The sequence below is a fragment of the Atractosteus spatula genome, chromosome 8 (genome assembly GCF_055471065.1).
Source record: "Atractosteus spatula isolate fAtrSpa1 chromosome 8, fAtrSpa1.hap1, whole genome shotgun sequence".
In the NCBI taxonomy this organism is placed as follows: Eukaryota; Metazoa; Chordata; class Actinopteri; order Semionotiformes; family Lepisosteidae; genus Atractosteus; species Atractosteus spatula.
This window is the reverse complement of record NC_142713.1, coordinates 33,970,890-34,115,068: the sequence shown is the minus strand read 5'-3', so window position 1 is coordinate 34,115,068 and position 144,179 is coordinate 33,970,890. Positions and strand designations below refer to the sequence as shown.

The window sequence follows — 144,179 nt, the reverse complement described above, 5'->3', positions numbered from 1 at the left end:
TGCTCATAAAAAAAAACTTAAGCTCTTCTTTGAGCTCCTGCCTAAACATCTTGCAAATCCCTACTACACTGGCCAGGCAGCTACAGGCATTAAAGCCATCCAAAATAAAAACAAAGAATTTTCCAAAAACAGTCTCCCTACTTTTAACTCCAAGACTCTTCACACAACTCTTAACACTCACTAGTTCCTTGGTCAGTCCTTTTCCTCTGATGAGTAGTGGGCACGCACACACACGCACACGCACACGCACGCACGCACGCACGCACGCACACGCACACGCGCACGCGCACACGCACACGCACACACACACACACACACACACACACTTTGCCTTCAATCCCCTCCAGCAGCAAACATTCATTCTCCTACCCCCAAACTGACTCCAGAAGCTTCTACTTCCTGTTTTTTTAAAGAGTCAGTTGACCAATTGGCTTCCTGCAACTGGTCAGGTGACTGAGCAGTGGCTCATTCTCCAGAGGAATCTGTGTAATGTGATCCCTGGGGCTGTGCAATTCACAATATGTTGATTGAACCAGATTTCATAAGTTTACAAAAGACTTGCTTGTTTGGATTTTGTACTTCAGGGCGAGGGTGTAGTTTGTAAAAACATAATAATAATCATCATCATTTCACATTGCGCCTTCGTGGTACATTATGTGTGATGGAGGTGGGTGTGCTATTATAGTTAGAAATACCATTAATTATTAAGTTATTAAAGTGGATACTAAACTACCATGTAATGTAATTGAAGTATGGCTCTGTAATGGCTATGCTTTGATAAATGTGTATAATCTTTGGAAGGATCTTATTTTAGAAACACTGAACATTCTAATGACAAGAGATACAATGTTACTGTATTTATGTGGTATAATGACTTCAATGCACCCAATCCATTGTAGGAATAACTCATAATTTATACTTGAATAGGAGAGGGTTAGAACTGGTGATTTACAGGAGATGAAAACATGGGGAGAATCCAAGAATTGTCTGAGAAGCAAATTATTAGAAATTTGAAATAACAGCATGTCATGTATTGATTTCATACAGTGTCCAACAAACTAGAAGATGTAATAGAACATCCATCCAACTATTTTCTAATCCCAGTTTAGCCATTACAGGGTAGCTGGCAAGGCTAACCAAGCAAGCAAAAAGCACAAGATAGGACACAGCCTGGACGGGATGCCAGTCCATTGCATGAGTTTGTACGTTCTCCCCATGTTAGTGCAATCTTCCTCTTGCAGTCCATGCTAGTAAATTGGCTTCTGGAAAAATTTGCCCTGCTGTGAATATATGCATGTTTGTTTCTGTTTGTGCCCTGTGATGGACTGCCATCTCATCCAGGATGTATCCTGCCTTTCGTTAATTGTTTGCTGCGATAGGTTCAGGCTCCCCCACAACCGTGCATTTGGATAAAGTGGTTAGAAAATGGATGGGTGAACCTACAGGCAATCCATAACACTAAAAGTGAAGCCCCTAGCAAGGATCAAGTTTGCTGTGAAATGTTTTTTAATGTTTTTCTTAAGTTAGCATAGGATGTGCTTCCAAAAAATTGTAATTGTAATTTTAATTGTGCCAACTGGAAAGTCAGGAAAAGATTTATGACTCCTGGCTTATATTAGCCTGTTGCATTGACATTGAATATATGCAAGTTAGTGGAATGAATAGTGACTAGGAGATTTTCTTTTTTCTGGAAAGAAAATACTTCTTGTCACATTATCAAAATGGATTATTAATACAAATAGAACAACATTAACGGTGTTGGTAAGTGTGTGCATGTCTGTGTGTCTTCCCAGTGATTAACTGGCACCCCACCAGGGGTGTTCCCTACCTTGTACCCACTGCTTGCCAAGATAGGCTCCAGCTCCCCCATGATCCTGAATCAGAAGGAGCAGTAAAAAATAGATGGATCGAGAACAACATTGGATGAGATAAAAAGAATATATTGTGATATTAACAAAAAACTTTACTTAACAAGGAATGTTTGGTGTCAGTTTTTATTAAGGTAGAAAAAGCATAAAATATGTTATGGAAGGAAGGGTTTCTATTGAAGATGAAATTATTAAGATAAAAAGTCCCTACATGTTCAGCTGGATTAAAGGTTTTCTAATTGAATGTACTGTTCAAGTGAGTTTAGGCATGGCGTAGTCAGAGCAGATTACAGTGGAAAGAAGAATTCCTCAGTTCTCTGTCTTCAGTTCTATACAATATGAATGTAAATTATACATTAATATTTGCAAGAGTATCAAAGAATATAGTATTATTTTTGTGTGGTGATGATGACCTAATTTGGTGAAGATAAAGATAAATGTTTAATTTATATTTGATATAGTTCAAGTGACATTTAGAGAAATTGAACAATTTTCTGAAGAGTGTTTTGAGGAAACTCAGACACACACCTACAGTACCCTCCTGTACCATAAATGAATAACCCTAATCTAAAACCTAAACCGGGTCAGTTTTTGGTATTTAAAGTGGGGAAATGCTGTCTGTTTTTGATCTCAATAGAAATTATGACAATTGCTTTGTAATAAATAATGGGGCTAAAACCTTAAAGAGTAGTTATTTGCTCAGATTATTCTACCATTCAATCCTGAAATTCTTTTTTGAAGCAGAATCTTGTTTTTGGAATTGTAAACTTACCCAATTTTCAGAATATGGATATTTTGTTTGTTCTTTTGACACACGAGGGAAAACAGAAATATCATAGTTACAATCAGACTTCACATTTGGCATTGTGGACCAAACCAATAGTTGAAATTAATTGGAAAATGTAGGATTGCAACAGGAATGTGAACAGTACAATCTGTGGAGCATTTGTTTTAAACACTGAAATAAAAGTGTCACAGAAAAAAAAGGTTATTCAAGCTAATTTTTTTCTTGCTAGTATTACAATACCAACATTATTTTTTTCTGCTACTCCATTGTCTACAAAATTTATTTCAAATGTTTCTTTGTATGCCTCCATTTGGTCCATTGTTCCTGCTGTTTTTTTGTGATTTTGTTTACCTCCATTATAGTCCTCATCACACATTCACTCTGTCCTGCTAGCAGAAGTGTTTGCATGCCAACTACTTAGATATGTTTCCACAAATGTATGATCTGCTGTGAAACAATCTGTTATGTCTGTCTGTCGTCTATTTGGAAACAACGAACAGGAGAAAATATTTTTTTAAATCTTACATTTACCCATGATTCTGAAGCCATATACAGTATATTACCATGAGAAGCATTCTTTTGTCAAAATAATTTGTTATGCCAACACAATAGACAGTGAAGTTTAAGTCACCATATTTTGTAAGGAATAGCCTGGCATATTAAACTTTAAAACTGTAGTGAGAATAAAACAGTGTGCGTGGAATTTTCAGTTAATAAGTGAAATGAAGAAGTACTTTCTTGGCCCTTCACCCTTAACTTGTAAAACATGTCAACTTACAATTAATTAGGGTTCATTTTGACATTCTTTTCAGTAGGAATATTTTTAGAAAAGAGCTGATTTGGTTGGACCACTAAGAGAATACAGAATTTTGTCCATCTGTTTAACACAGAGCCATTCTGAATATAGAAAACGTCTTTATTGTTTTGTTCTTGTTTTCAGGAACAGAAAAGATACAGACTACAATATTAAAATAAAAATAATACATAGTACCTTTATTTATCCACATTCCATATTATTCACATGACAATATTATTGATAAGTCTAAACTGTTACTGTACCATATAACAAAAGCAAAAATATATTTCCTTAGTCAAGCATTGAATCGCATTCTGTGTATGAGAGTGTGTGTGACAGTCAATACATTATTAATACTGCACTTAATCTGGATTGGGACTTAGAAAATGTCATTATATTTTATTGTATACACATTATTTCTTAAAGTGCCATAAGGAAAATAAAATAACTTAAACACATATCAGGCAACACATGTAATGTGATTCTGAAGGAAATTTAAAGAAAATTACTCCTTCACAATGCCAACAGCGTGTCTGTGTTACTGAGTCAGGCAGATGGAAGAATATAAACTGGTGCACCTGGGAATAAATGTGCAATTTACTACAATGCCTTTCCATAATTTGATAGTGAAATTAAAGCTCCACAATGCTCAAGGTCAGAATGCAAACCACCTATGGATATCTGCATTAAATTTAAACTGCTTTTGAGATAAATGGTTCCAACTCCCTAAGACTGAAGTCTTAATACTAGCAAAGCTCTATAAATTCACTGGAGGTACTGCATCATCCTGTTGTTATTATTATACCAACATATTAAATGTTATAAAAAATACAAGACTGCTTTTACAAAGGTGTATTCCCCTGTAAGCAGCTCAGAGTAGTACTTACAGTAGGTCTTCACTCCATGCTGGTGGTTTGTACAGTACTTTCAAAATCCCACCTAGGAGGCTGCTGTTGAGTTACTTGACCCAGGTTGCTCCTATTAGTGTCATTTATTGTAAATGAGAATTTGTTCTTACCTGCCTAAACAATCATGTACAGTGGGGCTACTATATTTTGATATTTCATTGGCAATCATTATCTATGATCATTATTCCATCCATTTTCTAACTGCTTAATCCAATACAGGGTCACAGTGGAGCAACAGCCTAACCTGGCAGAAAGTGGGTGCAAGGCAGGATACAACCCGGATGGAACACCTGTCCATTGCAGGTTACCACAGACACGCACACACTCGCACCAGGGCCAATTTCCACAGAAACCCATTAATCTACCATATATCTATGGACTGTGGAAGGAAACTGGAGTACCTGGAGAAAACCACACATTCACATGAGGAGAACATACAAATTCAACTAAGATAGTAACCCAAGTCTGAAATTGTACCCAGGGACCAAACACTGAGAGTCAGCAATGCCTCTCAGCAACGCCCCCAATATGCCACCATACCACCCAATTCTTAAATCTCTGCAAACATCATAAGCTTTTTTCCAACAGAAGTCACATCTGTGCATTGTCTTAAAAAATCACTCACAGTCTTTAATGTATGAAAATATTTTTCTGGGCGCATCTATTTAGTTTAAGTTGGGGTTTAATTCAACCCTATTAGTTATTAACATTTCCTAAAGAATCTGTCTCTGCTACAAATTATTGATTTTCTCCTAATACATTACATATCACTCATGTGTTTCATTCAAATTGCAGCAAGTTCTTAATAAAAACAGATATAACGTACATATTGTATTGCCCTATCACTTTAAAATTAAGTAAATAAGTGTGAAAAAAAAGCAATTTAAATTAGTAAGAAGATGAAAGTGTCCAAAACTGATGATGGATCTGGGGAACTTGTTTGCTGTAGATGCATAGAAGAATTAATTATACTCATTTTTTCACAATATATGCAGGTTAACAAAAGTGTGTGCAAAAACAATTACAGTAGCACCATGATAGTATATAATTGCTTCATAGCAGAAATATTGATTTGTTTACCTGAAAAAAAATATTTTTTTTTTCTGAACAATGAATCTAAATGTCCACATAAAAAATCTGATTTATTACAGATACGTAATAAGCCTGGTACAATTAATAGATAAAGAACTTAAGAAAGGGTACAAATGAGAGGAGACTATTCATCCCATATAGCTCTTTTGGTTGTTGGTAGTGAATTGATCCAGGGATCTCATCAGGAAATGTCTTTAGAAAACTGAACCCAAGGCATCAACTTCAACTGTATCACTAGATAGCTTATTCCCAGGTACCCATGATGAGTGCCAGGTGCTATTTAGGGTCCTGGTGATTTAGCTCTGTAATTGGATGGACAGGGAGTCACAGACGCAGAGCAATGGTGTGGATTAGATTAAGTTATTTAAATCATGGACCGGGCAGAACAGGTGTGAGAACAACTATAGATCTATCACAGCTTGTTCTGGTCAAAACAATGAGAGGATAGTTGGCCTAGGAAACTGAGGTAACTCCAGCAGAAAGACAGGGATGGGCCCATGTGGAGCAACAGCTCTCTGCTTCAAAACCTAGAATTTGCACAGGTTTTTGCACAGGAGCAGTTGTGGTGGACAGCAAAAACCTATTTTGTAATGGCAATTTCAACACAGCTTTGTTTAAAAAAACATCAGAGGTGCCCAGGTAATGTGTGCTTACAATTTCACCTTCAATTCTGTTATGGCCAAAATCTATTGTTTCTAGGAAAACCTTCAATGTGACAGGTGCTTTTCTCTTGTTGAGGAGGGATTATAAAAACCAGAAGATTGTGGAGATTGAACAGAAGGTTAAATCGATGTCCATGGCCTGGCTCCAAGACAAAAATAGATCCCACTTGTAGGCATACTGTGTTGAGAACATACATGCTTTTTGTAGACTGTGAACAAATGTCTAAAACTCCAAATCTGCAATATTAATGGGCTAGACCCAGTGATTCCACTTTTCAATATGAAATACTTACCAGCCTCGGTAAGTAGATCCTAGCATTGGTGAAGGTGACAGAGTTAGTATATGAGTATCAATGTGAGTCAAAGGAAACACTTTTTCTACATCTGGGTGTATTTGTTTTTTTTATCTCAACTCCTTTGACAGTATTGAACAATCTTCCCCAGCATGGAAATATGACCAGATCTAGCAGAGAACTGACTGCTGTTATTGACTCAGCTGCCTAGTTAAAAGACTGGATTTATCCCCTGGATAAATCCCCTTTCTCCTAAGAACAATCTTATCTATGTCAAGTTGATTTGTACATACAGTATGTTACCATCTGAAATAAAATGTGCGCAGGCAACCATGGCAACAGGTTCTCTCCACTGGCCCTCTACTCTCCACCCCCCACATAAGTTTACACCCACAGCCTCTCAAACTAAATTTTTTTCTCAAACTAATTTCTCAAGCTAATATTTTTCCTCCTTTTAGGAGTCCTGCATGGAATCCATCCTCTTCCATTCAGCTGTAGCAAATGTCAGGAGGTGGTAACTCACTACCAATTCCTATTCTACTTCCACATCAGTGTAGATGACCTACTCTTTCTGGGTTAGGATCTTCTGCTGCCCAAAATAAAATTGTGATCCCAACCAGTGTCGGGTTTGTTGGCTCTAGTGCCACCAGTTCACTGACTTATGCTCCATCACGCCTGCACCATACAAGGTTCTCATTCACTCCAATGTGTGAATGCATGGCACACATTCCTCGATCAGTATTCCTGCATAAATTTGTAAATCCAAACTGACTCAATAAAAACAAAGCTTATGTGCCAATAGCACCTGCAGTGCTTGGTCATGAGGCACAACTATGCACAACAACTTTACGAAGCAGAGAGGTAATGGAGAAACCCTCATCTTACTGAGAGACAGAAAAATCTAGTTAAACCTTGGAGAGGCTGGCAGAGATATCCGAAGCAGGTCAGTACATGAAGACTGATGGACAATGCCGATGCAGGATGAAGACAGGCAGTGGTTGTTTAAGCAAGATGGAAAACAGTAGCAGACAGGACTGGGAGCAAGTGCACCTACTGTACCTGGGCTCCTTCTGAGATGCAGGTTAGTGTTGCTGAGTTCGCAACCTAAGTTGGAAGGTACAGTAGCTCAATGATAGATCACCAATCTGTGACAGAGCAGAGTTTAAACGTTCTGGGTTAAGCACCCAGAAATTGGATGGAGGAGGATGGGATAATATGCCTTAGAGTCCGAACAGCTTCGGAGGAGACAAAATGTCATGAGCTCTGGCTCACCCAGGCTTAACAACAGCTTTTGTTCTTTAGTACTGTAACTATCCACTACTACTTGGAATGCTTTCACTGCAAGAGATAGAAAGAGAGCAATTTGACTTTCATTACAATGAAGCAAATAAAATGCCACTAAACACTATTTTAAAAAAATCCTAAAAAAGCATAAGATAATAAAAGCATTTGCTGTAGTTAAAAATCACATGGCAGGTTTTATGACTAACAACTTGTATGTGCAATTGTTTCAAAGGATACTCATAAAGTATCAGTAATGACTATCCTAAACTTTTATTTCCTTGTTATTTTGGGGTTTTTTAGCACAAATTGCAGTAACTATAGTGGAACTACTGTAAAAATGTACACATAATATTAAAATCTGAGGTGTATTCTTATCTGTCTAGATCCCAGAAATTCATTCATATTCCAGAAATCATTTATATTTAATGTCACATTAGTACTTTGGCAAGGATTCCTTTAGCTTTCTTGACAAGTTCTACACAATTAGAAGGGAAATCATCTAACTGTCAATTATCAAGACATATTCTGCCAAAGTACCTGCATATTTGTTCTAGATGTACATTTTTCAAATGCTGGAAATGACAAAACCTTTGTCTGAGGCAATCCAAGAAGTATACAATAGCATGTCATCCGGATTCAGTAAAACCCATTCAGTGATTTTTAGCTTTTTTTGTAAACTTGCACTGATTGTCCTAGAAATAATGTCCTTGATAAAGGCAGAAGAAAAATAATCACCTTTCTGCTGCTTCTTTCATGTATTTTAACAATAATAATAATATCTCTTTATGAAACCATTCAAACAGGATGACAGACCAGAACAACTAGATACCTTGCAATCTTATATAATGCTGTGTCTGTTACACTTGGCAATACCCATCACTGATGTTTCCTTTAATCCCATCCACCCCCTTCTGTCCCCATACAAGAACATTCTCATACTGTAAGTCAACAGCACAAAATACTAAATTCACTGTTTGTGTAGAAGTGGTCTTACTTAGACCATTTCTTTGGAGTTGTAGGGATTGACCTTTATTTGGAATTACACAAACTGGACATTAACGTGGAAACTTGTTTTCCTCTGTAAAACAATTATTTCTATTTAATTGTTTTCTTCAACAATGTTTCATAGGTCTGGATCTGAAGGGCTGCTTGGTTTTCTATGTTTCATTCCAGCTGAGAGTTGAATAATTGATTTTATGATTTTACTAAATTTATCACTGTTTATGTCTTAATTTAAACAGGCCTAAAAAACATCTGAAATGAAGGCTACCTATGTATCACATGTTTTAATGAATACACAGGCAAAAAGAAAACTTTTTTCTAGTAGGTCAAACAGAACATACACAAAGAATTCATAGAGGTTTGAAAATTAGAAGAAAATTAGAAGAAATTAGAATTAGAAGAAAAAATAAAAGGTAATAAAAGTAATTAAAAGAGATGTATATTTTTAAAAGGAAAATAACAGGGGAAGTTAGCTAACACAACAACAGTAGTTATTTTCTTACTGAAGACAAATTGTGGATGTGTTTTTTTATTGATTTATGCGAATCATCACAAAAGATGATCCGGGCAATATGGTTAAATAACATAAGTTATAAGAAAGCACAAGAACAGTACAACTTAATATAGAAGCAACTACAGTGCTAAGGGTACTAAGGGAACTGGTAGTACCGGGAGTCCTCAGGGAAACTAAAGAAGAGAATTTGAAAATATTTTGATATATATTCAATCACAAAAAAACAGATGTTTTGCTGAACTGCAACATTGGTATTATACTGTTATATTGTAGTTCCCTAAAAGTTCCAAAAAGAGAAAAAAAATCTTTGAACAAGAGATCTGTAAATTGAGCATCTTTTCTGTTTAAAATTATGAAGTCTATAATGCACAACAAATTGAGGTTTATCCATCAAAGGGGTGCATGTTCAACAAACAAAACTCAAGAAAGTGTTAGGTGTTTCTGATTCTTCTCCGCAGTGCTATTGGATTAGGATAGGTAAGCCAAATGGCCTTTCACCATTTCTTTGTTGAAGGGAGCATGGTATCAAATATTTTAGCTCTGTACCTAAGGAAATTGTGAATTCTTAATTATTGCAACTTCATTTTTCCCACCCATCCACCCACATACAATTTGACAAGGTAATTTCCTAAATTGTATGTGTAGTAATCCAGGATTTAAATAGATGTCTGTTTAGTCTGTGGTTGCAGCACATGGTGAAAGAACCATTTTAAAGAGGGAGGTGGCAGTGGAAGAAGCAAACCTTTGACTTATAATTCTAAAAATCTTCCAAATGTGGTCAGTATAAAATATTTAAATGCTGTCAAATTGTCTTTTAAAAACCCATTGTGTGTTTTAAAGTAATTTTAAAGAAATGTGTGTATTCAAAAATAATTTTATTATTACTATAATTAGCAACTTCATGTTCATTTTCATATTTAAACAGTGCAACATTCCTCATAACTTTTCAACTGCTGCAGGTACACTAGTTTTTGCTGACAGAGAAGAATTTGGGGTTTTAGCAGAGTGGAGATTCCAGACACCAGTTCACTAAAAGGAAAATAAAATTTCAACATCAGATGTGAATAAACCATAAAAATTTTTTTTAAACTGAAACATGGTGGTAATGTACATGAGCTCAAAAATGTATATACCCTTCTGCAGTCAAGTCAGACTTGCAGTGGGAAAACAATGTACTATATAGTAATTGTATTGAACAACCCATAGACCAAATGTGTTAAATGTTAAATACATTGTTAGTACAGAAACATTCACAAAAAATTATATCATCTGGAAAACATCTGGACATAGGTTGTAAAGATCAATCAGAACATACAAAGTTCTTTATTAGAACACTCTTACCACTGTGCAAGAGCTGTCTCAGAGCTACAAATACAAAAGTTGATTTACAGTGAAAAATATATGGATTCTTATTTTTTTAATGCTGTGGGAACATGTGGATATGGATAATAAATTGCCAAAAAATCATATGGTTGAAAAACTGGTGCGTTGCTGAACTATGGCAGGCAGCGCTTAGAAAGAAATGAAAGATATTAAAATTTTGTTTTTAAAACAGAAAGCATTCCAGGTGATACCTGAGGGTTCAAACGTCAAACCTCAAACAGGATTTGAAAATTCTGAGGTAGGAAATAATATATGTGGTAGAGATAAAGTTTTAGTGATGTCAAAGAAACAGTACAATGTTAAACAGGAACATCACAATGATATTGTTAAAAATGATGGGATTATAGCTGACATTGAAAACACACAGACAGATGTTGTGAATGCAATGAATATTGATAGTCAGATTGTCTGGGCAGCTTTTGTTAGGGACCCCATGGTTTTTCTAGAATATGTTTGTACCTAATGATGATAGGCATCATAATAATTTCAGAGCCACAGAAGATCACAAAGAAGTTTATAAATATGAAAAGAATACAAAATATCTTCAGATTATAGAAGCAATGCATGGCCCTGTTAATAGAATATTACTGTACATGAAATACCACACATAGGGCCTGATGATTTAGTACAGGTTTGACTGTCATCAGGCTGTTTTCACATCTAGGCCAGCTGAACACTTCTATCTAATGTCTCAGACCTTTTGCAAAGTTACAAAAATGACAGCCTCAAACTTGGTATCACAGTAGTTAAACATATGAATGGTGGTGCCCTTAGGTGGTTTAAATCAATTTAGTACAACAGAGTAATTGAATAGAAAAGAGCACTTCTCATTGTTTTTAATTAACATGGGATAAATTCTGTTTTGTGGAGTGTGTATTCAGGTTGTTGAAAGGCTGTAACTGCACCAAATTAGAAATGTTGTATAGAAAAGTACTTAACAATCCCAACATGTGTTAAGGTTTTCAATGCAGTGTAGAATTAGTTTAATAGACATTTTAACTTTTGAAAAACATGTAGTGGTGGTCATTAAGGTTTTACACAATGACTAGGGTAATGATAGGGACCAGGGTGGAAATATTTCAAAACCAACACTCTGCATTGCCTACCTCTATAAGTCAGACAGTGCCACAGGCATCTGATCTATGGTGTTGTACTACTCTTTCAGCCTTAGACAATCCTGTCACTCAGGGCATTGACTGCCGTTCATCTCCTACCTCTAGGTCAACAAAACAGTTTTTGGTTTCCTTAGACACAGTTTCACTGCTCTCAAGTCCAGCTGTGCCTCCACCTGCCACAGACCATTGAGCATGCGGATATATAAAAATACATGTATCACCAATGTGGGTCATGCAGAACTTGTGTTGTCATGTCTTTCCTCCAGTCTGGACTTTCAGGTATTCTCAATGCAGGATGAGCTCACTGTTTGGCCTTTCTGGCCCGTTTCTCTCAAACCTGCAGAGATTTCCCATTTCTAAAATGACCTGGTAGGGCCTCCAGATTTATTAATGAGGTGGTGGAACTTGTATCAGCACAGGTGATCACTGTCACCTTCCTGATAATGAATGAGACCTGCAAGCAAGGTTTTCCCCTCCCTGGCATTACTTGGCTTCACTTTCTTTCAACTCTAGCATTGTCAATTGAAATGACCTACAGTATCTTCCTGCATCTATAGCATTGAAAACCTGTAAGCTCCTTCATCTTAGAAGTGCAAGTTTGATCATTCTGAATCATAGGTTTCTTCTTTCAGTGTGCTAGCATTGCTTCTATTTTATTTATCTTCTGCAATTCCCCCTTAAGATCACACCATCAAGAGTCCCATGTAAGCTGTAATCCATCATTTAATGACAGCTGCAAGTTTTAGGGGGGAAAAAGGCAGGAAAAACAAAAACAAGTTGGTGGCAGTTTTTAAAATTAGTTATGGTTTATCACCACATTAGAGTCATATTACACTGCCTATGCCACAAATCATAAAAGCAGTGCTCTTGGGGAAAAAAAAATCAAAAGAGAACAGTCTGAGGTGGCAACCAAACTGACTGAAATAGGGAAGCAACTGATAAAGAAGTGAAACATGAAGTCTCTGTCGATTCTAGCTCACCACTTGCTAGCAATATACAGTAAAAGCCTTACTACTAACCTGAATGTTCAAAGTACCAACATTTTTTCCATAATCCAATAAAAAAATCAGTCTTTTCTATCCAGGAAAAATTCTGGTCCTTTCTGGTTTACATCCTCTGTCACTCTCATCTTATGGTAGTTTTGGATGCTGCAGAGAGAGTGTGCTCAATTGCTGTAAACGTCTGCCAAAGCATAAGCATAGTGTATCTTTCACTTTTTACTTTCAAAATATTTACACCATTGACACCAAGTTGTTGGAGATAATAAACCAACTGGAAAAGGGTGAAAACATAACATAGTGGAGAAATTCAGCATTGGGTCTTTGACAATCTATGACATCATCCCATCACCTTTTGCATTATTATGTGTCAGAGTCTCGTCCCTCAAACGTTTAGAAGGGCAGATGGGGTGCAGCAATAATGATGACACAGCCACAATAGCAAAGAAGTGCAAGGGTGTTAATTGTGAGGAACTGTGTTCCCAAAGTCCACACCCAAAAAAACCACCTTGAAAAATACAAACTAACAAAAGGGAAAAAAAAACATAACTACAGTTACCAAAATATACACATTATAACTTAGAAAATAGATTGCTGTAGGTAACTCCTACTCTGCACTACCACAAGCCTCCTCCTATCGCTTTTCTCCTATCTTGAGGAGCTATTTTTTTAGGTAAAACTCCTCCCCCTCGAAGATTCCACTGAAAAGCAAAAAGGAATTATACAAAACAATGATCAGAGTACACCTTTCTCCAATAAATACACAATTTAACGATCAACATATTATTAACAAAAATAAAATGCCATTAATCCTTTTTTGTACATTATTTTTAAGAACATACAACCACTCATAATGGTATCTTCTCACTGGTTTATCCAACTAACTGAGGGTATTTCACTGTAAATATCAATGATGGACAAGCAAAGCTATTTATAGTGTCATAAGGCACTTGAAAGTCCTCAGGACCTTTGCTGAAAAACATTATTTAAGACAATAAATGTTTTTTTTTTGGCTTGGAGGGTGAATGTCAAATGAGAGAGTGGGCTACTTTATCTTTTGGTGCTGCTAGTGTGTGGAGGAGGTCCGTTGAAATAATTGCACCAGGGTTCAACAGGTCACGTTCCATCACTGTGTTGGTGTATTAGCTTCATTCTCTGCATAGCATGTTAAATCCCAGGGGACTATAAAGAAGAAATAGCATGGAAATGGCAGGCTATTAAAATTGTACTTCCAAGTTGTCTGTAAAGCTTCATCTCCAGAAATAAAACACAAATACAGCTTGTCTATCAAAGTCAAATCTGTAGCTAGAGGGAGGGTATTGACCAAAGCTCATTCCCCCAAATTACATAGCCTAAGGGAATAGGAGGTCAGATTAACATCTACCAATCATTTTAAGCATGGTTGAAAAAAACATTTTTTAAATAAATCTGTACTGTAGCTTTAGGGTAAATAATCATTCTTTCTTTCAAATTTACTCCCACAGCTGTGGTCTGTTTGGAATTTTTAATTTAGCAATAAGGGATGAAGAACAGGTTGGGAATTTGTAGCCTTCTTAAGATTAAGTGGACAATAGTACATATGCAACAAATAATTATATGATTTCAGAAGGTTATTTTAAATTTCGTTTATTACTATAATAAATAAGACCAGTGCCTTCTATCAGTAATTTAAAACTAAGCTGATTTCAAAAATTTGTTTTCAAGTTTAAAACCTGGCCACAACCTCAAAACCAATTAATTATTGCTTAAATTAATTTTAGATTTCTAGTAACAATCAAGTAACAAAAATGAGTAGACACTCTTAACTAAAAATGTCAGAGTGTTCACAGACAGTAGCAACATCTTGTACTTTGACTGTGGGGAGAGCCAACACTGTTGGACACCAACTCCAACATTCACTCAACAATATTCCACTTCTTGTACCATCCCAATTGTGTTCTAAAATCAACAGATCCTGTAGCACTGCTGAACAATTTAGAGATAATATATGTTATCCTGCTCTACAGGAAGACACTTACAAATTAAGAACAGTGTTGTCCAACCATTCATTTTATAACCACTTCATCCGATTCAGGGCTGTGAGGAAGCCAGAGCCTAATATGACAAGTAATGGGCGCAAGGCAGGATATACAGTGAACAGGATGCCAGTCCAACTCAGGGCACACACAGGTACTGTACAAACACAGATATGAACACACTCATATCAGGACCAGTTACCCCAGAAGCCACTCAGCCTACAAGTCCAGTATATCTGTGGACTGTGGAAGGAAACCACCAGTGAAAATTCTGGGAAAACAGACAAACTCCTAGCAGATAGCACCCCAAGGTCCAGAATTGATCCCAGAGCCCCAGCCCTGCGAGGCAGCAATGCTAACTTAAGTACCACTGTGCAGCATAGGATAATGTTGTCATCTTGAAAAATGATCCTTTCATCATAATTGCACTCAAATGGCAAACGTGTTGTGCTAGAAGTCTGTAGCTTTGATATGACCAAGATAATGTGTAAATCTGTCAGTTATTCTGGTGCTGACTGATTGATTGATCATGTAAAATCAGGAGCCAGCAGGAGGCTGATAACATTGACATGCTTGGCAATTTAATTAATCTTAAAACAACATACAGTATGTGACCACCAGACAACTACTGATGTCATCCACATCATTGGAAGAATGTTTTGTATGTATGCGGATAGCACAGGTAGGTGTGTGTCTGTTTAGTGGACTTAAATGTGGGACGCACAAGCAAATTCACATGATTAATGTTAAAAACATGAATCACTCTGGCCTATTCCTGTTGTTCTTAGAGTTGTGGTGCATTTTTTAAATATGTTCTGCAGTGATCTTCTGACCAGCAGTCCATCCTGAGGACAGAAAATGCATCTGTCAAGTGGGAAATAATTTGGTTGACATTGACATTTGCCAATTTACTACTGTGAGGTATTAGATGTACTGGTTTATATCTTTAGGTAATTGCACTCTAGAAGCATTGCAGTGTTGTTTTCCACTGTTTCTAACAAACGCGCTTGAATCCACAATGTTTACCTTTTACTTTATACGTATTCTCACACATTTGAAAATAATTTCATCCTGTCACTGCAATAACCACTATGTGAAATTTCATAACTCTTAATAGAAAATCATTGATGATATTATAATATATCATGCCAAGCTCAATGTCATGTTTTCATTTGTGTGTCTTCAGCTCCATCTATTGGTGCAGATTAATTAAAAGTCCTTTGTCTCCAGAGAACCACAAACTGAACTGCTAAATTGTTGCCAGAAAAATGTATATTTGTAAGGAAATAACTTACAAATATGAATTGCAAGATAAAAGAAAAGACACCAACAACAGTAAAGAGATGACACTGTTTCACTACAATAATGAGACACAGTCCCAGCAAAATCTGCCTGCAATTGTTATATGACTGTTTATTGGTAGTAAAGAAGACATTAGAATCACAATTTGTGATTTTAATTTTTTTTGTAACTGTACCTTAACAACTAAGATGATGATATTATAATTCATATGAATAACACTCCAAAGTAGGTTGAATACTCTTACATGTAGTCATAAATGTTTAGTGTAACAGAGCAGCTGTCATCTGGAGGGGTTTTATTAGTTTAGAAAAGGATTTTAGGTTTATGAAGGTTAAGGATTTAAAGTTTATCTAAAGAGAAATAGATGTGGGTGTGTGCATGTATATTGTGGGTATCACACAGCATTCTGCTGCAGCTGTTGCTGGTTAGCCATCTCTTTTTTATAACAAAAAGGAGGCTCATGGGGATAATCACCCTGTTAACATCTCTTTGATTAGAGTTGTGGATTAGTTTAGGGTTTGAAACGGTCACTCAGTGGCCTTTAGACATGTTAGGTTAGGCAGTTGAAAGAAGGTATATGGTTAGCTCTTTCCATTGGGTTAATTCCAAAGGTTAGGAGTTCCAGTCTTGTCCTAAAGTTAGAATGGAGGTGGAGTTCAAGTGGGATAGCTGTCTACAGCTAGGATTTGTGGAAAGGATTATTGTCACATTTAGGAAAACCATGTTTTTTTGGAAAAGCAAGAAATGAAGAAACCTAATCTATAGTAACTCTGTATTTCCTACTGTGCTAAAATGTCTGTTAAATGTATTTTTTTATTCATTTGTATATATTTCACTTCTTTTATGCATTTAAAATGTTAATGAAGAAATCACTGTATTTCTTCACACTTTTTATATATTCTATAAGATTAATATTGTTAAAATGTGTGTTTACTTCACAGTATAATTAATTAATGTACAGTTTTACTGCATACTGGTTTATTCCATTATGACAATTCTTTGTCTGCAGATTATATCTACATGGAAGTATGTATACAGTATGAATCATTTTCTCTTGGAGAAGAAATGGTGTACTGACATCTAGTGGAAAACATTGCATATAAGCAATGTACCACAACTTTGTGGTACATTTTTATATACCACAACAATACCACAACTTTTCCATCCTACAGGACAACCACAACTTTTCCATCCTACAGGATGATCCCTCCATTGGGGCCCTCTTTTCTGATCGCCCTATCATCTCATATCGCCGACCACCTAATCTGCGTAACCTCCTTGTTCACAGCTCCCTTGACCGCCCTCAACAACCATCCACACCAGGCACTTTCCCTTGCAACAGAGCTCGCTGTATCACCTGCAAATACACAGCCACCACCACACTCATTCAAGGCCCCTCAGGACAATTCCGGATCACCCAGACAGCATCTTGTACCTCCAGCAACCTTATTTACTGTATCTCTTGCAGTAAATGCCCAGCCATCTACATTGGAGAAACAGGAAGGAGACTCGGAGACCGTTTCAGAGAACACGTCAGGGCTGTAAAGATTAAAGATCTCTCCAAGCCCATTGTTTCTCATTTCACCTCTGACGGCCACGACCACTCTAATCTCTCCGTCTGTGTTCTCAAAGACGGTTTTCCAAACTCATACATCAGAAAGACCACCGAAACTAAAATTATTCTGCAGCTAGGATCACACCTTCTCCCTTCCCTTAACGACAGACTACTGTTCTTTTAAATTTTCTCCATTCATTGGAAGTTTCATTTCACACCTCTCTGCACCCATTCTGACTTCACACCTCTTGATTGGCCTCTCTTTCTGTCCCCTGCTCCCGCCTCTCACTCCTCCTCCCTCCCAACCTTTGTTCTCCCGCTACTTTACCTTTGCCTACTGCCCTGTCTCTCTCACACCTGAAGAAGGCTCCACGGCCGAAACGTTGTGTTCTCTTTCTTCTTTTTTTCAGCATGGAATAAACCTATTACTTGTTCCTTTGCAGCCTACGCATGCTGACGCAGCTACCCACCTGAACATTGCATATATGCATGTATACAGTATATGTACAGATGCAGCCATTCAAAATGAGTGAGGTATTTCGCGGCATACCCCGGTGGGCGTGTCGCAGTATCACGCGGTATGACGCAGTTAACGTGGTGTCACGTGACTAACTATCCGGCGTCGCCTTGTAAAACCGCCAGGGGGAGCTTAACCTCTCATGTACAGCATTTGAGCCTTTAATTGTGAACTGTGTATTACAGCATGTTAATCATCAGTCATTAAAATGTTGGTATATTTTATGAAAGCAAGATTGCTCAGTTGGACAAAAGTACACAACCTACCTTTATCAGAAATATTTATGCATCAAAGCCTTTACTGAAGATATTACTAATAGTATTAATAATAGATGACTTTGGACAAGCTGTATACTCAAAGTATAATTTCTTTAGCACATTTGTACAAGCACTTGGAATCTGTCCAAGCCATACTTTGTCAGGCATTTTGTTTTACTTCGACGGGCATAAAAACTTCCTTGCTTTTAACAGGGCGTTTCATAATTTCTAACTACGAAAATGATTTAAAATGCGACACCTATCATTCAACTAGAGCTTAAAATATCACAAGGAAAAATACACACCGGTATTCCATTTCTCCCTAAACATTGTAAGCTTCGAAGTCTTTAACTAACGTGATACCGGAGTCAACAAGCATACTTTTAGAATTTGATTAAAAGGGAATATAATATGGAATCGCGTATCTCAAGAAATTAATAACGGTATGATTATATCCGTGTACTGCGGCAGGGCTGTGTAGGGCTGTTTCGCCTGCCTGTTCATGCGAGCTGTCTTGTAGCCTACTGGTCTAGGTGCGTGACTACCAACTGGCAGGTTGTGTGTTCAAATCTAGCTGGTGCTGGACCTTCCAGTTTTATTTATTTATTTTTTAATCACGTAACATAAACATATTACCGTATGCAAACTGTACTGTATACAATATGTATATGTATATTTAATGTCTTAACTGTGCCCGTTTAAGTATTGAATATTCATATCTAATTTTACCACTGAAGGGAAATCTTAACATAAACATACAGTATATGGCTGGTCTCGCTACTTTAAAGAAAAAAATACACACCAGTATTCCATTTCTCCCTAAACATTGTAAGCTTCGAAGTCTTTAACTAACGTGATACCGGAGTCAACAAGCATACTTTTAGAATTTGATTAAAAAGGAATATAATATGGAATCGCGTATCTCAAGAAATTAATAACGATATAATTATATTCATGTTGCAAAAGAACTGCAACGGACATAAAAACTCCCTTGCTTTTAACAGAGCGTTCCATAATTTCTAACTACGAAAATGCCAGGTGAAAGGATTTGTAAACATATTTTGTTAAAGCAAGTCAGTTTTTTCTGCAACACATAAAATACATTTTTCCAAGAAAGTTTAGCCTTTGTCACTAATGAAACCACTAAATAAAGACATAAATATAGAAATCTTAAGATTTGTTTTATTTAATGTTGGTAGCAGGATGAACTGTCAGAGTGTATATTTTGTCGCAAAGTTGCTGCAAGATGTTAACAGTGAAAAAGGTATTTAGAAATGAGTTATTTCAAGATGAAAAAGAAAACATACACGAAACATGGTTTCATTACGACCAGAATCGGTCTTGAGATATTTTTAACTTGATTTACAGTATTTGAGAGGTATGTCTTAACACCGATACTACAGTGCTTAAGTACTGCTCACGTATATGTTTCTAGGTTTATATTATGCATTTCATACGGTCAAATTACTTTTGAGCAACTAATAAGAAGCGCGAAACGGTATGCGTTTTACTTTCGTTTTGTGCTGGGACCCATGGATTGATTAGAGATATCAAGTACATACAAGTCATTTTTTAAATGTTGTAGTTCGTCTTGAAAAAATGTTACGAGTACATCATCTATCAACAATCACACAGGTTCTGTTTCCATATTGCGGATTTTGGTTAGGTATTATCAAATCCAGTGGCGCTGTTAGTTTACTGAGTCCCATGTCACATGGTCTGTGATTGAAACCTGTAAAACCGGTTTAATTCGTCACAGCCAGCACTCTTCAGGTGTGAGGGTCTTCTGCTCAGAATGAAACGCTAAAATGTTTGTGTATATTCTAATGGTAGTGGGGGCAGGGTGTGTGGGAACAGGTTTGGTTGAAATTGCATTGGAGATCTATGTTCTTCACACCTGAAACATTTTCTCTGAAAGCATTTTCTTCGCAGTTTAACCGATCTTGTTACAGCATGTTACAGTTTACTATTATTAACCATATTAATTTTAAGTGCTTAATGTAAAATCTTGTAAAAATATATTTTCATTGTTCAAATATACATTAAGTCTGACTATCATATAATAAGTTAAATACAAAACTAAAGAAAAAATAGGGTTAAATATAATTCAAAATATTTTGCTAACAATGTTAACTGTTTATGAATAATAAAATGTATTAACTAAGGAGTAGGATGGCACAGTTGTTAGTATGTTTTTTGTTTTGTTTCTTTTTCATAAATACAACAGTAGTACCTGATGTCTCAGTGGCTTTCAAAATTAAATTATGCATGCAAACCTGTGAACTAGAAAGATAACTAAGATATCCATCCATTATATTCCATAATATCCATGAAATATATGGCGCTGAAATACAGTATGTGTGACGCAGTGGTGGCCTGACACGGTGAGGTGCCCTGGCAGCTGTGTGATGCAGTGGTGGTCGGGTATGTAGAGGTGCACTGGCAGCTGTGTGCTGTGACGCAGTGGTGGCCTGGCACGGTGAGGTGCGCTGGCAGCTGTGTGATGCAGTGGTGGTCGGGTATGTAGAGGTGCACTGGCAGCTGTGTGTTGTGACGCAGTGGTGGCCTGGCATGGTGAGGTGCGCTGGCAGCTGTGTGGTGTGACGCAGTGGTGGCCTGGTACAGTGAGGTGTGCTGGCAGCTGTGTGGTGTGACGCAGTGGTGGCCTGGCACGGTGAGGTGCGCTGGCAGCTGTATGATGCAGTGGTGGCCTGGCACGGTGAGGTGCGCTTGCAGCTATGTGACGCAGTGGTGGCCTGGCACGGTGAGGTGCGCTGGCAGCTGTGTGATGCAGTGGTGGCCTGGCACGGTGAGGTGCGCTGGCAGCTGTGTGGTGTGACGCAGTGGTGGAAATGGTCACCATGTTTCACCATGCTGAAAATGTTTGTACCAGACTTTTTTGAGGCCTGTTTAATTGTGTCTGAAGTCTGATGTTGTAAATTTTATTGTTAAAAAGATCCATGAAAATGTCACTACTAAAGTTAGCTGGTACTGTTGGTATTGTAAGTGGCAAGTAGAGCTCATATTTTAGATTTTGTGTAGTTGCTAGCGTTGAACTGTGTGTTGGATGCACATGAATATATTCATTATATGCCAGCGCACCTCACCATGCCAGGCTATCACTGCGTCACACCACACAGCTGCCAGCGCATGTAACCGTGCCAGGCCACCACAGCGTCACACCACACAGCTGCCAGCACACCTCACTGTACCAGGCCACCACTGCGTCACACCACACAGCTGCCAGCGCACCTCACCATGCCAGGCCACCACTGCGTCACAACACACAGCTGCCAGTGCACCTCTACATACCCGACCACCACTGCATCACACAGCTGCCAGCGCACCTCACCGTGCCAGGCCACCACTGCGTCACATAGCTGCAAGCGCACCTCACCATGCCAGGCCACCACTGCATCATACAGCTGCCAGGGCACCTCACCGTGTCAGGCCACCACTGCGTCACACCACACAGCTGCCAGCGCACCTCACTGTACCAGGCCACCACTGCGTCACACCACACAGCTGCCAGCGCACCTCACCGTGCCAGGCCACCACTGCGTCACAACACACAGCTGCCAGTGCACCTCTACATACCCGACCACCACTGCATCACACAGCTGCCAGCGCACCTCACCGTGCCAGGCCACCACTGCGTCACATAGCTGCAAGCGCACCTCACAGTGCCAGGCCACCACTGCATCACACAGCTGCCAGCGCACCTCACCGTGCCAGGCCACCACTGCGTCACAACACACAGCTGCCAGTGCACCTCTACATACCCGACCACCACTGCATCACACAGCTGCCAGCGCACCTCACTGTGCCAGGCCACCACTGCGTCACATACTGTAGCTGCAAGCGCACCTCACCGTGCCAGGCCACCACTGCATCATACAGCTGCCAGCGCACCTCACCGTGCCAGGCCACCACTGCGTCACACCACACAGCTGCCAGCGCACCTCACTGTACCAGGCCACCACTGCGTCACACTACACAGCTGCCAGCGCACCTCACCGTGCCAGGCCACCACTGCGTCACAACACACAGCTGCCAGTGCACCTCTACATACCCGACCACCACTGCATCACACAGCTGCCAGCGCACCTCACCGTGCCAGGCCACCACTGCGTCACATAGCTGCAAGCGCACCTCACCGTGCCAGGCCACCACTGCATCATACAGCTGCCAGCGCACCTCACCGTGCCAGGCCACCACTGCGTCACACCACACAGCTGCCAGCACACCTCACTGTACCAGGCCACCACTGCGTCACACCACACAGCTGCCAGCGCACCTCACCGTGCCAGGCCACCACTGCGTCACAACACACAGCTGCCAGTGCACCTCTACATACCCGACCACCACTGCATCACACAGCTGCCAGCGCACCTCACCGTGCCAGGCCACCACTGCGTCACAGCACACAGCTGCCAGTGCACCTCTACATACCCGACCACCACTGCATCACACAGCTGCCAGGGCACCTCACCGTGTCAGGCCACCACTGCGTCACACATACTGTATTTCAGCGCCATATATTTCATGGATATTATGGAATATAATGGATGGATATCTTAGTTATCTTTCTAGTTCACAGGTTTGCATGCATAATTTAATTTTGAAAGCCACTGAGACATCAGGTACTACTGTTGTATTTATGAAAAAGAAACAAAACAAAAAACATACTAACAACTGTGCCATCCTACTCCTTAGTTAATACATTTTATTATTCATAAACAGTTAACATTGTTAGCAAAATATTTTGAATTATATTTAACCCTATTTTTTCTTTAGTTTTGTATTTAACTTATTATATGATAGTCAGACTTAATGTATATTTGAACAATGAAAATATATTTTTACAAGATTTTACATTAAGCATTTAAAATTAATATGGTTAATAATAGTAAACTGTAACATGCTGTAACAAGATCGGTTAAACTGCGAAGAAAATGTTTTCAGAGAAAATGTTTCAGGTGTGAAGAACATAGATCTCCAATGCAATTTCAACCAAACCTGTTCCCACACACCCTGCCCCCACTACCATTAGAATATACACAAACATTTTAGCGTTTCATTCTGAGCAGAAGACCCTCACACCTGAAGAGTGCTGGCTGTGACGAATTAAACCGGTTTTACAGGTTTCAATCACAGACCATGTGACATGGGACTCAGTAAACTAACAGCGCCACTGGATTTGATAATACCTAACCAAAATCCGCAATATGGAAACAGAACCTGTGTGATTGTTGATAGATGATGTACTCGTAACATTTTTTCAAGACGAACTACAACATTTAAAAAATGACTTGTATGTACTTGATATCTCTAATCAATCCATGGGTCCCAGCACAAAACGAAAGTAAAACGCATACCGTTTCGCGCTTCTTATTAGTTGCTCAAAAGTAATTTGACCGTATGAAATGCATAATATAAACCTAGAAACATATACGTGAGCAGTACTTAAGCACTGTAGTATCGGTGTTAAGACATACCTCTCAAATACTGTAAATCAAGTTAAAAATATCTCAAGACCGATTCTGGTCGTAATGAAACCATGTTTCGTGTATGTTTTCTTTTTCATCTTGAAATAACTCATTTCTAAATACCTTTTTCACTGTTAACATCTTGCAGCAACTTTGCGACAAAATATACACTCTGACAGTTCATCCTGCTACCAACATTAAATAAAACAAATCTTAAGATTTCTATATTTATGTCTTTATTTAGTGGTTTCATTAGTGACAAAGGCTAAACTTTCTTGGAAAAATGTATTTTATGTGTTGCAGAAAAAACTGACTTGCTTTAACAAAATATGTTTACAAATCCTTTCACCTGGCATTTTCGTAGTTAGAAATTATGGAACGCTCTGTTAAAAGCAAGGGAGTTTTTATGTCCGTTGCAGTTCTTTTGCAACATGAATATAATTATATCGTTATTAATTTCTTGAGATACGCGATTCCATATTATATTCCCTTTTAATCAAATTCTAAAAGTATGCTTGTTGACTCCGGTATCACGTTAGTTAAAGACTTCGAAGCTTACAATGTTTAGGGAGAAATGGAATACTGGTGTGTATTTTTTTCTTTAAAGTAGCGAGACCAGCCATATACTGTATGTTTATGTTAAGATTTCCCTTCAGTGGTAAAATTAGATATGAATATTCCATACTTAAACGGGCACAGTTAAGACATTAAATATACATATACATATTGTATACAGTACAGTTTGCATACGGTAATATGTTTATATTACGTGATTAAAAAATAAATAAATAAAACTGGAAGGTCCAGCACCAGCTGGATTTGAACACACAACCTGCCAGTTGGTAATCACGCACCTAGACCAGTAGGCTACAAGACAGCTCGCATGAACAGGCAGGCGAAACAGCCCTACACAGCCCTGCCGCAGTACACGGATATAATCATACCGTTATTAATTTCTTGAGATACGCGATTCCATATTATATTCCCTTTTAATCAAATTCTAAAAGTATGCTTGTTGACTCCGGTATCACGTTAGTTAAAGACTTCGAAGCTTACAATGTTTAGGGAGAAATGGAATACTGGTGTGTATTTTTTTCTTTAAAGTACCAAGACCAGCTATATACTGTATGTTTACGTTCCAAAATTAATATCGTTTATGGCCTTCACACGCGTTACAGTATGCTCCTATTCTTTTTATGCTCAGCTACTAAGATTTCCCTTCAGTGGTAAAATTCAATATCTACAACGGGCACAGTAAAGACATTTACAGTAAGTCTTTCTACGACAGACCAACGGACCATGAGTGCCCCTGTCGGTCAACCAATCACGCACCGCGGTACCCCGTGTCATCTTACCTGCGGTACGTGTCTGTACCGCTCACTTTGAATGGCTGCATCTGTATGTTTTCTTATTTAGGAAATTAATTCACTCTGCCTAGCACTGAAAGAAACAATTAATTCATTCTGCTTAATACTGCAGGAAACAATTATACATGCCATGTTCATGTCATAACATTACTTTTAAGTAAGATTATATTAATAACAAGGTTTTATTCTTTAATATAACTTAGATAATTTATATAATATATAATTTATTATAACTTTAATGTTAGGCAATTTATGCGGATTAAATGTGAATTTAATTACGTAGGAAATTACTCTAGACATTATAGTTAATTTCCTAAAACTTCCAATATTTCTACCTTTAAATATTCTGCCCAATTTTCATTCTGCTCAGCTGGAAGCAGGCTGCACCTCCTCTCACAGACATTGGATCAGAGATGTAATGTTGTTTGCCAAACTAGAAAAAGTGGATCTGCTTTATGTGGATAATCCATAAATAGCTGCATTGTGTAGCAAATATGTTTCCCATCTACCTCCTTCAGCCACCATGAATAGACACTGAGTAATGACTTTTATTTTTCAATTTGTATTTCATTTTTGTGTTTTATTAGAATTATTAATTCAGCTACCGTCCTGTAAATGTTGATTTATCTGACGACTGCATTACACACAGTAGACAGTGGCTGACATTTGAATGCAAAGTCTCATAAAGTTTCATGTTTTGTTTTCTTAACAATCACCAGTAGTATTCTTAAAATAATGTGGTCTGTTATTTAAGCTGGTACTCATGAAGATCTTTACAAATCCAAAGAAAACAAAACTGCCATGATTTTATAATATGTGTTGTTTTTAAGTGAAGAATGAAATTCAGCACTCACTGCATTTATAAATAAAATACATATTAAAGGGGACTGTGAAATTATGGGGATACCTGAATCCTGATTAAAACCTTATTTTAGTTTTAAAGACAATTGTAGATCAACACCCACAAAACACAACTTCATATATACGAATATAAAAAAGGTAACAAAACAAGATGAAACCATTTGGCCCATCTAACCTGTTTGATAGTTAGTAGTTAATTGAACCTAGAATCTCATCCACCCATTTCTTGAAAGAAACCAGGGTATTGGTTACTGTTACTAGAGTCTCAAATACATTGAGAGTCCACAATTAATGGTTTCCTGGCCAGTGGTATCCTTGAATTGCTGTACATCTTGAAATATATTCAGTGATCCAAAACGCTGTAGATTCAAACTGGTGTTCAGATGGAGGAAATCACCACGAAAATAGATACAAAACTGCAAACATGTCAAAATACCAAGAAAGATTAGATTGTGGGCAGGCAAAACAATGATTTCAACTCCAGAAGGAAGCTGACATAAATATATCAGTGGAAGAGATATTACAGAATTAATGTAGTAAGGTGAAATGTGAAGCTGTTTTGTGAAATTAAAGTGAAAATAAAAGTGAAGAGGCAATATAATTGTTACATTATTTGAGTTCACATGGGTTTTACCACAGTCCAAAAACATACTGGTAGCTTAAATGGCTTCTGGGAAAATTAACTGTGTGTGTGTGTGTGTGTGTGTCCATGTTTGTGTGCCCTGCAATGGTCTGGCATCCTGTCCTGTCTTGAGCCCATTGCTTGCGAAGCTCTTCTCGTCGCTCCAGTTCTCCGGCAACCCAGCTACTGTATGGAAGAAGCAGTTAGAAAATGGATGGATGGATAGATGTCATTCAGTATCAAAAAGGGGATGAGAAGGTGAATGATTTGTTACTTAATGTGATGATTTTTCAAAATAGAAACAATAATGAGTAATACTGAAAGTAATGTACTGTGGCCCATAGGAATGTTATGGAAAGAGTTTTATTTTTTTTTTTGCTTTAAAATAATGAGAACTGTGCGATGATTAGAACTGTATGAGACTATTAGCTGCAATAGAAGCTATATGACAGAACAGCTGGAGTTTGCAACTGTTCCTGGTAACAAGATACAATATTTTGATGAGAAACAATTATAATAAAACTCCAGCAAGCCTTCTCCTCTAATTTTTTATAGAAGGTTAGAAATTCACAAATACATCAGTAGTAGGTGCTGATACTCCCTACTTAGACAAACATAATGCTACAACAGAAAAGTACTTTCTTTAACAAATTCCACATATTTGAGATGCAGATTTTCAGTTTTCATTATAGGTTTTTCAGTCATTAAACTCAAATCAAATCAAAGTTTATTTATCAAATGCACAACAATACAGTGTGCAGCAGTAGTTGTTGGCAATGAAATGTCTTTTCTACGAGCTCACGGGGGGGATAAAAATCACAAAATTAAAGTTACAGAAGAAGGTTACATAATAATACATAATAGTGCAATAGAAATTGAATAAAATAAACTCAGACAAAGCTCAATATGAATAGAGCTGCTATTTGTTCATGGTGAATGCAATATATGATGACCCTCTCCACTGCAGTCCCATTGATATGGATAGGTGTGTGATCTCCTCCCTGGTATTTTCTATAGTCCACAATCTTCTCCTTAGTCTTACTGATGTTCAGAGAGTGGTTGTTCTCCTGGCACCATGCTGCCAGGGTTTCAGCCTCCTCCCTGTACGCAGACTCTTCACCATCTCTGATGGTATCGTCCGCTAACTTAATGATGAAGTTTGAGTTATGCCTGGTGACACAATCATGGGTAAATAAGAAGTAGAGGACAGGGCTAAGCACACAGCCTTGGGGGGCTCCAGTGTTTAGAGTACGGGTAGAGGATATGTTGGTGCCCACCCTCATCACCTGCAGACGTTCTGTCAAGAAGTCCAGGATCCAATTACAAAGGGAGGTGTTCAGTCCCAGGTCCTGGAAGGATCTCAAACAAACCTTCTTGTAGACTGGAAAAATGACATACATATAACATTTTACTCAATAAAAATGTGATCTGACATCAAGATTTCACTTGAAAAAAGGGATTTAGAATTCTGTAAAAAGTATACCATTGAGATAGATATAGTCAATACTGAATTTCTGTGATTGTCCAGACAAATCTTCTAGTACATTTGACAGGTTGAAAGCTTCTCTAGTCTTGGAAATATATAATTAAACTGTTGGATATAATGTAATGACAGAGAGTATTCTAAAAACTTAAATGGAAAGATATATAGAGTACAATACATATGTTTTCAAAATCAGTGCTATTGCAGAATATCTCCTTTAGACACAAAATCAGTAACATCACATAATAAAAAAACAAAATAACTATTCAAACACATTCTACAGAAATGTCCAAGTTGATGTGACAAATGTTACACACTACACAAACTGTTGAAATATATGTGAAAATGGCAACTACAAGTGACCTATAGAATTAATTTTACCTTCTTATACCTAAGATGTATTTTAGAAGAAGTGGGACAAGCAGAGACAATTATACATTATTATGTTTGCAATAAAATGTAGCTTACTATCTAAATTTTCAGACTTTTACAAAGAATAAAATATTAATTTATTGTTTTCCATTAGTTCTAGCTTGGTGTTATACAAAACAGCAGTCAAAATAAGTTTTAACTAATATGATTAGTTATAACTAATATTATAACTAATATGAAATTGTCATTAAATATATTGCTTTCCAGCCTTCTTAGACTATATGTGCTTTTTAAAAACATGCTACTAAAAATAACACAAAGACACTTTACAAATCAATGCAACCTTTGGCTACTCTTGAAAGATTTTAGTTCTGAACATTTTCCACTTATTGAGAAGGAAAACACTGTAGCGGGTTACAAAGAAAAATACCATAAACTGATGTCAACCCTGAATGCTTAAGTGAGAATTCTGCAAAAACAGTCAATTGTAAACCCCATAACCCCAATGATTCATGGGATCCTTTAGCTAATCATTTGATTGCAAATATGCAAACTGTTTCAAAGGTTTAATGGTTTGCAGCCTTTTGTATGTTGTTTTTTGTCCCAAGCTTAATACATCCCAATACAAAACATTTGTGTGTCCCAAAAGTGTATTTCTCAGAACTACAACTATTTGTTTTGTAGTCCATGAGTTATTTTGTCTTTTTAACCACATACCCTTATTTACTGTAAGTAGGCTGACTGAAATGATTTCATTATGTAAATAAACCTGTGTGTTTATGTCAGTACACAGGAATCAAAAACTGTCAAGATTAATTAGATACTGTAGCTAATACTGTAGCTTATTTGATGTTCAGATTGTGCTTATTTTCATATCATACTTGTGACAGTGGAACACCTCCAACGGCACTTCCTACTCAGCGGCATGTGGGAATGTGCAGCTTCCACACCGGACGCTAATCAGTGCAGGTATTTAAGATCCCCACGCGTTCATGGTAGAATCGTCCCCCTCACTGGCGGCACAAACCAATTTCTCCACTTAGAGAGAGAGATTTCTTCTCCTGTACTAGAGAACCGATACCTCTGCAGACGACTACATACCGGCACACCGCACAGAAGACAGTACGCGCTCTGCCGGTGCTCATCCTCCTTACTCTACCGACACTATCATGTACTGTATTTCAAACAATATTTGTGTATTGGTATCGTCAATATTCTTATTCTTATCAAGATAAGTACTGTTTTAAGACCCAGTAAATTCACATGCATGTTTTGTGAGTTTTTCAATGCTTTGAAACTACTTCATCCATTTGATCCTATATTAAGTCTTCACTGTACATCCACTTACAAAAGAAGCTTCAGTAAACCTCAGTATCAACCCATTTCACATCACCATCAAATGAAAGTACTGACATTTGTTTGTAAACATGTAGCTTGAAATCATATCAGTTCTGAGTGTACACAATGCATCCTGGCAGTGCATCTGCTTCCTCTTTAATATTTCTTTTGTTTGATAGGGCAAAACAGTCTGATCTGATTATCCATACAACACATTATTTTTCCATGTAAAAATAAATACCTTCCTTGACAGCATTTGTACATCTTGTACATGCATTCTGCATCCTTTAATACTCCCTTCAGTTTATATAAAATGTTAATTTAATAGAAAGCAGTTACCGGTCATCCATCCATTTTCAAACATTTTTATACATTACAGGGTCACAAGAGAGCCAGAGCCTATCCCAGCAAGTAACAGGCAGAAGGCAGGATACACCCTGAATGGAACGCTAGTCAAATGCAGGGTACTCATAGATTCAAAATCAGATCCACACAAAATCATGTCAGAGCCAATTTTCACAGAAGCCAATTAACCTACGAGTACAGTATGTGTATAGACTATGGGAGGAAACCCCCATGAACAGGGAAAACATACAAACATGATAGCATGCCAGGTCCAGAACCCATTGTTTCAGCCTCACTGGTCATTGAGAGGGCACACAGAATTGGTTGAATCAATGAGGACCTGTCCTGGTCTTTTCCAAAGGCTGTTTGAAAATCATAGAAAGTTTGGAAATTTATGAACAACAGAAACAAAGTTTGAGTCATAAAAGCTGCTGGAGACCAGGGGACAGTAATATTTGAAAACCAGTGAGTGATATTCTTCCAGGACATTTCAACAGGTCTTCACTGACAATGGAAGCATTTTGACCTAAGGAAGAGGGAACTTTGGGCCTTGGATATCACCCACCTGCAATACAGGATCATCCACTCTGCAATACTCTGCATGACATACTGTACTGTATAAGAAAAAGTATAGAGCTTTTTATAGCCCATCGGATGCACAGAAATTTGTTTAGAAGTTAAAGAATGAAAACCAGGAGACGCTAGATCAGAGACAAGTATAGTTTTGTAGTTTTTTTTTTCCATAGCCTTTTATTGCACTGAATTGTAGCTATTAAATGGAAGGTTTTTTTATTTATCTCAGTTTAATTGACTGACTGCAGTACATCCTTTTTTGTTTCTTGTTAAATTCAATATTCAGCACATGGTTATTTTTAAATTTGTAATTATTTTTATGGCTGCACAATGTTCAGGTTAATTGGTATTGAACTGTTTTTCATTAAGATATTGCATTGAATTGTTGATTTGTTTCATTTAATGGTTTTCAGTAAATATGATTATAGGGGCTCTGAGGGGGACAGGAAAGCAACTTGTTCATAACCACAGACTCAAACTGTTAACACTAGCCTAAAATGATTACAGTATAAGTGGATAGTGGATTCATCAATTCAACCCTTAGGTTCCTGATTTTTGTATTAAAAGTAAAAAAGATAAAGGCATGTTATTTCACTGCATGTGGGAATGTCCCAAAGTTCAGTGTTTTTGGGAAAAGGTATTGCATCAAGTTTCACTAATTATTGATAAGAACCTGCCGCTTAACCCCACATTATATATGCTTAATGTACTGTATACAGTACATGATAGAACTGAGGATGACCAAAAAAGAGTGCTCATTGAGTGATAGCCTATACATGGAAATATGAGGAAAGTCCTTGTAAGTCACAATAGCGACTTCATGCCTTGTGTTGGAAAAGATTACTTATTTCCTAAAATTGAAAATGGGGACATTTGGAGAGGGGATATGGAATACATTTCTATTTTTTTTTATAGAGTCAGAAGGGTAAAATCTTGGCAGTTGGGGAGTAAACGTTTACATTAAGGCAACTATTTTTAAAACATTATACATTTAAGTCTAATATGGAAATACTGTAGGCGTTACTTGTGAAAGTGCAAACTACCTGGAGTTTTTATCACTTTGTCTTTTTTTAATGTTTGTATTTTTGGTCTTAAATTTAATATTGATATACCAATAAATATCTTTATTGTTTTTTCAGACATATCTTTATTCGTTTTCAATATTTAATATTGAATTATTTGATTGTGTTAAGATTTGATTATACACCAGTTCATGTAAATAATACCAAATTGAAGCAGGCCTTGGCATGCCTTTACCATTTGGAAAGATACAAATAAATCTGAGAACAAAACACCACACAGAGCCTATGCCTAAAGAAGCCAGTAAGAGCCAAATGCAAAACACTATGCCACCACATAAACCGAGTTTTCTCTTGCCAGAAGTGCTGTTATCTTTTTAAGATTTCTAGTTTGTTTACTCATACTATGTAATTTCCAAATAAGGTACAGAATTACAATTAGTCTGTAATGCCAGTGACCAGGAGATTGCCAATCATGTGAATGCACGGATTGCAGTTGTGGAGCACAGTGAGCTGAGTCATAATGCCATTATTATAGGGCTGCCTGTGTAACACACCAGCAGCTCTGAGCTATTTAATGACTATAATCAAGCTTATGGACTCCCATGATGCTCAGTTGTAATGACAGTTTTAACTGTGACCTTGGGGAATGTTATTTCCCTAAACTTGCTGACAGTGTCTGCATCAATTCAAAGTTTTCTGTCATTTCGTAGGGCTGCTAGAGTCTAGTGATGGTGGATTGATGTACACGGAATGCCAAAGCAGCTTCATGTTTTTTTTTTTGTCATGTCATGCTCAAGAATTAATGCAGAGTGCTAAAAAGCCCTCTGAGTCAATATGAATTAGTTCTGGTTATGTCAAACCAGCATAACCATCTCATTCCATTTTGTGCATATAAAATCCATTTTGTTCACCCTTTTTAGGGCTCATTTGTATGATAAATCTTGCTTTGAACACTGAAATTGGCATTTCATTGTGCATACTTCAAGAGTTCAAGTTCTGATTTCTAGTACTGTGACACAGCCACAGCTAAGTAATATTGACATTCCCATAATTCTTACTGAGTTCCTTGCTTGTGAAGGAAAATGCTATTCTTCTTAAAAGGGGTTCTCTGCAAAGCATAACTGTATTATGCTCACAAAGCACCCATAGTGTGAAATAAAGATATCGATATTTGGCCTTTTGAGTGCTACTGTACATTTAGTAAACCAAAGATTTAATCTGCTTGAAATTGTTAAATAATTTGAGTTGTAAAATGTAAATGATACTACACAGTGCATACTGTATTTATTTCTTTAAGTAAAGTGGAACACTTGAAATAACAAATGCCAACAGAAATATGAAAATGTATAATTTAGTTAAACATGAATATGCTAAAGTGGTTCAGATGGGTAGCTGCGTCACCATGCATTGGAGTAAGTAATAGGTTTATTCCATGCTGAAAAGAGAGGAAAGAAAACACAACGTCTCGGCTGTGGAGCCTTCTTCAGGTGTGACACGTGAATCCCATGAATATGCTAAGCAAACATAAAATTTCATAAATGGACTGCCATGTATTATAAACTGTTTTAGGCTTATTGTTTCTAAATAGGCTTATCCTGGAATTTGGCTTTTTTTGCTCAAGTTTATTGCATGTGCACCTAATTTTAATAGACATTCTTCCAAAGTACAGTAGTGATGTTATTTAATATACAGATGCTATTTCATCTGGCACACAAACACCCTGAGCCCTCAGGATAGACTGTAAGACAGATGGAAAGCTGATGGGCAACAGTGACATCAAAAGCCATGGTCTCATGCCAAAAAAGGATGAGGGTTTGCAGAAACACTTTTCTATATGTAAATATGCACAAAACACATCTCACAAAATATGATTTCCTGAACTAGTGGGATCATTGTGTTGTAAATCATAAATATCAATATATTATATCATAAAAAGAGATACAACCTTAACAACAGTGTGTGATTTGTTTAAATTATTACAGAAACATCATTATGTATTTTTACATTTACATTATCCTATAATAAATAATATGTTCTTATTATTTATTATTTTTAGATAATGATTATAGTTTATCATTATCTGTCTCTGCATTTTCATATTCTGTACTATGAAACTCAACAGCATTAAGTTCTGAAAAAAATAGGATGATAATGAAATTTAAAAAAGATTCTAACAATTAACATGGCACTGAAGCCCTTTGCAGACAACACACTCTGTATTACTGATGTATTTCCCAACATCACATCCTTATAAAGGCTTACATATTCAACAAAAATTAAGCAAAGTACCAGGAGATGAGAAGTTTTTAGATTTTAACTGTTCACCATTGTTAACACAATTCTGTACCTTCTTAAGTAATTGCCGCATTACCAAAAGTTGAAAGGTTATTTATAATTCAGTGATGAAGTAGAAACCTTCCACCAACTTGAATGTCCTTCAGGGTGCACTAATGACAGTCAAGTGAGAGAGACTCAGGATTTTGGAGCATGCAGAAAGTGAACTCACTAGCACATGGTTTGTGGAGAGCAGAGAACAGATGCTGAAGTCAGAATTAAAATGGAAATCTGGATAAACAAAAGGGGTTTTAAAATTGCAGCATCAGATGAATATATATAAAACCCTTATTTCTTGATGTGCTGTTCTAAAATCTTCTTAAACTGCTTGCTTAAACTAATGTAATATATTTCAGCCATTTGATTTTGAAAAAGTGACCATTTAACAAAAAGTGAAATATATTTCCAGTGTTTTGGAAATATTGCCGTTTCTAGAATATAAGCATTTCTGCATTTTTACCATGGTATTGTATTTCTTTACATTTTACAATAATTGACATTGCTTTCATAATACCATTCCACACCTTTTCATATTTTGACTGCACTTTATTCCACTACAGCACCATAGTAGAGTGACCTCTCCTATTATCTCATAGTCATTAAGGAGGGTATACTGTATAGTTTTTAAACTTAGGATTTTTCATTACTTATAGTCCTTTTGTAAGAAAGCCTACAAAATACTGTACATGGTAATATTCTACAAAGGCAGACACATACAATACACAGTATTTTTTCAGTGATGTAAGTTGTAATGCCATTGGATTTCATGATTTTCATGACTGAAGGCTTAAAAACCTAACATATACCAGAATATTCAGGCATCACTATGGAGTAGTGATTACAGCTGTAGATTGGATGGTCCCTAGTGAGAAGCTGCTGTGGTACAGTTTCTTTGAACAAGTACTCCAGTATGATATCTCTGTATATATAATATATATAAATATATATATATAAATAGCCTGTTGTATACAGTAAATGGATCTCTGCATTGTCAACTCTAATAAGAATTTGTTTGCAATTAACATACTGGTAGAATAAAGGGATAAAAAGAGATACAAAGAGATATTAATGTTCTCAAAAATTGAATATTAAAGTCTCAATAAAGACATTCTCTGGGAGGCTTAATTGCCTTATTAATTATAAATGTACTTATAAGGATAATATTATGTTGTGATGTTTTTACACTAATGGTTCTTGCAATGTCTCTGTAATTGTTACTTTTATTGTGTACTATAGTGATGTGGAAAATTAAATATTCCTGTGTAATTAAAATAATTTTATATCCAATATATTTCCTCTATGGAAACAGGGTATGACTAAAAATGTGATTATGATTATTGTTAGTAATATTACCATTATTGTTGTTATCATGGTTCTCAGAAACATAAAAATTGTTTCAATGGGAATTCTGAAAATTAGTTTGCAACAGGCCATTTTGTAAAATTTCAACTTGCTTCGAATACTAATTGTCTATATACAGGGTGCCTCAGAAAGCTTTTTTTATCCATAACAACAGACTGCTATCTTATGTCATCTTTGCCTTTTTTTGTAATGTTATATTGGTTCTGCCCATTATTTCTGTTGTCTCAGAAATCCGGACCACCGTGTCCTTTGAATAGTACCTTTTCTAATGTGTGTGAATAGGACTTTGTACATAGTTATTGAAGTTTACAGCACATGAAGCATCAGTGCAAATAAATTCCAGTGAACAATGCTTATAGTGCTTTAGAAAGAATCAGCGATGATTAGCGCATTTCAAACCACAATCGAAGTAAAATGTACACAGTAATTTGTACAACCTCCAGTTTACATCACTAAATAGATTAAATTTCCAGGTTTGTGTCATGCTATGTTGTGCAATTCTGAATGAGGCAACAAAACTGACCTGATTCTTTATTACATTGTAAGGAAGCAGGCTTGTGGATACATCTCTTCCAATCAAATAGAATTATTGCTCTCGTTTCCGAGATGGTTTTTCTGAAAAAAACTACTTGTTAATTCTACATGCAGATCACGTTGGAACATTTCTGCTGTTAAGTGTTTGCTGCACAACCTGTACTTATTTGCTTGTACGTCACATTAGTCATTGCAGTGACTACTGAGAAGGAAGGGCTGCATCACATCACAATTAATGGGAACTCGAATGCGTGTTTGAGACAACATGGCAACTTACAGTACTTTCACAAAGATGAAGATGTTGTACTTAATTCAAAGTTTGTAATTTTCTTCTGTAAAATCAATGAATTTATTTAGTTACCAAGATTTAATAACCAGTCTAAGAAATTGGGACTTCAGTTCCACTTTAACTCTGCTGTTAGTAGTGTGGGTTAACAGCTTGGAACATAAGTACTGTATATAAAGCTACAAACAAGAGGAATTATAGAAAAATAGTGTTAGGACAACAGATTTATTTTTAATGAGCCAGTTTATTGGCTTTACCAACATAGTTGTGCATCATATTCCACTGCCACACAACACTCTGCCTGTACAAAGTGTGAAATTGCCTCATATTCTCAGTTGATGAGAAAGAAAAGGCTTGGTAGTACAAGTTACAGTAGATATGTGCACTATAATAGTAAGCTAAAAAAAATGAGTGTATCTTTTCACACAGAAGATAAATATTTTGGAAGTATGGAGGACCTCAATAGAATATTAAGTCCTTGATGAATATGGAGCTGTATTATTTTACCTGTAAATTTATATAGCTATCTAAGAGCTTGGTAGCAGGCACTGGCAGTAGGTGTCACAGAGTGAAATGAATGGGTGAAAACGCACCAGGTGTCAAAGGCTGTATTAATGTAAAGTTGCAATAATAGGCCAGTTTCTCCCTAGTGTTGATGTAGTTTTGTGCCATGTTCTCTGAGTTTCCTACCCTTGATCAAAGGTGTTTGACAGGCATCAGGCAATTAAAAACAATGCAGAGATGACATGTGGGCTTGCAAATAGGTTTGACTCAGCCTGTGGTAGAGAGAGATGCCCAATGAACAGGGTGCAAATGAACTATGGAACATCTGATGCCATTGTTGCTATTTCCTTCTTGCACATTCTGAGCGATTAGCTCTGCCCACACCCATTTCAAGGATACTTCCACACCACCACTGGGGAACAAGTCATGAACTCTTGTTAGGAGGGCTTCGAAAAATACCCAGTCAGCAGTGAAGACTTTCAGAAGAAGGAAGCATAGGAGAGCATATGAGGACGCCATCATCTTTTTTTCCATACCCTCTACCCAATGTTGGACTCAGAGACAAACAGGGCAGAGGAGGGAACACCAGGGATACATCCTTCAGGATAAGGAGGAATAAGGAGGATGCCTGGAATTTCAATGTTTTTTTACTGTGGTGTAAGGAGGCTTGCCAGGTTACCAACTGGGGCTGGTTCCAGAGAACGGCAATCCCAGACTGTTCTTGTGAGACATTTGGTACTGGTAACTTGGATTTAGGGTTGGACTGCTCTATGAATAAGTCATGTCATGTGTTTTTTGTATTGGGTGAGTAGTTATAGGAAAACTGTATTATGGGGATACCTATATATTAAGTAAAAACTGATTACTGTAGATAAATGATATATTATATATGACAAGTAATAGGTTTATTCCATGTTGAAAAGAGAAGAAAGCACACCTGAAGAAGGCTCCACGGCTAAAACGTTGTGTTTTCTTTCTTTTCTTTTCAGCATGGAATAAACCTATTACTTGTTCCTTTGCAGCCCACGCATGCTGACGCAGCTACCCACCTGGACTATTATATATGACAACTCTCTTGTCTGCTCTATGGATGCACTTGTAGATCTGGGAGGTGATAAGAACCTGTGGTAGGAGAAAAGGGGTCCTAGCACCCTCTATAATTGATATGCGACATACTGTAGCTGTGAAAAATGCAAAAGTAGCTCCTGAATTTAGGCATCATGCAAACTGTGACATCACCTTTTTGATGATATCCTAAAAAGTTCTTTGTGCACTGATGACATTAAGGTTTCTGTTATATTTAATTATCATTAGCTGCAAAATATTATAAAGTTGTAAGACAATGATACAAGAAAGTTCTATGAACAGAAATTTAAAACCCAGGCAAATAATTCCATATACTTCTAGTAATTTCAGTTATTGGGAACTTTAAAGGACCAACAAATGGGCTTAATAAGTTAAGAAAACAACTTAAAACAGAATTTACCATGTTTCTGATTTAATAGTCACAGAACAGGAATTTTAGTTTATCTCACAAAATAGATTCCGATGGTTAATGGCACATGATGCATAAAAGACTTAATAAAATTAATGAACTCCATGTGTCATTCATCTAAAGTTGTCTCAGGCAATACACTAACTCATTATGTGGTCATTCTTTTCATGTCATATTTTCAGTAACCCAGTTCAATAATGTGGTCATTATGCTCACATGTTTGAATTACAAATTTCTTCCAACAAGTACATAAGGCATTATGTCTTTTAACCTGTATTTACAGTACCTGGTTACTTTGCAATGTTGAGCTGCAAATAACATCTGCTTTACGCCCTCTGTAACTATTGTTGTTCTCCATTTACATCTGATATTGTACCATATTTCAGGCTTCACTAAAAACTTGCCCTCAACTCATAAGGGACATGTGATCACTCCAAGACAATTTATACATTAAAATGTTCAACAGGTTTAGAATTACTATATCCTTAGGTGTGACTGAAATATTAAAATTTGGGATACTAATTACGTGATCACTGTAAAGACAATTTACATCAATTAACAAATGTTATCTTGTGATAGAAATGTTTTGTTTCAAATGCTGATTCGCCTTATTGGGCCACAGTTTTAATAACCCTAATAATGCCTAAATATTAGATTTTTTTTTAATTTTAACATTTTTTCAAAATGTTTTAAATGCTGTTTAGCTTTTTTCCATGACTTAATTTAGACTTAAATCTTGTTTCTTGTTTATTATCAAATGGAGTGAATGAAAAATAGGTTTAGAATATGTGTAAAGGTGGTTAGAGCCTAACAGCTTTTTGTTCATCAGAATTCTTTAGATTTGGTGTTTGTAGACTAATGACTCATGGGGCATTTGTTGTGTTGCCTAGGAATGGGGGTGGAAGTTATTCATTAGATTGCAGGAAGGATCCAGAGTCCTGTAGGATCTAACCTGCAGTTTTGTGACTGATGGTTTCCCCGTGTCTCTATAGAAGAATGTTTACTACTAATAGTACTGTATATGGTCTGAACCATATACACCTTATACCTTCACGAGCAGCAAGATACAAGGGTCTCAACAAATGGTTAGCTGCATGTGTGACCGTCACGGTTTCGCGGGGGGGGGGTTGTGCCCTCACCACTCCACCTCGCCTGTTCGTCCCACAACACCTGGGCGTGAACCCAGGACTCTGGCGTAATGCAACAGGGAACCAGCCAAATGACCGAATGAGCTCAAGGGGAGATCTACCTCAGCCCAGGCGGCTAAAGAGCCCAGAGAGAGCGATGACGTTACCGTGCCCAAACTAGCTCTGCTTCTCCTCCCCTGCTGACTTTGCCTCAGTGAAGGACACTCCCATCCGGGTCACGACACCAATGTTACCGTTGCGGTTCTGCGCGGACTCATGCCCTCACCGCTCCACCCCCCGGTTCGTCCCGCAACACCTGGGGGGCGAACCCGGGTCTCCGGCATAACGCAACAGAGAACCAGTTGCATGAGCTAAAGGAGACCTCCCTCAGCCCGGGATGCTGAGGTCCCTGCTACGCGCAGGGAGGGCGATGAGGTCACCATGCCCAAACTAGCTACTAGCTCCGCTACACCTGGAAAGACGATGCAAAATCCACTGCACATTTGGCTTCACTTACTTTATCCTGAGAGCAACACTAGTTTAGAATGCAATATCCTGTCTATTCCTTCATAATGTATGAAATTAATCATCCTTTGGTTCCCAAAGTGCTATTTGTTAACTGGTGCCTTTTTTTTCAAGCTTTAGAGATTTCTTACATACAGTACAATAGCTCAGCCACTTACTGTGTGTATTAGACATGCTGTATGGACTCCCATTCTAGTGGAATTTGTGAAGTCATTTAGATCATTTACCCTATCCAAAAAGAGATGTTTAATGACTGTCATTCAGTACTGTAGTTCTTCTTTACAGAAACCTTTCTTATTACATGAAACACCTTACAACCCTTCTCAATTATTCCTATGTTTCATTTTTAAATATTTAGCATCAAAATAACTGAACTCTCTGCAGAGGCGTGACAAGGCAAAAACATTTCTTGGGCTGACATGTTGAAAATAACTCTCTTGACAGAGCAAATAGCAACCTGACAGAACCCCATAACACTGATACAGGGTTCTTCAAGACAAAAGCTTAAAATGCATGCACCTTTGGTTGATCAGGTTGGTTGAAATATAGGGAATGAAGCCTTCCGAGAACCACTGACCTAGGGTTTGATGAATTCCACAATAGACTGCAGAAAATCACTGCTCTGTCTGGTCCATAGCTGAAGAGAGGGCGCTGGGATTGGTGACGGCTGTGTTCAGCACTCAATGGGGGAATTGTGAGCATCAGTGGTTGGGAGCGTTTCTGTGTGGGCAGCAGGAAGGGAAAAAGTGGAAAAGAGAACATCAGAGGCAGTCTGGGGCTGAAGGTATGGTGCTTTGGATGCATTGTGAAAAATCAAGCAGAAAGGGAAGAAAGAAGGAAGTAGAGCAAGTGTGGACTGCATAAAGAAAGAGAGAAGGGAGGGCAGGAAGTGAATCTATCGGAAGGAGGTCTGTTTTGAGGTGGTGAAGATGTGATTAGGTGAGGGCTATAGTACACTGCATTTATTAATATAGAAAGTTTGATGTACTGTATCTGATGTACTGTATATGAAGAAGGTAAATGGTAATTGGGTGAATTGGGGGGCTGTTCGCCTCCAAATGGACAGAGACAGAATAACACTATTAGAACAGTCAGTTCACAGACTGTAATAACAGGTAATAACCTGTTGTTGGCCACAGTCACAAGACCAAATAAACAGAAAAAAACAACAACCGCAGGACTCCAACTCCTTTCAGCTATTTACAGTAAGACCGCTTCAAGCACCTCACCCTTGCAGTCCACCTTGTCAAATTCCCCACTTATCTTTATCCTGGGATTTTTGTCTCATATCCTCACCAGTGCAGTTATCCTGCCCAAAGCAATTGCAATCATGCACAAAAAAAGGAAACTCATCCATGCCGTATGAGTTGTAGACCCAATAAAGGCACCAGTTTTCACTAGAGGTTATAGCCCTTTCCCCCATATTCAAGTCACCAAAGTGCTACAATATCATGTAATTTATGTTGCATCTATGATGTGTAAGACATTTAGCAGCTATTCTTGGAATTATATTAGGGTCCTCAAACTTCTCAAAGGAGCCTGCCAAGAGTTAACATTTCTATTCATGGATCTGTGTGACATTACTTACATTTTGATTAATTAAAAGCATTTATATTAAAATCTAACAATATATAAAAATACAAAAAATGAAGATACAGATCTTACTGCTAAGTGTGATCCTTGCCTTTGCTCCCCTTGCTAATTTCTCCCTATTTTTTCAAAATTTACTTTATTTCCAAAAACAACATATCACGATAAAACATTCCCACAAAATTAGTAAACGTTCTAACCAGGTATGAACTTCACATGCAATAAAACTTTCCGAATGGGGGTGATTGTCCATTATCAATCTATCCAAGTGGATAATGGGGCCGGATTTGCGCAATTAAAGAGTCCCTCCAAGCCCTACCACTTGCTTTTGTTCATTAGTCCCTGTACAGGGCCAACAGTCCTTTCCAACACTCCCTCAACGTGGAGAGGCCCCATTTGGCAACGTCGCACTTCATCCTCCTTCTGAGGTCCACAAGTATCCTCTCCTGCAGGTCCCTCACTCCCCGCTCTGTGTTGTGCTGGATGAGAGTGTTCCTCGCACTCCACAGTCCTTGTTTTACTTTGGGACAACAGTAGCCACAGTAGGAACTGTGTCCCCTTGTCCAATATGGCTGGTGCCAGCCCCAGCAGGATGCACTGGTAACTGACTCCCACTCTCAGGAGTTGTATAATTTTGTCTATTTTGTCCATTTGTCCACACCCCTTTGGTGAAGGGGCAGCTCCATAGCCAATACTTGCTTTCCATTGCACTGTTTTTGCTTGCACTTTATAAAAGTTAGACCACTGCTTCTCTGCAACTGTTGTAACATACTCATATGATAATAGTACTGCATGTCTCCACTGATTTTAAAAACCTGGACCAGGCAATAAAAAAAAGCACTGCAACTCAAACTACCATGCCATGAATTGGATAAGTAATAGGTGAGGACAGATAGCTTGGAGTAGCAAATCATAACAAAAATATTAAAAAGAACATGGCAATATTAAATCCCCTGACTGATGTTACAGCACATCAAGTTTAACAGGAACTCGTACTCAGTGTTCTCTGTACTTTACAGAGAAAACCAAAACGTGCTAATAAAAATGTTTACTATAACAATAAAATGTAATAAAAATGTAAATACAAACATATTTGGTTTAATCCAAACAAGAATTAAGTTAAAGATGACTGCAATCCCAGATTCTAAAGAGTAGATTAACAAAACATCTGATTTTCACGTTTTCATACTACAGTATTGAAGGAGCTTTAAAATGTTATTTTATGACTTTCTGTATCTACTACCAGCTTATAAATTAATTGTTTTAAACTGTGGATAATATGAGTTTTTTTAAGTTTAAGAGGATAAAACACCTTGAAATGCATCATTTTATTTTCAAGTCGGTCCTGTTAGAATACTTCTACAATATTAAAAAAAACAAACAAAATACAAGATGTGTATCACAACTAAAGAAATAATAATTGCTTACACTCACAGTATATAGCATAGGAACAAGTAATAGGTTTATTCCATGCTGAAAAAAAGAAGAAAGAAAACATAACGTTTCGGCCATGCACACCTGAAGAAGGCTCCACGGCCGAAACATTATGTTTTCTTTCTTCTTTTTTTCAGCATGGAATAAACCTATTACTTGTTCCTTTGCAGCCTACGCATGCTGACGCAGCTACCCACCTGAACTACTTACAGTATATAGCACTTTTCTGGACATGCCACTCAAAGCGCTTTACAGATAATGGGGACTCCCCTCCACCACTGGATGATGCAGCAGCCATAGTGCGCCAGAACACTCACCACACATCAGCTATCAGTGGAGAAGAGAACAGAGTAATGAAGCTAGTTCATAGATGGAAATTATTAGGAGGCCATGATTGGTAAAGGCCAATGGGAAATTTAGCTACACCCATACTCTTTTTGAGGAACGCCCTAGGATTTTTAATGATCACAGAGAGTCAGGACCTCGGTTTATATCTCATCCAAAGGACAGCGCCTTTTTACAGTATAGTGTCCCCGTCACTATAATGGGGCATTAGGACCCACACAGACCACAGATTGAGTGCCCCCTACTGGCCCACTAACACCTCTTCCAGCAGCAACTTTCGTTTTTCCCAGGAGTCTCGCATCTACTGTAGGTACTGACCAGACTCACACATGCTTAGCTTCAGTGGGTTGTCAGTTGTGAGTTGCGGGGTGATATGGCTTCTGGTCATATCAAAGAAAGAAAAGAAAGTTATATAGAAAACATGAACTGTACAGAGGCCATGAAACGTATCTGGAATAAATAAAATTTGAGAATCTGTGTGTTATTTCAATTATAATTGAATTATTTCAATTATAAGAACATTCTGTTATTAGACATATAATTCCTTTGTTTTTAAATATACAAATTAATCTCTGAGATCTAGTCCAAGGAGTAAGATTCGTAGTCCATCTGAGCCTTCTTTCCAACCTTATAGTACTTGAGGTATCTCTGCTTTGTTTGTTTTAAAGAATAACCTATATTTTGTATAGGTAGAAGTTCATTTAAATAACTAGGAGCATTTTGAACACATTTAAAAAGAAACTAGTACCAGTACAGCTGTCACTTGTCAGAAAGTAGAAACCATTGAGGTTTTTCACACATTAGGCAATAAGTTCTATAAGGACACCCAAGAATAAAGCAATATAGATTGTCACATCCAGGGTGGACTACTGAATTTTAGATGCATTCTCATTACCATCTATGAGAGAGAATAATAACTGGGTTTATGAGTGGTTTTCTATTGAGTTAATGTGATCCATAAGCTAAGATACATACAGATTCAGTTTCCAACTCTTTAACTCCATTTCACCCAACAGGCTACAGTATGTATGTATGTGCCTCCTCTGACTAGAAAGCCAGCAGCTATCACCTGTTAAAGCAAATTCACACATAAATACATGATAAGTTCCATATTTCTAGCTTGTAAGATGTTAATTATCTTCCTCTGTGAATATTACAATCTCCCCTCAAGATGCAGTGGCAGAGGAAGTGTCACGAAGCGTTTTTCAGGACCCTATGCAGATGATAACATTCGGAAGGGAATGCAACAAACAAGGGCAAAGAAGACTTGGGTCAGGGTTGGTAGACAAACAGGGGGCGTGTCAGCAGTGCACTGGTGCATGGGGGGGGCCTGGCCAAGGCAAACAAGTCCAGAGAGAGTCCGAAGGGAAATCCAGAATATGCAGAAGTCAAGAGCTGGGTAATACAATCCAAGACGGAGACGACAAAAGTTAAAAACCGGAGCGGGATCCGGCGAAGGGTCGGGGAGATAAAAAAAGGGGTAACGGGCCCAGGGGCTCCAAGCCCCAGACAGCTGGGTCAGGACGTCGATAGGAAGCCTATGCCCTCGAGCTGTGGGCGTAGGGCGACTTGGTGGTAAACGGGCCTCCAGGCGTCCATCTTCCAATGCAGAGCCAGGAATGGTGGGAGCATCTGGCTTTTGCAGGGAAGGGCTGAAACAGGAGGCAGGTGCAAAAAATCAAGACGAACAAGGTAGAGCTGGAGCGTCCTTAAGAGAAGGGGCTTACAATCGTGACAGGAAATGCATTAAATTCAATTATTGAGTTAATTTAAAGTGGTTTTGCTGTTCTAGTTAAACATTTGATTTTAATTTGTTTGCATTAAACGTATTTGAATAACATTTGGTAGACTTCATAAACCTGGGGAAAATGTGCCCACTAAACCATTTTGAATTCATTTGAAATTTCACTAAATATTGTTTTCTTTTTGCTTTCACCTCATTCACAGAACTGAAATAAGAAGGTAGATAGATTAGAATATATAAAGAAGTAAAAACAGTTTCCTCGATTATAGACAGGACACCCAACAGTGGGTTTGTCAGCATCCTTGAGTTTCAGGTCCACTCTTTCTGCTGATTCTATCTGATTACGCCTGATTTGTTGAAGGCTGCCTTGGGCTGTGAAAATTTGACGCAAATCATGATCAAATTCAAGGGGAAATAATATGACGAATAGAAGCACGCATACTTTGCCTGCCTTTTTTTCTTGCTTTCCAATTTAATGGATGTATTCATCACAGATGTCTAAAAGGCTTTCATTGCTCAGAACTTTCGGCATATAAATAGCTAAATAGCAGACCAACAGACAGCAACGTCTACCAACAAGATCTCAAGAATGTCCAGGAAAATGAGACAAGGTACTTTTAAGAAAACTTTTAGTTATTTGAGCTAAATTAAATAAAATGTATTATATATGTACAGTATTTATGTATACATGCAAAAGACTTTAACTCTTTTTTCTTCTCTCTTACAGTATTATTTTTGGTTCTGATGTGTTTGCAACTACAGTTAAAAGTATCCTCTGCACCTATTTGTGTCCATGGACATACAGGATGCCACTATCTTTCTGTGTCGGACCTTTTTGATAGAGTCATCCAGCATTCAAGCAGAATGCACAGTCTTTCCAGTGATCTCCATTCAGAATTTGTGAGTTCCGTGCAGTTGATATATTTTTTAATTAGGCGTTTGACATGTTGATCTTGTTGAGCTTTTTCCAGTGATAGTAATGTTTGGATTGTAGACATTTTACTGTACTACTCTTAGAAATTTAATATCAAAACACTGGACAGAAATGAAATAACTTATTATCTAGATTTACAGAATGTCTCTTTTGATATTGTATTTTAATTTCCTCTCAACATAATGCTACCATTCTGCTACCAGAATGCATTATTTGTCTTTACCACTCACAGTTTTGTTTTTCACCTGGGCAATTTAGGAATTGCCACAATGTCTTGCCCTGCTGTATCATGTTTTGGATGAACTGCTGTGTAGCTTTTTTTCTCTTCAAATATTTACAATATATTTGCTCTTCTCTTCTCTCTTCTTTCCTTTCTTACAATGCTCGTGGTAAAGGAGAAATACTTTCTCCCAAGCAGAAACCAAGTTGGCAGAGCAAATCGCAAGTGCCACACATCTATGATTTTAACTCCTAATGGCAAAGAGAATGCACAGAGGCTGGCAGTAAGTTTATCCTCTCTTCTGCTCCCCTTCTCTGAATTGATTTATTGTTCTGAATTTCAGATGTTTATTTCTTCCCCAAGTCAAGCGCTACTGTAAATGTTTGTACAGCTTTCTTACTCAAATGTGTTATTTACCAGAGGGAAGAATTGACTCAGGTGATCCTGAAGCTCCTGGTTGCCTGGATAGATCCTCTGTCACATTTTCATCAGAGCATAGCTCGCAATGAGGATTTCACAAACTTTAGTAGCAATAAGGCTTTGGAAATGAGCGACATGTTGCATGAATTAAAGAATGGGGTGGAGAAGGTGGCAGAAAAGGTAAGATACTTGCAAATTACTGTCTTTTTTTGTTTTAGTAAAAACTGAAGAGAAAAAATAATGGTTTTAACTGCATTATATTTCAGTACTGTGAGCTCAATATTCAGTGGAAATGTTTCTGGGAGAAATTATTGTACATGTATAGCCGTTATATCTCTACCAACTTTGCAGATTGGCTTGGTACAATTTTTATCCATTTTTCTTGGCAGATTTACTCCTATTGATATTGATTGGAGATCACTTGGACAGCAATTTTCAAGTTTTTCCATAGATTCTTGGCTGGACCTAGATTTGGCCAAACAAGAACATTTTCACTATTATATTCTAAAGGCATTCCAATGTAGCTTTGGTCTTTGTGATGATGCCTGCACACACATCACCAGAAGACTGACACAGGCAATGCATTACTTCATTTATTATAATTTTAAGTAATCTGTTCTTATTTCTTAACTGCTTGTCCACTGTAATGGACGACTTCTTTCTTTGTTGCGTTCTGCTTGGTTCCACTGACACAATTCACAACAGAACACTAGTGTTTTTGTATTTGTTCAGTTACGCTACATTTTGCCATGGTTCTCAGAATTTTTAGCTTAATTATCACTTCAACACCACTCTTCTCTATTATTCTTCATCAGAATTTAAAATTCTAAGTTATTCATCATTAACTACTTGTATTTTAAGACAAATACTAGTACAATATGTCTTCATAGTGAAACAAAAATATAAAATGTTTAAAAAATCTATAAGACATATGATAATCTGACAATTAAATATAAAATGATAAATTAACCTGCAAAAGCTTCATACTCTTTTTTGACAGACTAATTTTCTGTCAAATTCAAAGCCTGGAGGGAAATGTCTGCTAAATATAGCCTATATCTTAACTTGTATGATTATGTAATTTGAATATTCTAAAAATAGAGAATAGATAAAAAATCCAGACTTGATATGAGTCATTTCTCAATAATAACATAATTGAGTACAAGAAAGAATTATTAGTTTTTAGGTATGCAAAGCTTTTCTTTGAACTTTTACAAACTTTTGGACTACCTCAACTACATTATTGGATCTTGTTTTAACTTGTTAATAGTAAAAGAATCCACCTAGAGTTCAGATAATATGCTTATATGGTGGAGACTATTCTTTTGGAATAACAATGTTGTAATTTCTCCAAGCTTATAATGCAATATTTTTTTGTCCTTGCAGCTGCAGCTACTTGGAATAATCAGCAACTCAATAAGTGGGCTGTCCTCTGCTGGTGCGCTCTTACCTTCCTCTGCCAGCAATGAAGCAAGGCCAATGAGTGATTATGAAATACTCCACTGTTTCAGGAGGGACTCCAATAAAGTCCAGAACTACTTGAAAATTCTTAAGTGTAGGATTGTTCCTGAACATGGATGTTAAGTTAATTATGTTACGGTGATTAAATGAAGCTGATACCTGATTCACCGCTGGCGGTTAAGGTCATGTTTGAATGGGGTAAAGAGACTTCTGTGGCATCTCCTTTAGTAATATGGGAATATTGTCTGCACCTTCACTGAATTTCCATCTGTGATTGCATTCCTCATTTTCAGCTGTAGGTCATTTTTTCATTATTTTGGTAACACTTTATTTTAGGTGTGACCTGAAGGTCATGCATTATTGCATTATTGAATAGAGCTTGTTGAGGTAAAACATAAACAAAAGGCTTTAGTAAATAAAATTCTATATAGTTCTACTGCTGTTTGTATTTATTTCAATTGAAGAAATGTGAAGTCTGTGTTCTGGAATGAGGTGGGTACAGAAAGAGGTGGAGAGGAGATACAGTATATTGTAAATGAGTATTTAGTGCCAAATTATGAATTACAGAGCAAATTTCACTTCATTCAAGTGCAGAATTAAGAACTTTGGTTTCAGTATTGAAAGATTTGTTAAAATAAATACTCATATGCGGTGATGGACTAGCCTCGTGTCCTGGGTGTATTCTGCCTTGCACCTGTTGCTTGGCATGATAAACTCTGATGACAGTCTCCTCTGTGACCCTATATTGGGTAACATGGTTATAAAATGGATGGATGGAAATTAAAATATGTAAGATCCAGGCTGTTCAACCACTTCTCTAACTACCATAACACAATAATGTAAATTAGATTAGCTTGAATTGCTCAGAATCCTTGAACCTGGAAACATACTTTTCCCTATCTTTCAAATAACCTAATAGCCAAATAGCCTGTCTATTAAGAAGACAATAAAAATGTTGTGGGGATCATCCAATCTAACTAGATATTGTTGAGTCAGTGTAAGTTATCATTGGTTATCTTGTCTCTGACAGCATATACAAAAGAGGAGAATTTCAATATTGATATTCATTCATTAGGCTGATATTGAGGACACAAATTGCACATATACTGTAACTATCATTCTGGAAAAAAAAATAGAACAAAGGTAAAAAATATCCTTTTGTGTAAAATTAAGTGTATTGGTCACAATGCTATAATATTTGAAGAAAATACTATAAATATAAATGCAAACATCTTTTGACTCAATGAAAAGCTTTGCACAAACTCATACTTGAACTGAATCAATGAGCTAATATTATTCAGGCCAGCTATAATGGTCACATTAATGGTTTCTTATCATTTCCCTCTGTTCTCCTGAGTAAGTGATCAATACCCTAATTGTAGCAAATGTTACAATGTTAGAAATATAAGAAAACAATAACCTGACAGCACATACAGTACAAGAAATTAGAATTTAAATATTGATATTCATTAATTAAGTTGACATTGAGGACACACAATGCACATAGCTACCATTATGGAAAAAAAATCACTTTGTACAAAATGGTCACAATGCTGCAATATTTGAAAAATACTATAAATACATTCAACTTTTTGGGTCCTTAATGAAAAGCTTTGCTTTGCATGTAAATTCAATTCTGTGATTCATTAGGCAAATCACGCCAAAACACTACAACAGTGGTTTTCCAAAGTCCCATGTCCCCTAGGTCATTAGAACATAGCCAACATTCATTATGGGCTGCTACTGTATATTATCAAAGTGTTTGACTTTATTGACCTGTAACAAGCATATTGTTTTAGCTTCTTCATTCATGCTTCATATCTCGTAGAAAAATGAACCTATTCCAACACTGCATGTCATTTGATAATGCTATGGATGTAAGAGGGATTTTTAGATGACTTTTTTATGACCTTTTGGAGTCCAATTCACTAAATTCAACTTTCCTACATCTAAGCCTGTTACCTGTTGACAATTTGTCATATTATTAAATTATTCAAATGTTCTTATTTTCACAGCATCATTCTGATTTAAACTGTGCAATCTAAAATGTTGTATATTCCAAATGCGTCTATAATTAACAATATCTAAATATTTATAAATTTGTTCAAATGGATTTAGATGTCTTTCAGAAGTTCAAAATTGTGTTTAAATGGAAATAAATATATAAAGTATACATTTCAGATGTTATTTTATTACTGTATTTCCATATGGTTACAGTCACTAGTTCATACATTACAAAGAAAGCAAATGAGACATCTGATCACGGGCACACCAAAGCAGTTGAAAAGGGGCTGGCAATTACTGGATATATTCCTACACTTTTACATCATCAAACTGAATGTGTGATGGATTAAGATCCCACGTGGAGTAAGGTAAGATTCAACAATCTGAAACAAATAGTTGTTTTTAGTATTTGCAATGTGTATGTCTGGTTCCTGCTCTCCAATTTATAATGTTTATTAGCTGTGATTCTATAATAATCTCAGAAGTATGAATCCTAGTTTTCCAAAATCAGTATTTGTCATATTTTTTATTTGTATTGCAGGCCATAGAATATAGGTACTTAAAAAAAAACAAGAGGGGGCCATTTGTCTCATCCAGCAGATCTAACCTTGCCAACTGAATGGCTACCATTCTCTTATAAGAGCCTTACATACAGTATTAAGTAATGTATAGAGTATATTAAAACGTATAGAATGTATTTTACATGTTCTTTTATGTAAAACCTATTATTACAATAAAATAATGATGTGGAAGATTAAATTATGTTTCTTAAATTAAGTAAATTTACCATTTCAAAAATATTCTTGTAATTTTAAATGAAAGATGTTACTGTTCTGTAAATCTCTCCAAAGAACAGCAATCAAGTACATTCTTGAACTTTTGAGAAATTTTCTACACTGAAATAGCTGAATCATTTTAGTAATGAACAGAGACAACTACAAAAGAACATGGTTTAAGTAATTAAAATCCTCAAAGACACCAACCAAGTGAACCCAAAGGACAAAATCAACAGTGAAACGTAAACCACAGGACACAAATGGAAATTGTGAGGAAGAACGTTTAAAACCTAGAACGGGAAGCCCTTCTCTAAGGGGTTTATGTTCTGGTCAAGCTACCAAGGAACATTACTTAAGCTGGTACCTTTGGATCCTTTAATAAATGCCTGATGTGAGATTCAATATCAATTAGCTACAAGCAAATGAGCTCAATGGACTGAATGGCCTCCTCTTATTTGTAACCTTTCATATGTTCTTAAATACTAGCATGGAAATGCCTAAGTGACAAGACTCTTTTATGGCCTTTGGACAAAAGCACATTAGAACCGAGGAGATTAAAAAAAATGTATTTCAAGTCACAGCAGCTGCACCAAAATATCAGAATCCATTTACATTTCACATACAAATGGAAATATAACATCAACATTTTCTGGGAAAGTTTTTGTATTTATGTAAAAAGTTTGTTTTCCTCCATCACCCCTTTAATGGAAATTTTCCTTAACATTTTACATACTGTAGTTGAAACTTTAATCCATACAAACTATAAACTTTCACTCTTCCCCAGAAGAGGTCAGTAAAGAGTTGGGAAAATGAAATCTTCAGATGGAACTAGCATACAATTTTGAAAATATATTTTAATCAGATATTATATTAATATTCCATTCACAGTATAAATATTTTATTAGGTGTCAGCTGCTGAAGTACTACAAATGTGCAAGTGGAAGCAAACTTAGGTATTGTTAGTTAGGTTAGTAACTGTAAGCTTTTTTATTTGATGAAGTGCTTTGTAAATGAATATGAGAAAGACCTTTTCATTTTTCAAAAGTAGGATTTGTTTTCCTCATTAAGTAGAACTGTGAATAAAACTGGCTTTATGTAATAGTTGTGTGTTAATGTTTGTGTGTTTACAAATGGGTACAGACTGAAATGCAGATGATCTGATTTTGTTGGAATGTGACATTTTCTTTTTTACTTTGTCCATTTCCTTGACCCTACTGCATACAGTTTCCACCTGCAGTTCCTCTCTGAAGAGGTCATTCCTTACTGATTGCTCTTCTCCAGTGGATTTCAGACAAAACGTTTCTTTTTCTTTGGAGTTTCTCCACTTCATTCTCCGGTTTTGGAACCAGATCTTCACCTGAAACAAAATAAAACCAGACAAAAAAGATTAAAAGGGCTGTACTAGTTTTTGGCCTATTAATTAAATATGTTAACATACTTAGAATGAAAGTATTCACACACAGTGTCTGTACTTAAGAGATGCACGTTCAATGTTGAGATTACTGTTCTGCTCAAATCAGTCCATCTCCAATCCATCATCTTAATATCTATCATTTTGGCATTGTAGATCTCTGCTTGTATACAAAAAAAAGTGTAGATATACAAAATCTAGAAAAAAACATTTAATGATTTGGATAGGCTGTGGCTAAAATAGTTGAGGTCTAGTACAAAGAAAAAGTTAAGCCATATAGTTCAAATTGTTTGGCTTGGGTCCAGGTTAGGTCATTTACTGAATGTAATCCTGATTCTCTCGATTTGTTATTTTTTTCCAACAACAACCCCTGGAATTTCCTGGCCTCGTGTGAGCCCATGGTGTTCTCTGTGAAAGATACATGACTTCTTCATTTGCTGCTAACATTCCTGTAGGGCACTGTTGCTCCCCTGTCAAGCTGCTCACCAGTGGACATACAGGAATAGAGTATTCACAATCCATGTCCTTTGCTGATATAGGAGTCATAGATACAATTGTAAAGTTCTAATAAATGGTATAGGCAGGTTTCTGTAGATACCCACTACCAAATATAACAATAGGTACTGTACCTCCCGCAAGCATGAAAAAATAATACCATAAACATTTTATTCTGAAATTGCTGCAGTATTCTAAAAAACGACATCTCTCTACACCGGCGAAAAAACTAATTCAATTATTTGAACCCAGAATTGAATGGAAAAATTTTAAAGAGGCCATTCCAGCAGTGCACATACTGTACATACAGATATGTTAGGCATTCATAAAGTATTTTAACACTGTATGAAAATCCTGCTTCCAAACTTTGTATGGATAAAAAATATTTATTCCCACAGCTGGGGAACAACAATAACCATTAGTAAGTCATCACTATTTACTGTGTTAATCAAATCTACAAAATCATAACTCACAAGAAACTGTTAATTACATTAGGTTATGTTACTTTAATTAATGTATTAGAAACCTAACTATCTTGCAGTTCCATTGCATAAATTAAAATGGTTAGAACTGGATACTGTGCCTCTAATTGAAAGACTGACAGATTGAGAGATCAGTCAGGAAGCTCAACATAAGTAAATGAACTCTGTTCCATCTTCTCAGTGCAGAAAATTCAGACTGGCAGAATGTAAATCACGATACCTTGATATGACTTTCAGATTTACCTGAGATTCTTTTAATCCAAGTTGACTTGCCAGTTTGTTTCTGTCTGTCTTGCTGATATATTTCTGCCTCTCAAATGTCATCTCCAGCTCCTTCCTCTGTTCCTCGGAGAAGACTGCTCTCCTCAGGATACCTCTGCGTGACTTCGTATTTGTTCCATGTGACCACAGTGTCATACTACTTGCTCCTTCTAAGGATTAATAAAATAAAATTAATTAATCTGAATGACTGAGATCAAAACATCGATAAACACGATGAGACATGTGCTTAATTTAGAAATTTGAAAACATGCGATGTTCCTCATGAAGTAATCCTCTATGTAATCTTCCAAAATGAATTTTATTATTACTAGAATGTAAAACATTTGAACCCTTATATATTTATGGCAATATATGGTTTTAGGGTGGCAGAATGATCCATGTCCACACATTAGTTTTTTTGTCTCCATGAATAAGGCAATTTGTTAAAACAATAAATACAAAGTAAATAAAAGGCAAAATTGAAAATATGCTTCAATACTATGCAAAAACTCTTGTTTTTAGAGCTTTTTAGCTTCAACAATAGATAAGGTTATGAAACAGCTTGTTTTTCTAAATTTGGATTGTTCTCTACAGCAGGGTAAATAAATTAAATCCACTTAAAAACTGATGCATTGCTGGAGACAGGACTAGAGTCTTGTTTGTGTCCTCATAGCCTAATTCATCCTTTAGGGGAAATCGGAGACATTTATGAAGTCTGAAATGTTGTATTTCAGCGTGCAAATGACAATCTGAAACAAATGCCAAAACATACCTTTAAAATAAAGTACACTTTGACATAAATATTCTACAAAGATTTTTTATTACTGCTGTCTACTTCTGTGCTACAAAGCATTAAAAATATTATTGGATCAATAAAGAATAAAAAAACTAGTGGGCCTTTCTTGACCAATTCTATGTTGTTACATTCACAGGTGCACATACACAACAAAAGTCAATAAAGCAATTTCCCAACCCCATTGATGAATGTCTTTTTAATCTGTACAACAAATCTGTGCTAGGCTGGCACACAGACCACCTCGAAGGAGCGCATAAGGAGGTTAGTCACGGTCCCTATTTTTCCATTTAAATTCAATGCTTTCTAGTTTAATGGACGATTAATAGGTCACTTGCAAAATGCCAGTGTATCTGCCCTGCTTAATAAACAACTAAAATAGCTCACTAAACATTCCCTTATTCAGCCTGATTCCAAATAAAATCAGCTCCTCCACTTAATCATTTTATTTTCAGGTAGACAGGGTTGTATGGGAAGATGAGCTACATTAAGTCCATAAAAGTCACTTTCATTCATTGCTTTATGTTGCAAGTCAAGGGATTTAAATGGTGCTCAGGAACCAGGCTGGCATGTGAAGGACAGGAGAAAAGAGTGACACACAGAGCTCTGCTTTCTGACCATACAAAAGGGCAACTGATCCCTGCCCAAGCCTTTTCGGAACGCAATGGTCTTTAAAGTTCATCGCCGCAGTGAAAAATTGTGGCAAGGTCGCGTGTGGATGAGTAAAGTGAAAGTGGTGATTGGTCATGGTGCTGTCGTGCTTTGTTCTTCGGCCCAGCCATGTAAAGTGCTCTGTGGGAAAGTGTCAGCCCACTAAAAGGTGTTTAGGAGCTCACAACTCATTAAACTGCCAGCATTTGCTGCCTCACTTGTCAAGAATTACTGGACTTAGCAACCTTCCTTGGAACTTCAGCATATCCCAAAAAATGTCAACTGGGCCGTCCAGCTTTCCAACAAATAAAAAGGAGCTGAGTGTTTTACAGAAAAGGAATACACTGTGTACTTGCACTGGCATTCAAAAGTTTTGGGACCCTTGGACAAGACTACTGAAATACAAACAAGAAAATAAAAATATCAACAGAAACTACTGTATGATTAATTTGAAGCTTTCTGCTTTCTCAGAATATCACGCAGAGGATGTTTCTCTGGCATTTTACCATGATAAAGCCATCAAAATATCTTCCCCTGTCAGCAAACGCAACTGCATGTACATTAAGTATTCTGTCACCTACAGTAACTTAAGTAGTTTATTACTATTTTTGTACTTTTGGTGCATATTATGTCCTGGAGCTATGTGTAAGATAGAACATACTGTATATGTATATGTTCACTATTTTTTTAACTCTGCTGTCAAGCATATCCATTAATGCGATAGTTTAGTTCAGGGAACTGGCAAGATCAGCACATCAGCTTTCAAATTTCTTGCTCTTCTTTCTGATTGAATCATCCTATTCTTATCATTATCATGTTGTATCCTCTTCAGGACAGTTGAAGAGTGAAGAGTGGTTTGTTTTCAGCACAATACTGACCCTAAACTCTCAGGCTAAATCTGTTCTTATCTTCATCTACAGTTATAAAATGGGCTTGGGCAGCTAAAGAAGGAAACTTTCATGACAACAATATGCTGCTGAACAATAGCACTGAAATATATTTTTGAGATACAGATTTTGTATTATTACCCATACACAAAATTACAATACCTTTATGAACACTTAGCACAGTTAAAGTGAATCCCCTTTCAAGTGTCATTGCTGTGCATCACTACTAGAGACAATTAAAGAGAACTGTTAAATGAAAAGCTCTGTGTTGTCTTCTCTAATGGGCATTAACACTTCATGCTGTGTTCACTCACACCGTTCATAAAACCTCACGAAAAGAGATAACAGATGATTATGAACATTTCAGCTTTGTAGTATTGTTAATTGTGCACCATTCTCCAAGAAAGTATAGGGGGGCTTCCCTGGTAATAGAAGCCCCCCACTTGATAAATCGCTGTGAATCTTATGAATAGTACTGCTGAGGTTTTATTTGAGAATTAGCTCTTTGGTATTGCATCTGTAATTAGTTTTTCAGACCACATTAAATCCTGCTGCTCCGGTTTACAGATGAACTCAAGCATTGCTGATGAAGCATAAAAACTTACTTGAAAAAGCAGTGGGGGAGGTAGAGGGGGGGAAGGACCCACCACAGCATGCCAGAAGAAACTGCGGACCTCTTGGTAAGAAACTTGTCACCAGAGCTGTGAAAAGAAACCGATAATGTGGGAGAGAAGAAGGCAGGTCTTGTTTATCTGTATTTGTCTTGGTCAAAGAGTCTGCAAAATGTTGCACATACAGTACTTTCTTTCAGAAAACCTATGCTGTGAAGACCAGATATGTAAAACAAGTACTGCAGGACACATGCAGCATTGTTTCTCTGAATATAGAGGAAATTTCCAACAAATTGCAAATAACATGCTGTGAATTAACTTTTAGAAGCACACAATTTTTGTTTAGAAATTCCAGTTTGTGATGATTTCATTCTGCAAAAAATGAAAACACCAAAGAAAAATATTAACACCTGAAATTTTCTATCTGAAAAAGAAAGAAAATGCTTTTTGATGTTGAGTCCCATCATAATTAGCATTTTGTGCAATAATGTTTGTCATAGTTAAGGAAGAGCAAAAACATCAAATTAAATGAAAAACAGCTCCCTGTTGAAAGTCTCATAGAAATCATAGATTGAATGGAGCTAAAGTCTTTGCAAGGTCATTTGTTTGTTGATTTGGCTGTTTGGTTCTTTGGTTAGCTGTTTATTAGTTTCATGAAAAAGTTGATGGGAATAGAAAATAAAATTAAAGAAAAGATTTGAAATATTCAGAATCAGAAATATCCCAGAAATATAACAAAAGCAGGGTTATTGTGATGACATGTAGCATAAGATGAATACTTTTAATACTTAGTACTTACAAACCTTTCTTAACTAATTTCTTAACAGATTTCAGAAAAACGTTTTAATCCGATTTGAACATGTTCTGTGTTAACATTTGTAAATAACATGTTGACATAAAGTTTAAATGCTGTTGCTCTTCATATTTAGTATCACATTAATTATATCACTGTCAGACATTCCTCAGTAACTTTCCAACAATGAAAAAAATTATATTCATATAATATTATTGTAAGACTATACTATGTCTAAATTCTGAAATCAAGCATTTCTGCAGCAAATCTGTCACTTTTTAAAGCAAAATTGTGCACTTTTAAAACACCCGTATTTCAAAACACCATTATATCAATAAATATGTGCTTTTATAGAGTGCCCAAAATTAATATGTAAACATCTTAAATTGTTTCTCTTTGTAATTTTTTATATATTTTTCAAATCTGGTGCCAATTAACAAAGATATTATTTATATCAAAGTGTTATTTAAGAAATTAAATCTATTTGTAAAGGACGTAAAGGACAGTTCTTTCAAATAAGAACTATGTTTAGCATTTACTGTAAGCAGTTAAGTTCATCCATTTTGAAGTATATGAATCTTCAACATAAATATGAAATTGTTCATTATGTTAAATAATTCAGCCTTTTTTTAAAAAACAATTCGATTAATTATATACAAAATCAGGTTTATATATCTTTTTAAAAAATGTATTTGACTTCCAGGAATCTTACCTTGGTGTCAACTGAGGTAAAGAAACATCAACACTAATTGTGGGAGTGAAAATATGTTAGTTCAGACGACCTACAGCTATAGGAGCCCAGTGATCCATCAGGTTCCTAATTTTTGATTGTTCACCCTGACGTTGGCAGTTAGCAGAATGAGTTGCTAAAAAGACACAGGTGGTTGTAAGATTACATCAGAAATAAAGATGTAAGTATACATTCAAGGTAAAGGACTTGTTGCCTTGTCTTTGTTCTCTAAGAGCTATGCCTGCTGAACACACATTAGGTAAGCTTCACTGCAATTCTGTCTATTCCGCCTGTAACCTGTACCTTTCCTCTTTCAGCAGTCAATCCACTGCTCAGTGAGTAATTTCATATTTCCCCTTCAAACCCAATGCATCTTTCACATGGCTGCCTGGTTATTTTTTTGCACAATTATTATTTTTTCACTAATTGAACTCAGCTAGCATTTTAGCAAATCTCTATAGAACATTATAAAGATTGTGCCAAAGTCCTCCACACATTCACAGGTCTCCAGTGCTAATTATACAGTACCTTTTGAAAGCCTTTTCAGGTGACCTGGCCCTGGCACTCTCTCTTATCAGTTTAATGAGAACATCTCCATAACATGTAGCCAGACTAGTAAGTGTCATAAAACATGCACATAACTGTGAACACAAATTAAGGCAAGAGCTAAATTGGAAGTTACAAGTATCTCATCTCTAATTCTGTAATCAAGAATGTTTTACAGTTTTCAATTGCAGTTTAAAATGTTAGAATAGTCAAACATGAAGCCCTGTAATTCCTCCAGTAGCTAATTTAATACAAACCTCTCTTCACCTTGCAGAATGAGTCCTTCATCCCTACGATAAGAGTTTTGTAGCCAGACAAAATCAGATTTGATTGATTGGCTATATTCTATTTGCATCTGGATATAGTTAAAAAATATCCTATGGTCTTATACTTTTAAATCTTTGTAAAACCTGTATAATGGAAAATGACAATGGTGGTGCCTTCATTGCACAGAATCTAAATAAAATATTTGAACCTTAACTAAAGCGATAATAGGTGTTTTAACTGCAAAGGTAAAGCTAAAAAGTATTGTTTTAAATTAAGTATTCAAGTCAAAAGAAAACAAAAACATTAAAAATGAGATTCTGGCTCCTCTCAAATTCCACTAGGGATTTTAACATTAAAGTTATAGATTAAACAAAGCTCTTTTCTGGTCAGAACTTTTTTTTTCATTCCATTCTTTAATAGCTAAGCACATAACTTATACTCAACATAACAAGATTCTTCATATTGATGCACAGTATATAAATTTAATTTCTATCTAAATTCCCCAACACAACATCTATTATTGGTTGGCATATTAAATGAATAAAATAATTAGAAATGTTTGTTGTGTATTTGTTATTTTCAAAATGTAAGACAATAACCAACATGTAAAAAGTGTAGAAATCATTTGTGAAATTTCTCTTCTAAATTGAGTTAGACAGTTAAAAATAATTTAACCACAAACAAACGTTTGAACATTCTAAGTGTGGAGTTCAGAAACCCATATAAAATTATTCTTTAGGTTGGTGAGCAGTCTTACAACATGAAATATTTTATATGTATTGTGTGTATAATCTGTATGTATTTTTAAAAATCACTTTCTGGTGAATTTATTTTATTCAAAAGTCTCCACTAAACTAAATATATCAAATGTGTAAATATTTGCAGCTCTGAAACAAAAGCTTACAAAATCTGCTGTTGATGTGCTGTTAAAAAATGTAAAATCGAAATTCGGTTGATTATTTAGACATTATTCTCTAAATCTCCACCACTTGATTTACTTGTACATCTTTTTGATCTGTACATTGTAGATTGTACATCTTTACTTGTAAATATTTTTGATATTATAAGGAATTAAGCAAAAATAAATGTCAAATATTTTTTAATTAGTAAGTCTGTACTGTGTATATAAACAATCTATATCCACAACATTTGTTAGCATTGTAACATTGTAATTACCTCAATTATCCTGTCATTACCGCATCATTGTAAATAGACTATTAACTGAAATGACCTAATTTAATATTTCAAATAGAATATATTCGCTTTGGATTGCACAATTAGGATACAATATACTTAATTTCAAGCTAAGATAAATTTCTTCTTATAAAGTAAAGGATTTTGGACACATGGGAAAAAAACTCTGCCATTTAACTCACAGTACTGTTCAACTTAAAATGTCAGGATACAGGAAAACCCAGCTTACAAACTCAGTGCTGGGGCAAATAAGTAGTCTCCTTAGTTTTAACACTGCCATTATTTGCTGGAGTCAACAAAGAAGCTTACTTTTACCTGTTTGAGGCTGAAGGATACAATCTCTGTTTAGTGACTGGACGCAGCTCCTGTCTTCGGGGTTAACAAGTTGAGAAACCCATCTTGTACTATATGGACCTCCTGTTGGGCTGCTTTGTTCCACATTTGGACACAGTTTCACTGGTGTTGGACTTGCAGGCACCCTGGGGACTGTCTGAGAAGCCCCTGCTCTCAGCAAATTGTCAATAAGAAAACTCTTCCCTGAGTTTCCAAATCCTGATGTTTTGGATGCATTAAGCAAAACAGGAGAGCCTGCCATTTCCCAGATCAGATTCTGGTTTGGGATCATGCCGACCGCTTCAGAGGGTGGTAGTAACCCAAAGTCTCCCTCCTTCCCTCTGGATCTGAGAAACTGAAACCTTATCGGTGGTTTAAGACCACCAGTTATCCTTCCAAGTGAAGCAAAGTTTTGATAAAATCCAAGCAAACAAAGATGTTTTTCCTTCGGGGTTTCAGAGTTTCTGGGTGTCCTGTGATTGGCTCTGAGGTCCTAATGTGATTCTCAATTCAGATAAGAAGAGTGCTATTCTGATGGGCGGAAGGTGTGTCCGACTCATTCATTATGTCAGCTTGACTATAAAATGATAGACATCAGAGACAATGAACTGCTGGCCAAAGTTTAACTTATGGACCAAACAGACTTCTCATGCAGAAGCTTTCCTTCCCTTACTAAAACTGCTCAAGGGTTATTTTTCTCTTTATGATATAACTTTTGGGAATGTTAAAACAAGTATGTTAAAATGTTTAACAGTCAGGATATCTTAAAATTATCTAACCTCTTAACCTTATAAACTACATACCAAATTATAAACAACAATTTGACCTAAATATGTATTTGTACAACAAAAAATAACAATTCTTCCAATGGCTGAATAAATAATTACAAAAAATAATATCCAAAAATCAACTGAGTTTCGGTAAATGCATCAGACATGTGTATATAAAACCTTGTATGATTTGTTTGTTATACACATAGTTTCAGATGACTTCATGCTTCCAGAGATCTGCACAAATAAAACACCTAGCAGTTGTATGACATCTGTTTTAGGGTTCAGGAAGTGTCATTAATATACTTTTCACAACCTTAAAAAAACAAAGAATTCTAAAATAAATATTAGTTTCCCCTTAACTACTAACACAAGATAATAATAATAATAATAATAATAATAATAATAATTATTATTATTATTATTATTAAACCCCCTAATTTTCCCTGTAAGAATGTGCATTCTCTTACTCAATAAAACAGTAAGTAAATAACCAGGTAAAACGTTTTTAGTCTTTGAGGCCTTATTTAGCGACCTCTAGTGACAAATTGGCGGTTATTACAGTCTGTCCATGGGACAACCTGCGACGCAGAAAAGTTCATACACAAAATACATTTGATATTAACAAGCCTTTCTTACATTTACTTTCTTTATTCTGAAAGGAATGTATTCTGGTTTCTCTTTCTGCTCTCCCTTTTGTGAGGTTAAGGGTGCAGACTCTACCTGTGGTTTAAAAGGTTTTGTGTTTTGAGAAATTAATAGTGCATTCTTTTTCTTCATTTAAATTCAAAATAAGCTAAGCATATGTCTTTATTCATAGAAAGGGCTGAAGAACAATTTCTCTTAGTAACAAGGCGTTCTAAATATCTACCATAGTTATACTGTATCTTGCATGCAGCCTGGGCAAATGGAAATGTTTCTTGAGCGTCTCATTTTCTGAAATTTGCCACTCAATGAACTGGAAAAGTGTGTCCTTCTGTTTTGGGAGAATTGTACTGTATGTGGTACAGTTTTAATACTGCAATTTGTTTTTTTAATGCCGCCTTCTATTCCTTTACTGTCAGTTCTGTGCTTCATATTTTGAGACAAACCACTGCAGCTTTCCTTAGGAAATACTTAGAATCCTTACTTGTTTAAAATATAATTGAACATTTATCACGTGATGAATATTTTTGTTATGAGTTTTCATAAGTTCTCCTAAAAGATAAGCTTTAAGCTAAATACGCAAGCAGACGTATTTTTTCCTAAGGGAACAGAGACAGACAGTATTAAATACCTTATTAAGCAATTGTGCATCCCATGTTTGCTGTCGGAAATACTGTCAAAATGCATTACAGCTACTGTGAAGTTATTTCAAACTTCCCTGAAGGAGAAAAAAAGAAAGGGGTAGGATGCACATTAATTTTGCCAAATCTTTTTTTTAATCTAATTATGGCAAAAAGAGACTTTACCTTTGTTTATGAATTACATAACAAGATGGTAGATGGAAAAAATGAGAAGATATGCAAAAACAGAATCTGTACATATGCATATATATTATATCTTGTATACAGTATATTGCATGTGTTTTCTGACATTTGGTATGTTACAATATTCATATATTAACAATGCATAAAAATACATATTTTGAAGGGTTTCTTCCTATCAAAATATCCTTTATCTCACCTGGGTTGTTACACAGGGTTGGCTTGATCAGGTGGTAGTTTTGAACAAAGGTGGATCATACACTCTTAATATGCTAATGAGTCCTCAACATGATGGCCCAGCCAAAACAATTTCCAGAACACACTTCCTCTCTTTTTCCCTGAAGTATGACATTTTGCTGCATGATTAAATCCAGCAAATAAGTGTACCTTTGATGTGTGCAAACAACACCTTTGCAGATGGAAAGGCTCATAAGTGCACTTTTCTTCAAAAGCAAACTGTCAAATATTTTTTCACATCATACTCAGGAAATGATGAAGATGTGCAAAAAAATTACATTGCAGCCTGTCTTATTATTATGCTCAAAGAGGTTAGCATTGTATAATTAATAATTAGGGGTGAAATTGTGTGCTAGGTTTCTCAAGGGTTTTCCAATACTTTGCTCTCTCTAATGAAACATTTAATTTAATATCAAAGAAATTCAAAATATGACAGTATATTGAAGTTTCAATTAATACACAATTGTTTCAAGAATACAATGATATTGGAGAAGCTTTGTGAATAGTAAGAAAGACATGGAACTCAATGTTACAAACTCATGGTACTAGAAGGCTTAACTATCTTGAAAGTGTAAAAATAAATAGAGAATAATTATCTTTGAAAGTAGATACCTCTTTTATTTTCTAAAACAAAGTGATCAGTGATCAAATTTGTAAAAATATGGAGTGAGAAGTTGAAGGACAGTTTTGTCTTCTCTTGTACTGTGAATATAGAGTTAACTGATATTCACCACCGCCACCCCCCCCCACCCCCCCATATTAAATCCATCCATCCATTTTCAACCCACTTCATTCATTTCAGGGTCACGTGGGAGCCAGAGCCTGTCCTGGAAAGTAACTACAGCTGGACGGGATGCTAGTTCATAAAAGAGCACACACAGGCAGGCACAGACCACCAGGGCCAACTGTCCCATAAACCAGTTACCTTACCAGTATGTCTTTAGACTGTGTGTCACCATGCTGTCCCCCATTATAAATACAGTACAAATGATTAGAAAGGTTGATAATAAGAGAAGGCTATTTGGCATATCTTGCACACTTATTACCTAAATGAACCAAAGAAAATAATCTAGAGATTTAAAGGTGCCGTGGCTGGATACCCTATACCAGATATCCACATCCTATTGTGTAAAGGAGCATTCCATACTCTCTGTATTAAATTAATAACCTTTTAGTTTGAATTATGACAGAGTCTTTGCTTCACTACAGAGCATGAAAAAGCCCTATGGGCTGAACCTATCTATACCTCTTAGCATTGTATAATGTTTGATTAACTCTTTCAATCTTGAATGCTTCAGATTGAATAGATTTATTTCCTTTAACCTGCCCAATCTGAAAATTCCCAGAGACCAGGAATTATTAATTTTACTCTTCAATGCAGTACACTTACAATCAGACTGTAATTTGGGGGATTTTACATGCAGAAAAAAAATATCGTACAACAAGGACTAGATGACTTGTGAAAGCACATTAACATCATCACTGCAACCAGCTTGTAGGCAACATTGTTCTATTAAACATCTCTGTTTTCTGATAGCTAATTTATGTCTTAAGTTGTTGGCGGTGCTTCTTTGTTAATGAATTGTCTGAGTATTGAAGAGTTTTCTCTATTCTTCTTTCTGGGTTTGCATATGTTTGTTGCAAAATTCATACAGTAAATTGTAATTGGCATGTTAGCATATCTTCTAAGACAGCGACTACTGATTGTAAAATTGGCAGCTCTGTATAAGCTGCAGTAGTAGTTCAACTATGATCTGCAAAATTATAATAATTGCTTACATTTATATAGTGCTTTTCTAGACACTCCACTCAAAGCGCTTTACAGGTAATGGGGACTCCCCTCCACCACCACCAATGTGCAGCACCATCTGGATGATGCGATGGCAGCCATAGTGCCCCAGAACACTCACCACACACCAGCTCTCAGTGGGGATGAGAACACATAAAGCCAATTCATGGATAGGGAATATTAGGAGGACACGATTGGTAAAGGCCAATGGGAAATTTGGGCAGGACGCTGGGATAACACCCCTACTCTTTTTGAGAAACACCCTGAGATTTTTAGTGACCACAGAGAGTAAGGACTTCAGTTTTATGTCTCATCTGAAGCACGGCACCTTTTTACAGTATAGTGTTCCCATTGCTATGCTGGGGCATTAGGACCTACACAGACTGCAGGGTGAGCACCCCCTGCTGGCCCCACTAACACCTCTTCCAGCAGCAACCTTAGTTTTTCCCAGGACGTCTCCTATTTAGGTACTGACCAGATTAACACCTGCTGAGGTTCAGCAGGTTATCATTTGTGAGGTGCAGGTGCAGGCTGATATGGCTCCTGGCCAAAAGCCCATATGGCAAGCAAATAGTTTCAACAAAACGGCAACAGAATGAATGAACACAATTGGCATTTCTTAGATATGTATTGAGCCCATTTCCTACCTATAACAGAATAAGAAATTCTGACTTTCAAATATACACAAATAGCTGCAGAAAGTCAATATTATAAACATGTTAAATTGTTTTTCCAAAATTAACTTAGAGGAACTCAGTATTTCATCCAGTCTAATATTTAATATCATACAATCATTAATTTACAAATTGTAAAACTTATTATTGAGTACTTAACTGAGAGAATTGTGAATCTTTTCACTGGGTTCAAGAGTTCTACACTGAACAAAAGGGTACGTCTACAGCTTCACAGTGTGTTTCATTCTGGCAGATTTAACAAGTAATGAAACAGACACTTAGCAGACCTGAGCTGTCATTCACAGGAAACCATACAGTACTTGAGTATTTTTTTATTTCATGGAGAGAGATTCTACTACACAAATTTAAACAATTTAAGCCATTGAACTACGAGATCACATTTTAATGTGCAGCTTTGAATGACATGTTATGGCACAATTACCCTTCTGGGCTACAGACATTTTTCAAGATGTTTAATGAGATTGCATAGAGACTAGGTTTGAGGCATACGTCCCCAGGTGAAATGTGTCTGGAATATCATCCTTTTCAGTCTGTTTGATTTAAAGATAGTGAAACAGATGTTCTTCAGTCATTATTATTCATACTTTAACTAAAGGCTGCAATGTGGAATTACAATTAGCTCTTCCTATGTTATTACTGATGTTCCTTATTGTTTCTGAAAACCAAGGTTTGAACTTTCTTTCATGCTTTTTTATTTTACTTGCCACAAGTCAGAAATCAGGAAAAAAGCAACAAACGTTGAACCATCCATTATCAGAAAGCTTATCATCCAGGTTCAGGTTGCATAAATGCAGAATCTATCCTGGAAGCCAGAGTGCAAGGCTAGACAAGAATCACACGATTGCTCGTGCCCTTGGGATGGGATATCAGTCACAATTTAGAATAGCCAATCAAATTTAGTCAGAGAAAACTCACAGAAAACAGGCCAGACTCCACATTAAAGGCTCCCCAGTCTAGAATCAAGCCTTAGGACCCAAGTAATAACCGGCAGCATTGCACCAAGCCAGCCAATAAACCTTAATATGGATGTGAAAATTGAAGTAAATATTAAGGCAAGCAGCTGATGATTACAAATTGCATACATAGTTTGTGTCAAACTTTAGAAATGAACTGTCAGTTAAGTGTTCTATACAAGAAAAACTGTATCTGAAAGCATACACATACAGTATATCAATATACTAATTTAAAAGTCACAAAAAGACAGTAAAATGTTTCTTTTGTATTTTTTGTATTTAATTTGTATTTGTATTTTGTGATTTAGAAAAAAGTGATTAAATTAATGTGATGAAATAATTTTATGAATATGGCCCACTTTATCCTTAAAACTTATGTAAATGCAAGTGTTGATTTAAAAAAGTAACATCAATGCTTGTAGAAAAAATAATGCAAATGTTCCACAGTATACAGTATGTTCCTAATGACAGTTTAATGTCTTGTAAGATAAAATCAATATTTGTATGACATATAACACCTTTTTCTTTTTTAGGGTTCTTGATTATTATAAATACACAAAACACAACAAATTATGTGGCATAAATTAGCAAACTGTCAGTGTCTGTGCTCCAGAGAGATGTAAGTGCTATGGCTAATGATGCAGTGATTAATAATGGAACGGCTGAGGAGGGAAAAAAAGACTGATTGAAATGCAACAACATTTGTGAACAGTAAACAACCATGTCCCAGACTGAAAAAATGGATCCCACATGCTGTGCATGGAAATTGCCCCAGACAGCGAGGGCTATTGTTTGACCGATAAAAAGGCAAAGGTTGCTTGTAATCAAATTTGAAGTTCCCTGGTCCTGGTAAAGAAACATTTCCCTGTTCACATGTGGGATTAGTTCCTGTGTTCTTTCCTTGTTATCACACAGTGTATTTTTAATGCCGTTTATTTCCAACAAATGGGCCCTGTGCAGTCTCCTGGACGGCTTTGTTTTGACGTGGTGGACATCTGTTCGCGAACAAAGCGAGCAGCAGAAAGTAAGAAGCAATCATTCATACTAAACAAGTCTTACTTCTCCCATATGTAGTAGTTTAATTACAAAGCTAGCGAAACTAGCGAAATAATCATAAAAGTATATTTAGTTTTTTCGTGCAATTATTTAATTGTGCTGAAAGGTACCATACTTCTAATAAAAATGGACAAATCAAAGACATTTCATAATATTTACATATTTAAATTTGAACGCAGTTATTTGATATTTAAACTAGGAAACGTAACCGTAGTGAAATAATATTTTGAGTCTATATTTCTGAAGTAAATATCTAAAACTAATCCTTTTTTGAGAATTATATGATTAGTTTACTGTACATACAGCACTGGAAAAATAAGATTAACAAATCGTTATTTGCAGGTTCAGTTAAAGAACAGTGATAACAGCATTCAAATCAAACTACGCAACTTAGACATATATTATAAATAGAGCTTTTACTCTGGAAATATCCGAAAATTGTTCGGCTGATGGTATGTGTGGGATCACATTGGCTTATTTTCGTTTTTTTAAAGAAAAAAAGGAGATTCCCATTATAATACTATAACAATGGCGCTATTAAGATCCACCACTCTGTATATCAACTGAATAGACATTCCTTTTGCTAAAGATTTAAAACATACCAAGCTCTTATACACTCAATTGATATTCCACTACTTGCACTTAATATTGTGAATAGTCAGTCAGATTCCGTGAATTAAAGGACAATGAATCCCCCTACACGTATCTGGCAGTTAATGTGATGACTGCGCTGTAGTGCGGAAGTTTCCGATGTGTGGGTAGCGATTGTGTTTCTATAGAGTCCTAATGAGCTTCCATGATGAGAATGAATACCTTTGCCTATTCACACTTTGTTCCAGAGCCTGAACTTTATGCACACTGAGCTCCACACAAAAGCTAATGGAGCCTGGGAGTTACTTAAAGGACACCCTATTACCATGATAGTAAACAATGTGCAGGGTCTCAAAATAGAAAGCAAAACAAGACAAAAAGGCTTTAAAAAGACTTAAAGAAAAAAGAAATAAATATATAATGGCATTTTATACTGATGTCTCCCCATCTCTGTCTGTCGGTTTCTATTTATCTGTCTTTATAGTTTTGTTTTACTGATAGGATGCAGTGGGGGATTTAAAACTTTTTCTCTTATAAGCAAGGCGCAATCATGATACGCTATTACTAAATATCTATTAGCTCATCTTACTTTGTTTTTCCAATATTCAATAAACAAATTACTTGTTAAAATTGGAACAAATTCCATAAACCACAGAGCTGTAGTGGAACTTTGATTTGCTCCCCATCTCATGAGTGTAGACTTCCCAACATTTTTCAACAATTTGAGACAACTAGTCATTTTCTCAGGTTGGGTTTTGTTCTTAACATCAAACGTGGGAGCAGAAATATATCACCAACTAGGACTTTCCGGGAATACTCATATATCTGCTACTTAAATCTTCTATAGTACTTAAAACCCCACCGTAGTTATTGCTATAATAACAGGCTGCACATAATGTGTTTGGGTATACAGAACAGGTTATTCCCAAATTGAACAGCATCAATCTTACTTCTAAGGTAATCTATGTAGTTAAATTCACAAGCACATTATTTAAAAATGACTACCATTACCTGAAGTTAAGTTACATACAGTACTCTCTGAATATTGGGACAGAAAAGTCTTAGTTGTTATCTGTGCTACACAGTCAAGCAGTTTAATTTGATTATCATGAGATTAATATGAAAAACAATATAATATGGACTGTAATGGAGTAATTACAATTATACGTTTGATCATGTTAGAATTAACATACAGTGTACACTTTGCATTCAATCCAATGATTTCAAGTAACGGTAAGTATTCTCTTCAACTAAATTTTCAAGAGTAAAAGTCAGTATAGCTACATGACATCTGCAACCCATTCAGCTCACCAGACTCTCTCTACAATCACTTGAGATTCTTGCCAAGACTTTGCTGCAGCCATCTCCAGTTCTTGGGATATTCTGACTTCAGGTTTTGCTTTAGCTTGTAGATTGAATGGTAAATAAATTGTAAAAGTGACTCGGCCGATCTAAGATTTTTTCATTTTCTTCTCCTGATGAACTTTATTGCATTTGCCATATGCTTTGAGTCACTGTCATGCTGTGCAGTGAAATGCTAAGCAATAAGTATGGAAGCATTTTTTTCTTCATAAGGTGTCAAAATATGTATGTAAAATGAATAAGTCAGCATTATTTTTATTCTTATTATTGTTGATGATGAATTGGGGTTAACATACAGTACATGCCCTGGCCAGGACAATACTGTACTGTACCTCCACCATGCTTCACAGATGACATCCTGTTCTTTGGAGCATCTGCAGTTCCTACCATTGCTTTGGTAATGGTTGATCTTGTTTCCATCTGTTCATAAATATTCCCAAATATCTCCTGGCTCATCTTTGTACAAACAATTTCTGATATGGCTTTTCTGTTCTTCTGACTGAGGAAAGTTTTACATTTCGCAATATAGCTTATGGAATTCTGCTGTCTCACTCTTCTGAAAACTGCAAACAAAACGTTGACCTTCATACCTTGAAGTTGTATCAAGAAATTATTATTACAGTTCATTGTGAGAATCCCAGTTTAGATCTCACTGTTCACATTCCGTTGGAAGGCACTGTATATACTGTGGAATATCTCCCCTTTTGGTTGGTTGCTCAGGGGACCTTGACACGTAAAATACTACCAATCCAAAAGGTATTATTGGCTTTATTTTAAAGTAGTTTTTAATGCAAATAAACTTCTTAAAGAAGTAAAAACACATCTAAAATAATAACCAGTACTGGCTTTAGAGACTATTCAACACGATTCTCTCTCTATTTTTTTCTTTTTGGATATCATTTGGAATTTGAAACTTAAAGGAAGTGCTATAAAGTGTACATCAATCCAAAAGTGAAGTGATGTTTAAATCAGACATCCAGGACTTGGAACACCTGAAAAATAAATAAATTAACTCATAAACCTACTTCTACTGCATCTGCAGTTATGATGTTATACAGTATTTTACTGGCAGGCTTTTTGTTTGAAATTGGCAGCAAAGCTTGCCAAATACCAAATAACAAGGTTGTGTACTTAGAAATACACAATGAATGCCAAAAATGATTTTCAAATGATTTAGAGTACATATCCATGGTTGACAATAATTGCTGTGGAGACTTCAGTAGATGTGGGTTGTAACGTTCCCTTGATGCACACTGCCCCCTAGTGATAATTTTAAGCACTCTTCAGCTTTTACTCTTAATGAAATCGGAATTTCCCTGTTTTCCAACAAAAATCATCAATCACCAGTTATCGATGTACTGCATTTTAGCAGATAATAGCCCAAATTAAATCCTCTCACAGCTTGCCCCTGACTTATATTACATATGGTATTAATCGAGGTCAATAAACTACTAAGGATCAATTTTTCAGAGACTGCTGAAGCCAGGGCAGATCAAGAAAAGTGAACTAATTCCACTGTAATCCCACCCAGATGACATACACTGGTGGTACTGGTCAAAGCATTCTAAATTATTACTCATACTGTTCCTTTTTTAGTGAAGGAAAAATGTGTTTCCAAAATTTTCATTAGCAACAATGTCTTACTTAAAAACAGTTATCCATTTATAGCAAGACATTACATGAAAATTGTGGGTATATACATATAGATTTATAGCATTATGAGCTATAACAGACATCACTCTTAGTACAGTAAATAAAATAATTTTAATAGTCTTGCTGTTTCATAACTACTTTTGTTTTTCTAGATTATATTATTAAGCTTTACACAGTGGTTACGAGACAGATTTGCTCCCTAATAATGTTTGCAAGCATTGTGTTTCATTTAAAGGGTCTGCATTTTACCTGTAACTGATCAAATCATAGGTTATATTACATGAAATCAATACATTTGCAACTGAAAAAAAAGCTTGACTGAGATTTTTAATGAAGAAAATCTCACATACAAAGCCACAATTTTGACATAGTTTTTGGGATACATACCTAATCAAAAGTTGTGCATTGTGCTTATAACTCATGGCAGTACCATGTTAAAATTACTACGCAAACAATACTTAAATTAAAAGCACAGCACTGCAGGACAGTACCATTCATACAAAATACAACAGTGGGGCTTTGTGTGCTTTACGATTTGTGAAAAGTTCCTAAGACTCTGTCAAAATGTTCTGGCGAGGTGGGCCTCCACTGCCAGTGTTCCTAAATTGCTTAGTCGATCTTGACACATTGTTAACTGCAAAACATTTTTTACTCTGGCCAGAGTGCTGAGTGAACGTTCTGCTTGCACAACAGTAACCAAAGGTGTGCAGAAGATACGTTTATGTTTGGGAACAATGTGACAATTTTCATGTGGTGAAGGCTGTTTAATAATTCTAATGGTGTGCCCAAGTGCCCAAGATTGGCAACATGAATTGTTCTCAGGTGTTCAAGTTCATTCACTAACTCTTCTGATATGTCAACGCTTATTTCTCAACAAGTATTCTGGCCTTGCTGCACGTCTTCTTTATTCGTACATCGGTACTTCCTCAGCACACCACACAATGCCTCCAGGTTCTCTGCAGCTTTGTAACGCATCGTCATGTTTCCAATGACGCAATTCAGAACAGTAAAAAATGATATGTTTGAGGTGATCTTCTGGACTGCAGTCTTCTACTTCCGCTGTTGTCACATCTGGAAGTCTTTTCGTCCGTTTATGTCTTTTCTCAACCAATGTTAATAATGAGTCCACGTCACAGCTCTCAGCAACAATCTTGCTTTCAGCCAAGATAAAATCCCAGTTGTCTCTTAATTGTTTCAGGTCTTCAATGAGGCCATAGACATTCTCAACCTCACCATCAAGTGAGGTGTCTCTGGCTTGCAGGACTGTGCTTCTGAAGTTTATCAGTGTGAGGACTTTAAACCAAATGAAAGCCATAAGAATGGACTCAAACGTATTCAGATAGGTCTGAATGCCTTCTAGATCCGAACAAGTCTCGGCTGTTACAACTCCTGCACAAGTTAAAGAGCTTTCTTTATCCCTGTAAGGTGTGCCACAAATGGCTTCACACTGTCTACCCAAGTAGACCAACGTGTACCTGACAAGCTATGCAGAGAACAGCCAATGCTTTCTGCAAAATTATCCATCTTTGAGGGCTGCTGCTAAACACATTCTACAGTATTTGCACAACTCCAAAGAACATTATCATCGCCATCGACAGCATTCAGCAGCGTGAATGAAAAAAAAGTTCAGGCTGTGACAGGCACAAGGTGAGAATGTTGCTAAGGGGTTGTCTTTTAGAATAAGAGCCTGCATACCCTTGTAGGAGCCGCTCATATCTGGTTGATGTTTATTCTGCTGTGAACACAATCAGGCTCAAGGTGGAAAAAAATGTGGGAATAAATGGCAGATGACTCTGGCAGTGGAAATTTTAAATGAAAGTATGTAATTTCCTTATTTGCGCATCCATGCTGGAATGAGGGGATGTTTGTTCTGCTATAGTGTATTAACAACTGGGAAATGTAAATGTTGGAGTTAAAGTAAAATAGATAATTAGGGCTTATCTAATTATAAAAAACAAGTGAGATGTACATTAACTTGTCTGTAGAACATGAAAAGATTTTTAAAAATCCGTACGACCTTACTCCATCTACTCCAGGCTTTAATGAGAAAATTCTACTGCTCACTTTCAGTCACTGACGCTCATATACTCTTGCAGCTGGCAGCAGGTTGCCTTTTTAATTTTCTCCTTCTTTCAGTGTCTTGTGTCATAATTAATAGTGCAGACCGTTTTTCTTTTTTCTACTGTCAATTATAACTTCCTCTATCTTCAAAGTCAATAAGACTGTTTTAAAACAGCTTTTTGTCTGGCACGATTCACATGTTGACACTCATGCAATAATCTGGATATGCACACTCTTCAGAATAATCAAACAACATTAGCAGTGTATGTGTCACAGCAAATATTCTATTTTTGTCACATTTTTCACATATTATCAAAGATTATATTTTCACCTGAAAAATGTATGAACGTTTATTATGGGTTCTGAAATACTACAGAATATAAGACATGCACATACCTGCTTGACGTGACTTTTATTGGTGCTGCTTAGATTTAACAATATTAAGTATTATACAATATAGCATTAAAAGATATTGGTATGAAATAAAAAGTGATAAAATATAAACATGTAAGGCAGTGAAATCGTCTTACAGGATGCCATTTAAAGCATTGTATTCTGTATCAAAAGTTTAGCACCATTATTTCTAACACCAAAAAGGGAGGCTTAGTAGCTTTTCCCATATGCTGTAAATGAAGGTAAATACCTATATTTTCTAACCAGAGAACACAAGTGGAAAGTATATGGAACTGCTTTTTAAACCAAGGACAGGAGGCACTTCATCACCTGATGCATTGTGGGAGTCTGGATTCTTTCAAGAAACAGTTGAATGAACGCCTTATTTCAATTAACTACTAACTACCAAATCTATCTACCTAATTGGTAATATTTGCTGGCTTTTTTCAATTATGTCAACTGGCCAAGGTCCTGAGGCTACAAAGGCTACAAAGCATTCTCAGACCACCACTACCACCATCATGCTTGACAGCTGGTATAAGCTTCTTATTGTGAAATGCTGTGTTTGGTCTTCCCCAGAGATAACAGCAGGTATGTAGCCTGAACAGCTCCAGTTTCTGACTATTTTATCCATAGAACATTCCTTCAAGAGTAAATCGATGTGAGCAATGTTCTCACCACTGATTTATTAGTAATGTTTCTATTCCATACAGTGAAAATAGCATTTTGAAGTGCTATCAATATTTCTTGTACCAGTTCTTAGTATGTTCATATACTGTAGTGGTAATGGTTTTAATAAGTTAAACACCTCACATACTACGTCACTTTCTCACAGGTATGGCAAACTGGAAAAACTATTTGTAAAAAGACAAAGAATAAGACTGGGTATGAACAGTCCCTTGTAATTTTCAAATTAGTTTTGTACTTGGAAAGTTATAACACAGTCAAAGGATAGGTTGCTATCTAACATGAATGAAATCCTGCTAACAGCGTATGGATGTGGAATTAGGATAGAACACATATAATGATAAATGAAGACCAATGAGATTCAGCAGAAACATTTCCATACAATCGTTGAAAAGCCATGTTCTTTATTTCAGTTCAAAGCTTCTCAACATATGCCTTGATTCAAACATTGATACCTAAATTCTCTAACAAATTAAACCGTCTTACTGTACTAGATCCTGTGCAATATTATTTACAGAATACAAGCATGCCTATCCTGTTTTCATAAAAACAAGGACAGAAATTATTAGATTTTTTAATCATAATAGTAAATAGCTGATAAAAATGAAACGAAAATGCAGTTATATTATCCATTATAGACATTTTAAGGCCCATAAAGTATTAGGCCACACCCCATTTCATGCACAAAACTGACTGAATCATTTCCTGCTGACTAAATGGTATCCTGGGAAACGCCTATCATTTTGAACTCATTCAAATTTTCCATTTTACATGATATACAAAAATACTGTACTGAACTGATTACTGGACTATGTAACCTATCCAGTTTTGTGTGTGTTATTTTGCTATCTATTTTACCCTTATCTTTAACAGAAACTTTTTGTATGCAAGTATGAATGTTTTCACCAGATAATTGCATTCCGTTATCTACCCCACTCAAAAGAATTAAAGTAATTGATGCCTATCCACCTGTAAAAGGTTACAAAATATTTTCTAAAGCTCTTGGGCTCCACTGATCCCAGTCAGGGACATACCTGTAGTCTTGAAATGGAGAAGATTTGGGACAGTAGCAAATCTTTGCAGAGTGGCCGTCCTGCCAAGATCACTTTAAGAGTGCAACAAAAAATTGTCCAGGAAGTCACAAAGAACCCAAGAACAACATCCAGGGATCCAGGGATCTGAATGACTCTCTCGCCTTGTCTAAGGTCAGTGTTCATGACTATACCCTTTAGAAAAGCACTGGGTAAAATAGGATTAATAGGAAAGTAGCAAGGTGGAAATCATTGCTCACTAAGAACATTGATGCTCGTCTCAGGATTGCAAAAAAGCACATGGATGACCCTCCATGGAATAGAAACATTACTAATAAATCAGTGGTGAGAACAGCAGCAACCTTCGTTTTTCCCCAGGAGATCTTCCATCCAGGTACTGACCAGCCTCACACCTGCTTAGCTTCAGTGGATTGTCCATTGTGAGTGGCAGGGTGATATGGCTGCAGGTGGTCTTGACCATCGCTGGTTTATCTTAAGTGCTTCCAATATCTGCTGCACCTGTGCTTCTTCTATGCTAATCTTTAATTAATACTGGCCAGCAGCCATATCACTCTGCAACTCACAACTGGCAACCTGCTGAAGCTAGGCAGGTGTGAGCCTGGTCAGTACCTGGATGGGAGACCTCCTGGGAAAAACTAAGGTTGCTGCTGGAAGAGGTGTTAGTGGGGCCAGCAGGGGGCGCTCACCCTGTGGTCTGTGTAGGTCCTAATGCCCCAGTATAGTGACGGGGACACTATACTGTAAACAGGCACCGTCCTTCGGATGAGACATAAAACCGAGGTCCTGACTCTCTGTGGTCATTAAAAATCCCAGGGTGTTTCTCGAAAAGAGTAGGGGTGTAACTCCGGCCTCCTGGCCAAATTTCCCATTGGCCCTTACCAATCATGGCCTCCTAATAATCCCCATCTATGAATTGCCTTCATTACTCTGGTCTCCTCCCCACTAATAGCTGATGTGTGGTGAGCGTTCTGGCACACTATGGCTGCCATCGCATCATCCCGGTGGGGCTGCACATTGGTGGTGGTGGAGGGGAGTCCCCATTACCTGTAAAGCACTTTGAGTGGAGTGTCCAGAAAAGCGCTATATAATTGTAAGCAATTATTATTATTAATACTGAGCTTTGTCTTTGTTCAGACTTAGAAATGCTAAGATTTATTTATTGATGAATGCCCAAGTGAAATATTTGTTTAGGATGTTAACCATTTTCTTGTCATCATCTAAAGTTTTGCCATCTTTGTTTTATGGCATTTACTTTATCCCTCACTGTTTGTTACTTTGCTGTTCTTTTTATCCTTTTCTTCAATGAGTAGCTTACTGAGTTTTAATAAATTTCACAAGTAATGTCCAAGCAATTACACAGCTCACGTTAGAGACAAAGTCACAGTGACATAATTGACTTAAATAGATCACTGCACATACCATAGTGAAAGATGTTCTTGCAACTTGGAAATATTATACACTATGCCATCTACATTATGTACAGTATATCCATTTTTGTCAATGACTTGCCTATGATTCTCCTGAACTTCCCTGTATAGGTCTCGAATGGTTATAAAATATAGAATACTGTTAAAAGATTATGGATAGGACCAATGTGCTAATGCATCTACCATCTCTGTGTGAAGCATTTCATGTTTATGCTACAGTAGATACATTATTATTATTTATCTTTATTGCTTATAGTGCTTTTTAGTCACCATCTGAAGGCACTTCACAATAAAGCAAAGCTGGAATGAAAAATGACAAATGAGTTTCCAATACAAAATGCAGATCAGAAAAAAAATCTAAATTCCCAAACAAAATAATCTGAATGTTGCCAACATCATAAATTGTCAAACTTAAGATGTCTCTTTAGATAAGATAAGAAGAGCCATTCAATCAAAGTTATAATTTTGGTCTTTTCAGAGTTCAGATATAAATAAAAGTTGCATCCATTTTCTAAACAGCATGATGGTAAACAGTTCAATGATTAATGTCAGGATGTCATCAGCACAGGAATAAAAACTATGGCCATACCTACAATGAATCTGACCAAATGGTAAGATATACTGTAGAACCTGAACCCAGAAGACTGGAACAATACCAGAATGCTATAGAATGCTTTTTAACGGATGAACAATGCCACATTTGTACACATTGTATAAATCTACCACTATCATTGATATCATGCACATCTTGTGTGTTTCTTAAGCTTGGGAAGCAGAATAGGTGTCTTAATAATAATAATAATAATAATAATAATAATAATAATAATAATAATTAGAGAGTTTTCAATCATTGCACCTATTCCATAAAGAATATAAAACATTCCAAAATATTCCAAAAGAATATACTGTAAATATGATGCAGAAAACCCTGTTTCCCCAATATTTTATATTGTTTATCTTTCCTTATTACCTATAACACTTGAATTATATAAATGACTAAATGTCTAATGTCTTTCCTGCCAATAGAAATAAACATGGTTAATTCTAGTACCTGCCTGATGTTACTTTCAATGTCTGAAATAACTGGTTATATAAAACTGAAAGAGACATTCATAATAAAGGTTCTCTTATACATTTAGTGTATCCTGAACAGACTTTAATTATAAGACATTAATTCATCAGTTTCTTTTTTTTTCCAATTGCAGCTTGCTTTTTTTACATTTCACTCTTAATTCAATTAAGTGTATGAATTAATTTTCAATTAAATGTAATGTAATGTTTAAAAGGCATTGCTTGGTGGTGTTTTATACATGGTTTACATGGTATACATTAAGTTAGACAATTTAACATTGTGTTATCACTGTTTTTAGTTATATTGTGGTAGTACCAACATTTTGAAGCATTCCCTGTGATTACCAATCTGCACAGCTACAGTATTTCTATAGTATTTTGCAACTGTGTTTTACAGTGCTGTCACAATGTTATTCTTTTGCCTTCGGTATGGTGAAGCTTATATATTCTGAAATTTTAAAGGGACCTGTAGTATGATTAATCTCACATCACTTGTCACATGTCATTGATACAAGTGCACAATCATAAACTCCTCTAGCTGTGTTCTCAACAAAACTATGAACGCTTTCATTTCCTTCTGGGGACTTTTTGTGGAGTCTGTAGGGGTCTCCAGTCCTTATTCTGGGCCTCCACCACACCAAGCTCTCAGTTACACAATTGAAACCCAAATTAAACTACTAATAGGATTAATTTAAACTGTTTGATTGTTCTTAGTTCTTAAACATGTTGCAGATTAACAATTGCATTTCCTATGTAAAATAAAATTCCACATTTTTGAGTGGGAAAAAATCTAATTTTCCAATTAAGCAACTTTTTAGTTAAATTAAGACTTTATTTTTAAAAAATGATGCCACCACCTCTAAAACAAATTATTTCTACCAATTTAAATTTGGCTACCCCAATTTTTACCCCAACCATTAAACTCACATAAATTACAATCCGGCATCTCATACAGTAAAAGAGCTGAAAACACTGTATTTCAAAAGCGATAGGGATAGGTTTTCAAAATTCCATACCGTTTTATTAAAGATGACCTATTTACAATTAGTTATGAAAAAAATAGTTAAAAATCAAAATGCAATTAAAAGTGGTAAGTGGATTGTCGTGCTGTTTAGACCTATATGATAAACAAAACTGTACAGCAAAACCTCCAGGGCGGCAACACTATTACATTCTGGGAGGAGACTGATATTACACAGTTCCTGTCATTTGTGTGACTCGCAAATAAGGTTTGAAATAAGAAAACATAGCAAACAGACAAATTCTGAGTTTGCATTAATGACAAGGCAAATACCCAAATCATAAAACTTCTTGACGAGCTCGTTTCAGTTAACCGTTGTTTGGATTTTCTTTTAAAACTGGATTAACAAAGATGAATACGGATAATGCAACCGAAATATTTGAGATGGATTCGGATTCGGAGATTGAGCAAGATCCGGAGGTTAATATTGAGATGATAGACGAACCGGGTAAGTTCTGGAGTCAGTCCACTTGTTGATTTTTAGGGTTTGTTTATTGTGTTCTTACCCCGAAGCAATCTGTCGAAATAAGAATGGGTGTAACAGGAGTGGTTGCAAGAACGCAAAAAATAGTTTCATTAGAAGGGATAAAGTGGTCAGCTTCAGGTTATACAAAATGAAGTTTCAGTTAATTTTTTAAGACTTACTAGTCAATGAACTGCCATATTATAGAGTAGGTACAGTAGCTGCGTTAACGTGCGAGTTGAACGTGAATAATTCTGCACTGAAAAGTATAAGAAAAATACAAAAAACAATGTTTTGATTGTCGATTATTTTCCCCCACACACACCTGAAGAAGACTTTTTACTTTCACGTTATTTTTTCATTGTAGCATTAATCTCTACTTGTTCCTTACCACATAATTGTTATTCTTATATGTTAAATTACTGTTGTCGATTCCAAGTAAAAAAATAAACGCCAACATGTTTTGAAATAATGTCTCCGAAGAAGCCTAGTTTTTTTTAACAGGAGAAGCATGTTGTACGTGAATGTGCCCCTGGAACTTAAAGACAATGTTAAACCACGCCAATCGCTTTATATGGCGTTTATAAAATAGGGCGTTTCTGCTAGTCCTTTGAATAAAAACATATGTTTTACCATAAAAGCTGGTAAGCAGCTTTTACGTTGCTTAAAATATTCCATCTCCTACAGTGTTATCGCCTTTATAAACGCTGTGTGAAGAGTTTTGGGCGGGCGTTACATTGTATAACCATTTTGGTTTTTTAAAATGACGTTTCGGCCCATCGTGTCTCGGGAGACACTTAGTCACAAATTCCTTACGCACATCTGTACTTCTCCACATTTTTTAAAATTTATTCGAACTAAGTGTACCCTATCTCTTAAGGGAAGTTCTGACTCAACTTTCTTAAGGCAAGCTGAAACTAATGTTTACGCGTAAATAAAAAAAGTTAAATCTACTACTATGGGAAATCCAATCCAATCCAATTTAAGGACATTTTCAATAATCAAGAAGAAAGTCAAAATCGCAAAGTCCAAGAAGGCTAAAGCCTGCAACTAACCGTAGTAAACAAAACTGCCTACTGTACTGTATGTGACATAAGCATGATAAAACCGTAGAAAATGTTCCATGTTAGAGTCATATCTCTCATACAGTTTAGCGTTTTGAGTTTGATAACTTGATTTTTTCTTTAAGAAACATCTGGTAGGACTGTAAACGTTATTATACTGTATATGGATACCTTTATAAATTAAGTTTAGCTAGAATACAGTAGCAGGATCACTTTTTTGTGATCAGTCTTTTTGGAGCAATGCTTAACAAAATATCTAGTGAGATTTAGGGCATTGGGAATTATTCTGAAGACTCCTAACCCAGGGTTATTCAGTAACTGCTACAGCCTGTGTGCAAGTCATGCATGACACTCAGTGACCTGGCCATCTCTTTACTAATGTGAATTGAGATGGTAAAGAGGTTGAATTGTTAAACATATAGTGTTTTTTTAAGGATGAAAATGTGCTGTACAATGCATTCCAACACAGAACCCAGCAAAGTATTTTATGTCATAAATCATGACATAGGAACATAGCGTCCTTAAATTGCGAAAGTTCTGTTTTTCTGGTGATATGGTTGCAGGAACGCATTATATTGACAGGATAAAAATATGATTCCTTACATATCTATTAGGTGTTTAGTTTACATAAAAATATGTCATGTAGAGTTTAATTCAATCAGTTTTGGAGATTCTCAAATAGGAAGGCACAATGCAGTTGCAAAAACCTAGAAATGTACTGCATCTCACACTTCCAGTCAGTCAGCTTCCAGAGAACATTAAACACATACTTTTGTTTACTGTATTGTCCTTGGTGCAGATGGTTTCACAACACAGCAAGTGGGAGGTGGAATTGGAAAAATCATCTGTTGACATGTTGTTACATGATTTGCCCTTTGTTTTGCAACACACAAAGACCTACTTCACCTTCACAGCACAGAAACCGCCCTAGTCAAAGTTACCAACGATCTCCTAATAGTTTCTGATTCTGGTTCTCTTTCCATACTCATCCTTCTTGATCTCAGTGCTGCCTTTGACACTGTTGACCATAACATCTTACTTTCTCGTCTCGAGACTGTGTTTGGAGTCTCTGACACTGCCCTCAAATGGTTTAAGTCTTACCTCACTGATCGCTGTCACTTTGTCTCTCTCAATGGGTACAGGTCTGAAATTGGTCTTGTCAAGTCTGGTGTTCCTCAGGGCTCAATACTGGGCCCCTTGCTCTTCAGCATTTACATGTTCCCACTTGGTCAGCTTTTAAGATCACATGGCCTCAGCATTCATTTTTACGCTGACGATACTCAAATATACATCCATACCAAACCGACACTGATGTGGCTGTCTCTATTCTATCTAATTGCATCTCTGACATAAAAATTTGGATGACTCAAAACTTCCTTCATCTTAACTGTGACAAGACTGAAGTCATGCTTATTGGTACCCCCCATAAACTTTGTAAAGCCAGTCCTGTAACCCTGTCTGTAGATGGCTCTGTACTTGAGCTTCAATCAAAATTGAAAAACCTTGGGGTTATATTCGATTCTGGCTTAACATTCGACCCACGTGTACAGCATACTGTCAAAACATCTTTTTTTCACCTTAGAAATATCGCAAGACTACGCCCTATGCTATCATTAACTGTGGCTGAAAAGCTGATCAACATATTTGTATTCTCTCGAATTGACTACTGCAATGCTCTACTCCCTGGGGTATCTAAATCTACTCTGAACAAGCTGCAGTATGTCCAAAATTCAGCAGCCAGAATCCTGACCAGGTCTAGTGCAAGTGTTCACATTACTCCTATCCTGGAGTCCTTGCACTGGCTTCCGGTCAAATTCCGCGTAGACTTTAAAATCCTCATGCTCACCTATAAGGCTTTACATGGCTTGGCACCTCAATACCTGTCTGAACTTTTATCGCCCTACTCCCCACCTTGCAACCTCCGCTCTTCAAATTCTGCCCTCCTTACTGTCCCCCAAGCCCGTCTACATTGTATGGGCGACAGGGCCTTCTCCTGCTATGCCCCCAAGCTCTGGAACTCTTTGCCCAAGGATATTAGAGAGTCACCTTCTCTAAACTCCTTCAAATCCAGACTCAAAACCTTCTTCTTCAGAAAAGCCTTTACTTAACTGGTTCCATTCTTCACCCCTCTGCTCTTCTTAATACCACCTTCCACGGTCTCCTCTATCGTTATTGTTGTATTGTTGTAATTATAATTGTCTCCTATCTTGTGAAATCTTCTTATTTATTGTTGCAGTCTTCTTATTTATTGTTATTGTCATCCTGTAAAGTGCTTTGAGAAGCCACCTTTAAAGGCGCTATATAAAATAAAGTTTATTATTATATTATTATCCCATGTTCACATGGGTTTCCTCCAGGTTCTCTAGTTTCTTCCTACTGTCCAAAGACATACTGGTAAATTAATTAGTTTCTGGGAATATTGACCCCGGTGTGAGTATACAGTGGTGTGAAAAAGTGTTTGCCCCCTTCCTGATTTCTTATTTTTTTGCATGTTTGTCACACTGAAATGTTTCAGATCATCAAACAAATTGAAATATTAAACAAAGATAAGACAAGTAAACACAAAATGCAGTTTTTAAATGGAGGTTTTTATTATTAAGGGGAAAAAAAATCCAAACCTACATGGCCCTGTGTGAAAAAGTGATTGCCCCCCCTGTTAAAACATAAATCAACTGTGGTTTATCACATCTTTGGAAAGCTGAGATCAATTTCTCTAGCCACATCCAGGCCTGATTACTGCCACACCTGTTCTCAATCAAGAAATCATTTAAATAGGACCTGCCTGACAAAGTGAAGTAGACCAAAAGATCCTCGTAAGCTAGACATCATGCTGCGATCCAAACAAATTCAGGAACAAATGAGAAACAGAGTAATTGAGATTTATCAGTCTGGAAAAGGTTATAAAGCCATTTCTAAAGCTTTGGGACTCCAGCGAACCACAGTGAGAGCCATTATCCACAAATGGCAAAAACATGGAACAGTGGTGAACCTTCCCAGGAGTGGCCGGCCGACCAAAATTACCCCAAGAGCGCAGCGACGTCTCATCCAAGAGGTCACAAAAACCCCACAACAACATCCAAAGAACTGCAGGCTTCACTTGCCTCAGTTAAGGTCAGTGTTCATGACTCCACCATAAGAAAGAGACTGGGCAAAAATGGCCTGCATGGCAGAGTTCCAAGACGAAAACCACTGCTGAGCAAAAAGAACATAAAGGCTCGTCTCAGTTTTGCCAGAAAACATCTTGATGATCCCCAAGACTTTTGGGAAAATACTCTGTGGACTGACGAGACAAAAGTTGGACTTTTTGGAAGGTGTGTGTCCCATTACATCTGGCGTAAAAGTAACACAGCATTTCAGAAAAGGAACATCATACCAACAGTAAAATATGGTGGTGGTAGTGTGAAGGTCTGGGGCTGTTTTGCTGCTTCAGGACCTGGAAGACTTGCTGTGGTAAATGGAACCATGAATTCTGCTGTCTACCAAAAAATCCTGAAGGAGAATGTCCGGCCATCTGTTCGTGACCTCAAGCTGAAGCGCACTTGGGTTCTGCAGCAGGACAATGATCCAAAACACACCAGCAAGTCCACCTCTGAATGGCTTAAGAAAAACAAAATGAAGACTTCGGAGTGGCCTAGTCAAAGTCCTGACCTGAATCCGATTGAGATGTTGTGGCATGACCTTAAAAAAGCGGTTAAGGCTCAAAAACCCTCCAATGTGGCTGAATTACAACAATTCTGCAAAGATGAGTGGGCCAAAATTCCTCCACAGCGCTGTAAAAGACTCATTGCCAGTTATCGCAAATGCTTGATTGCAGTTGTTGCTGCTAAGGGTGGCCCAACCAGTTATTAGGTTTAGGGGGCAATCACTTTTTCACACAGGGCCATGTAGGTTTGGATTTTTTTTCCCTTAATAATAAAAACCTTCATTTAAAAACTGCATTTTGTGCTTACTTTTGTTATCTTTGTCTAATATTTCAATTTGTTTGATGATCTGAAACATTTCAGTGTGACAAACATGCAAAAAAATAAGAAATCAGGAAGGGGGCAAACACTTTTTCACACCACTGTATGTGTATGCCCTGCGATGGACTGGTGTCCCATCCAGAGTGTATCTTTCCTTGCTCCTGTTACTGCCCAGAATAGGCTTCAGCTTCCCCATTACTCTGTATTGGATAAAGTGGTTAGAAAATGGATAGATAGATGATCTCTAAAATACTTAATTGAATACAATTATTTTATTTGATTGATGATGATGATTACATTTTTCCAGGCCTTTAGAAATTGATAACTCAAAGATCACCTATAAAACTTGGTGCATTGAAGCTCTCCAGGACCAGGGTGAAGACCTCTGTTTTAATTAAAGAAAGGTTTCTGGTTATACTACAGACTGTGCATGACAAATTATGTCAAATTTAAATGAAAACTGGTAACTAAGTAAGGCATTTGAGTCTGGCATATAACCTCTTGTAGCATCTGCACAGTATTTATGACAAGTTGAAAAAATATAAATGCCTTGTCACCTACACATTGATAATCAGACTACAATGACTATGCATAGAATGTTATGTTGCAAATCGGTTTTTGTTGTTGTTGTATTTCTTATACCTCTGCAATGAAGCACTTGGTTATTCCACCTAGTCTTTTTTGAGTCAGGAGGGAACTTTGATGAAGTTCAAGCAGTGAGTACTTATTTAGGATTTTTGTATAAATGTAAGATTGATTTTGCATATCTTACTGTATGGTTGAAGTAGGCCCATTCTTTATCATGTACAGCAAAGTTGTTGTACTTCAGCGAAATCCCCATAAAAAAAATATTAGTAAGCTCCTGTCACCTCACAAACTCATACATAGTCCCTATATATTGTGGCTTAGGTTCGCTTCAAGTTTAGAAGAAGTAGTGCGTTTGAATGCAATAATGTACTGTTCTATCTCAAGAAACAGATATAAGGTTTCCTTAATCTCCACTTAATTTACATTGTCTAAACCCTGTAACTCAGGATCTTTCAATAAGTGCTAGATGTGATTAAAAGATGTGGGGAAAATTGCAAAGGCTTGATTGGGAAATCAAGTGGAATGCCATTGCATCACTATCTGAAAATCTCTGCTCTGAGCTTGTTTTATATTATAAACCCCTGCTAAAGAGAGGAAGTATTTTCAGATTAATTACATGGTAATTTGGAACAATAGCCATATATTGTAAATACTTTCACCTTTCTGAAAAAGGACCACATGATAACATCCACAGAACCCATCGCCTTCTTTTATTCTTTTATGAAAGCTTTAGAGCTAATTCCTGAAATTAAAATCATGGAAACTTAGTGATTAGAAGTTAGTGAAAGGAGATTGTCTATTTACTTAAAGTGCACTAAGCATGGGTGGGAGATGAACTGATTGCAACAGCATAGAGACCAGGATCACAGATTGTGATTTAGAAATGAAGGCACTTTTTAAAATACTCATTTCAATATTTATATAATAATATAAATATATATATATGATGTTCATTCAATATTTAATATATGTGTTCACAAGCATTTCACAAGATATTATCAATATTTAAGAAACATATTTTGAAAACACTTTACATCCGAACAAAGACTTATGAAAATAACTTACATTTGAAAACCAACCAAATCAGTGCTTTTGAGAAAACAAATTTTGTGTCTCTTTTCAAGGACATACTAAGAATCAAAAAAGCCATATAAATGTTTTACACAAAACACTGCTTTGGAAAATTAGCTTTAATACCTTTTGTATGATAGTCCCAAAATGCAGTCTTTGTTCCCTACACAGTGGCTTGCTGTGTGTACCTAAAACAAAATATTAGTCTTTCGGAGACTCTACTGTTACTTTATTTAAAACTTGCATAACCTGGCATTTTCATATTGATATGTTTTATGTTATTGTTTTTTTGTGTGTATTTAATATGTGCTTTGTTGTAGTTGTTTAGTGTTTTCATGGGTATTTCATACAGTACAGTATCATATAAAATACTTTGGATATTTTAATACACAGCAACCTGAGGGTCATTGTTTTCTAAAGCCTGGCTTGACATAACACAAATTCACTGATTGTATGTCTGAACTGTCGTTATGGTTACTACAGTACAATTATTTAAACTCAGCTACAGGCAAAACTGCTGTGTAGGGCTTCCTATTGAGGTGAGAAACACCCATAGCAAATATTGTCAACTGTAGACCATGCAGTTACTAAGTGAGATTCTAGAAAGATTTAAGTGTGAAGTTAGTGGTTGTAGTTCAAAACATCTTCACTCACAGTAGCTGAAAAGATTATATGAAGAGTTTTGATTTTATTAAGTCAGAAAGGTTTATTAAAACCTGCATTTGCTGCTTTGGAGGGAATTTTGGGAATGTTTGTATAATGTATTAATAATATTCTATTTTATTTCATTTCGGACTCTCAATCTGTGCTGAACTGCACATTTTAATGCATTCTGTGGGGGCGTTTTGCCATTTAAAATGGAACAAATGTACAAGTAATTTTGTAAGTATTTTTATAACAAATTAAAAACCTGAACAAAAATAAAACAATGCAATTCAACATTAATATGTTGCATTTTAAAATTCTACAGTAATGTGGGACAGGAAAATTACTTAAAAGGAGTTTATGATTGAGGAAAATGGGAGACTAACAATGACATATTTTTTGGAACAATTTTCACTAGATGCCAGGTACTTAATTATGGAGCCAAAATGCAATCTATGACTGCTTTTTCTCCAAAATTTTGAATTGCCAAATGCTTTTTGTTATACCCTCCTGCTTTGCAATAGCCAATGATGTGTTTTTCACATTTCACATCTCAGCACACAGCTACAAATGCCACTCTGGAGGAATGAGGAAGGGTAGGCAGACTCCTCTGACCCGTTCACATTTGAGCCACCAGCTACACAGCCCTGTGGAGGAGGTTTATGCACATACAGTACCTCGCCCTCAAGGGCTCTGGGTACTACACAGGGGTCGCTGTGTGTTAACGTAAGTCCTGTCAGCTAAACTCTACCTCCAGATGTGCTCAGTTAATTGTGCATGCCACTTGGGGAGTCCCAGTTCAGCTAGTGACATGACCCAGACTCAGCCTGCACTCTGGTGAGCCCCTCAAGAGGCCCCTTATTCTACAGTTTCTAAGGGAACAGAATAAATTCAATGTTTTTCAATATGTCTATAGTGTTTTCCTATATGACTATATTTCTAATAAGAGGAAATCTATACAGTTACTGTACATGTAACAGTTATGTGTTAGAACGGCTGCTAATATTTCACTCATGACATATAGTCATTTGTATTACTGTAACAAAACTGTAGTAATATGTTTTTATAAGGATTTGCCTGATGACTTCACTCATATTGGAAAATAAGATGCTATACAGTTCCTGTGCAATGAAACAACTGATCACAATTCAAACCATAACTTCCATACTGCAGTCCCTCCAATTTCCTGTCTGGCCTGAGATAATATTTCATGATATAAATACATGAACTGTTTTCTTTTAAATTGATTTGTTATAGAATTTCTAGTCATGTGATTAGTCATGTGACAGCATGGTGCCTTGCAGCGCTAGGGCCCTAGGTTTAATTTCTGGGGTACAGTCTATGTGGAGTTTGCATGTTCTGCCTGTGTTCGCATGGGTTTCCTGTAGGCGCTCAAGTATCCTCCCACAATCCAAAGACATACTAGTAGGTTAATTGTCTTGTTGAAAATTGGCTGTGGTGTGTGTATATATTGTGTATGTGTATACTGTATATTTGTGTAGGCCTTGCGATGCGCCTGAATTAGATAAGCAGTTACTGAAAGTGATGTGATGGTGATGATGATACTTAGTCATAATTTAGTATGTTGTAGCCGGTAAATGTATGAAATCAACTGCTACATGTTTCAGTAGTTTCAGTTCTGCACAGTTCTGTGTGCTTGGACATTCTTTGTATAAAGGCAAAGCCTGTTACACTCATGCGAAAGGTATTTCACTCAATTTGCTCCAGTGAATGTGCTCCTGTTTAATGTTTCTAGGTGTTCATTGTAAATAAGAATTTGTATATGTATTGGTTAACTTTAATTTGTTAATCCCACACCTCATTTGTGTGATAAAACCACCACAATTTGAGCAGAATCTTCCAGTGAAGCTTTTACAAGATTCCACGGAAGAGTACACTAGTAAGATTACACATAACAGGAGCAACATAGTAAATGTAGTTCAAATACCCTACAAATGAATAAACTATACATTGTTTGCATATACAGTCGATAATATGAACACAAGTGATCACTTGCAAATGTTTTTTTGTGCTTTCCCTGATGACACATTTCCTGATTTGACATAGATGTCTGATTAAAAAGCTCAGTAATGTATTTTTTATAAGGCCACATTATTTTATAAGATTATCCACTTTTTAAAATTGTAAATTGTAAAATTTAAAAATAAAAAAAACATTAAATATAAGCATTATATAAGGCTAGAGTATCAGAGTATTTTATACTTTATAATATCATGATCATGATATACCTTTTACTATACAACAAGAAAGGACAAAGGTATTTATGTTTTAACCATAACGCTATACAAATAATACTAGTGAAATAAATGTGTTAGTTGTTCAATAATAGCTGTTTTAGTTATACAGTTATTATAGGAGGTAATAGTCACTTGGCTTGGGTTGCGTGACAGTGCTTTGTGCAGGCTGTTCATAGAGTTTCAGCTGTGCAGGAAGGCAAGTGTTAGTGACTACATTAGTCACTGACAGGATGATGCTGAAGATTCACTTATTTTTAGTAACCGTTTCACTTCCTGAGTTTAGTTGAGTTACAGTATGTGGCACTCACTGAAGGTTTTTTTTTTATAAAACCGGCATCTTAGAAGTGAATAACAGTATATGTCATTGATTAAAGTTTTAAGTGTCTTAATTTGAGCACTTGGCCTCTCATTCTCTTTTAAATCAATTAAGCTTGAAGAGTTTTCTACAGATGCCATAATTAGGACTGCCTTTTCTTGTCTTTCAAAAAGGATGGATCACTTATAATGCATACAGTACCTTTGCCGCATGGGAACCTGTTTTATGTCTAACGTTGCTTCTTTTACATGAGAAAGGCTGAAGACAGGAAAAAAGGTATTTAGTGTCCTATGGGTAATAATAATTTGGATCTATAAAAAGATTTAAAAAGTCCCCTAAGATATTTAAAAATTCTTAGGGGACTTTTAATTACTGAAGATGGGTTTTAGTTTAAAATATAATGGGCTCTGTTGAAACAAAAATATGGATCGAATTCTGAACTCAAGCAAAATTGGTATGTACTTTTAGCAATGATGACTGTTTTTATACTAAAATCTTGTATTCTGAAACTTTTATTCAGAAATTTTAAGTGGATTTAATTATTGCATTTAAAGTAGGTATGTACATCATTTGGGAGTGGTAGTGGGAAGCAATGAGAGTGAGTATTTACTAAACTGAATTTAAGTAGGTTAATTTTGAATGTTTTATAAATCTATGTATTGTCTAATAGCAAGACTCCAGCTGGTTAGGATTCTGTAGAATAATTTTAGCTCAGCATGATGATTTTTTTCTAACAACACAAGTAGCAAAGATAGCTAAAAATATGGCTTTTTAAATTCTAAATTCTCCTGTTTTTTACCTTTTCAAAAACATGATTTTAGTTTATTTGGGGTTTCATATAGCCAAATACCTGAAGGTTTTGCATGCCTCTGATCTGATCTACCAACAGATGAGTGACACCAACTTGTTGGCCACAGCTGCACGGGTGGCTTGCTGACTGTACAGAGATATAGTTTTTGTATATTGCGTATACTGTATATATTTAAATGTACAGTAGTGATTCATCAATAAAAAGGTAATAATTCCAAAAATTATCGGCTTCAGTAGATGCTGTCTTCCACACCATGGCAAACAAGGTATTCATCTGCAGGTCACCACATGTGGAATCATATTTTTCATATGATCGGTACTTTATACAGATTATATTATTTAAAAACAAATTAAGGCAAAACTTTAAATTCCAGATTTACCTCCTGAAGTTGTCATTCTTGTGGTTACATATACTACATTTCAGACAGTTTTAAAACTTTGTGTATAGCTGTACCTACAGTATGCATAGTGAATGGGGAGTAAGTAAAATAATATACAATAGTCATTAAAATAAATCAGGGTTATCTGATGTTTAGAAACAGCATTAATTGCCCATGGAACAGAGAGCAAAACATTTTAATCAAAATCTCACAATGGTATTGAAGCATGGAAAACAAACAGCAATTGTTTTGCTACACTAAGGCATTGTTTGGATGTCTCCTGGGTGGCTCTTCTGGCTCAAGCCTCAGTCTGGAGTTGCTCCAGCCTGGAGATCACAACTTTCAGTCCTGGTCATGCCACTTCTCTGGCTGAGACAGGAGGTTGTTTTTTTTTCATTTTATATATTTCCTTGTAATGTTTCTCAGAGCTGCTGCAGTGAATGTATACAGTATGCTAACAGTAAGTAAATATTATTGTGTACGGTACAATTTTTTTCAAAGTACAATATGTTATTGAAATGCACTTCATTTTTTTGTTTGTTGTTAATTTAGAAATTTTTGTTTCATTTTCTGCTTGGAGTGTGGTTGTGGGGAATGGTGTATTCATGGCTGTATTCACAGATACTCTATTATCAGTCATTTAGAGGGCAGATGCTGATATAGTTAAGGGTCCAAGCGACAGAGCCGTGCTGGAACTGTGTTTTAATTGCTTGTATTTTTTTTTATTTCACAAAATGTCTAAAAGTCTTTGAATTTGTGCTGTTTGACAAAAAGTCATGAAACTTCACAGGATTGTAGAGTCCTGGGGAAAATGTCTGAGTGACAATGATGCTGATTCTCTTCCAAGGCGTGTGACCTTATATGTGAATTCTGGGAATGATTTTCACTAAACCTTGTCTCTGAAACACATTAAAGTACTAATATAAAACTTGCTTGTCTATTTATGTGCATAATTTTAACTTGTGTTCAAGATTTAGACTTATTCAGGAGTTGTTCAATGAAATCATGTTTAACAAAAGTTGCTACATTAAAAACATTTGCCAAGAGCAATTCAAACTTCTTGTGTGCCTAATATACATACTGTATATTTGTATACATAATGAGCCAAATCTATTGTAGATTGTATTGTAGCTTTTGTAGCTTTTGAGAATTATAGTCGATTATATGATTAGGTATCAATATTCATTCATGTAAATATGTTACCTTGCCAACCTAATCTATGTAACCTTTGACCTTTCCTAAAGGTCAGATACAAAGCTGGCATAATTTCTTAAAATGTTCATGTACAGCCACTGTTTCTGTGGAAAACATGTAAGAAACCATATATCAACATCAAGGTTTTAAAAGGCACAGTTCAGTGCCTGTTGTCTTTATTCTCACACAGTAATCTCTGGAAAGATAGGACTGACTTCTTCTGTGACAGCTTTTTTACATGCACTGAAAAGTGATCTTAACTTTAAGGCAAGCAGTTACCCTCAAGGTCAGGTTCCACCACTGGTCTTAGTTTGAAAGAAACTAAGCATAATCATACAATTTGTTTTATATAATGACTTTTATGTCAAGATGTCTCAAAGCACTTTACAGTGGAGGTAACAAACAGCATATAGGTAAAAAGAACATAAAAACAACAATGAAAATTTAGGAAACACTAGTACTGTGGAAATGGCTCAGTGTTTGGTGCCTTGTCATGGGGACGCTCAGCAAGCCAGAACTGAAAGAGCTGAGTAGCTGAGGTAGTGTTTTATAGTTTGACAAGTCTTTGAAGTAGGAGTGGAGGAATAAAGGTTTAGACAGAAAGTTGACATTCAGCCAATTCAAAAAATGTTTCACAAGTTAAATATTAAACATATTCAACATCACGTTATTCCCTCCAGAACAAACCACACCAGTTTTTTGTGTCTAGTTACATAGGTGATAATTACCAAGCTGCCACATCTATGAGGTCTTTAGGGATAAAATAAAAAAGAACGAGGACTTATGCAGTCCTGCTGGAATGTTGTCACATCAGGATGAGCCCACAGGTGAACTCCAGGGATGTGATTGATGTGCAGTCAAGCTGCCAGCAATCACTACAAGTGGACCTGTGTATCAACTAGACACTCATGCCCCGACCATCACATTTGGACCATCCCTTAGGTTGTCTGTTGTGCACATTGTGCACAATAAGAACATTGTTCTGCACATCTGCACACTTGCTGATGTCCATCAGAGTAATTATTAGAAAACCTTGATTTATAACTAAGAAAGACTTGGCTTCACTGCCAGCACATCTACGTGAGGTTCTTCCATCCTGCTTATGGCATGGTGACACTGACAACAGGGCATATTGGTTCTTTTAAATGTGTTTTTCACCAAGTTTGCCATTCAGCGGGGTTAAATAACCTTATCACTTGTCCCCAGTCACCTCCACTTATGATTTAGTGCTTACACAGTGGACGAAGGCACTTGAATTTTTTATGGTTAGCCAGGCAGGTAAGTTCGGTCCCTTTTTCAGGCCATAAAGGCCCATGGGGGGCAAGGGCCACCATTGTTCTCAACCATCCAACACCAGAGGCTGAGGTGATGTGGTCAGCATCACATTCTGGCTGGCCTATTACCCCCGGAAGGATTAATCCCCACTATTGGAAAGCAGGCTGAGTGGACCTGGGAGCCATCTGAAAGAAATTAGAGCAAGTTACATCGCTTGCTCCTACCTGGGATTGAACCTGGGACCTTCCAGTCAGGACCTAGACACCCTTGCCATCTGAGCTACCACTGTTCCATAGTTAGCCAGGAATGATCAGTCAAAATGATGCCAAAACGTTTATTCAATATCAGTAATCTTTATACCTTATTTTTCTAAAAACAGAAGTGCAGAATAACAAAATTCTTATGCTGCTCAGTATATATATTAAAATAGAGAAGGAAAGCCAGCACTCCTTAAAACATACTTTATTTAAAATAAACAGTGAAGCAAGATAAAACATTGCAGCGACAATGTCCTCATCATTGTTATTACAAACTAGACATTTACTGTAAACTCCATTAAGTAGTCTACATTAAAACATCAGAAGCAAGTACAAAAGCTACCACTAACTCACTTTGAAAGTTAAGGTTAAGGGTCAGGGAAAACAGTTGTGCAGCACGTGCATTACTGTATGTATAACAACCGCCTTTTTCTTCAATTAATATTTTATTACATGGGTGCTTATACCATTTATAATCTGATCAAATGTAAAATATTTCAGTTAAGATGTACAGTACATGTAATTTTCTTTTTTTGTTTTTTGTTGGCAAAAAAAAGTCGGTGTTATTTGGTTTTGTACATTTAAGCTATTGTTACAGCCAATAATTTATATTTGTAGATGTTTCAAATGGTGCTTAAATAGTATAGTGGAAATTTATAGATGGACAATGCTGGTGGCTATAGCCAGGGGTTTACTGCAGGCTTGTCCTATTCCTTTAAGAGAAGGACAAGGGAAATGCAACATCTGGGTTTAATTTGCACAGACTCTCAGCCAGTGCTAGAGGGTCACTAAGAAACTTTGTTTCCAAAACATTGGCATTAGATGAATCTGACTTAATATAAGGTTCCCATTCTAATATTCTTGTATATATTGTGCATACTGTATGCAGTGTTTCGTGATGGGAAATAGATTTGTAGTGTACAAAATAATGATTGTTAATAACATTGTTATTAAAAAAACAGCACGCTACTACATATTACAACTTAGAAACGTAAGTTTTAATGTATACTGTACCTACACATTGAATTCCTCCCTAGTTTCATGTTCTTGTGATGTGCTTACACATGTCTTGGAAACAACCAAATTAGTCATCCAGAATTAGTGAGCCATATTTTCCTCCCTCTGGAGATCAGCGGGGCTTCCAAACTTTTGACATAGATTTTGAAAACAAGTAGATATTTCCAGATTCCTTTTTGAGATGTATTATGCATGTTGTCAAGATTTACAGTACTTCTTTATTTTGTATCTAAAAAAAATGTTATAAAATCTAAACCTTTGAGCATATTTAGATTTGGAGGCAAGTGCAACTGGTCTCCTGCTGTTAATTGATACAATGATTCATTTCACAGAATTATGAAGAGTTTCTTCTAGTGGGGCGCGCCCCATAGGGGCCATATAAGGATACAAAAGGGGGAGAGAGAGATTTTTATATACACCTAATTCAAAATACTATTGAATTTTTCCAACTATAAGGCAACATTGTTACAGCAATTTGTAAGTAGAAACATAAGACTCTCCTTCTAATCAAGCTTGCTTTGATATTTCGTGTTTTAGTCACTGACTTGTATTTGCTACTAACCAGCAAATTCTTCTAAAAAACATTTTAGTTAGCAAAATCTTGCAGATGAAGTCTGATCCAATCACAGTAATTTAATAATAAAAACTTATTAAATTTCATGAAGACTGCATTTATTTTGGTTGCCATTTTTTGGATTTGAGCAAACAAGTGGCTATTTGCCACGTAATAATAAGCCATGCTGTTAGCTACACTGCAGCAGAGCTTAAGCAGGCATTGAATCTCACTAAAACAACAAATAATGTCCACTCTAGCGGTCATATTAAGAATTAAAAAAAACATTTTCTATCAGCGTCATATCGTAATGACTATCCACACTAAAGCTTATGAACGTGGTTTCATACAGGTTAGTAAACAATTTGACACTACATGAAAAGTAACAATTCAGTTATTATATTAGACTTTCACAGACTCTCTGTGTTACGATCCCTGCCTCCCGGCAACGAAAGAGGCAGAAGAAGGCGTAGCCTTACTCCATCAGTTTACCTATCAGTTTTCTTATTCACCACCACACCCCCGTCTCATCCTGTACTTAAACACCTGTCTTTCCCTACCTCCTTGCTCAGTATTGGTTTACCTTTCGAGCTTCCTAGTTGTACTACTCCTTCTTCTGCCTTGTGTCCTTCTTGGTTTCCGGTTTACGGTTTTTCCCCCTTTTGACGACGGTTTTTCGGATCACGGCTTGGCTTCGGTACTCACGCTCTGTTTTGGATCTCTGGCTTCCCCTGGACTATCGGATTGCTCTATTGTCTACGGTTTCGGATCACGCTTTGGCTTCGGTAACTCGTTCCCTTTTGGATCTCTGGCTTCCCCTGGACTCTCGGCTCGTTTCTCCGACTACGGCTTTCTTTGGATCACGGCTAGGCTTTATCAGCTCCTGCAAGTGGGTTCATTCTCTGGTTTCGGTTTCTCTTACCGAATCCGTAATAGAATACTGAGCCGTTTAACATGGACCCAGCGGAGCAAGAGGAGATTCGCTCGGTTTTGGATCAGCACTGGCAAGCCTTACTCCAGTTGCAGGCTTCCGTCCAACAGATAACAGACTTATACGTCCATCCACTTCACCTGCATGTGCCAGTTTCTTTTTTGTGGAAAAGAAGGATGGTGGGCTCAGTCCCTGCATTGATTATCGTGGCCTCAACGAGATCACAATCAAGAATCGGTACCCTTTGCCTCTAATTCCAGCAGCACTTGGGTCAGTGCATGGGGCCAAGATCTTCACCAAACTGGATTTACGAGGGGCCTATAATCTAATCCGCATTCGGGAAGGGGACGAGTGGAAGACGGCATTCATGACTACCCATGGACATTACGAATATTTGGTCATGCCTTTTGGTTTGGTTAATGCCCCAGCAGTGTTTCAGTCTTTTATTAATGACATTTTTCGTGATCTGCTACAAAGATTTGTCTTGGTTTATTTAGATGACATTCTAATTTTTTCTAATTCCTTCCAGGATCATGTTCTCCATGTCAGAGAAGTACTCTCCCGGCTCATTAAGAATAAACTTTATGTCAAACTGGAGAAGTGCACCTTCCATGCTTCTAAGATTCATTTTTTAGGTTACGTCATCTCTCCAGAGGGGGTGGAAATGGATTCGAGTAAAGTCTCTGCGATTACTGATTGGCCCACACCCAAGAATCTCAAACACATACAACGATTTCTCGGCTTTGCTAACTTTTACAGGAAGTTTATTCGAAACTTCAGCTCGGTGGTCGCTCCAATAACCTCTTTAACTCGAAAAGGACCAAGACAAGGTAAATGGACCTCTCAAGCAGAAGAAGCATTTCAGCGCCTGAAACACCTATTCACCACAGCCCCCATCCTAAAACACCCTGATCCTTCTTGGCCTTTTGTGGTCGAAGTGGATGCTTCTGGCCATGGTGTGGGTGCTGTTCTCTCTCAACGTCATGGAGAAAAACAGATTCTTCACCCCTGTGCCTTCTTCTCTAAGAAGTTATCCAATGCACAGATGAACTATGATGTTGGTAACCGTGAGCTCTTGGCCATTAAGCTGGCATTGGAGGAATGGAGGCACTGGCTAGAGGGTGCTCATCACCCATTTTTGAGTTACACTGATCACAAAAACCTGGAGTATTTGCAATCGGCCAAACGTCTTTGTCCTCGCCAGGCTAGATGGTCCCTTTTTTTTACCAGGTTTAATTTCTTTATCACCTACACTCCAGGCTCTAAAAACATCAAAGCAGACGCTCTCTCACGGATCCACGACCCTCCTGAGGCCGAATTGATTCCTGAACCCATCATCCCTTCTGGTAAGTTCCTGGCAGCTGTAAGATGGGACATTGAGGTAATTGTTCGACGAGCCTTGGTAGGACAGACGGTACCTCCTCGGTGCCCTCAGGACAAATTATTTGTCTCTAATCCAGTCAGATCTGCAGTTTTACAATGGGGACATGACTCCCGTTTCGCTGGACACCCTGGATTCCAGCGTACCTTGGATTTCATCTCCAGAGACTTCTGGTGGCCAACTATGGCCAAGGATGTCAAGGAGTATGTCCAGGCCTGCTCTATCTGTTCTCAAATGAAGTCTTCCCAGATGAGGGCGGCAGGCCTTCTTCAACCCTTACCCATCCCTGACCGTCCCTGGACCCACCTCTCAGTTGATTTTATTACTGACCTTCCACCTAGCCATGGACACACGACTATTATGGTAGTGGTAGACCGCTTCTCCAAATCTGCTCATTTTATTCCCCTGCCATCTTTACCTACGGCTCGAGAACTAGCAGAATTGTTCGTACTGCATATCTTCCGTCTGCATGGCATCCCTAAAGATATTGTTTCAGATAGGGGCCCTCAGTTTGTCTCCCGATTTTGGAAGGCCTTCTGTAAGTCGCTGGGCGCTTCAGTTTCACTTACTTCAGCTTATCACCCTCAGGCCAACGGTCAGACGGAACGCATGAATCAGGAACTGCTGACCTACTTACGGACCTATATCTCCTCTACCCATGATGATTGGGTGTCCTTGCTTCCATGGGCAGAGTATGCACACAATTCGTTGTATACTACATCTACTGGCATGTCTCCCTTTAAGTGTGCCTTAGGTTATTAGCCTCCTCTTATCCCAGACTCCCATCCCGACACGGAGGTCCCATCTGTTCAGGACTATATCACAAACCTGCAGACCTTCTGGAGAAAGGCCAAAGCCACCCTTCTTCGCACCGCAGCTCAGCAGAAGAAGGTAACTGATCAGCTCCGTCGAATCCCACCCAGATTTCGACGTGGTCAATTTGTTTGGTTGTCTACCCGTAACCTTCCTCTAAAGCAACCTTCTGGCAAGCTTGCTCCCAGGTACATTGGTCCTTTTCGTGTCCTCACCCAGATTACCCCAGTAACTTATCGGCTGGCCTTGCCTCCTACCCTTCGGATCCACCCTACTTTCCATGTTTCCCTCCTCAAGCCCTTTCACAGATCCACCCTGTCTAAACCGCAACAAAAACCCCCACCGCCTCGAGTAATTGATGGACTCCCTGCTTACACTGTCAATAAGATCCTGGATTCCCGATGATCTCGTGGATCCCTGCAATATCTAGTCGATTGGGAAGGCTACGGTCCAGAGGAGCGTTCGTGGGTTCCGGAGAAGGATATTCTGGATCCCAACCTTATCCAAGACTTCCACCTCAACTTCCCTGATCGTCCCGCTAGGGCGTCAGGAGCTGCCCGTAGAGGGGGGGGGTAATGTTACGATCCCTGCCTCCCGGCAACGGAAGAGGCAGAAGAAGGCGTAGCCTTACTCCATCAGTTTACCTTTCAGTTTTCTTATTCACCACCACACCCCCGTCTCATCCTGTACTTAAACACCTGTCTTTCCCTACCTCCTTGCTCAGTATTGGTTTACCTTTCGAGCTTCCTAGTTGCACTACTCCTTCTTCTGCCTTGTGTCCTTCTTGGTTTTCGGTTTACGGTTTTTCCCCCTTTTGACGACGGTTTTTCAGATCACGGCTTGGCTTCGGTACTCACGCTCTGTTTTGGATCTCTGGCTTCCCCTGGACTATCGGATTGCTCTATTGTTAATAATTGTTAATATAATGTTTGAGGTGAATTTTTAAATTAAGTAATCTGAAGTTCAAATGTGAATTTGGATCATATTACTTCTATCTGCTGCACTATCTTTAAATAAAGATTATATTTGATGTAAGATTAAATGCACAAATAGCAAAGGAAATTAAATCTTTTTTTTAAATAAAATGTTAAAACAATTATTAGCTTGTACACCAAGGAGGGGGCCTGCAGTTTTGTTATTAACTGAAATTGGGACATTGTGTTTTAAAGGTTGAGAACTACTGCCACTGCTGTAAAGGAAGAGAACTTTTGGGCCTTTATGGGTTTGGTAATTGTCTGAGATATGCTTGTCAGACACATAGAGGTGGCTGTTAAAATCTGAAGCTATGTCAGTAAATGTGTGAAGGAGTTGTTTGGCATTTATTTTCTTAGTAGTTTAATGATGATTACAGTACCTCTTCCTTTCCCCCAGATAATATTTAAAAACTGGGCTCTACTATAAAAATCTATTGCAGTGTTACTGTCACGCCCGACATCCCTCCCTAGAGGACGCTCCACTGCTCCCATTATTGTCCTTATGATTTTTAAGCTCCCCAGGTGTACCCTTTTAGCTTTTAGAAATCCTGCTCTACGTCTAGTCTGCACTTTCTCTCTCTAGTTAGGTGATTAGAATGCCGCACTCTAATGAAAAGGGCAATAAAACTGTCAGTGAGCCCAGCCTGTCATTCCCCTCACTGCCGACACAGAACAGGAAGTGTTCATTACAATACAAAAATAATACAATACAAAAACAAGACCACGTTGGGATGCGGATTCTGTGGGTAATTGGGCAGGCAATGGCTAACTCACTAGCTATATGTGTCCTGACCCTAGGCTGTTGCGATGCTAATTTGAAAGTTGCTCTTAAAAACCTTTGGCTCGGTTTCATCCTGGTCTGCTTCCATCCAACACCCTGTTGGTCAGACAGAATTGTAAATAAGCTAATTCATGAAAGTTAAATTTACAGATGTCAAGATCCTGCTGTATTTAGTATATATTAAAAATTGAGGAAACTGCTTTCCATTTTAATTTACAGGATTGAGTGTGAATATAATGCAACAAGAAATTTTAGCCAATAATTCACTGGATGCCTTCATTCCATCAGATATAAATATTTACTTGGATAGGTTGTATTGTTATTATAAGGACCGCTATCTTAAGGGTCCCAGTAACCCCTAGATTTTGTGCTAATTGAGTTCTTAATCAATACTCTTATCTGTAGTTAAATGTTAAAAACCTATTTTAGCTCTTAAGAATTTCATTGGGATTAGTAAATATTTTTGACCTCGAAGCAATATCTTAAGATTCATACTGTCCTCTTTCCGGTTGATGCAGATAACTTTTTTAGTAGGTGTTTTTGTTGCATTGCCATTCATACTTGTTTCTCTATACCATTAATTGTGCAACTATTAGAAATTGTTTAGAGAAAAACAAGGAAACAACTAATTTAAGGAAGCTGTAAATTTGTTTACCAAAATTATTCAGATTACCATATCTGTTGTGGGGTATTTGTGAGGCAAGACTGATTGCACAAATAATTCATTCCCTATTTAAAAGCATGATCAACATGTCCTCTGCATTCATTCACACTGCACATGCAGTCAGATTCCTTTCTGAAGTGTGTCAGGTAAAGCTGAATATGTTTCTTGCTCAACCAGCTGGTTTTAAATCCCTAACAGTATGTGATTTCACCTGTAATAGCCGTCTGTATCCAGACGGATACAGTAAAAATAGTAAAAATAGTTTCAGGTGACAAGACCTGCCAGACTTGTTTCCTGAAAGTCTCCTTTAGTATTCTTAATAGCAAAGTTGAAGTATTGATTTCTCAATAACACAGCCTGAACCTCTTCCACATTTTCAGGTGTGCACATTAACAGGCACCAAACATGGCTTTCTTCTCATTATTAATTTTAATAATCATCATTTTTATTAATCATTTTTATTCAAAATATTCACGTTGTCTCTTGTACAGCATAATACTGTTTTGATTAACAGCTAAGGTGTGTTGGGAAATAACATGTTTTGAAGAATTAATTATAGCTTTTTAATTTTAATGAAAAACAAAAACTGTTGTCGTAACTTCATACTAAACATGGTTTGAAGAGCTCGAAATATATATATGAATGTATATTTAATTATTATTTGTAGTCAGCTTGAATGGCTTTAATAACATTAGTATCATGGATCCCTGTCTTTGTGTGTCACTTACTGGCTTTTCACATGTGGTTATAGACTTTACGGCCTTCCTCAAAAACATATAAATTATGTCTTTTAGGTACTTTTCTGACAACATTACATGTTCTGTAACTGTTTCAGTGGTCTGTAGTATCCCTCCTTTTTATAACATGTAGGGGAGAGAATTATCTGATGTAAATGGACATTTTTGTTGAAGGAATATGTATATACTCTACAGTACGGTCTGTTGGTATTTTGTTTGACGTAATTTACAATATGGCTAGCTGTTAAATTGAAACTTTTCAAATGACTATCACAGTTAAAAGAGAGGTATTCAACAGTAAATGAAAGTGTTAAAGAAGACTAAGTTTGTTTGGAAAATTTCTTCTTGCCACTACCTAAAAATAGTTTTATAATTTTATATCTTAGAATGAATTTTGATGTTATAGTTATTATGGTAATTAGCAATATAAGTACAAATAGTAACTTGAATGTCACAAGACTCGTACTATGATTAAATCATATATTTTGATGAGTAATATTGATATTTGATTTTTTTTTCAGAGTATGCCCAGGAATTTATACCAAACTGTGGAGCAGTACTGGAGGGCGAAGACATGCCCAAAGCTGAATTTGTGAGTAAAAAACATAAGCATTCAAAGCTGCATTTTTGGAAGCATGTATATAATTAGTTGATATGTTTGAAAATTCAATAAATACATAAAATTGCATTATTGGGTTTGGCAGTATTTGATTTTCACTGCAACATTACCTTAACAATGTTCTTTTCCTGTCAATTAATTCCATTTTGCAGTATACAACAAAAATGTACAAGGATGAGTTTGTTTGTCTGAAGCCAAAAAGATTAAAACTATAAAGCACTCTGGTGAAGCTACAAGTGTTGTCAAACAGAACAGGAGTATTAAAAAGAATGTACTCTGACTTCTCAAAACCTCTTTTCATCAAACAAGTTAATGCTTTCAGTTATTTGCCAGGTCATTGTGGTCATTTATCTAAGTCCAGCATTTGTTCCACATAAAGAAAAAGAAATGAGTGACCTAAGGTAGACCTAAAAGCCCACTGTTGCTTTTGATTACGGTGCTTATTCGCCACACAAATTATTTCATAAACAAAATGCTGCCCTTAGAAACAAACCCTTTCTCTTAACTGTGTCTTTATATAAAACCTCTTAGATTTGTTCTCATTTTCTGGAACAACAAATTGCAAAAATCCATAAACAAATTCTGGAATCAAAATTGTATTAAAAGACTAACCCTGCCAAATAAGGAACAGTAACAGACTAGTGTGTCTGCTGTTCCATATTTTTTGTCTTTATTGATGTTATTTCTGATTGTTAAATACCAATGGAACCGCCATTAATTCAGGATTTGTTTTTAGCCCCATTGTTCTGTTGTTGGTTAAAAAATGTTTTCTTTTCACTGTCTGACAATTCCCAGCACTCTCTAGGAGTGAAAACAGAGCAGGTACAGTTCTCAGATTTCAGTTTTGTACTCCATGTGTTGTAGAAGCATAACAATCTTTCGGTCTAAAGTACCGGCCATCCAGCACTCATATTTTAAAGTCCTTTTTTGATCATCTAGTGTTAATCTAGTGTTAGTCTTGACATTCTGTCACTAGATCATCAAATCATTGTCACGTTTACATCCTCATATGCTACTTAAAATGTGACAGTGCTCTGCATATACAAATAGTCTAACCTGTTCCTCCTTGGCATTAAATCTAAATTTTAAAATGTCAGTTTTGTTTCAGAATCAATAACAATATGTTGAATTAGAAAGATAGAGACAAAGAGAGATATTTGCTGTTTCAGTAATATTCAGACTGAGAAAACCTATTTAGCATCAGTAAGCCTGATAAGAATCATGGGTGTAATAAATATAAAATATATAACAGATGCAAAACATGTTTTCATTAACAGAGTTCTGTCTCAAGTGGATGGTTCTGTGCCATTAAATCATTGGTGAACCGAAATGAGTACACAGACTCAAACGTATTAACAGCAAAACCAGACCCGTCACATTTACTACCATGATGCTTACTTAAAGTCTGAAGTCAAGCTGCCTAGCAGCAGGTTCTTCACAGTCCCTAAGAGGCTAGAGGTGGCTCCCTGGCAGGTGACTGAGAGATTGTTTAGGTAACAGGAACAATCTCTTGCTGGTCAATCAAGCTCCTTGAGCATCACTTAGTCAAGCTACGTGAGGAGGCACCCTATTACTACAGCTATATGAAGCGTTTTGATTCTACTCTGTACAACATATTACTTTCCTAAACCAGCTAGCATGTGAAAGGCCATGCTACATATAAGAACACATAGTGACATTCAGTAATGGCCGTTTGTCTACTGCAGATATAATGGAATCTGCAAGATGTAAATAATAAAAGCAGTCCTAGCAGCTTAGGCTCAATATTGTATGTACTAAACTACAGAGCAGGCCCGTAAGTTACTTTAAGTTCTTTAAAGTTCTTCACCTTTTCTGGTAAAAAACACTCTGTTTGGCAGGTTACTGTATAATTGTATTGATACAAGGAGTTTCAAAAATCACTTCTGCTTCTCTGATTTTTCACTGAGCTAAAGATATATCGTTGTTTGAAGAACAATCTAGATCAATTGGCTAGTTAACCAGTTCTAGATCCAAGTGCATATATTACCTGGGATTCAATTGGCTTTTAACCTGATAATGATCATTTTATGTGAGACCATATCAAAGTTTTTCTGTGCTTTTGTCTTATCAACTATCTTTTTAGTATTAACTCTCCTAATATCTAACAATACATGTACTAAATACTATGTGTTATTTTTTCAGTAGTGAAAAGAAAATATTCTTACTGATGCTTCTCCAACACATAAAATAATGTGTTAAAAGATCTTTAATAGCATTTGAAGAACACATTTTGACAGCTTATATAGTGTCCTGAAAGGTGATATTACCTCAGGCTTTAACAAAGAAAGTTCCCTGCCTTCTCCTCTTTGATGACTTGCTACAGTATACCCAGTGTTTGCTTCCATGCACAAGAAAACTACTGAGAATGATAATAATAAATAAATACATAAATTATCATTGATGCATAAACCTGCTATAACAACGCAGCTCTTTGAAAAGCCATGTTGGTCAAATAACCATTGTTATCCTTGTATTATAGTCTTGTTTTTTTTCTTCTAAACTGAGCAACATTAGCTTAGGTTTTGCAAGAGTAAATTGTATTTATACCATATTCAGGTTGCTTGAGTAAAAGATTAGCATTTCTTTTAACCCAAACTATTGCAGTAACCCAGTATTTATCACAGGATTGTAAAATTCACCTCCACCTAACTAAAATATAGCATTGCAAAGGGTTTTGTAGGTAAAGGTTTACTTGTTACTTTTGGTGTTTGATTAGCCTTTCACAGTAAAGAAATTAGATTATGCATCAAATACTGCATTATGAAAATGAGGTACATAAGATTCATTAATATACTTTCCATTTCAAGATTAATAAAGAATGATTAAATATCTGGATGTTTGTATTTGAACACTATTGTATTTGAAAATAACATCATTTCCATTGTTTCACTTTATCAGGGGCATCAGAGGTGCTCACTTTTTTTTATCTTTCCTTGATAAAGCCCTAAGCAGCATTTAATAACTCTGTTATGAAGGGGCTACTTAAGGAGACACCTTTTCTCCTGTACCAAAAAGACAGAGAAAGAATGAAGAATTAAGTCCTAAAGAATGCATAATAGCCTTCAAAAGGTTAATGGTTTTCTGTGGTGCAGTACATCATTGCTGCATTTGGATGAAGTATAGTAGAAAAATGTGTGGATAGGGCTGCCTAACTGACTTTGATTGTCAGTTTGTCTTTGCATTATTGTTACTGTGAAATCCTCACTCCAAGATGGTAAGTCATAGACTTTCACACATGAAAAAAATTCTAAACTTAAAATGGAAATGAATGACTGGGTATTTCCTGGCTCCATTAAAAGTTTGAAATGCAAATAAAGTAAAAGATACTTCAAAAATAATAAAATAAAAAAAACAACTCTAAACTTAGTATCTATACACTAAAATATAAAATGAATAATACTGAGACGGAAAAGTCTACTTATGAAAAAGGTGTTTGTTGACACATCATTTACATCTTCTAGACAATGTGAGGAAGCAAATAGAAATGTAAAACAATGTTAGGATATATAGATAAAAACATTATTTAAAACAAGACATGTTTAAATTGTATAATGCACCAGTAAGGCCTCATTTAGAATATTGAGTACAGTTTTGGAAGCATTTAACAAGCTGCCCAGCCATGTTGTTGAAGTTGATACACTGGCTTGATTCAAGAAATAACTAGATGTTGTTTTGTAGATCAAAACTAACTAATAATGGGCTATCTCCTCCCTCACATTTGTAACCTTTCTCATGTCTTCACTGCTAATAGGTCTACCAACAGGCAATTAACTCTAAACACTATCAAAACTCAGAACTCTTTTCTGCAGAGCCCACCATGTGAACATTCAGACATGGTGACTGAACACATTCAGTTAATTTTAGTGACTTATTTCCTACACGTAAGTGCCATACAAGTTGTTGAGGATGACCCCGTGACAGCCTCTAGTGGTGGCCCTATTGTCATTGCACCTTCCAGTCCTCTTCCACAGAGGAATAAGGACACTGCCTTATTATGCAAATATGAATTAATATCCCTGTTTGGGCATTTTTAAAGATATCTTCATGCAGTTTGCCAAACCAGTGTGCATAGTTTTCATCTGCAGAAAGGCATTTTGAAAGAGAAGTTTTTTTATCAGTATCTTAATTTATATTTCATGAAAATGACATATTTGCTGCTATGGTCTTTTTCTGTCTTGCATTTTAGAAATTTGTGCCTGTAAAGGTATCTGTGACCCACAGTATAAGTACCTGGCACTACAAAATGACAACCATAGTAGTTCAACACCACATTAAAGTTTTTCCATCCAGATAAGTTTACAAGCCCAATGTGAAAGAATGGTTTCTTAATTGAATTAGAGCCCTTTTAGAAAATAATGCATTAATTAATGAGCAGCAGTTGACAGCAATTGTCTCACCTCTGTTTCAATTTAAAATGTGAAGGACAAACTCTCCAGTGTGGTGTCCATGTACAAGATGCCTTTGTTGAGCATATTGTGTTTGTGTAATTCCAAGATCATGTTGTTGAAAAAAATCTGAAATTGGGACATTTCAGGTCATGTGAGTAAAGCAGTTAAGTGCTCTGCAGTTTGCTTTCATTGCAAGAGGTGTGGTATTATAGACCAGTTGCAGGTGAACCGAAGAAGGGGTGGAACTTCATATTTAGATCTTCCCTTTTTATTTTCCTAATGCAGGTGACTCCCTTATTTCAGATCCTGTTCTCACAGAACTTGCAGTATCTGGGTTGTTTCTGCTTGACCAGAGTGCAGTCCTTTCTTAATTTGCTGGCAGTCCTGAGCTGCTTCTCACTACTTAACAAACATGTATGTTATTATGAAAGAAGAACATGAGTCTGAACATGATGCAGATTTGCCAGATATTCCTTGGACTTGCCCACAGGTGGAGTTCAACAACAAGCCAGACTCACTTTTCTTTAATGATGGAACACGAAGAATTGATTTTGTGTTGGTCTATGAAGATGAGGACAAGAAGGAATATGATAAACGGCACATGTATCAGAGACGAAAGGTAAGCAGGCTTGAAGCTCTGATATGACAAAATTAAAATATAGTTATTAAAGCACCGCTTCTCTTAATAGAAAATCATAATGTTCTTTATCAACATTATTAAGCTATAAAACCACTTAATACTTTTGGGCACACTATAAAAAAACTGTGTTCTCTATTGAAGTAGACTTTTCAGTGCACCTGGCTTGAAAATCCATTTCAGAACATTTCTTGATAACTTGTCTTTTGCCTGAAATTTCTTCAGGAATGTGCAATATTTTACAAATCTGTTCATGTTAAATGCACTTTAGACAAGGCAAGATTTAAGCTATTTTATACAAAAATATTTTTTAATTTCATCAACTAACTACAGTATTGTTTACTTTAGTCTTGCGATCATTTTGTATAATTTGTATAGTCTTGTAGTTCCTGTTTCAGCTGTGTACCTTTGCATTTCATGTGACGTAGTTTAAAAATCAGAGAGGCTGGAGAGGTGAAAGTACTCATCCAGTTAGATTATACCTGCACACAGTTACATGTTTTCTTTCTTACATTATAAATTCTTCATCTGATTAGCAGCTTGTCTAGACTTGCTTAAAAATTTCACATTGAACTATTTCAAATGGCTATTTCAAATTTATTCAATGTGTAATACCATAACTGGAAAATAACCTTTTTAAGTATGTTCTGTGTTTTTCTAAATAACCCATGTAGTAGATTAAGTAATTGAAGAATCTGGAGGAACAGAACACGAGACTGAAGAGTAGTGTGTTCCATGCTTGTCCTATAAAATTATTCCAGTTGTAGTGATGAGTTTTGCCTAGACATACAGATCTATATGGATCACGAAGTGATGAGTTTAAGACCATAATCAAAGTTGTAGCTGTCATTTTTTATAGTGAAGAAATTGTATATGCTTCTATATACAGTATATATGCTTTTTACCTGTTTTCCATTGGGTTTGTGTATGCCACAAAGAGCAAACTACAGCAGGGTTTGCAGATAAAACATAATTGAGGAACCTAGTTTTTACTATTTTTCAACTCAATCAACTTTAAAAACCTGGAACCAAAGTGAAATATTTTAATATATGTGAAATGGTACAATATTTAATTCTCCAGTGCATGAATGTTGTGCATTTTATTTTAAACATTTAAGGCAAAAAGATTAAAAACCTGAATATTCAAATATAGAAAGTCTTACACATTTACAGAAAGCTTTACTGTTGATATATTTCTCTTTGAAGTAGAATTGTTTTGAGCTGCTGATCAATATGAAGAGACACTGTCCCAAGAAACAGAGGTCCTGAGTGCAGTACTGAGTAGTAGAAATGTTGAAGGGTTGTGGCTTCCATGAAATTGCAATAAGAACTGTTTCTTGGCCACTCCCAGCATGACTGCTTTTGGCTGTGAAGCAAGCAGTTTTCACCAGCTAAGTTCCACTCCCTCCAGATCTTAGCAGCACAATTCAGCTGTATTATTATGCACAGCATCACTGTGGATTGTCTGCTTGTTGTTGTTTCTGGCAACCACCAGCCTCATGGGTTTGGAGTTAAGGGTCAGCTACTGCTGTATTGAACTCTTACTCCATACTGCACAACATAAATTATACCTAGTTCTTTGTTTTCGAGGTTATGGTATGGGCCCAGTAATTATACTCAATTATAATGTGGTAATTGATTGTTTCACTTGTGAAACTAGGTTAAACATTTCATATACATATTGTACATATACATGTATATTAAAGATTCAACCTTGACATTTTTTTAATTGATCAGTCAGCCCATTTGGACAATATATCCAGCCATTATCAGAATGCTATTTATAATGGTGAAGGGAAGTCAGAGCCTATCCTGGTAGCACATGGCACAAGACAAAACCGAGAGAACGTAGCCTCATTCTGAATGGGACTTTATACAGGGAAATGGAGAAAGAAGCACTTTAAAATCAAAACTAGATGCGGAAGGAAACCAGGACACCCAGCAAAAACCCATGTGAATGTGGGGGGCGTGTGCAAACCTCACTCAGACACCCAAAGGCCAGAATTGACCCCAGGACCATGGACCTGAGAGGCAGTGGCACTAACCACTGCACCACTGTGCCACTTGTCAATATGTGTATGCATGTTCTACATTACACACTTTGTTTGATGGTATCTCCTAGTTTCTTCCCCTTACTACCGTATGCAGCTGTGTAAATCAAAGAAAACCAGCTTAAACCTCCTGTTGCCTCTGGCAGTAATTTATCATGCAATGGCAGCAAAAATAAACAAATGGCAAGAATAAGACAGTTTTGCATAAGATTTGCTTAACTGTTGATTCTAAATTAAATGTGTGCACCTGTGACTTAAAGTTGAGTTAATTATTTATACAATTTATTTATATTTTTTAGTATGTTAGCCACTTTGTAATATTTTTCTGTTATCATTGATAGTCATCAATTAATATTTAGTCCTTTGTGTACTTTAAAGCAAATGCTTTTCACTCAAAAGGTGTGTTGCTTTCAGACTGTTAGGATGTACTCTGTTCATATCAATTTCTTTAACATTTCTTTGAAGGAAAAGCCTGAGAGCATAGAATGGGCCTTTACAATGTTTGTTCCTTAATGTACAACAGATATGCATTATCAATTAAATGTAACAAACACATTATAATAGTATCATTTGTCAGTCTGATTTTTTTCAGAATGTAGTATTTAATTTTAAGATATAGATTTATTAGGACCAGAGTATTTTTGAAGCATTTATGATACTTGTTTATCTTGGATAAGGAAGGTATCAAAAATCAATACAAATGAAAAATTTAGATTTACTGGATGAATTTACAGCATATCTTAATTAACTGTAGTAAAATAGAAGTTGATTTGTTGCTTTTATTTAAATTTCAACAGCGAAGGAGGGAGTATTTTGAAGCAAGCTTGATGAAGATGGGATTAGAACTTGAAGCAACACACTCTGTAAGTCTTTTATAGACTTTTTCATATCTCCCTACCCTATTCTTTTGAGAGTAAAACATAGCATGTTTAAAAATGTATGTGTTTTGGGGGTGTATGAAGTTCATTTAGTCTTATTAGCTTTACCAAATGAGCTAGATGGGCCGAATGGACACTTGATAGCTACATCTTGTTCTACATCCTAATCTTACTGGAATTCAAAGTCTACATAAACTCCCATTTATCAAACTCCTGTGACCAATTACTTTTTCAATTTACCTGTGACTAGTTAAAAATCATTGTTTTTCTATATGGTTCCAGTCTGAAGCCAACATGGTTTTTGAAGAAGCCCATAAATCAGGACTAAACCTGGTAAAATAATAATAGAAAACATTTTCATTTCTTAATTGATACCTCTTACAGCTAAACTTTAACAAAGTACTTTATAAAAATTCTCCAGTTCTCCTTTTTGTTGAAACCATGCCCCTTTGTTATTCATATGAGTGATGTACTGTTGTTACCAAATAACTGCACTGAAAATGACCGACAGTCATAAGAACATGTTTGCATTAGAGGAATATTGTTAAATTCAAAAGGACATCAAAAATTTTATCTATTGAAAAAATTAGCTAGTCACAGGTGTTCAATAAGTGGGAACATATGTAGGGTAATGCATTTTGAAATGGCAGTATATGCTGTGTAATTTTACTTTAATTTACTTTTAAATAGTAAATAATGTACTCTTTAATTCCAAAATTAATTGCTCTGACTTGAAGAATATTGGTCTGACTCACTTATTACCTCTAATTTCTTACTTATTCAGTCACAGTATCCAGCACCAGGTGTGGCACCGTGTAGAGCTGGATTGGCAGGAAGAACAAAATTCTTATAGGTGTTCCTATGTTCTTATCACCTGCACAGACTTTAAATGGGTGCTTTTCTTCTATTTTTCCCTAATTCTATTTTCAATACCTGCACTGATTCCAGGAATCCGTTGACTGAAATATGGTTCATCACTTTGGTGTTGCTTTTTCCTTTCTCCAAGGTTGTGGATGAAAAGGTTATTTTTGTGAAAGTCCACGCCCCCTGGGAGGTCCTGTGCACATATGCAGAGGTGCTACACATCAAACTGCCCATTCAGCCCAATGATATGAAGTCTAAGGATTCGCCCTTCAATTGCTTTACGAAATACTTTTATCCCAGCAAGGAGCTGATCGCACCAGAAATTGAGTACTTTACTGCCCCTTTTGAGAAGGACAGGTTAGAGTACTTCTGCATTAAGGATCAGGACACATTCTTTACCCCATCCATGAGAAGTAGAATGGTAAGTACAGTAAACACTTTTCTGATCACATTGCTCTTCTGTGAAATAGAAGGGGTATAACGTGGCTTATGGTAGCTTATTTAGCCAAGTGTTGTTTTTTGATCATGAAGTGCTTCTGAGTTTCATTGACTAGATACAGGTTATAATTTGGTTTGTCCATGCTTTTATAAGTGACTGCTCTCACTTAAGAAAATCTTTTCCTAAATTCACATTTTACATTTTACTCCTCTTGTGAAGTCATACTATCACTTGTGAAAGCAAGTGTTTTTCTTTGTTTACATTTTAGCTGTTGGAGATGGCCTCGGCTGTATCAATAATTTTACAATTGCATATTAGAGTTTATTTGCAATGTACACATACACACTTCCATTTGACTTTTTTATTTAGTTTGGGGGTTTTTAAGATAAATATGTCCTTAGAGTCCTTATGTTTACAACAGCTTACAGGATAATTTCAAAGCTTTTTTTGCTAGGCTGAAGAATTGAGTCAGTTTTTTCTAATGACAATTTCTAATTACACTTTTGTACCCACACATTTGTTCCTTGTCCTGAAATGTAAATGTCCCTATTTTAATTCTTTCTGGATATCTTTATCTTTCTGGGTAATAAGGAAATTGAGAATGATACAGGGATTCTCTCTCTGCTCAACAATATCTTAATGACCTATTAATAATAGCAACTCTGTGTTCTCAAGTATACCATCAGAAATTGATGTTTCATTGCATGGCAATTTGTAACATTTATATTTTCTACATAATTGTTATACACAAGGTATTTCATTTATTTGCCAATGATGCATCCCCTATCATATTATTGTCTTCTCTGTCAAACATTCCGATGGATAAATAATACCTGATGCTGGAAATGGATAAAATTTATCCTTAGAAGGAACTGGAAATCTTTAATGCCACCTGTGTTTTTTCCTACTGTAGGTATACTATATCCTCAGCCGTGCCCTTTATGAGGTGAGGGGCAAAATCAAGAAATTTGGCATCACTAAACTGCTGGATAGTGTTGTGTACAAGGCTGCTTATCCACTGCATGATGTAAGTTTACCACTTTGACTTAAATTCTGCATTGCAGCCATGATAAGGAAACATATCCTAAGGTCGTTTTCTCTAATTCATTAAGTCATACATCGCATATACAAAATAATATATATCATCAGGGTTGTCTGTTTAAAAGGAAAGCAGATTTTACTGACTGTATTTGAAGCTGTCTCTTCATGAGAATAAATTGGTTTATTACATAATGATAAAATGAAATAATTTACCTTTTTTTCCTTTAATGTTATCAAATTATAAATAATGCTCTATATGTTCACAATTAATACATATATTAAGTGTCTATTACATTTAAATGTATTATTAAACATATTTCTGATGTACTCTGAATGTTCATTGTACTAACCTTATTAAAACTGATCTAAAAAGGTTTAAAGAAAGCTATCAAAGAATAACAGCCCATTGCAATGGATTAGAAATTCTTACTAGGCTAATCTATCCATTGCTGCAATTTAACCATCACCATTATTCTCTAACCTAATTGTAAGCATACACTCAAAATGAACAGCCTGTCATTTCTGTTTTTAATGATTCAGTACGGTATATTTTGTGTCATTTCTGTAAAAGCATAAAATACATAGTTAAGTTTTGATTTGTTACTAATTCTAAGAGCAGATTTTTTGTGAAGTTCACCATAGTATATGTATCCTTTCAATAGGTGTTTCATTTCACTTTATAACAACACATTTGAATGATAAGTAATTGTATTGTCAGAATAACAAGGCAAACATCTTCAAACTTCTATTTATCTTGCATTCTTGCAAAAGTATGATTGGCTGGGTTTCTCTTAAAAATCTTAAAATACACTCGTGAATAAAAAAAAATCTAGTTTTCTTAGTGCTATATAAGTATAAGGATTTATTTATGTATTTATTCACATGGCTCAAGTCATGTTCATAACAGTTTAAAAAGGCATACAAATATTTTTACTATGTTTTATCCTCCAGCGTTCCTAAAAAATTAAAAAAGTCTTGTAATTTCTAGTCCAATAAAAATTAAAACTAGTAGTAACATTTTCTCTTTTAAATATCTTGATCTACTGCTTAAAAACATTAATTTCTTATGTATATAAACCAATTGTGTGGATGACTTAATTGGTTCAGAGCCCATTCACTGGTGACTAGTGGGATGCAGACTGGTGTTGCACAGATAGGAAGAAGCTAGTAGATGAAGGAGTTGGTTTATTGTTTTTATTGCTTGCTATTTGAACCTTTCTAGTTCCACGTTTGTACTTAATTCATGTCAAATGTGCTCCTGGTAACTGTTTCTGAACAACTGTAGAGACCAAGGAGGAATTTGTCCCCAAGTATTTTTTTTACTCCTAAGGAGCAATGTGGTCCAAACCAGAAATAGTTTTACATAAAGCAGATATCCAGTCTGAAGGAGAAACAATTTAAATTAAAGATCCACAGCAGGGTGTTATAAATTTAGGGTTTTTGTGATTTTGTTTTCACATATAAGTTTTCAACTGGGATTAATTTATCCATGTAGCACTGACTCATTTATATCTTTCACACAAGTTTTGAACTACTAACTACCTATTCTCTATCTCTCAATATGACTCAATGTATATACTAACTGGTATTGCAGTACATCTCCCTGGACAGCTGGTTAATAATCTGATAGGAGCTATCACCCTATTAATGATTGTGTGGATGTGATCAGAAAGAATTTTATGTGCTTTATTACTGGACAGTTTTTAAGAAAATGTATATGAGTAATAATGGTTTGTTATGCATAAATGCAGTGTCATTGGCAGCCCCTCTTCTAAGGTATTGAGTTTGATTGCTTTCTTTATATCCTTTACAGTGCAGATTCAATGTGAAATCAGAAGACAGAAATTGTCCCAATGAAAGGTACCTCTTATATAAAGAGTGGGCACACCCTAAGAGTTTCTATAAAATGCAGCCTTTGGATCTAATAAGGTAATACGTATCCAATAACTGATTTCATTTTTTGTCAACACTGTACAAAATAATATTGTCTACTGTTTTATAACCATTAAAATTGCTAATTTCTAGTACTAAATGTAAGAGTTCAAGGAAGAACTCTAACTCTGTAAGAGTTGTTGAATTTAATGTTTTGTATTATCTGCATACCATGAAATACAGTAAGATTGCTGTGTATTTGACTTTTTAAAAGGTTTAGAATAGTTCTACGACAGTATTGCAAATACAACAGTTATGTTTGTTCACAGAAAGTATTATGGAGAGAAGATCGGCATCTATTTTGCCTGGCTTGGCTTCTACACAAAAATGCTGGCCTTTGCTGCAGTAGTGGGACTGGGCTGCTTTATTTATGGATACCAAACCAAAGAAGTGAGCACCTGGAGGTATGGAAAGAAAGCTGTTCAGCACTTTGTTGTTCTTCCTGAATATTTTTAGTCAGTTTTCAACATGCATTGCAGATTTCCTTATTCCTCACTCGATCTCTGGAGGTCCCTACAAAAGTTTATAGTTTTCTACCCCTGTAGCTATACCTCAGACCCCTGTGCTCTGTTACACATCCTATGTACAGAAAATGTCTGTGTTCTGCTTGCCATTAAGCATGTGAAGACTAAAAGCTGTAAGCAATGATTTGCATTAAATGGTTATTGCATTTCATTTTCAAAGCCAGGAGGTGTGTGATCCCCAGATAGGAGGCAATATTGTAATGTGTCCACAGTGTGACAGAGAGTGTGCATACTGGAGGCTGAACAGCACGTGCGAGTCCTCTAAGGTAGGTGTTAAATAAATCCTTGTTGATTCTAATTAAGTATATTTATTGCATTTAATTTGCCTTTTGTTAAATTTCCAAAATGTTTACAAAGGGTATACTGTTTTTTGTACAAATTTGTCAAATAAAAAGATATTAGTCAAATATTACTTTATTCTAGAAAAAATAACACCTATCTGAAACCCAACTGTGAGATATGGATTATGTTGCTGATGGATATAGTCCTATTTTCATTGTCTTGGAGCTAATGGTATAATATTGTAGTTACGACATCTGCCACTTGTATTGAAAATACAAGGTTTTAGAACCTATAGGAGTTCAGATAATGTTATTAATGTGGAACAATGAAAGTCAGGTGGTCAAATCTATACAAAGGATGAACCTTTAAGTTTATATATGTATAACTGAATAGTCTATAAATGCAAACTAAATGTAAATTCTTTGTTTCAGAAACTCTGCATATTTGATAACTTTGGGACATTAGTGTTTGCAATATTCATGGCAGTTTGGGGTGAGTTTCATTATTAACTAAAGTACTTGGTGGTTGTTGGTTTTTGTTTTCATTTTTGTACTATTTTAAAGATTTTCAGCGATTTAGTTTTGTTAAGAAATGAAAATTCATAAAAGCAAACCATGTTGCGAGAATCATATTGTGATAGGGCTAATCCACAGTTAGAACACTGTTAAAGGAATATATAGGTAGTTGAGGGACACCAAATATATTGAAAAAAAGGGCTTTGACATAGAAATGGCTCATGTTATTTAAACAGATAATTTCCCAGCATGCTTAGGTTCATTAAAAAAAAATGTTGGACAGGCCTGGTTGTAGGAACTTTAGTAAACAAGACAGCTCAATGTGTTGATGTTTCACAAGTAACAGTGTTTAAGGTGATGTCAGCAGACACTTTGAGGCAAAGACCTCTTCAAAGGGCAAAAGTGGGAGGAAGCACATTCTGGAGGATTATGAAATTCACGCATTAATTTGAAGTGCAAGGCAAAACAGGTGAGGAACACATGTAAACTGACTGCCAAGAGGCATCAGTCAATCATAGGAGGTCAGATCAGATCAGTTTCTGGTGACAATTAATGATAGTCAGTGACAGTGACAATTAATGCAGTCTACCAGTCAATCTGCCACAAGGTGTCTGTGCATTTCCTGCTAGGTGTCATGGTGATATTAATTAGATCACTTCTTGCTATCTGAATTCTTCCTGTTTAAGAGAAGGATAAATGCCAAGATGAAGAGTTTGGGATTAGAAAGAGTTTACTTATATTTTGAAGTGCGAGTGTTTTCTCTCTTTGAAAATAATATGCACTTTTTTCATCCAGTTACACTTTTCCTGGAGTTCTGGAAGCGATACCAGGCAGAACTGGAGTATGAATGGGACACAACGGAGTTCCTGGAGCAGGAAGAGCACCCTCGGCCTGAGTATGAAGCAAAGTGTGTTCATGAAAGACTCAATCCCATCACGAAGGTGAGGAGAGATTGTCTGACTTGCCTTGAGTTTATGATCGTAAATACAGAGCCAATGGCAGACATGCCTCTGCATATCCCTGTGCAGAAACACTTTGTAATATACTGTACGTGGGTGTTATCTGTGTTCACCGCGACCACAAGGGTTCTGACAGAAAATGACCATTAGTTATTAGTCCTCTCGGATATTAATGAAGTTGTTTCAAAATATATTTTTAACATTCCCACCTTTTTTAGTCTCAAACTCTGCTTTCTTAATTTTAAAAATATTCATTTAGTGTATTTCATATTAATTCTTATTTTTTAGAATGTTGTGGAAATGTATGAAATTTTTGAAACTCGCATCCATGTTTAATATCTCACTCATGAAATTAATCTTAATGTTTTCAGGTTGCTTCCCTTTAAAATGCAATTAGCTTTAGATCCCAGTTTAAAAAAATGAAATCATTAAGCAACATAATTTAAAATGTCATACTGTATATGTGATTATTGTATACCACATACATTTCTGTTCTGATGAAAAGAATATTGTCAGAACATCTTAGTCAAAAGCTGATGAAAATAAATGAACAATCATGTTTGTATATGTATATTTCTAGGTAAACTGAAATACCGGTTTTTAAATAGGATCTGGGCTTAGTATTTCTAGTGCTTTAAGAGGTGTTTACGGATAATGTTAACACCCAGAGCCTGTGATGATAAGTGCAAAGTTGCTTGCATTCTTTCATAATTAGAAGAGCTTTGGTTTTTTTTTAATTGGGAACCCAAATCTGACAAGGTTGAGTGTGACAAAAATAAACTCTAAATATGTGTATTATATTGCTAGTTATCAGTGATACAAAAGCAGAAATAAATGAACTTATACAGCTTGTTATTGCTCTGTGGCTAAACCTATTGTGTACCAATCAAACAAGTCTGCTTTACAGTCACTTCAAAGAAGAAAGGTAAATATCTCCAAAACCCCTAAACTACACAACATTCTCTATCTACTTTTATTCTTTTTTCATTAACATTTAAAATTCCATTTAGGCAAAAGCTGATGAGGAATTCAGTTGAATATATGCTGAAGTAAATCTGAAAAGAATTGATTTTATTCAACTGAATTTATTAAATTATTGGAATTATTCTGATTTTAAAAAATGATTAATTATTGGTTCTTCCAGGGTTTTACTGTGAACTCTCCAAGATGATGTTGTAAAATGAACAGTATGGCATAAGAGCACTTGATTCTTTCTGAAGGGAAATAGAATCCCAGAGAATAATATACAGTATAAAAAGACAAATGTTTTGGGGGGATTTTGTTAATGTGGATTGAACTTTCATTTAGGTAAAAGAGATGGTCCCTTATACAACTTGTGGGAAGTGCATGAGAGTGACATGTGGTATTGGGACGGTCTTTTTCTGGGTAAAGTATTCATGGTTTACATTCATTCATTAATACATTATAAATAAAAAATGTACAAATATACATTATATAGTAATAACAAGTGTATCCCTTTTTTGCTTAATTATTTATAATCTTATTTTCTTATTTAAAAAATTATTTGTTTCTGTTATAATTAGCTCCTAGTGATCAGATAAGCTACTGTAGTTGGGTCAATGGCCTACTCTCATTTCCATTTTTATGTAACATGGGTAGGTTACCTTGCAAAATCTGTATGCGTGCATTAGAGTTGTATTGAAAATTTTCATCCACTATTTATTTCTGGGGTATATCATATTATATCAAATTACAGGATCATGTTTGGTTTATTAAAAGTATATTTACTGTAATGTTTTACAATTGACTCAATTTACAATTGTGTTTTGATTGAGCATTGCCTAAGGTTAATACACAACCAAAAATGGTGTTTAAGACGGGTAAAACTTTCTTTTGCACTCTCCGCAGTTGTGTAGTCCATAGGAAGACAGAGAGTGAGATACATAACTTCTTAAGATAAAATCTGTATGCTTAGTAGAGACAATGAAACCTACAGAAGTATTTTGTAAAGGTTAAAGAATGAACCAGCCTGGTGACTATATTTCAGTGTTAAAATCTACACAAATAAAACCAATCACTGAAGCAGGAGCAAATGTTCTTTTGAAATTAAGGTGGATAAATATACTGTGTGAACATATTAGTAATTGCATTGCTCATAACGTCATCAATTTGAATTTTGAAGTAAAATGTCTGTGTAGTTGAAAAGGCTCACATACACACTCATATATTATAAACTTCTAGATCTAACTCCCTGCTTTTTTGTGTTGTATTTTTTAGATATTATTGATTATTGCCTCAGTGGTTGGAATTATAGTGTATCGTCTTGCGGTGTTCTTCTCTTTCTCTGCAAACTTGAGGAGAGAAATAAAAGAACTGGAGCCCTTCAAGGAGTATGTTACTCCCCAGATGGCCACTTCAGTAACAGCCTCTATCATTAGCTTTGTCATCATCATGATCCTCAACATTGTCTATGAGAGAGTGGCAATCTTGATCACTGATTTCGGTAAGACGAAATCTAAAATCTAAAACCTGATCTTACTGAAACAATGTTTTGCAAATTGCAAAATTGCATTGAGTCCTATTGAGTTGGCTGTTGACATTCAACTCTGAATGTACACTCCCTCAGACTTAGAAATGTATTAAATTGATTGAAATGTTAATTATTCATTGAATAAATTCAATTGTGTAGGACGTTAAGCAAAAAAAAAGATTTTCTTGGGTTGGTGTAGTCCAAACTTAAAATTATGTTATACTCTTTAAAGCAAACCTTTTAATTTAAAAATATTTTCAGAATGCTTTTACTTTATAGCAGGAATCTCAAACTTAACTCCTGGAGGGCCCAGAGGGCCTATGGTTTTTGTTATATTTAAGTCATTTACATGGCTGGTCTAATTCTACATAATTGTCATACAATACACTACTTCTAACTGGCACTGATGTTATTCATAAGTGAATCAACTGTAAAAAGATCATAAAAATATCTTATGGGTCTAATTTGGAAAATAAGTTAATTATTTAATTGACCACTCAGGTTGGGGAAAAAAATAAGAAAACAAGGCCCCCAGGAAATTAATTTGAGACCCCTGTTTTATAAGAAAGCAAAGTTAACCATATTAGAAATCAGTTTCTGTATGAATGGATATGAAATGCATAATTTAGATACAGTAGTATTTAAGGTGTGTTAGTAATTTAGATGTGGTAGTTTTTAATAAATATGAAACCAAACACAACTTTGGTTCTTATTTGAGAACTAGATGCATCACTTTTTTTAATTGTGCTATTTCTAGAACTGCCCAGGACGAGGACCGAATACGAGAATAGTTTAACCATGAAGATGTTTCTTTTCCAATTTGTCAACTACTACTCCTCCTGCTTCTATATTGCCTTTTTCAAAGGCAAGTTTGTTGGTCATCCTGGGGATCCAGTGTATTGGCTCGGGAAGTACAGGAATGAGGAGGTGAGCTCAGAGATGTAAAAGCCAGACAATGAGGACATCCTGCTTATGGAAAGTCTGCGTTCTAAGATGAGTTTCAGACCCCCTTAGTTTGTGATGTAATACATATACTGCCCTCCAGAGAAGAAAAATAGGCAGATTAGAAGACCCGAAGCAAACTCTTCATTAAAGCAAACACTATAAGTTGTTTTACCTTTTAATACAAGATCATTTGCAGACTTGAAATCTGTAAGCATCTTCAATTCTGCATGGAATTCCATTGAAACAGTAAATATTAAAGAGCAGGTCAAAAATGTAATGCAGCACAGCTATTGTAAAGGATTTCAGACAGCACATGCATGTAGTATGTTAATTTAGAATCTGCCTTCTGTGTCTGAATGCAGTGCGATCCTGGTGGCTGCCTCCTTGAGCTGACGACTCAGCTGACAATCATAATGGGTGGCAAAGCCATTTGGAACAATGTGCAAGAAGTGCTGATTCCGTAAGTATAGCTATATGCCCCAGTACCTTCAACTAAAGCAGGGCACTGTAAGAATTTCTGCATTTATATCCGTCTCTCCGTCAAACCAAGTTTGAGGATTTGGTTTAATAGATGGTGTTTACAGGCAGCTGTATTTGATTGTCCACAGTTCATATTATGCTGTCATACTTGACAGAGTCATTTGCTAAGATCATTCCATGGTATAGTTCTTCACTTTTGTTAGCAAAAAACCCTTTTGTCATCCCTCACGTCAGTGTTTGTAGTATATTAGAAAGTAGATCCTTTGAAGCATGTAAAAAATTCTCTTTGCATGTAATGCAAATTTAGATTATCCCTGCAATGTTGCAGATTGTTTCTTGCATAAATGTCTGCAAGGAATTAATACAGGCAGTTCCTAAACAAGCAGTAATTTTTTAACATGAATATTGCATGTCATGGACATTTTGGAATAATGTTACTGCACATACAGTGGGTATTGAAAGTATTGACCCCCATTGTACTTTACTACATGTTTTTGTGTTACCACTGGAGAACTCAATAAACTTACATAATTTTTTATTCATAGTCATACACCATCCTCTACAACACCAATGTGTTTAAAAGTTTAGCGCTAAAAAAAATAAGTGAAAAATTTGCAGTTTGTTGATTGGAATACCTGTGTTCAATTAAAATGGTTAACCATTCAGATTGAACACACCTGTTTTTGTCAATTTTAATTATATCTGCTTGTGTAAGTTTCTTCTGTTGGACGTTGCATACAAATCAATTAAAAGACAAAGGAGCACCACAGTGCACTGTTAAATTAATTATCAGGAATTGGAGGACAATAAAACTACTCTGAATCTTCAATGACCAGGTGGTTTTCCAAAACTCAGTAGCCAGGCAAGAAGATCATTAGTGAGAGAAGCATCAAACATCAAAGACCTACAGTGTCTCATAACTGAGATGGGAGTAACTGTGAGAGAGTCACTGATAGCTGAGGTATTCCACAAATCTGGGTAGTATGGTAGAGTGGTAAGGGAGGAAACCATATTTGAAAACAACTCGCATGAAGTCTCGTCTTGAATATGGAAAAAGGCATGTGGGAGGCTCTGAAATGTGGGGTAGAAAAAAAAACTTTGTAGTTTGAGTCAAAAATTGAGTAATTTGGCCTTAATGCCAAGTGTTATGTCAGGTGAAAGAAGAGCACTGCTCATTACTCACAAAATGCCATTGAAACATGGTGATGGCAACATAGTATTGTGGGGTTGCTTTTTGTCAGCAGGGACTAGTAGGCATGTCAAATTAGAGGGCAGAATGGATGGAGAAAAATATATTCAGATCCTGGAGCAAAACCTGGAACAATATGCAAAAGATCTGATACTGGAGATGGATATTTAAACAGGACAAGGACCCAAAACACAAAGCCAAAACATACCTTGGGTGGCTTAAAAACAAGATGAAAGTCCTTAAGTGGCCCAGTCAAAGTCCAGACATAAATCCTATAGAAAATCTGAGACAGGAACTAAAGATTGCTGTACACCACTGCTCCCCCACTAACCTGCAAGAGCTGGAACAATTTTGTGAAGAAGAGTGGGTAAACATTAAACCCACAAGGTGTGAAAAACTAGTTGCAGTATGCCATATGGCATTTTAAGCTGTAATTGCTGCAAAATGGTGAGCAACTAAATATTAAATGCTTCAGGTCAAGGGGTGAATACTTGTCCAAGGTGGATTTCTTAAGTTTCTATTTTTCATAAAATTTTCTTTTACAATTAGAATGATTATGCCCCATCAAAATGTTAAGTATGTTTTGTTAATTGTACATATTTCCAATAAAATAGGTTGTACTCACAGCTCTTAAGCAGCACCTTGTAGATTGTATCTTTTGTGATTCAGTGAGAAGGCAAATCCAATCATGTACTCACAACAAATAACATCACTTTATTAGCCCTATACAATTTCTTGCATTAGGAATTTGTCTTTTCACATACCCCAGCTTGCTCTCCATGAGAGGCAGACAGGGAGAGAGAAGCTTGGGGTCAGAGCAGAGGGTCAGTTATTGTACAGCACCCCTGGAGCAGCTGGGGTTAAGGGCCTTGCTCAGGCAGGGGCTCAATGGAGTAGGATTCCTCTGCTAGCGGTGGGATTTGAACCAGCAACCTTCCAGCCAGAGGTGTAGATCCTTAGCCACAGAGCCACCGCTCTAACCAGGATGGGGTTTGTTCAGTTAAGATTCTGATGTTGCATCTAATTAGATTTGTAAAAGAAAAGTGGCTTATGTATCGCCTTTACGTTTTAGATGGTTGAAGAATCTGATATCCCGTTACTGCATGAGTGTAGGATCAGAAAAAGTCATCCCACGGTGGGAACAAGACTACCAGCTGCAGCCCATGGGAAAGCTGGGCTTATTTTATGAATACCTGGAGATGGGTAAGCACCATTTTGTACCACTTAATTCATAGAGTTCTTGCGCTGTTTTATTTCCCATGGGGTAAGCAGAACAGTATTTGAGAAGTGCACTGCTATAGTTACATAATTATTTGTTTGCAAAAAAGTTATAACAAAACTAACAAAAAAAGGGATTTGTAGTTTGGGATATTATTCATTTACTAGCCAAGAATATCAGACTTGTGGAGCTGTAACAAAAGACTTCATCATCCATAGAGAGGAGGAGGCTAGCATGGACCGGAATCTTGACATTTTCCCTAACAACGTTACCTAACAAGAAACCAAAAAAGACTGCCGATCCTGTCCACAGGATGTTTGAGGTTGTGACTGCTCTGAATATGATAAAGGGCAGTACCACAACCCCGGTCATATTGCATAAGTCTTGTGTGAAGAAACAGCAAGTGATTTTAACTCCATATTCAAGCTACAGTGGCACAAAATGCATGACAACAGTATATCTACAGTATAATACGTCAGATCTGATATTCTTTAAGACATTTTTATTAATAAATGGATCCACAGTACATTATATATATATATGCAATACATTTTGGGTGGTAAGACCATTTCAATAACTGTGTTTTCTTTCATTTAGTGATCCAGTTTGGCTTTGTCACCTTGTTTGTGGCCTCCTTCCCTCTGGCACCTCTCTTGGCTCTCCTCAATAACATCTTTGAGATCCGAGTGGATGCCTGGAAAATCACTACTCAGTTTCAACGCGGGGTGCCAGAGAAAACACAAGACATTGGTGCCTGGCAGCCCATCCTTCAGGGCATTGCCATTCTTGCTGTGGCAACAAATGTAAGCAGACGTTTATATGTTCTGTTAGAGTGTACTCTGTCAGCATGAAAATAGTTTTCAGTTCCTTACAAAAGGAGGATCTAAATAGGTACACACATACTGTAAACACTCAACAGCCAGTTCTGTGTTATGAAAATGAAAAAAGTATATCCCAAACAGTCAATTTAAAGTTTGTATTTACCTGGTACTTGTTGTACATACTTTTATGTGTGTTTTGTACTTGCCACTGTTTTCACTGTTTAATGTTCCCATAACCTACTAGCATTCCCAGAAAAATAGTGTTGCAAATGACTTCTACTATCTGACTGCTAAGGATCTATTTGGGGAATTAAATTTGCATACTGCTAAGCTCTGAAGCACATTGGTGGAGGATGGTCACAAGTCCTACGCAAATGTGTGAGCTACTCTGAAAATCTTTTCTGCCTTGCTTTTTTGTCATATCTTGGAGGTTTGTTTTCAGAAGGAGCTGTTATGGAGAATTATTAGAATAGTATAATAATAACTTCAACATATCAGATAACCATTAAAAACCATAAAGGTTGCAAATGAGAAGAATCAATTAAGCCCTTTCTAGGATGTTTGGGTTTTAGTTACATAAATTAGAGCTAAACTGTGTTACATTAATGAATCATTTCATTCATTTCATTATTGTTTTTTGATTTCCATTGCTTTGTCTTCCCACAGGCTATGATCATTGCTTTTACATCTGACATGATTCCAAGATTAGTTTACTACTGGTCTTTCTCTGTGTATCCATATGGGGATCATGCTGAATACACCATGAGAGGCTATATCAACAGCACTCTGTCCATCTTTAGAATTGATGACTTTTCAAATGCCAGCAAGCCTTTGCCAGAAAAAAATCCATACTGGTTTGATACTGAAAATATCACCACTTGTAGGTTAGTATCTGATATTCAAAGGGATTTGAGCTTTGTAAACTGTTCATCATACAGCAGTGCTATAGCCCAAATTACAAGATGCTTAAAATGTTTAAGATAATACGCTCTACAAATTGACACTCCTATAATACTCTTTGATCTCCATTGTTTTGTTGTGCAAAGCATTTATATGAAGAATATACTGTATTTACCTCTACATATAGGCGTTCTAGAATCACACAAGTGACATCTTGATTATTTTTGAATACCATTTAACAGGTCTATATAATACTTCTAAAAACCAAATTCTATTTTTTTCTACTGCTTCCTAAAAACAAATGCACAGTTCATAATTGTTCTCAGTCTATTGTTTCCTGAGGACAGTCTGACGCTCATGAAGTATATTTGAAATTTTATGGAACTAAGCTATCGCAGGTAATTTTGTAAAGGTCACATAGCTCTTAGGATCTGCTGTACCTGTTGTTTCTCCCCATTTCCTATATAAATCAAATTTCAAGTTGTTGCTTTAATGACAATTTACCAAGAAAACAGCTTAATGAAACCTCAATCTAATTTTCTATGGAATGCATGTCAAGACAGCAGTACCCTATTCATTTACCCAGTCAAGCTTGTGCAACATAAATGTATGGATGTGACTTCACAACTGAATTTCATACAGTCTTCCATAAACCCCCAAGACTATAACACATTACCAAAGGAACTGACTTTGTCCCGACTCTGTAATGTTAAACACTACAAGACAAAATGTTGAGCACTGCATTAATCATTGTAAATAAAGTAATGAGCAATTGACACTTTATTAAGCATGTTCTTTATAAACCTGCAGCATAAGATACTGGGAGATTTCAATAAAGGGATTGCTTACAAAAAAGAGGTTTACAAACAATATCACAACCTTACAAACAAGTTTTAAATTAATTTAAATTTTACAATACCACCTATTAACTTGTCAGGTTTATCTTTGTAGATACCGGGATTTTAGATATCCACCTGGACACCCCAGACAATACGAACACAGCATTTACTACTGGCATGTCATTGCTGCCAAACTGGCTTTCATTGTAGTTGTGGAGGTGAGTTATTATTTGTTGTTTGTTGTTTAATTTTAATCAATTTGTACATATTGCTGCTTTTTTGCATAATCTTTCCAGACATGTACTGGATAGGCAGATAAACTTCAGGGGTAATAGACTGTATTTTGTATATTGTGTTTTTGATTTTTATTTTATAATGTGCCAACATTATACAGTGCTAACCAAAAATATTTGGAAAATGAAGTCAAAATTGCTATTTTTTTCTGCGTACTACTTATGCAATTTGAGATGAAAAGATGAATATGAGTAACAAATTATTTTAAGTTAATTTATCCCAATGCTTATGATCTCCTAAAATTGGAAATGGAAAACAAAAAATGTATTATTCTTAAATATTTAGAGCATAGAGCAAAAGTAGCAATTTTGACTTCATTGTCCCAGTTCTTATGGAGGGCATTGTACAGTACCTCCCATTATAAGGCAATAAGCAGTCATTGTATCTTAACTAGATACAGTACCAGGTTTGCAAAACATTGCCATCTGGAATGTAGGATGTGTTAAGTTAATTGTGTTAAACAATGCAGTTGTAATCATTTGAAAGCAATATTATTGGGATGCATCATTATTCAAAAACTGGTGAAAATAACTGCATTATCATGTAAACATAATCAACTGCAGGACTTACAGTGCCTTGCAAAAGTATTCACCCCACCCCCCTTGGACTTGTTCACATGTTATTGTGTTACAGCATAGAACCATGATGTATTTAACTGAGAATTGTTATCACTAATCAACACAAAGTATTGTACTCTATAATGTCAAAGTGAAAATCCAGACATTTTACTAAATTAAAAATAAAAAATGGAAAATAACAAAAATTTATAAGTAACTCCCTCCCCAGAGTTAATACTTGGTAGAACCACCTTTGGCAGCAATTACAGCTGTGAGTCTCTTTGGGTAAGCCTCTATCAGCGTTGCACATCTTGACACTGGAATTTTTGCCCATTCTTCTTGGAAAAATTGCTCAAGCTCCATCAAGTTGGATGCAAGTTGAACAGCAATTTATAAGTCATCCCTCAGATGCTCAATTGGATTGAGGTCTAGGCTTTGACTGGGCCACTCCAGGACTTTAACCTTTTTGGTTTTAAGTCACTCCAGTGTGGCTTTTGCTGTATGTTTCAGGTCATTGTCTTGTTGGAAGATGAATCATCTTCCAAGTCCCAGTGCTCTTGCAGATTCCAGCACGTTTTCCTCCAGGATTTTCCAGTCCCTGCTGCAGACAAGCATCCCCAAACCATGATGCTGCCACCACCATTCTTTACTGTAGGGATGGTGTTCTCAGTGTGATGTTAGTTTTGCGCCAAACATATAGTTCAATTTTGGTCTCATCAGACCATAGAATCTTCCTCCAAATTGAGTCTCTCACATCCCTTTGGGCAAACCCCAGCCGAGATGTGATATAGGTGATTTTTCAACAAAGGCTTTCTTCTTGCCAGATTTATGAAGTGTGTGTGCTATTGTTGTCTCATGCACAGTTTCTCCCATCTCTGTCGTGGAGGACTGTAATCTTTTAGAGCTGCCTTAGGCCTCTTTGTGGCCTCCCTTACTACGGCTCTTCTTACCTGCACACTCAGTTTTGGTGGATAGCCAGTTCTGGGCAGATTCAAATTTGTTTAATATTTTCTTCCCTTCTCTGTGATGGACTTCACTGTGCTTTGAGGTATATTAAATACCTTGGAAATTTTCTTATGTCCTTGCCCAGACTGGTATTTTTCCTTGGAAATGCACTAAGTGGGGAAGCTCCCAGACACAGGTGTGTTTATTCTGAAATCATGTGAAACACCTCAACTGCACACATGTGGACTCCAGTCAAGTAATTATGTGACTTCAGAGGTATGACTTCATAAGTATTACTTCAGAGGTAATTTAGGTGTGTCAAAGCAAGGGGGTGAATACTTATGGATTCAATTATTTTCTGTTTTTTATTTTTAATTAATTTAGTAAAATGTCTGGATTTTGTTTTTCCACTTTGACATTATAGAGTACTTTGTGTTTTTGAGTGGCAGAACGTCTCGGTTAAATACAACATGGTTCCATGCTGTAACAATAAAATGTGAAAAAGTCCAAGGGGGACTTTTGCAAGACACTGTAAATGTGAGTCAACCACGCTAAAGGATTAGTGTTGCACATTGAGTGATTGAGAGGTGCTTGTTTTGTAATTCAAACTTGTTTACAGCATTAAACTAGGAAACTGCAAAAAACAAGCTTGAAAGAAAATCTGTATTTAACTGTACTCTTATTTTTTTATTGATTGAAGAAATTGACTAATTTCTTTGATTTTCTTACTTGATATTTCATTACTGTCTTTTAAAGATTGTAATGTGGTCCTGAACTTCCAAAGGTCTATGTTGGCATTACATGGCTTACACTAATATAAAGATTCCATAGTCACATAATCCATGATGTCTCATTGAACACTGTAGTTGTACAATACATGTTCAATTGTTATATCTTTACAATATGTGTGATTAGCCTGTTGTTGGTTTTTTCATAATTGTGTGATATGGGTAGGGTTTTCAGAAAATAATGTATAGCCTGGACTGCACATTTAAACATCATTTTGGCAAGACCTTAAATCGTCATTGGTCTAAGCAACAAGGTTTGTTGGTTACTCTACATCATGAAAGGTAGAGTGATTAGTGGATTTCTTGACGAATGCTCTTGAATAGGAAAATATTTTGTTACCAATTCTGTGAATGTCAAAAGAAGCACCCTATAGACAAATTTTGACAGTACAATGTTAATCCTTGAAAAAACACCTTATGAACAAAATGACCAGACTTTACAAGGTTTTTTAATAGAAAATATGCATATATTCTATTTAGCATACATTATGTTGTCTCTTAATGAACATTTTTTTTCTGTCCACATCATGCTCATAATAAAATCACACCTCCTGTCTATTACATGACACAATTGTTTTCCATTACGTCTTCTGCCTGGAAGTATCAGTTTAAGGCTGTATTTGAGGCTATATCAACATTTTGAAGCTAGCCAAATTAATTATAGGTAAAAAGGGTATTGAAGAATGCACAGGTTCTGATCATTGGTGAAATTCATAGCAGCACTGAAAAATCAAGGTCATGTTTCTCTAAAACTTATTCATCTTGTGTTTTTATTTCCAGCACATTGTGTACTTCACAAAGTTTATCCTGTCCTATGGTATTCCTGATGTGCCTTTAGAAGTAAAAGAGCAGATCAAAAGGGAGAAGTATTTAACCCAGAAACTACTTCATGAAGCCAACCTCAAATTGGTGACCAAACGTTTGAAACCTGTGGCTGATAACATTCTAAGAAATACGGAGGGTGAGTTTAGGCCACCGTTTGTTCCCAGTCAGTGAACAGGAACTGAGATGAACCACTGTTGTCTGGAGGACTTTGTCAAGAAGAGAAACACATTGAGACTCTTGATTTTTGTATCTGACTTTATTTGTTTGAGTCCCTTTATTGTGATTTTTTAAATGTTGATATAATTGTAAGACATCAATGAATATTAAGTTTTGGGGAAAGCCTTACAATCTCAACAACAGAGAACTCACAATGAGAATTGCTCAAAGCACAGTAAAATTGTGGTTACATCTTGTATCTTGTGGAGGACAAGTCTTTTTTTATATTATAGTGGCAAGTGCTAGATGGCACATTAAACAAATATTAGGCAGCCTCTACAGGGGTTACACTGTCCAATGCCACACAAGTAACCTAGTCCCTGATTATCAGACCTACAGCTTTCTAGTTTTCTTTCTTTACTGTATGCTGGTTCAGAGACAACATACCAGATCCAGCACAGGCCGGACCTCTATGTAATTCATGATGATGATAAAGAAAAAAGCATGTGAAATACATAAAAAAACAGTCACTAGCAAAACTGGCTCAAGGGGTACAGTAAGTATTCTTGAGGTACAGTTTAGTCACACTACTGTATATTCTCAGTGTGAAAACTAGTAGAGAAGTCGAAAGGGAAGTGGTAGATGTCTGTTTCAAAGAGTACTGAAGTTTCAATTAAATAATTAAGACTGTGTGTTAGCTTCTGTGTAGAGGGCTTGAAAATATAAAACCTGCCCTATTTTGAAGGGGTACATAAAATTTAAGTGTTATGTGGAATGCGTTTGTCAGCCTACCTTATATTTTATATATATATGATCATATACATATCATACAGCAAATGTAAAGTAAATTGACAATTACAGTAGCTCAGAAATTAATGGGTAGAGGTTCCTCATTGGAAAGTAAAATGTTGTGCTGGCTGTTCCTTTGCAGCTCACACACTCACAGAGCTCACCTTTCTAAGGTCAGGAAGCATGCAAAGTAAAATCACATACTTGGATTGGATATGCCTGGTTTAATCCCTGTTTTCATAAACTGTAGCATACTTTCCTCTTGAAATTAATATGGGCAACATGGATGAGAAAACAAAATCCCTCAAACTCCTACGGTATAAATAAAAGAAAACCACTCTATGAGTTGCCACTGTTGCACTTTCAGATCACCTAGTCTTTAAATTATTACCATCATGCCATTGTTTTGGGAATCGACCACTATCCCCACCACTTAAGACATCCTGTGCTCTCTGTGCTTTGACTTTAATCTTTCACCCTAAGAAGCTGTGAATATAATTGTTTTTTGGGTGTTTTCCTGTAATGTCACACCTAGCAGAACGAAAAAGCGAATGTAAAAGAATAGAGTGTAAAAGTCTTACAGCGTAACAATACAATATTTTTGTTTGTTTAGTTAGGTTTTATTAATATCTGCGTCCAGGTGTATGTCTTAAAATGTGAAAAAAATAAGTATGGTACAGCAGTTCTATGCCTAGTATATACGGCAGGGAAAAATGGAGCGTAGTGTAAAAAATTAAGAACTTTTAGTCTTGACCCTCAGATTTTAGTGGTAAGACAAAGTTTCATCTGATATTTTACTTTATTAAACCTTTATAAGATTATGTACATTTTACTGGGGGTGTTTTTCTGACCTGTTGGCAATAGCCAAGTGTCTGTTCTAGTGTAATTTGTCAAGCCATTAGGAGTTCTGACACTTTGTGTCTTATCAGATGTTCTCTGTTCTAAAAATGTTTTTATATAAAAAAAACAAATTCATTTCTGTTATTGGATATTAGCTATGCAATTTATGAATCTGAATGTATCTCTGCATATTTGAGTTGTCATATTCAACTTGCTCTTCAGTGTTCCTGTCATTCATGTTTTATTTCCTTACTAAATAAATATATAACTGGTTTTGTTCAGAATTATTAAACAAGAGTTGGAGCATCCAGTTTGGGAAGTTTTGGGAGTGCAGCTGGATAGTACCACAATATATTGTTTCATATTTGTTTATTTCAACAGGTATTTACAGCATTTGCACAATATAGATTTAGTCAGAAATGAAGCTTGTGGTTTTCAGCTTTTTTTTATAAACGATTTTACCCGTGTTAAATTTGTCTGTAATTGTGATGTACCTGCAATTACAGTTACTGCTTATGTATCTTTAGTTTTAAATTGTTGTTACTAAATAAGGTCATATTGCATAACTAATACCTCATCAATTAGTTATTTTTCTTACACAGAATTTTACTGGATGATTACATCTGTGAACAACCTGATCACAGTTTATTCATTTTCTGCAGTTTGACACATAGAATACAAGAAACTTATAGTGCCAATTAAAGAATTTACAAATAGCATTGCATTATATTTAAGAAGAAGTCTTTATTATATGTATGCTTAAATACAGTATATAAATAACAAAAATGCACAAGCAAAGGAGCCCTAATTAGTTACAGTAGGTAATTCCATAAACGCTGCACACTAACTTGATAGCCTCACATGCCTTGAAGCCTTCAATGATAATGGTAAACGTATAAGATACTGACTTTGTGACTTGCATTTACATCCCCCGTGTGATGTTAATGGACCTAGAATTTAAAAACATGGATAACAGAGGTGTGTATAATGTTTAAGGAATGCTTCTTGCATTTGAGATGTTGTGTTTTTTAGTATTTATAGCTCAAGAGTGAACCAGTTTGTTATGTATGTCATGGTGCCAACAATTCAAAATTATAAGCAGAGCTTATTACACACACACATTTTACGTATTATTTTGACAGACGTTTTAAAGAAACAGATTGTTCATGCATGTCTATCAAATCCATTCTCAATAAATGCAGATTCTGCTTTTGTAGAAAACTTTAATTAGCCCCCTGCCTTGACAACCCACATGAATGCTGATGCTTTCTTTTGCTGAGAGGTCTTGCCATTATTAAGCTTTTAGGCATGTTGTCATACTTACATCTTCAGCAGCACCAGTCCATGTAATCAAAGCACCATTTTCAGGATGAAAATCAATATGACCTGTGTGTAGTTAATCAGTACTTACCCATGGATTTTTAGGAGCAGAAATGATGGTATTCCACCCAGAACGTTTCCTGGCTCTGTGCTTTTTTGATGGTTCGCTCTTAGCTCCAAATATGTTTTGTTTTTAACCACGTCTGCTGGATCGCCCTTGTGTTTTGCTTGGCTTCCTGTGTACTGAAACTGCCTGTCGGTTTTGGACTAACCTTGCATTTGGAAATTTGCCTGACTCACATTTTGTTTTTGGATTCCCTGTTTGTGCTTGAACTGCAAACCCCAGCTCTGATCCCTTTTTGCTTTCGGTTTTGATTTTGTCTTGTGCTTTGGATTGTCCTGCTTCACTCTTGCTAGCTGCTTGTTGGAGCTTGATCACCTAAGAACCCCCTAGAGTCGTCAACTTCCAGTTTCAAGACCACTGACCAGATCATTATGATTCCATGCAATCTTTTTTGAGGCAGTATGTATTTAAAGAGCACATTCTCAAAAAGAGAGAGAGGCTTGATTAACATCTGAGTACTAGGTATATTTTTTTTCACTAAAAATTACTTTCACAGTAATTGAAATCAAAGTATATTGCATACCTCCACTAAGTAACTAAGATGAAGGTTGTCAATAACCAAGTTTATGTGGTGCTACTAGTGTTTACTAAAGTGTTAGGCTTTTCACACTTTTGATTAGATTAAATTTAATTGCCACAAAATTATGACAAAGTGTTTCTCTTAACTGAAACAGGCATGCAGTAGTTTAATTAGTAGATTTTGTGTATCAGGATCTTATGTATGTCTTTATCCTGTTTGTGCTTTGCATTTCTGTACCATTGAAATGGTTTCAGTTTTTAATGACCAGTTTAAGTTTAAGTGAAGAACCATACTAAGGTTGAAAGCAATTATTTACATCTTATTGAATAGCTGAGCTATGCAAAAAAGAAAACCAGGCAAGGAAAGGATATACAGTATAAAGAGAAAATACAGAAAATAAAGACAATTGATTCCATGTAAATAAAACTTTGGGGATTTTCAGTTCTTTATATAAAATGGCTAAATTTGTCAATTGTATTGAACTAAGGATGTATGAATTTTCAAGTTTTTTGAAATGTAGAAACTGACAGAGCTTGCACAGTTGTAGTGAAAATGCTGCATTTATCATGTTTAACTTGTATGTAGTTGCAGCTTGTAAAATCTGTGGGCCATATTGGTTTATAAAATATTGCCTGTGTATATTAAAGTTTATTTGATATAATTGTTTTTTTGCAACATATAAAGCTCACTATTTCTATACAGTATGCACTTCTATTGTAGAACAAATGTTTTTCATCAACCTGTGGTTTATTAATACATGTATTTTGTATTCTTATACAACATATAAATGCATACTATTTATATTTGTCTTTTTGTTTAAATAAAGAAAGGGAAAATGTATTTTGTCTGTTTTATTACGAAAATGGAAAATATTTAATTCCAGAAAAATTAATGGATCTTTTAAACAGTTTTAAAATTCTCTTACATCATTTTTCAATGGAGTCTAATAATCCCAATTTACAAATTTAATTTATAGAGCACATTGATAAAGACCTTTGGAGCTTTTAGATTGACGGCTGTTTTTGCAGTAATAAAACAATGCAGAAAAAAGATATTGTGTATACAGTGTGCATGTACAGTACATTCTTTAAATAAATACATAATAGCAAAATGAATAAAATACTATAGTGCCTTGTAATTGTTTTCACCCCCTTACAATAATGCCACATTGTATTGAATTGCAAATTGTTATACTTGCAAAATATTTTTTGTATATGCAAAAAGTGAGTATTTTAATCAAACTATGCAGAAACTGGAAATCTGATAACTTTTCCCTAATGGGTGAAGTTAAGTCACCAAAGAAAACTCAAAAGCTAAATTACTTTGAAAATCCATGCAATTACTTGAGTTGATTCTGTGTGAAATAATAGTAGTTCACATAATTTCAGAATAAATACATGTGTTTCTGTAAAGTTTCTCACTCCTGTTCAACCAAGAGCTTTCAAACTAGCTCAGGGACAAATTTAAAGTAAGGTACAGATGATGAGAAAAGTATTAAAAAAAGTCAAAGGGACTGGATATCTTTTTGAGCATTGTGAAGTTGATCATTAAGAAGTGGGCAGCGTAAGTATTGTTATTGTATTATTTAAAAGACATTTCTCTCTTGCTTCCCATTTCCCTTAATATGAAGATATTACAAGAACAACTCATTAATAATTCCATAAACATGTCCTCAATGTTTCTTACATATTGTTGTATGTTGTGCCACCTCTTCTGTTGGAATATGAGAATGAAAATACATTGAAAAGTTAAATTTAAAATCACTGCAGGAGAAGTGGCACTCAAGGTCAATCTTCACCCGAGAGTGGTGGCAGGAGAAATGCAAAAATACTGAAAGGGCTAATGTTTTTTTTTTGGAATGACGAACACATTCTTCACAAACACAAAAAAGATTACAGATTTAAAGTCTGCTAAACTAACTTACCTTTCAATATATTGTTTTCTACATAAGACGTTTGGTGAAGGGCAGCTTTTATTTGTGGTTTGTATTTTTTGTTTGTAGATTTTTGTATTTTGGAGTACAGATGTTTATATTTTAAAAGGGAAACAAGGTCTTGTGTGAGTAGCTGTTAGGCGAGGGGTGGTTTTTTGGATAGCTTGAATGACAGTGGAGAAACAATGAGTGAAAACAGAACTGTGCTGCCCTGCTTAGGTTTTGCTTTTAGATTACTATTGCCTTTCTCTGTTTGACAGAAGAAATAAAATCTGTTTATTGTAGCTTGATATCACATCCAAAGTGCCAGGAGAACACAGAAATCCCTATGAATTGTTGAAATTGTATCACAACATAATTATTTAAAATAAGTAGGTTTTGAAACATGAATGACTGAATCAGTTATATAGTTGGCCTTATGTTATCACTGCTCCTCAAATCAGTCACTTGTATGGTCTGTGCTGTGTGTTTCTTTTTTCTGTTCATCCTGTGAGATTTCCTGTTGATTGTGCTACATAGGGTAGGTCTCTTACCTTGGATGCATAAATAGCATCTGAAAAGACTTCAGAGCTGTTCACAGGAAAGGGGGGTTTAGTATACCCTAAAATCCAGTAGTGGTTCATTGTGCTCTGAAGTTAATATAACACTGATATTACCCCATCTAATTCCTTAAACCTCAATTGCAGAGTTTAGTCAAAATAATAATTAATACAAGAATCACACAAAAAAATACATGGTAAAATTTAACATGCAAATCTGAAAATGAAGATCCTTATAATCTCCTGATACATGGTTAGCAGGGCTCAATGTTCAGTTCACAAAATGACACTAAATCAAGCAAAAAGATAAAACCTTTCACTACCTTCACACTATCAGAAACAATAATACTAAGGATCTTTGGAATCTTTTCATTTGTGAAAAGGGATATTTTTAAAATTTAAGAACTTAAATAAGATCATTATTGTCACTTTTTGTAAACACATGACCAGGATAATATATATGATTCTGTGATTCTAAGGCAATGGGATAGACCAGTGTATAGGTTTTCCTGGAGTAAAATATGAAATTCACTGTGCATCCTGACATCATCTGTAAGTTTCTGTTGGGGAGGATGCAGACCAGGATTGAATGACAAGCAGTGAATGCCAGGACAAGACAGGATTGAGAGCGTTTGTAAAATGATTAATGTTGCCATAGAAAACAATGATTTTAGAGAAGACAGAAAACCTTGTCCCATATAAAGTACTGGAGTAGTTGTATTTTAAAAAATCTTTTATGCTACAAATTATAGAACAAAGTAGGTTGTATTGTTGCATTTTAAAGCAACCCTTTTAATACTTTCAGAAAACACATAAGATTTTAGTAAATTTTAAGTAAAACATAACTTTTTCTTGTCTGAAAATTGTGGTTAGTACTTTGTAATTTCTGACATGATATTACTTCTCATTGATGCTGGGAGAAAAAAAAACAATAGAATAACATGGATATATTTATTGTCAATGAATTTATCTTGTACATAACTGTCAGACTCAGACCAAATTTTTAATAAAAGATTATATCTCAAAGGAACCCTCCATGAAATTGTGTCATCACAAATTCAAATGAAATCTATCAATTAAATGCTTGCAAATCACGTGAATCCATTTAAGCTGTAGCCCCTTTGCAGAGTCAGAACTAAATTAAACAGATTTGTTTTTCCTTTCTATCCCCTAAGAACTAGCTCTCAATTTATCTTTCCATATTTAGAGCTTGCCCCCAGTAAAGATAGACAACTGAGAGCATCCAAAGTAGACCTACAGTACATGCAATCTAATTTAGTGTATTTTAGTTAATCTACTTGTAGATCAGTAAATATCCTTATTCAATAACATAGTGAACAATCTGATTTTTAATTTTGTTTCAATGATTTTGAACTTTTTATACTCAGGAAAAAAAGACAGTAGACCAATAAGTAGAATAAGCAGTACTTTTGAAAACAGGTGTTTGGTGGGATTTGAGGTTTGTCTTTCTCACAAATGTGTGTTATAAACTCCATTCATTGATGATCTGTGTAGATCTTAAAAAGTTGGTTATGATAGTCCATCCATCCATTTTCTGACTGCTTCATTCAGTTCAGGGTCGCAGGAGTGCCAGAGCCTGTCCCAGCAAGCACCAGGCACAAGGCAAGATACACTCTGGAAGGGACACACAGACACAAACGCACACACAATCACATCAAGGCCAATTTTCCCAGAAGCCAATTAACCTGCCAGTGTGTCTTTGGATTGTGGTAGGAAATCTGCGAGTACCCAGAGGAGACCCGCGTGAACACTGGGAGAACATACAAACTCCACACAGATAGGACCCAGGGTCAGAAATTGAAACAAGGGCCCCAGCACTGTGAGGCAGAAATGCTAAACACCATGCCTCCGTGTTGTGATGGTAATTATAATTATGCAAGAATTATGTGCAGTATATGCACTATACAACCTAGTGTCAATAATGTAGTATAAAGATTATGACTATAAGCTCTTTAGAATACAAGCCGCTTGTTATCTAGTTGTTTTTATTCTCTAAGGGAGGGATTTTTTTAATGTAAGAAAAATGTTTCTTGCATTGCGAACATCACACTTTGCTAGAAATTCTAAATTGTGAATAATCCCTACTATTTTTATGGAATTAAACTTTTACAGAACACAGCTCTTCTTTCCAGGATTACACTTGTTATTTCATGGTTTTATAAACATTACTTCTATTACTCTTTACTTTGGGCTTCACCATGCAGTATTGTTTTTCTGTTTGAATATCCAGACTTGACCATAAAACTATCAGTAGCTTAATAAATACTAAGTCACTGTCTGAAATTGGTTATGATGCCCAGAGTCATCACAAACACATGCACAACAAGAAAATCAATATTTTTTAGTGTCATGTAAATTGCTCAGACATTGGACATCTTCCTTTATTTGATACAGTAGTGAAAAACATTAAATGTAACTGAATTCAAATTCAACTGTAAACAAATTAAATTTCCTAAAATGTACTAACATAGCAAGAAAACAAGAAAACAAGAAAATAAAAAAAAATATTGGATTACATAACACTGAAAATGAAGACTATATTTAGCTGGATTTTGCCTTGCTGATGTTTAATTCCTAACAATTCTGCTTATAAATGAAGTAGCCTAGACCATTTGAAAAGCAATAGCAACTCCTTCAGAAAGTTGCTAATAAAATAAGAGTTTAAAAAACAGTCTGAGAAATGAGCAGTAATTAATTCAGAAAAACTGTATAATAATGTCAGAATTTGTTGGTTTCAATTAACTTAAGAAAGCCTGGGTTACTTGATTTGAAGCTGCCATTTCAGAGTTAAACAACACATGTATTTTTGTAAATAACTCATGTACTGTTCTGCAAATGTTTTCACCTTTTTTGTTATGTTCTTCTGTTAAAGCAATCAATAGCCCAAAAACCAAGATGTGGTTTACAATATATGTTGAATGTCTTCTCTTGTCTAGATTCTTTTTTTTTCATATACCTGTATTTATACTGCTAACCAAAATATTGTGTATCGGATCCATGTAATTGCAAATGTTATACCTACATTACTATACAGTAAATAAACTTGATACATGTTCTGTATTTAAATTGGTTTAGCCCTAACAGGGTTTCTATTTCCACCAACATTAAGGAAAACAGGAACAGCTGTTTACTAGAACACACATTTTTGCCACTAGATGGCAACAATTGCAATTCCAAATATTGTAATTCTGCTTGTGGAGCACAACCTGGTTTATTCGTTTGTGTAGTCATAACCTCATGGCCTCAGGATCAGTTGACACAGTGACAATGAAACAACAGTAACATTTTAGAATCTGTGTAAAATGTTGATTTTTCTATATACCGTATATTGTGATGAAACTTGTAGTTTATGGGTTTTCTCAGGAGGATTTAGGTAAACAGAACCTGGTAGTGCTAAGCTCTAAGCACCAAGTGAATATCTCAGAGAAAATAAGGAGATTAATGCACAACAGATGCTTGGACAGGGGTGAACATTGACGAAGTTCACCCAACCAATACTCTTCCTCCTACAATGTCCACACAACTTTAACTCCTAATTTAGACCTCATAGAGCAGCCAACGAAAATAACGTGAGGGGTACCTACTAAAAAACATCCACTACACGAGACAAAGCCTTTATTTTCTCAAAGAAGCACTTATCGCAGTACCTTATTTGTTAGCATGACTGCTTCCCCCAGTGTCCAGACCTTGATGCACAACAACTGCAGTTCAGTACTTAAACATTACAAAACCCAAACCTTCATTTTTTATTTCACAGGGTTCTTCAATGATTTTTAGGAAATAACTAAAATTATAAGGCTACTAAAAATGAAGTACTAGTTTCTGAAATAATTTAATACATTAACAATCATTTACAACATTTACAACCATCTGTCATCACATTTGAGTGGCAAATGTCCCTGCACTCCTGTAAGGTATCAGCTGGTCCCAACAAGCAAACACAATCGACACCCTCATTCTCCTCTGGCCCTCTCACATTTTGAGTTCAACACAGGGTCTGACATTGACGTGCAGTAAAGGTTATCCATCCAGTCCATAATGTCTCTTTTATATTAGCCACACCCCTAGGAGATGCTCCGAGTCGCTGGGTTGCAGGGTTCTGGCTGAGCCACTCCAGCATTCAATTGCTGCTCAGGTGCAACAGTGTGGGGCAGATCTTCCAGACCCCAGGCTACTGGCAGAGCTCCTGAAGGAGCAAGGATTCAGAGTTCAGTTTCTGTTCACCATGGAGCAGGGGACTCTGTCAATACCATGGCATGGAGCCAATGATATCCATACAAGTATCTATCAAAGCTGGGGGGAAATTCCTTATGGACAGAGATTTAAGGAGCTGAAAGAAGAACATCCAGAAAAATCCGGACTTTTTGACAAGCCATATTGTCAGTCAGCTAATCCCTGACTGCTGACAAGAAGCAGAATGTGAAACAAAATCTCCTCAGTGACCTGACCTGTCTTCTTTTCATCCTTACTTTGCTCACTTGCCCTTGCAATCATTACCAAGAGGCAGATCTCTGCAGCAGGCCTCTGGTGAATCAGGAGAATGTAGTGTAAGTCAATCTGAAATCGGGGGTAGGAGAGGCTCGTTGACGGGCTGTTGAACATCACCCTAAGTTTATGTTACCTACAATACCTGCTGGACAAATTCATGAGTTTCAGACCATCATCTGTCTAGGACTGGTTGTCACTGAGGAACTTCTGTCATTTCCGTCTGGCTTCAGGCAATAGAACTTCCGAGATGTCCTCTACTGCTCAGTGTAATTCATCTAAATGCTTGTTGAGGTGCTCCACCTGACGCACGTCACTGTTGGCATGCTCAGACCCTTCAAGTCCATTGCTGATAACTGTTTATTTACCATAGAACACATGTCTCCCCATGGTTATTCTCCCATCACCTGAGATAAAGCCTTTATTTCTGCAGAGAAGCACCTCTCACACTATAGTGTACCCAGACAACCTTGTCTAGTATTCATCTCCAAAGGCCCAGGCCGGAGTGCAGAAGTATTACAATATTTACACTTTTTCTGCATTGTAAAATCATTACATTTATATTTAACATGGCACCCCAAAGATTTTCATGAAATAACAAGAATTGTAAAGCTACTGGGCTAGAAACAAATGTTAAATTTAAATTTTATTTTGAGTGACTTCTTGAAAACATTATTTTTACATTAGCAAATACGATGTTGTACTTTAAATCTTTCACAATCCACTTCTATTATTTTTCGTCTTCATGTGTTTTTTTAACATAGAATCTATGTTATTTAAACTATACAAATAGAATTGCAACTCTAGAGGTAACATTGAAAGCTCTTTTTCTATAGAAATCAATTTGCTTTCCACTAGTGGAGCTAAACAGCTCTGAGATGAAGAAATGCCACAGTGAAACAAATCTTCCGCTGCCACTAAATTCAGGCAGAAACCGGGGGCACAGGGCAGTTTGTCACCTTGTATCTGACATAGTTACGAAATCAAGACACTGGTCTACAAAATGTTTGCAAGCGTTTGGGATAATATGTACTTGTAAGCTCTCCAGTGAGCTATTGTCTGCTCTTCACTAGGGAGACAAAATTTGGTGCTCTAAACTGAGTGGGATTTTTAAAAATACTAGAACAATTTCGAAAGTTTTAAAAATACTTTTAGAAATCGGTTACTATATAAATAGAATACATTGATTCACCTGTCCTGCTTTAAACGATTTTATATTTTACACATCTCACTGTATTCACACTGAGGCCATGTTTTAATTGATGGAATGCCAATTAATTAATGTGTGAATAACAGACAATTAGTTAAGCAGTTCTAATAATAGAACATTTTAATATGACTGGAATATTATTGGCCAACTATTCTATTATTATAAGTTAAATAATAAATATTATGAAGCAATCTGTCTAGCTGCTGCAAACTATACCACTGGTATAATTGTGTTTGAAGATTTACTTTAAAAAAAACATCTCTATGTTGAGAAAACAATACTACTTTTTTATAGTTTCGTGTTTATAAAATAGTCGAATATTTCTGGTGAGTCTTAACTGAGAACAGTCACAGCAGTGCTGTATACTCTCCTAATCTGTATCGCTTTCATAAATAAAGAAACTGAACTGCATCTATCCCGTAGAGGGAGCTATAAACTAATTTGTTGGCGACAAACCTGGCCTGCAACTGCAACAGTCAGGTGGGTACAGCTTATTTTACAGTTCTGAGGCTGAAGGTATCCTTCAGCATTCAAGGGCCTGAAAATTAACTAATTAAAAATGTGGACCTAACCCCTGTAATGCAAATATATCATGATTTTTAGAGAACTGTGAGTCCAGCATTCTAACACTATTTTTTATATGACCAATTTACAATGACTTCCTAAAAATCAGATTATTGTTACTTCATTAGCTTCCTGATTTTTCTTGTTTAGTTTACTGAACAATGGCAATGCTCTTAAGCTGTACCACGGTTAGCTAAAAAGCTCATTTACATTTGTTATCCCTGGGCAGGACACAACCAACAAAATACAAGGCACAAACATATAAAAACAAAAAAAAAACATATAATGATATATGGTATAATAAATAGAAAACATATATTAACAAATTGTAAAATGCACAAGAATAATTGCATGTTAAATTAATATATCAAAAGTTGCAAAAGGATAACCTTAGAAAACAATAACTTGTTTCCAGATTAACATGAACATTAATCCAGATAAATGACATGATCCATTTGTATACAGGTATTTTGCTTTATTGTTCAAATGAATGTCAGTCATGCTCTCAGTTGTAAAAAGAAATCTGTTGAAGAAACTTCACATCTAAGAACATCTATATATCAATTATGATTTATGTTAATTCAAAATGTGGAGATTCCACTTTAGCCACTTAGTTTAAAATATACAACAGATATGAAGCACTGGAAAGTAACAAAGGTAGACAAATGCAACGTAATCGCAAGTTTTATTTCATTTTATTTTCATATAGTGAAATTTTGGTGTGTTGTAGTTTTCCATTTCAAACTGATTAAATGCATGATGTAGTCTTTGTGTAAATTCATTTCAGTTACAAGTATCAATTATTTATCAGTCATTTGAGAAAATTTTATATTTTGTGCTCTTAAAAATTGCTTACGCATGAAACATGAAAGTGAAAGGCTAGAGGTACATTTAGTTACAATGACAAATTAACAGTTACATTTATAATATGTGATAAAGCAAACAATATTAAGGTTTTAGGGTAAGGGAAACATATGCCTTTTCCTCCCACAGGGTGGAGCACTGGGTCATCCGTTGTTTCAAATTTTGCTCAATTTCCTCAATTCAGTTTCAACATTCTGAGATAAACATGTACAGATCTAGCCAATATATTTAAACGATAAAATAATTATCTGTTGTTTCTTCGGAATATATTTATATATAATGCGAATAAATTAAATTAATTAAAAAATACACATCTGCTTTTAAAAATGTATAATGGTATGGTCATTGTTATTTTGTGTAATTAAGATAATGTGATTGTGCACTAGAGTAAATTAAAACTAAAGCAGCTAAGAAATCGTATAAATATTTCCGTGAAATCTCTAATCAACCGCTTGTGAAGAAACATGCCCAAATACTGCCGACTACTTAAGTTTCGGGGCTTCACTAAACCGGAAGCACGTGTTCAGAACAATACAACAAGATGAACTAGAAATTATCCCCATTACTTCGATTAAATATTCAAAATTTGAGTCGGTAACAACAAACTACTATTCACTGTTAACATTTTAGCACATACGAGTTTCGTGTGCGTCCTCAAAAAAGCTAAAAGGAAGCAGTCTGAGAATACGCTACAGCACACCACGTGCTCCTGTTAAATTAGTTTCTAAGCTTTCGGTTATAACCATTTACAAACCGACAAGACTATAACGTGGACCTATTTTCTATACAGAGGTGCGTGTGTATACTTCTCCTGACATCTCCCAACAAAATGGGGTCTGTCAGACGCCGGGTTCCGCCATTTTGTGAAAGTGCCGGAGCGATAGGGGTACGTGTAATGGTTGAATACGGTGACCCCCTCTCGCAGATATGCGTCTGGCAGTTATGAAAAGGGATCGTGAGCAATTTTCGATTTTCCCAGCACAGACAGATCCTCCCCCAGCGTCCTCATGAAGTTAACGCAAGCATACTAAATACCTCCGTTACTGTCCTGTTGTTTTTTTTTCTGAAACAGCTTTCCAAGACTCGCTGAAATCCGGCTTCATAAGACCGTGGTTATTTTAAGGGATTTGCTTTGCCGACATTACAAAACAAATAAGACAACGTAGCCTTGTCTATAGCAAAATACGAGGAAAGACGAAATAACACAAAGGGTGCTTGTGGTACACTTTAACCTGCCGTCGCTTGAACATGTACACTGCGTCTCTGTCCCCACGGCTGTAAGAAATGAAAACCCAACAGTACCAGTCCAGCTCTGCTGCAGGCCGGCTGCGCAGGAGCAGCCTAGTCTGATCGCCCCCTTCCGTCACGAAGCTTGGTTGTTCCTGTGAGGCAGTGTTGTGGTTAAGGGCCGTTCACGGCGGCAAGAAGGGCTATCAGGGAGATTCCTTGCCGAAAAGCACCACTTCGCAGATGTAAACACTGAATATGGGAAACTACAGATTCGCCGTTTTAATCAAACGTATAGCTTCAGTGCTGAGTTCATGTGAGATTTCCTATTATATGCAGAATACGAATACTGATACTCTGTGTAGAACAACACCAATTCTGAATCCTACAGCAGCATAATAAACATCGCACACTTGCAATGACATCTGACAGATGACAATAATGATATAGATGATGATGATAGAGTGCTGCTCTGCTTATGTCATTGATTCACACAGTTCACACAAGATCTTCTCTGTGCTGCCTTTTTATAGCATTTATTTTTAGTTTTTGTAAATTTATTTACGAAAGATTTAAAATAAACACTTTATTTCAAAATGAACTTAAGATAGCTTAGTAGTGGATAGTGGAGTTTAATATACGCCTTTAATGCCCTTTAATTAATTCGCATTGATCTCTTCAGTGTACATGATTTAACATCTGGACAACTGCGCTCCAGCTCCAGGGTGAAATTGTTACAACTGAGGTACAGTGACGTAAGACACCTTTCAAACTACTACTACTGTATTGCTCTGTCGAGGAATTTCGCGGGGGTGACATTAGGAACAGGAGCACTTTGGTTTGCCAATGTTAAGTTTATTAATGTGATCTGTCTTCAGCAATAAACAACGCAAGCATTAGAAAATGACTGCACTTTTGTAACAGTTTCGGAATATCCTGACCTTTTATTATTCACTGAAATAGTATGAATAAACTAATAATTAATAGAGCATTTATAAACTAGACAATCACCTAATATAACTATTATTAGTAGTATAATTCAATAATAGTGTTGCATATAGACCATTAGTGTGAAACTTCGATCTAATCTCAATTGTATGAAACAATTAACATTTAACTAGACTTATTATTAAATAATAAAGTGTTTTTGTAAAACATGATTCTCCTCATGCTTCTTTTAACAAGTCCTCTATGTCTTGATAAACATCTAGTAGTACAATTACCAAGAATAATGTGTTTCAATTTTTCTGTTTGTTAAGTGTACAGTTATTACAAGTTCGTTAGATTGTTACTCTACTTACAAATGATCATTATTGTTCTCAATTGAATAATCTATTTTCATGCACTGCATTTAATA

The 144,179-nt window shown here is 36.2% G+C and overlaps 3 protein-coding genes across 3 annotated transcripts; 2 read left to right on the top strand and 1 right to left on the bottom strand.

Moving 5' to 3' along the window:
- Window positions 1-37,346: 37,346 nt before the first annotated feature.
- prl2 (prolactin 2) lies at window positions 37,347-48,258 on the top strand. Its single transcript, XM_088922602.1, has 6 exons — window positions 37,347-37,581; window positions 40,665-40,694; window positions 45,828-46,000; window positions 46,430-46,537; window positions 46,675-46,854; window positions 48,061-48,258. Exons 1-6 carry the CDS (start codon window positions 37,347-37,349, stop codon window positions 48,256-48,258), a joined length of 924 nt encoding a protein of 307 aa, XP_088778728.1.
- Window positions 48,259-51,978: 3,720 nt separating this feature from the next.
- On the bottom strand, window positions 51,979-60,661 carry dbx2 (developing brain homeobox 2). The gene is made up of 4 exons (XM_088924382.1): window positions 60,352-60,661; window positions 56,501-56,596; window positions 53,547-53,734; window positions 51,979-52,272 (listed from the first exon to the last, which is right to left on the bottom strand). The coding sequence occupies exons 1-4, from the start codon at window positions 60,659-60,661 to the stop codon at window positions 51,979-51,981; spliced, it is 888 nt and encodes a 295-aa protein (XP_088780508.1).
- Window positions 60,662-78,829: 18,168 nt separating this feature from the next.
- Window positions 78,830-132,817, top strand: ano6 (anoctamin 6). Its single transcript, XM_088923378.1, has 20 exons — window positions 78,830-79,101; window positions 101,309-101,379; window positions 106,306-106,434; window positions 109,301-109,366; window positions 110,388-110,666; window positions 111,598-111,711; window positions 113,539-113,654; window positions 113,927-114,061; window positions 114,342-114,447; window positions 114,895-114,955; window positions 115,774-115,919; window positions 117,246-117,323; window positions 118,176-118,401; window positions 119,186-119,355; window positions 119,736-119,833; window positions 122,115-122,245; window positions 122,859-123,064; window positions 123,749-123,966; window positions 124,934-125,039; window positions 128,186-132,817. Exons 1-20 carry the CDS (start codon window positions 79,005-79,007, stop codon window positions 128,399-128,401), a joined length of 2,769 nt encoding a protein of 922 aa, XP_088779504.1. The 5' UTR covers window positions 78,830-79,004; the 3' UTR covers window positions 128,402-132,817.
- Window positions 132,818-144,179: the final 11,362 nt, after the last annotated feature.

Bases quoted from the DNA above. Each gene is read 5' to 3' on its own strand.
- prl2 (XM_088922602.1), top strand. From the start codon at position 37,347: ATGAGGACGCCATCATCTTTTTTTCCATACCCTCTACCCAATGTTGGA. The intron at 40,695-45,827 runs GTTGGGAGCGTT...TCTCTCTTACAG, and splicing joins GGGAATTGTGAGCATCAGTG to TATTATTTTTGGTTCTGATG. The intron at 46,855-48,060 runs GTAAGATACTTG...TTGTCCTTGCAG, and splicing joins TGGAGAAGGTGGCAGAAAAG to CTGCAGCTACTTGGAATAAT.
- dbx2 (XM_088924382.1), bottom strand. From the start codon at position 60,661: ATGATCCCAAACCAGAATCTGATCTGGGAAATGGCAGGCTCTCCTGTT. The intron at 56,597-60,351 runs GTAAAAGTAAGC...TTCTTTTCACAG, and splicing joins TATCCTTCAGCCTCAAACAG to CTCTGGTGACAAGTTTCTTA. The intron at 53,735-56,500 runs GTAAGTTTTTAT...ATTAATCCTTAG, and splicing joins CTCCCCCACTGCTTTTTCAA to AAGGAGCAAGTAGTATGACA.
- ano6 (XM_088923378.1), top strand. From the start codon at position 79,005: ATGAATACGGATAATGCAACCGAAATATTTGAGATGGATTCGGATTCG. The intron at 114,062-114,341 runs GTATGGAAAGAA...TCATTTTCAAAG, and splicing joins AAAGAAGTGAGCACCTGGAG to CCAGGAGGTGTGTGATCCCC. The intron at 115,920-117,245 runs GTGAGGAGAGAT...ACTTTCATTTAG, and splicing joins GACTCAATCCCATCACGAAG to GTAAAAGAGATGGTCCCTTA.